Below are 144,179 nucleotides of genomic sequence, written 5' to 3' on the forward strand. Positions count from 1 at the left end.
GCTATGCTTGTAGGAGAATGCAAGTCCGTCAAATGATCTGGCACATATTGCGCAACACAAATGTCAGCAGCTACAAGAAGAAATGGTGAAGGACTCTATACCACAGAAACTGTGGAATGCCATCATTGAAGGATGGCCTGATTCAATTCAGCATGTCCATGAACATATGAGACCATTTTGGTGTTATTGGGACAAGATGGCTTCTCCCAGGGAGTCATTTTTAAAGGCAGGCAGGTCATCATTTTGGAATCTTTGTGACCTGATACTCTTCAACAACTTCATAACTCACTCATGGGCATAGATCAGATGAGAAGACTCGCAAGAGAGGCAGTCTATTGGCTAGGTATCAACAATGACATTGAAGTCATTGTCAAGAGGTCCGAGGCATGTCAAGAACACATGGCAAGTCAGCACAAAGAACTACTGATTGTACATGAAGTTTGTACCTTACTTTGGTCCAAGTTGCATCCGACCTCTTTCACAGCCATGGCATTAGGCAGAATTATTTCAGATTTGCACTATGTGTGGTTGCAGGCAGGAAGAAAGGACGTTTACCCACCAGCCGCAATGGCGGCCCCATTCCTGCCTCATTAATTATGCAGCCACAGGAAACATGCCGTCTCGCTGGCGGGTGGCCTCCGAATTGTCCACCATGCTTTCTCACACAGGGCACCATATTTAAACTGCAGCTGCATGCACATTTCTCAATGCTTGCAGCCCAGGAGGGCACCAATGAAGACATGGCCCCAAAAGCCAAGAAGAATGTAGCCCCCCAGATTCAGAGATGCATCCCTGAGACGCCTTCTGGACACCTTTGGAGCCCAGCATGATGTCCTCTACCACCGTTCTGGCAGCAGGAGGCCCATCAGTGTCACCACTCCGGCTTGGGAGGCAGTGGCAGAGGTGGTCAGTGCCAACACTGCACACGAGAGGTTCAGCATCCAGTACGGAAGGAGGATGAATGATCTCATCCATGCCACCAGGGTAAGGCAACCACCTCATCACTCTAACTCACACACTCACAAGCCCATTCACTGGCACTTCACTCACTCAAGGGACAACACCACTACTCTCTCACACATACCCTTATATCTCCATCTGGCTTCATCTCCTCTGGAGACTGCCTCCTCAGCCCTCACCCTCTGAGGCCACTTGCACAGATCAACCTGTGCCCCCACACACACCCTGGGATACCCCCCTTCCCCAGTACAGGCCTCACCCTACAGACTCTTCCCTTGCCTGAGGCCACTTCTCCCCCTTCCGCAAGCAAGCCCCAAATCTGCAACCATTGAATAGCCACCCCCACCTTATGTCTGGTCTTGAGAGTAGACACCTACACGTAAGCCCACCTAGAAATAATGTGGTGCTGCTTGTGAAGCCTAGCGCTGATGACTGTGAGTGCTGCACAAAGCAAGGTAGGCAAACAAGACTCACAGTCCCGAGTAAAGTGCAATCACGCCAACATGCCTGGATGATCCAGCATGGGGGGCTGATTCTGGCGCACAGGGCTTATAATGATATGCAAATGTATTAAAATGATGCTCTCGATGTCCGGTGGCAGGAAACGTGGCCCACCATTAATGAGCGAAGTGGATGATCACAAACTGCTTTCACGGTGGAGTGAAACCAATTTTTGGCCTACCCACCATATTATCCATTCATACCTGCCATAACGCCCGATGCCAAAGGGGACAGAAAATTCCACCCATTGACGTCATTGTCATCGTTGACTACGTTACCAAGTATCCTATTATTCGACAATTGCACAATACGTCAAGCACAACTGTCGTGCACACTCTAAGTGCTGTTTTCAGTTTATTTGGTGTGCTTAGAGAGGTAATTATGGATAACAGTCCGCAGTTTATTGTAAGGCATTTCAAGATGTATGTGAGAAGTGGAATATTACACCTCTTCTTCTCATTACCCTAGACCTAACGGCCTAGTTGAACAAATGATTCACATGGTGAAATCTCTTAATTCTCAAATATAGACACACCATGCATGATCTACACATTGCAATGTTACATCTGAGAGCAACACCTTCATGAGAAACTATTCCATCACCGGCAGAGTTCATGTTCAGCAGACCAGTGCTTGCCTATTTATCTACTCTCACCCATTCTACTCTCCCAGAAACTAGGCAGCAACTTTTAAAACTGCAAGGGAAGATGACCAACGTGCATGATAAAAATGCAGGAACAGAACTGCCAAGTTTACAGTTGGGACAACAAGTTTGCATCCAGGGTCCCACAGAAGGCACATGGCAAACAATCGAAGTGACAAGGACTTTTTCTGACCCAAGGTCCTATGAAGTCATTACACACAAAGGCACAACGGTGATGCAATACCAAAGACAGATCAGATCCATTCCAGTTCCTCAAACAACTATTGCTTCTGGGACAAAATCACAAATGCAACCAGGAATAACATCCAAGAATAGCAATCCCACAGATCACTGTGAGCAATTAAAGACATGTCCAGACAAGGTAACCATTACAAGATCCAGGCAGACTAGCAAATTACGTTTACACTTTAGAGACTCATTGATTTATCAGTTATATACACTTCTGTAATGGTAACTAAACATGACATGTATTATAAATAGTTATACTTCTTTGGAAGGAGGGAAAAGTATTTTTAAAAAGAAAGGGGTATTTTGTATTATCCCTTTATGCGATAGCAGCATTACATCACTGGAAGGGAAGTGTGCCATGTGATCCAGTCTTAGGTTCACTCTTGCTTTTCAGCGGAGTACACACACACACACACACACACACACACACACACAAACAAAAAACTCTGCGGCTGATGTCTTCAAGCTTTCTACCTTTGCATGAATGTTCTCATGTGTCTAGTCTCAATAAATGAACCCACACCAGTTTGCACAATCCTTTATGAGTGATTGGTGCTGATATTATAACAACATGACAAGTTTATTCATGCTGATGGGGAAGCTTTTAGAAACGATGATTTGGGAAAAATTGGGCAAATGTGGATTAATTAAGGAAAGCCAGCATAGATTTATTAAGGATAAACCTTGTTTAACTGACTTGATTATGTTTTCTATGAGATAATAAACGGGGTAAATAAGATGCTGTTGATATATAATACATAGATTTCCAAAAGGCATTTGATAAAGTACAGCATAACTGTGCGGAATTTTCCTTGCCTGTTGGTGATGGGCATGTTTGGTGGTGGTCAACGGGCAATATGGCGGGAAGAACAAAAATCGGTTTCACAACGTCATGAAACCAGTTTGCAATCATCCATTCTTCCCGTCAATAGTAGGCAACGTTTCCTGCCGTCGGACCTCGGGTACTTCATTGTAAATCATTTGCTTATCATTATAAGCCCAGCTTGCCCAGAATCATCCCCCCATGCTGGATTATCCAAACACATTGGCATGGTTGCACACTGACATGTTTCATGACAGCATATCTAAGCATGCACCTGGCAAACTGCACTTCCAGGGGAACTCGGAGGTGAGTGCACAGTAACATTGTGCAGCACTCGCAAGGGTTACCTGTTGAACTTCAAGGTTGAAACATTGTACATTCAGGCAAGTGAAGTCATTTTTTCCAGGCTGGCTGACAGCTGACAGTGCAGTGCTGGGGCTAGGGCTGTGCTGTAGTTGAGGTGACTTGGGGGGATGGGGGTTGGTGGAGAGGCGGGGTGCGGTGGGCAAGGGCTGTGCTGTGGGGCACAGTGTGAAAATGGATTTTTTAAAAATATTTTGGGAAATATTGTGTTATCATGTAAAGAAGGGTGTGTGTATGCACGTGCGTGCGTGTGTACGTTAATTAAGCTGGGCAAGAGTTTAATAGGAGTCAAGTTGTCTGGGGTTTGAAATAATTAAAAGGATAGACATGTTAAGTCAAGGTGCAAGTATATAGGTTAGATCTAACATTTGCATTTTCAGATAAGTTGAGAGTTTGTTTGAATATCAAAAGGGGGTTGGGGTCTAAAGAAACTGTTTACATCTTGCAGGAATCCATAGGTAAATAGTAGTGGGGATAGTACATGTTATTGACCCAAAAGTAAAGGCAAGGTGGAAACATGAAAGATTTTATATTTGGAAGGGTTTGAGTTTCAAAGAGGGTGCAGTTTGAATCACCCATCCAGTCAATCTGGAAAAAGTCCTCAGCTGCAGCAAGCAGTTTTATTCTGAAGTGGATTCCACCGCAGAGTCGAAGAGAGTAAAGGTCATCTGGTTCACTTATTTTGAAACTACAACAGTTTGCCTTGTGCAATATGACTAGATTTCATAGTTAACATCTATAAGGGAATGTTGCCTGGAAGGTGTTTTGTTGTGAGTTTGGCGAAGAGGAGAGTTTTTGGGCAATGCTTGGTTAGACTAGCTTTAATTGTGGAACTGAAATCCTGTGCGCTTAAGTATTCTTTTAGTTTTGTTAAATAAACCTTTCACTTTTCATTTTTAAAAATCCCAAAAGTGTTACTGGATCTCATACTGCTGAGGTTGGTACATCTTCTCATTATCAGAATGCAAAAAAAAAAGTTATGGCCCGTAAGTCAAGTTTCCCTCTGGGATTTAGTTTGCACAGCAATTAACACTGGCTGTGGGGAGAAGAGGGGCAGCACTGTGGCTGAGGTGTCTTGGAGGGGGCAATGGCTGCACTGCGTTTGAGGCAACATGTGGTGGGGGCAAGGTCTGCACTGCGGTTGATGGTAGTGCACAAGCACATGCCGGGGTGGGAGTGGAGGAGGGAAAAGGCCTTGCATTAAGGAATCCTTGTATAAAGAGGCCATTCCTCCACAGCTGAGACAGTTCAGATGCAGCCACGTTGGCATGCTTGGATTTGGGCCTCTAGCTTATCTGACCGCTCAAGCAATGCAGAGGCATGATACTGTCGCCTAGTGCCCTAAGGTTTTTCACCCCTCGAGCACAGACTGCAAACTAATAAGTGTTTTAGTGGACTTCTGTTGCTGGTTGGTACCTAGCTAGACCCAGTGTCTACAGCAGCCTGCTGTCATTCCTGCAATGACCGAGAACCAGTGTCTCCGAAGACTGCACATGTCCAGGGACCTGGTCGCTCACATCTGCCAGCTACTACAGGATTTGGTGTCAAAGAGACATGGAGGGCATCCATTGCCAGTGGCTGTGAAAGTGACCATGGCACTCAATTTTTATGCCAGTGACTCCTTTCAGGGCTCCACAGTGACCTCTGTGGGATACCGCAAGCCTCCACCCACAAATGCATCCATGAGGTCACAGACGCCATCTTTGTGAAGGCACACAACTTTGTGCATTTCACTTGGGATCAGGAAAGCCAGGAAGCAAGACTGCTGAGATCTGCCCAGAACTCAGGTTTCCCACAGGTGCAGTGTGCCATCGACTGCACTCACATGGCATTCAGATCTTCGTGGCAACAAGCGGTTGACTACATCAACTGCAAGGGCTTCCACTCGCTGAATGTTCAGCTGGCGTGTAACCACATCAAACGCATCTTGCAGGTCTGCATGGTTCCCAGGAAGTGTTCACTACTTGTACATTCTCAGTCAGTCACAAATCCCTGACGTCTTCCAGGGTCCACAGAAGCTGCAGGGTTGGCTCCTCAGGGACAAGGGCTACCTGCAGAGGATGTGGCTGATGATACATATGCGGCGGCCTTAGGCTGCAGCAGAGCAAAAATATAACGAGGCTCATGCTGCAACTCGCACCTTGGTGGAGCAAACCATTAGGATACTGAAAATGAGGCTCTGGGGCCTGGACCGGACTGGTGGAGCCCTGCAATACAGTCCACAGAGGGTGTCACACATCGTCATCATCTGCTGCATCCTTTACGACCTGGCACTGCAATGGGGAGAGGGGCTGGCTGAGGAGAAGCTGGAGGACCTGCATGTCTCCTCTGCTGTGGAGGATGTTGATGAGGATGAGGGTGAAGAGGTCCTCGGAGGCAAGGGTGCCAGTAATGAGGCCATCGCGCTGGTCAGATGAGAAAGGTTCACTTGGACTGCACTCATAGCTGCTAGATTCATGGAGAATGATGATGACATGCAGTGAGGAGACATCATAGACCCTCACATTGCATCTGTGAAAGTTTGACTCCAGTCTGGCTGATGGCAATGCACATACCCTCTGTGATAATGCTCCTGTAATGGAGACGCAATGGACGTCCAAACAGTCACTCAGTTGCAGGAGGGTGATGACAACATGCAGATGGGACACTCATAGGTCTTCACAGAGCCTCTGAGGATGCCTGACTCCTGTCTGGCCGAGGGCAGCTTGCTTGTGCTCTGTGATCAGGGTCATATCATGGAAATGCAGCAATGAAAGTTTAAATGCTTTGACAGCCTTCAGCACCTGCTCCCTTCAGGAGCACAGTGTCCTTGGTCACAGATGCTGATGAGATGGAGACCTGCCCCACCTCAAAGGTGCTGAGAGCGCACAGAGAGAATGATGGAACTCTGTGATGCCTGTCCACGACATTCTGGCAGTAATGGCAAGCACCATCGAGGTGTAGGCATCAATAATGTTTCCAGGGAGAGTGAAACCAGACCATCACTTTGGTCTGAAGGCTGCACAAAGCACAGGGAAGAGGTCCTGGACTGAGACACCTGCCTTTATCTTCTGCAAGAAGCAAGGTTTCACATCTGAGTGACATAAACACTGTTCATCAGAACAAGGAGTCATATGCAGTGAGGCATTCTTGAGAGGTTATTTACAATAGTGAACATTATGTTCAAGGAATTAACAGCATTGCCCAAGCTGTGTAACTACCCCTTCTTAACCTTCCGAACTCTGCCACTACGTCTTAGTGCTCTCCCGACATCCATAGTGGAGGTGGAGGCAGCCTGCTGACCACTACATCTTGTCTGTGAGGACCTCAGTAGGCATCCTCTGGAGGGCCAAGACCTGGAGGGCCCTGGCCTACTTTCAGGGTCCTGTTGTGTGACAGAGGCACCATCCTCAGCCTGTGGAGCTGGAGTTGCTGGGGTCACAGGAGGAGGGGATTTGGATAGGCTGGAGACTCCCTGAATCACCTGGTGGATGGCCCAAAGGTGTGCACCTGCTGATCTTCCTCCTATGGGTGCCCAAGTGTCCCTGGCTGACTTCTTGAGGAGAAGGGGTAGCTGGAGTAAGATCGAGCTGCCCCGCACCCCTCTCGCATTGACACTGCTGGAGGCCAACTATAGCGTCATCAATGGAGTTCAGCCCGTGCAGCAGTGCAGGACTCATGTCCTGGACCAATGCCTCCATGGCAGCCGCCATCCTACCAGTGTTGACCTCAGTGCATCGGCATGCCGGCACTATCTCCTCAAACTGAAGGCAGACGACTTCTCCATCATGCCTTCCAATCTGAGGAGTGCAGCAGACATCCCTTTCTGATGTTCCCGAGTTTGTCTTTGCAGTTCCAGCAACTGTGACATGACCGAGTCTAGAGGCTCGTCCTCTGACTTGGACTCAGTAGATTTCTGGCCTCCAGCAGTCCACTGAGTGCCAGAAACCTGGGAAGTCCCTGCCGCCACCTGCTGTGGATCAGACAGTGCGGTGTGCTCCCTAGATTGTGATCCCAAGGTTACTCTAGAATTAAGTCCCGCTGAGGATTCTGTCTCTGTGCTGGTGGAGGTTGTGGGTGAGCGCTGTGACAGGTCTTCAACGAGGGTGCCTTTGGACTCTCCTTCTGATGTGTCTTCCGGGTTTGATTGGAGGACCTGGGCCCTAGACCCCCTCAGCTGTTTCCCAGATGTGCCTGCGAAAGCAAAGGGAGATAATTAGCAAATGGCAGTGGCCCGTAAAACAGGACGCATCACTCGCGGCCTGGTTGTCTGATGCACTGCTGGATCCCCACTTGATAGAGCACCACCGACCTCACCTTCAGTACAAGAATGCTCCAGATTCTCACCGGCCAGCTGGATGGCTCTGTTTTCAAAGTCCGTGAGATTCTTGATTTCAGGCATTCCTCCACCTATCAGTGGCCTCTCCCATTGTTGTGTGCCAGCTTTTCCTGCAAGAATTCAGATGGAGAAAGTTTAAGCAGGAAGCCTGCTAGGCCAGATGATAAGTATGCCTGGCATGAGTGGGTGGGGAGTGGTCCCATGGACAAGATGAGGACAATGAAGGTGCGTGTGAGACAGTGAATAGTGATGTCCCTTGAATTGGTGGTGAGTGAGGGCCCTGTGGATGTGTGATGGGCTTGTAAGTGTGTGAGTTGAGAGTGTGAGAAGAATGACTTACCCTGGTGGAACAGAGGAGATCATTCATCCTCTTTCGGCATTGGGTGGGTGTCGTCTTTTGCAGGAGGTTGGCACTGACCACCGCTGCCTCATGCTGGATTAGTGATGTTGCTGGCCCTCCTGCAGCCAGAGCGAGAGTAGAGGGCATCACTGAGTGCCTCCAGAACATCCAAAAGGCACTCGAGGGACGCATCATTAAACTGGGGGACTGCAGTCTTCTTGCCTGTCGGGGCCATGTCTTCTGTGCAGCAGTCCTATGCTGGAAGCACTGAGAAGTGTGCACGCAGCTGCACTTTAAATTTGGTTCCCGGCGTGAGGAAGTGGTAAGGTGATTTTTTGGTGGGCGATTGAGAACCTGCCCGCTATCAAAATGGCATGTTTCCCGGGCATGTGTGATTAACGCGGCGGTTTGGGGATGATATGGCATGACAAGCTGCCATTGCGAACGGCTGGTAAAACATTCTTTTACCCATCCGCTACTGCACTTAATACAAATCTGGGATGATTCCACCCCTAAACCTTAGAGCAAAGTTAGATCTAATGGAATAAAAGGAACAGTAGTAACATGGATGTGAAATTGGCTGAGTGACAGGAAACAGGGAGTAGTGGTAAAAACAAAAAACTGCGGATGCTGGAAATCCAAAACAAAAACAGAATTACCTGGAAAAACTCAGCAGGTCTGGCAGCATCGGCAGAGAAGAAAAGAGTTGACGTTTCGAGTCCTCATGACCCTTCAACAGAACTCTGGTTGAGAAAGTGGTTACAAGATTCAGGGCTTTATAAACTGAGGATAGATTACAATAGCAAGGAAGTTATAATTAATCTTTAAGATAAAAATAAAATACTGCAGATGCTGGAAATCTGAAACAAAAACTGAAAATGCTGGATAAACTCAGCAGGTCTGACAACATCTGTGGAGAAAGAAACTGAGCCAATGTTTCAAGTCGGTATGACTCTTCTTCGAAGCTGATTAATCTTTAGACTGGTTTGGCCTCAACTAGTGTATTTTGTGTCCAGATCTAGGCACCACACCTTAGGAAGGATTGGACACTTTAAAGAGGGTGCAAAAAAGATTTACGAGAATGTTCCCAGGGAGTTTAGACAGTAGAATGTTTCTGAGGTGACCTAGGTGGAGTCTTCAGCTGAAAATCAGTTTACTTCTCATTTAGCATTTAGCACATCTTGGTAAAGGAGTTGAAGTATGTGCAAGGAATAACCTCCCAGAGGATCGTTAAGTAGCTGTTCCGGTAATTAAGTTTCCTGGTAACTCTCCCTGAGAAAGCCACAGGCACCAGCTGAGCACTCATTCGATGATAGCCAGTCAGCCACAGGAATAAGATTGAGCAGACCATTGGGATCCCTAAGCAGAGGTTCAGATGCATTGATTGATCTAGAGTTGTCCTGCAACTTGCGGTCAAGAACTTCTCCAGATTTGTGGTGATTTGCTGCACACTCCAGAATCTGACAATGTGTGGGGTAAGCTCAGGAGCCATCACTTTCTTAATTTCTTTTAATATGCACAAAATTCATTCACCAGGGGCTTTAGCCTCTCCAAGTTTGATTAGTTTATTAATTATCTTTCCCAATCTATTGAAAGTCTCTTTATATATTTTTTTGAATTCTTCTTTCAAATTCATGCCCACCATATTGGTAAATGCTGAGACAAAGTAATTACTTAATATTTATGCTATTTCACTGCCTTTGTTAGTGAATTCCTTGTGTGCATCTCTTAATGACCTGTTGTGCTTTTTCTTTTGTTTCTTGGGTGTCTGTATTTGCTATATACCTTGATTACTTAATTGTATAGTTCCACGTTGTCTTTCTGTGGGCAGAATTTTTCGTGCCCTCCGACCCGAATGGGAGTGAAATAGTACGCGATGATGTCGGGTGAGTGTCCTGACATCATTGCGAGCTCTCACCATACTTGGCTAGGCAGGCATGTGCAAATGGCAGCAGTGTGCCTGCTGACAATTAAGAGGCCTATTAAGGCCCTTAATCAAATAATTAAATTGAAATTTTCACTGCCCGTCCAACTGTTAGGTTGGCGGGGAGGCGAATAGGCCAGTCAGCCTTTGCATTTTTAACAAAGCCTCATCCATGGGCGGGATGAGGCTTTGAGCACTAAATAAAAAAAACAATAAAAACTCTTAAAAGAGTTTTAAGACTCTTAAGTTATGTACAGGCCTCCAAACAGTAGTCAGGATATGGGGCACAAGATACACCAGGAGACGGAAAAGGCATGTAAGAAAGGCAAGGTTACAGTGATCATGGGGGAATTCAATATGCAGGTAGACTGGGAAAATCAGGTTGGTAGTGGATCCCAAGAAAAGGGATTTGTGGAATGTCTACAACATGGCTTTTTGGAGCAGCTTGTGGTGGAGCCCACTAGGGAACAGGCAATTCTAGATTTAGTGATGTGTAATGAGGCAGATTTGATAAGGGAGCTTAAGGTGAAGGAACCCTTAGGAGGAAGCGACCATAATATGAAAGAATTTACCCTGCAATTTGAGAGGAAAAAAGCTGGAATCAGATGTAACAGTATTACAGTTGAATAAAGGCAACTATTGAGGCATGAGGGAGGGGCTGGCCAGAATTGACTGGGAGATGAGCCTAGCAGGAAAGACAGTAGAACAGCAATGACAGGAGTTTCTGGGAGTAATTTGGGAGACACAGCAAAAATTCATCCCTAGGAAGAAGCATACTAAAAGGAGGACGAGGCAACCATGGCTGACAAGGGAAATCAGGGACAGCATAAAAGCTAAAGTGAAAGCATACAATGTAGTGAAGAGCAGTGGGAAAGCAGGGGATTTGGAAGCCTACAAAGACCAACAGAGGACAATTAAAAAAGAAATAAGGAGGGAGAAGATTGAATATGAGGGTAAACTAGCCAGTAATATAAAAGAAGATTGCAAGAGTTTTTTAGATATATAAAGGGTAAGAGAGTGGCAAAAGTGGACATTGGGCCACTGGAAAATGACGCTGGAGAAGTAGTAGTGGGGAACAAAGAAATGGCGGAGGAACTGAATAGGTACTTTGCGTCAGTCTTCACAGTGGAAGACACGAGTAACATCCCCAAAGTTCAAGAGAGTTTGAGGGCAGAGGTGAGTATGGTGGCCATTACCAAGGAGAAAGTGCTAGGAAAACTGGAAGGTCTGAAGGTGGATAAATCACCTGGACCAGATGGATTACATCCCAGAGTTCTGAAGGAGATAGCTGAAGAGACAGTGAAGGCATTAGTGGTGATCTTTCAGGAATCACTCGAGTCAGGGAGGGCCCCAGAGGACTGGGAAATCGCAAATGTAACCCCCCTGTTTAAGAAGGGAATGAGGCAAAAGACAGGAAATTAAAGGCCGATTAGCCTGACCTCGGTCGTTGGTAAGATTTTAGAGTCCATTATTAAGGATGAGATTTCGGAATACTTGGAAGTGCATGGTAAAATAGGGCAAAGTCAGCATGGTTTCATCAAGGGGAGGTCATGCCTGACAAATCTGTTAGAATTCTTTGAAGAGGTAATGAGTAGGTTAGACAAAGGAGAGCCAATGGATGTTATCTACTTGGACTTCCAGAAGGCCTTTGACAAGGTACTGCACAGGAGGCTGCTCAGTAAGATTAGAGCCCATGGTATTAGAGGCAAGGTACTAGCATGGATAGAAGATTGGCTGTTTGGCAGGAGGCAGAGAGTGGGGATAAGGGGGTCCTTCTCAGGATGGCGGCCGATGACTAGTGGAGTTCCGCAGGGGTTAGTGTTGGGACCACAACTTTTCACTTTATACATTAATGATCTAGATGAAGGAACTGAGGGCATCCTGGCTAAGTTTGCAGATGATACAAAGATAGGTGGAGGGACAGGTAGGATTGAGGAGGCAGGGAGGCTGCAGAAGGATTTGGACAGGTTAGGAGAATGGGTAAAGAAGTGGCCGATGGAATACAATGTGGGGGAGTGTGAGGTCATGCACTTTGTTAGGAAGAATAAAGGCATAGCCTATTTTGTAAATGGGGAGAGAATTCAGACGTCTGGAGTGCAAAGGGACTTGGGAGTCCTAGTCCAGGATTCTCTTAAGGTTAACTTGCAGGTTGAGTCGGTAGTTAGGTAGGCAAATGCAATGTTGGCATTTATTTCAAGAGGACTAGAATATAAAAGCAGGTATGTGCTGCTGAGGCTTTATAAGGCTCTGGTCAGACCACATTTAGAATATTGTGAGCAATTTTGGGCCCCCTATCTCAGGAAGGATGTGCTGGCCCTGGAGAGGGTCCAGAGGAGGTTCACGAGAACGATCCCAGGAATGAAAGGCTTAATATATGAGGAACGTTTGAGGACTCTGGGTCTATACTCGATGGTGTTTAGAAGGATGAGGGGGGATCTGATTGAAACTTACAGAATACTGAAAGGCCTGGATAGAGTGGACGTGGGGAAGATGTTTCCATTAGTAGGAGTGACTAGGACCCGAGGGCACAGCCTCAGATTAAAGGGAAGAACTTTTAGAACAGAGATGAGGAGAAACTTCTTTAGCCAGAGAGCAGTGTTTCTATGGAATTCATTGCCACAGAAGGCTGTGGAGGCCAGGTCGTTGAGTGTATTTAAGACTGAGATAGATAGTTTCTTGATTGGTAAGGGATCAAAGGTTAAGGGGAGAAGGTGGGAGAATGGGGTGCAGAAACTTATCAGCCATGATTGAATGGCGGAGCAGACTTGATCAGCCAAATGGTCTAATTTCTGCTCCTATGTCTTTTGGTCTTAAGGCCTTATGGTCTAAAACTCATTTTCCACATTCTTGTTCTTGTGACAGAGTCACATGTGGGGACACGATTTCCTTATTTTTGAATCCTTTATTTTTCAGGTTAAAAACCATCAGCTCCCGAAGGCACCTCTGCACATGCGCATACCTCAGCGATCGCACTCCTCCCGCCCCCACTCTGGCAGCACTAAGGTTATCAGTGTGCGTTTCACATTGGCTGGCCATTAATTTGCCAGCAAGCATGAAATCACGGTCAGGTTCCGATCGCGGGCAGCAGACCATTACACAGCCGCTCCCAGACCCGCCTGCCATGTCCACCTGACATGGGGAATATCCTCTTTTTTTTCCACTTCTTTCTTTTGTCATTCCCTCCTTTGTTGTCTATGTCTTGAATATATGCCTTTTTCTTGAGTTTCAATTTTGCCCTGTTTCTTTCTCCATCCATGTTGTGTCATTGCACTGGCTAGTAGGATATATTTTTCCTTGACTCCAATGACCAGCATTTTAAATTATGCCCATCGTTTTTCTATTTCATTGTCAGCACTTTTATTTTTCTGTTTATTCTCCCTAGTTCTATACTTGTCCCCCCAAAATTATGTCTTTTCAAATTTATTACTTTGGTCTTTGTCATGCCAATGTCCTTCTCAACATTTAGCTTAAAACTTATAGGCCAGTAACTTCCAAGCTCCAGGACAGCTTGGGAGTCCCCCAAAGCTCTACTGGGGAGCCCCCTCCCAAACCCCTACCACCACCACCTTCCAAAGATTCCCAGGTAAGGATTACAAGGCAATTGCCTGGGAAGTTTAAATATTCCATGGGTAATTGTCCTGCACTAGGAACCATCCAATAGTCCAATTTAACTTGCATACTTCGGATGGTTCTGACTGTGTTAGATCAATAGTTGCCTAGCAAAAGTTAGAAGAATTACAACTACTTCTAGCTTCTGGGTAACTATTGTACTGACCTCCTCCAAACCACCATGATACCCGACTACCCCACACCCTCTACTACACGCCCTCAACCTCCCACTAGCACCCCACCTCCACCCCTCCCTCCACCATCTCCTTGCCTGCTCCCCTGGCCCTCCATTGCACGCCCCACCACCCCCAACTCCCACTAGACCCTCTGACTGCACCAACCCCCGACTACACTCCCCCCCCCGCCGACTACACGGCCCTGACTACAGCCCCCTGCCCCCAAACTCCCCCTCATAGTGCACTTGAGCCACACCCCACACCCCCCCCCCACCCCCACTCCCACAACCTCTCCTCGGACCACATGACCCACCAACCCCCACCCCCACCTCCACCCCCACCCCCACCCCCAACCCCACAACTCTCCTGGACCACCCGAACCCCCTCTACAAATACTGCCCATTTACCTTATACACTTAGCTTCCCCTGGACCTTTAAACTTATCTGCTTTATGGCAGCTGTTGTAGGCCTTGGGAACCTGCTATGTTACACTGATCTTACCTGGCCTGAGTTGGCAGGTTGGGCAAGATATGAGCGGCTGGATTTCAAGGTAAGTAATTATGAGCGAAGTGACAATCCAACTCAATTGCCACTCCACTGGAAATTACAGGCCATGATGTTTGGTCACCATTACTTAGCTGTTTCTGTTTAATTACTTCTCTTAAGTGCTCTGACTAATTTCCTACCACTAGATCCAGCAGGACTCCTTCTCTTGTTGGGATTTTTACCTGTTGCATAAGGAAGCTTCCTGAACATATTGTAAAAACTCCATTCCCTTTACCCTCTTCATGACCTCTCCTTGCCAGTTGATTTGTGCTATTTAAAACCTCCCAGGACTATTATATTGTCCTTTAATCATTTCACATATTTGTTTATTTCTTCTTCCACCTCTTTTCCATGACTAGGTGTTCTGTGGCATACCCCTTCTTAGTTCATATTTCAGCCCATATGGATTTTGTTTCTAGTTTTTTTTAGTTTTGTCCTATTTCTCTGTTGCTGCTATGATATATTTAATTAGTACTTAGTACTTAATGTCTTGAGGATTTATACCCCTGCGTGTTTCAAAGTACATTGCCACATTGTTTACATATCATGTCCTCATGACACATAATTCTGCAGGTTTTTCTGTTTCTTCCTGCAAACTGCACCCTACCAAACAATTTCTTACAAAGATGTGGTCTTCAGCACATTGTGGTAGAACTTGGGCCTTGTTGCACCCGTTTTTGGTGTGTAAAATGGATGCAACAAGGCCCAATTTCAGGGACCACTGGTCGACCTCAGGGATATCTAAAATAAAAGTCGGACTGGGCCTGTTCTGCTAAAAATTCCTCTGTGGACAATGCAGCCCAAGTAGCAGTTGCCAATAAAAGGTTAAAAAATATACATGTTTTGTAAAACGTTGCTTTGGAGCTGTGAGGGCAAGAAGTGACTCCACAGTATCATGAACGGCCATCCTCATTGCCACTCCATCCCACACTCTCAGGATTTATCTTCAAGCCGCTGCTGACAAGGGTAGCAGACCAATATACCTTTCTTCAAATAGGTGAGCCGCTTGTGGAGACGTGACAACTGACAGCTCACCCAATTTATATTAACACTGTGCATTTTTACTCATTAACCATGTGCTTACATTAGTTTATTCTCATTTTTGTGTGTAAGGAAATCATAAAATGTACTGGAAAGATTGTATTATGCAAATCGGATCTGGAATCAGAAGCTCTGTAAAGAATATTTATGATAGGACCATTGCTGTACTTGCCACATACATCTGCCAAGGAGACTGAATTTAACACTGGGAGCTTTGTATATTCTGGAGCTTCAAATTGGTTCATTATTCATGTACTCCCAATCTGATACTTAAGGAAAGATTCCTCAATGAAGGTTGCACTTAATTATTAGCAGACTGGATCTCAAGAACATCCTATAGGGAATTGTGAAAATTTGGTTGTGTACTGGAAAATCATGTTAAGAACTAAATACTTGGCCTGGATTTTGCAAACACATGTCGGGCAAGAGTATAATGAGGCAGGTGGGATTTGATTCCGGAATTCCTATCTTCATTCTTATCATGTGGGATTTTTAACGGTATGGGATAAGGATGCAGGTTATGAGCCGCACACAGCAATCCTGATGCTGGTGGCTCCGTTGCAGGGGTGGTGATTTCAGACTTGCCAGAATTTTCATGGAGGCAGGTCAACTTCTGAATTCTTCTAAAGGAGATGTATTTCATGCTAAGAGGTGTTGTGAAATATAGAGAAGCCTGTCTGGATTGGAGGACCTTTAACAGGTAAATTTAAAAGGTATTGCTAACTTCACATATCATAATGTGATGTTGTATGCTAAGTTATCCATGTTTTCAATGTAATGATTGATGATAGAGCATTGTTTAGAAAAGGTAAGTGACCATTAAATTGACCATTAAAAGTGCTCTTCTGCATTGAACAGTAATGAGTTTTCTATTTTACTATGTCAATTGCACACCTTGCTTTAATTTTTTCATTGATTGACAGGTCAGCCATCTGTTCAGCCTTTGCAGCAGTGTAACAAATGACCTTTAATCTTTTGAATTATTGGAACAATGTGGTCCAATACTTCAAAGGCTTCAAAGTATTCAGCTCTGGAGATTTTGTTGACATAGTTGTGCAATGGAGTCTCATTATGAATGTTTGGCTGAGCTTCAAACCCCACTAATGGATTCAGTTTAGCAGGGGTCATTGATACAATTGTCAAGGGGGCTTTGAGTTTTGTTTATATTGACAGTTTTCTGAGCTCCCAAGATTTTGTCGAGTGGTTTTTTGATGGCTCTTTATATATTTTGACAATTATGTGATCAAATACCAAGATTAAGTTTTTTCACAAGTGGAGTTTGATTGGCTATTTGTTTATTTTGACAGCTCCACAAGCATCTCAATTATTCCCAATGTTATTACAGGGTTCATGAGTTCTGTTCAAAGTGGATACAGGGTGAGTGGACATGGGGGTTAAGGGGGCATGGGGATATGGTAGGGCAGGGAAGATACAAAAGGGGTAGTGGGTATGAAGGGGGAAGGCTGAGGTTGGGGATGGGAGGATAGGGGGAGAGGGCTAATGTGCCTAACCCTCATGTATAAAACTGGGCCAATGTCCCAGCAAACAGAAACAGGCCTTCTAAACTTCCCGCCTTGATAGCTGGCTGCCTCCATACCTACCTTGGGCCTGCTTCAGGAGGCAGCAGCCCCAACTCCATCCCAGCCCCACCATCTCACCATGAAAATAATGTGGCAAGCACTGCCATGCAGGAGGCAGGATTGCGACATTAGGAAATCTCCCAGCTCACAGTTCCCATCTCAAAGGAGAAAAGCCGGTTCCTACACCTTGATCTCCCCGCTGAAGATAGACTTCTTATGTAAATCCAAGGTTACCTCATCCTTGTTATGAATGGCCAGAAGCCATATTATAATTAATTTAGGCAAGAGGAGCTTTACTTGAGTGGCAATGCTGACAATGTATTTCCATCAAGCTACTTGGGTGACATATTGGAGGGTAACTGGCAGAAAATCGTGTGATAATTCACTTGTCAAAGTTTTGCTGCCCGACTCACATTGGCTCTTGGTTGAGCAATAGCTTAATTTTAAAACTCTCATCCTTGTTTTCAAATCCTTTCATGGCCTTGCTGCTCTCCATCTCTACAAATTCAAGATATCTGCACTCTTCCAATTCATGCCTATTGCACTTCCCTGATTCTAAATGTTCCACTATAGGAGTCTGTGCTTTCAGCTGAAGAGGCCCTAAAGTTTGGAAGTCCCTCACTAAACCCCTCTATCTCTCTACTGCTTTTTCCTTCCTTAAGACACACCCTAGAACCTACCTCTATGACCAAGTTTTGGTCATCTGCCTGAAGCATCCATGTGTGGCTTGGTGTCAAATTTTGCTTGAAAATGTTCTTGTGCAGCATCTTGAAATATTTTACAATGTTATGGTTGCTATATAAATGCTAGTTGTTATATGTTTTCTAAGGAGCTGATTTTATGCAACACAATTTTAGTTTTTGTTTCTCCTCATGTTTCCTTGGTGCTCTCCCACTTTACTCCTAATTACTCAGCTCACCATATCATCCCTATGCTAGCTAGCATGGCCAATGCTACCCTGCCGTTGGGCAGCACCCATTTCCCTTTAAAAGCCTCATTCATCCCCACCTCCTCAAAAACCACATCCTGGAGCCACCAGGTGCTTTGACTACCTACCCAACTGTACCCCCTTTCCACTTTAAATATGTGAAAGCTCCCCACCTCAGTGTACATTTCATTCAAAAGTCATTGTTTAAATCCATTTAATCTAGTTTACAACAATCCATGCATTGGCTAAAGCAACAAGTGGTCTTCTCTGTCACCAAGGTGCTTCATCCCTCCTTCCCTCCTCAACATCCCCATGGACTTTGAGACAGGTGACTGTACTACCCTCCACCACCCACTCTGTGGGATTGCCCTACTTAGTCCCACTCCAACGTTTCCAAACACAGGCAGAGGATGTTTATCCCTTTCTCAAATCATACCTTGGAGTTCCCTCAATGATCTAAAGAAAGTAAAACCAAAAACTACAAAGAAAAAGGAAGCAAATTGGGGGCCGAGACTACAGTTTGAAATTGTTAAACTTGTGAGTTCAGGAGGTTGTAAAGCACCATATACAGTATATTAAATCGAAAGGAGTACACCTAAATTGCTGCTTCACCTGGAAAGAGTGTTTGGGGCCTTGGATGATGAGAAGGGTGGGCATGAAAGGACAGGTATTGCATCTCCTGTGCTTACATAGCAAGGTGACCTTGGAAGGAGAGGAGGTGTTGGGGGTGATTGAGGAGTGGAGCAGAGTGTCATGGAAGGAAGGATCGGTCTAAATTACGTGCTCAAGTCTCTAGCATGACACTTGAACCCAGAACCTTGTGATTCCAATGTAAGAAGGTCACTACTATTGCATTCTTTTGTTCAGCACAAACTTACCTATCATATGACAAGGATTAATAGAGCAACAATCTGGGTTATTTATTTCAAGGTAAGACTATTTATCTACAATGGTTACTGGGAGGCTATGTAGAACACATCTGATCAACTCTGTTCTGTCTACAGAGTACATGGAATTATACATGACATCCTATCTCATTGTGGATGGTGATGGATAGCAGTTTTAGATACATTCTTAAACTTGGATCACAACATCTCCCTTTTTTTCTAAATTAAAGCTGTCTTAAGGAATCAAAAACAATTAACATTATATCAAAATGAATTTGTTTTCAATACATTATTACACAAAACAATGAATTTATGAGTCTTGAAAGTGCACTGGCAATTTAATTATGCACCGAGACTTAGTTATGATGAATTTGGTTTGAGATCACCGTATGATCTCACAATGCTGGTTATTGGTAGGGGTGCTATATTTACATTGTATCTTGGACCATTTTCTACTAGTAATAGGCTTACTAGAACAGGAATTTTACAACCTTGTTGCAGCAGGGTCGGGACTGTAAAATGTGGCGTGCCTTTCTAAACTCCATGGACCTCAGCGGGATGGTAAAAACACACTCCTATAAAATTCCACCCTAGGGGCAGATTTTTCCGTTTGTCAGTCGGGCAGGCAGTCGATTGCCGCTGGAGAAACGGGCCACGCCGCCATTTTCTGCAGACGGGCTAATTAAGACCCGCCCAGCGGGTAAGTGACTCCTATGGAGAACGGGAAAATAGTCGTGGGGGTGGGCAGTCTCAGACTGCTGATTCCAATGGGGAGCCGGCAGCCTGTATAAAGAGTGGCCAGGCAGCCTGCTTGAGGGAAGGCTGATTGGACAGCAGCATGAGGAGGAGGAGGGGAACAGGCTGCAGGAGAGGCCAGCGGGGGGGCCACTGTGCCCTCCGATTTTCAGATGCCTGCCTTGCTGTCCTCCTCCAAGAGGTGTCTATCCCTCGGTACCTGCTGTATCCGGAGGATGGGAGGAGGAGGGCCCGTCATGTCACCAGCCAGGCATGGGAGGAGGTGGGTGATGCTGCGAGTGCCCATGATGACGTGCAGCGCACAGGCACCCAGTGCAAGAAAAGATTCAATGATTTGCTGCGCTCTGGTAGAGTGTGTACCATGTCGGTCTTGGCCATTTGACCCAGAAGGCAGCCTTAGCCTTTGACCCCTCCCCCCAACCATATCTTGCTGTTGTTATTGCATAGTGCATCTGGCGCACGGTGGGTGTGTAAATGGGTACTGACCATGCTTACATCAGCCTTAGTGGTTGAGGTGAAGATGGGTTCTCCCTGCAGCATATGTTGGTGTTTGTGGCATTTGAGTAGTCTGGGGGCAACCTGCAGGGAGGCCGCTAGACACATACTCAGAACTCCAACACATGTCATACTGATGGTAATGAGATGGTGCAAGGGGTGCCTCAAGGTGTTTTAGCCAAATGGCATCTGCTGGCACCAGCGTCGCACCTATTTGCGCCTCCTTGCCATGGGTCCTAAGACCCGTGTGCTATTCAAAGTGATGGACGCCGAATGTGTCCAAGGTGTCCATTGGGGGAGGGGATTGGGACCAGCCGTACTATCTTCTGGGGACTGATCACCATTAGTGTGGACAGGAGCCGTTGGAGGCCTCAGATGGGCCACTGTGGTTGGGGTGCAGCGTACGTGTGCAGAGTACATGAGCGATCAGCCTCAATACATCCTCTGCTCTGTTTTGCAGGCAAAAAGTCACCACAATTCACGGGAGTGCCAGAGGACTGGAGGTGGGCACGCCCTCCTCCAGGGCCTCACAACCTTTGAAGAACAGGCACATGGTTCTGGGCAGGAGGCAGGATGCCAAGGTGGCCAGGGGCGGCGAGGATGAGGCCCAGCGGCCAGGTATTTGAGGTCCACAGTCCCATCCACTCTGTCTGCCCACCATCCAAAGCACTGATGGTTGCTGCAATCGTTAATGCTGAAACTCTGCTCATTCACAAACTGAGACATTCTGACGTGTGGGTCATACAGAAGGGACCCTCATCCCCTTGAGGTTTCGTGTCTCCACCACCTTCCAAAGTCACCTTATCCCATTTGTGACCACTATCACCATGCCATAGGATCGCTGCTGCACAGCCAAAGAGTCATTGTATCTGAGGGGGTTTGGGACCTCCAGCACCCTTTCAGCCAGTGCGCCCCACATTACTTTATCCAAAAAGTCCACAGCAACTCAGCTGTGAACCTCATGTCACTCAACTTAGATAAATGCCACCATGTTACTCATCCCGGTGCCAAGGGGAAGTATTGCCTTCTGCACACCCCGTCTATGCCCCTCCTAATGGAATGAAGGCCAATAATGTGACCTTTCAATCTCCTGTGCTCCTTGGCAAATGTTGCAAGTGTTTGCAATGTTTCCTCAGCCCAGTAACTATCCAGGTCACAATGCATCCAGGTCAGGTACCTCTGCACTCTCCCCACTCCTATGGTTCATAAAATGCCATGTGGCATTCCTGAGGTCATCTGACCAGCCTGTCTGCATGTGCGTTTAATGGTTGGGGCTCCTCTTGACTCTTTCCCACCTCACCAGTGTTTGTTTCCTTAGGGTCTTGAAGGGTGAGCAACTTATGAGGCTGGGGGTGAAAGGGATGAAAGGTTGAACTGACTGTACGCTAACTGATGCACTGTCCTTGTTAATTTCAGCATCACCACCAGAGCGACCCTCACATTGACACTGCAGCCCCCCGTTCACACCTGAGGGCCAACATGTGCAACTTGCGGCACATCATTTCAGCCAGCCAGGCACCAGCACAGACAAACACACCTCGGTGGGGACTTTACCATCGGTGAGTGTCCCGGGTCACAGTGGAGAGGGCACTTCACAATCGCTGGAAGAGATGGAAGGGGCAGAGAGTGCTGATGGTGCCAGCAGCTGGAGGGCTGCAGGGAACAAGAGACTTGCTGAGTCCAGCACTGATGATGTGCCTCTGGAGTTGTCACCAATGCAGCAGCTGCAGGACAGGCGGCAGGAAGTGCATTTGCATCTGGCAGGGTTGCATGAGGGAATGGTTCAGTTGCTCTCTGCGACGGAGGAGTCCAGGTAGAGTTCACGTGAAAGTTTGACCCTCAGGGCAGAGCTTCAGGCTTCCTCCAATGAGAGATTGGCAACTCTCATACAGAGGGGCTTCAATCGAATGGAACATTTTATGATTGGGTTACGCTCTGACCTGCAAGCCATCGAAGCGGTACTGGCCACAGGTGGTCATTCTCAATGTGGGAGATGTTGTGGACACCAAGCGTCAGCACTCGGTGCCCCTGCATCTGCGGTGAGCCGGGGGGGGCGGTGTCGAAAGGGACCTCATGTCGGCGCAGCAGCTGCCTGTCGTCACTGCAAGCTCCTCTCATGGTGCAACAGATGAGGGCAGCAGCTCCTCCGCTCCTCTGCCAGTCAACGTTTCTTCCATTGAGGCTGCGACAACTGGGGAGGTGCCAGTTCAGGAACTGGCTATTCCCTCCCAGGCGGAAGCATCATAGGCTCTGCGGGCCAGAGGACACCCGCCAAGGTCATTGAGGCCAACAGGACAGCAGAGTCAGCAGGCTGTCTCTCAAGCCATCCGAGTGATGGAGCGGCACCTAGATGTAGCACCCGAAAACATAAGCATAAGGCACCTTAGGCATTCCATGGGTATGTCACTGGGGATTTTGTGTTAACTTTAGAATAGGGACCCAAATTTTTCATATTGCAATGGAGTGTTGTTTGCTTTTCTTTTGGACAGAATAAAGTCCACCCTTGTTACCAAGGCTGAGGGTCATTTGTTTATGGTGCATTTGTCTTTTTCACATATTTATCATGAGTGTTTGAGTGGACATTGATGTTTCTGTACTAAGGCCTTATTTGCAGCTGATCAGGTGGAAGATGTAGCACCTAAGTGCCACGTGCCAGGCAATGCTGGTCCTGCTGATCCATGTATGTGTGGAGCTTGCTGAAGGTTATTTGGATTAAATTGTCTCGGGTGTCCCTGCCTCCTTGGTGTAATTGCGGGTCGTTGTTCTGACCCTCATCATTGTCCTATGCTTCCAAATCCTCTGAGGCACTTCTGGATTCATCATGTGCAGCCTCATCCACTGTGTCAAGGTCTTCATTGTACACTGCAACCCCCTTTCCAGCGCAAGATTGTGCAGAGCGCAGCATGCTACCAGTATCAGAGAGACGCGATCTGGGGGGTACTGGAATGAGCCCCTGTGCGGTCCAGGCAATGGAAGTGCGTCTTGAGAAGACCGATGGCTCTCTCCACCACAGCCCTTGTGGTGTCGTGGCTCCTATTGTAGCACTGCTCAGCTTCTGTTCTTGGATGGCGTAGAGGCGTCATGAACCACCTTCTGAGGAAATAGCCCTTATCACCCAGTAGCCATCCATCCAGCCGGACTGGAGCACTGAAGAGCCCCGGCACCTGGGAGTGTCTGAGGATGTAGGCGTCATGGGAGCTGCCTGGGTACCTCGCACAAACTTGTAGAATCAGCATCCTGTGATCACACACTATCTGCACGTTCATGGAGTGGAAGCCCTTCCTGTTGACAAAGGCACCGGGCTCACCTGCTGGCACCTTGATGCCCACATGTGTACAGTCTATTGCACCCTGGACGGGGGGGGAAGCCAGCAATGGCCGCGAAGCCTCTGGCTCGCTCTGTCTGACTTGCCTGGTCACAGCGGAAGTGGATGAAATTCAATACCCAGCTGAACAGAGCATCTGTAACCTGCTTGACACAAATGTGGACAGCTGATTGGGAGACACCGCAATGATCATCCACCTGGAAGGAGCCAGAGGCATAGAAGTGGAGGGCAACTGTGAGCTTCAGAGCCGCTGGCATGGGGTGTCCACCCAAACAGTTAGGGGAGATCTCAGGGCCAATCATCTGACAGATATAGTTGACTGTCTCCCTTGAGAGTCGGAGCCTCCTTGGGCACTGCACCTCAGTCATATCGAGGTAGCTGCTTCGCCGCCTGTATACCCTGGCAGCAGGATAGTGGTGTCTTCTGCGGCCCCTTGCACCTTGGACAACCTATTGGCCCTGCGCCCCTTGTGCCTGCGCCTGGCCTCCCAAAGGTGGCTCCCCTGGAGGCTGATTGTACAGTCTTGGCCTCCTCCTTATTCTATCCCTCCCTTCCTCCTCAGGGGAGCTGCCTCCAGTAGAGAAGTCAGAACCCATACCCCCAGGCTATATGGAGGCTTCCGGAAAGCTGCAGGCCCGAGAAAGATTACTGTCTGCAGATTGGTTTCAAAGTACACATGAAGCTCTTGGGAATCGATGAGAACTGCTAACAATCACACAGGCAACTTTTAAACACTTTCAGCAATTAAAACTTTGTGCAAAACATGAGCAACCCCTCCGAGTCCACATATCCTGCCAGTGCATGAGTTTTCTTTAAAAATCTCCTACCCGCCTGCCCATTGGGCCCGTGCTCCGACCCGAAGTTCCCACGGGCCCCTCAAAATCCTGGACAATTGGCAAGTTAAGGGCCTTAACGAGACCTTCAATTAATGGCGAGCAAACACCCCGCTACTGAGCGCACCCGCCGACCGAAATATCCCGATGCCGCGCATTGACGTCGGCACACTCGCACGATGTTAGCACGCAACATTTTAAGCGCTGACGTGCGGACTCTGCCACCCACACATCAGCAGGAAAATTCTGGCCTAGGTGTTTTTGGTTGTGGTTTTGGTCTGATCTGGCCTCTGTTTCATTCCACTACCATGCCATTTGGCCTTCGCACTTGAAATGATCGCAGCTCTAGCCATATGCTGACGATATCCATTGGATTTGATGGGCCATTGGTTGGATGTTTTACTCAAACGTTTTGCCCTATGGGTAATGGGGTAATTTATTGCCCCTATACTGGTTGTGGGCATCTCTTATCTTCCCCTTTTTTTTAATTAAGGCATCTCGTACTCCTGGAAATGTCAACGAGCTATGACTGGGAAGAGTTGTTCATACATGCCTGCCGAATAGCAATTTTGCAGTGGCTCCGTGGTAAGGTGAAGTTTGTAAGGTCAGAATAGGCATTTATATTCACTTCAAACTGTGTCATATAGCCTGTCACCTAATGACCTGTGTTGCAGAGTTAGGTGGTCTATTCCAGGTGGAAGCTTGAGGTTTTCAAGGGTGATCCTTGTAGTTTGCAGGCTTTGTCATTGCCTTTATGACACCATGTATGGTGGCCAAGGACAGGTCCCTGCACACCAGTGAGCCTGCAATCACTGGACCTGTGGTATCCACGATATAAAATATCTAGGGTAACAAAGGTGAGTTGTTGTAGCGACACTCAACTCCCAGGGATGGAATCTCTGAGCCACTGTACACAGTAAGTTTGACAGTGATTCGTTGAGTCATCACTTGCCACTTCTGTAGGTACATACATTTCAGTGTGTGAAGTTGAAAGATGATTGTACCTGCACTGGTATCTAGTTTTGTGCATAACTTATGTTGTTCCTCCATCTGTAGTCATATAATCTGGATGGTGACAAAGACTTCCGATGGTACCAATGAGCCAATGCATTCTTTGATGTTCACAGTATGTAATATCAGCGCACTTCGTCTATTGATGGTCTGATCATCCTCATCATCTGACTGTCAAGTCACAAACAATCTTGAAGGATATCATCATTCCTTCTGTTTGGCAATGCAGAACTTGAGTATTATTGAAAAAAGAGACATGTCTAAGCTTACAAGCTTACAACAAAGACCAAATTCAGGATATCAACAACATAGTTTTGCTTACGGGTAAGTTATAAAGAGGTAAGCTATCTACTGAATTTCTCCAAGTGTGTGTTCAACCCATGGTTGTGCCAGTTTTCATTTCTAAATGTATCAATAATTCTAAAGTGAGACACAGTCCCACGATCGAGTGAGAATTAATCTGAGGTGGGATTGAACCAATGGCTAATAAGGTTACTAATGTATGCTGTGCCCTACACTGCGCTTGGCCTGACGTGCACAAATTACTTTCATTTTTTGATTTGATCCGCTATATTGCTTCAATAGATAACTGCACCATAAATGCATGTTCTGATGAAGAGTCATTCAGACTCGAAATGTTAGCTGTATCCTTCTCTGCAGATGCTGTCAGACATGCTGAGTTTTTCCAGGTATCTTTGCTTTTGCACCATAAACAGTACCTAATTAAAACACGTCCGCACTATAAACTCACTTAAGTGGACACAGTTTGGCAACCCAATTAATGATGCCACTAAATGATGCCACTAGGGATGGTCAATAAATGCTGGCCCAGCCAGCAAAGCCTACATCTCGTGAATGAATTTTTATAAAATCTAACCAATTTCCCTAGCCACGTACTCTCAGAAAGCGAAGAGTTTGTTCTTGCGCATTAGTTTCAATTTTGGTGTGCCTACATCCCAAATCAAACAGGAAGAGGTATTAGCTGAGTTTGAACTCCTCTACTCCCAAATGTCCCGCCACAAACCAGTGTCCACTGAAGACCCTATATCCTTGAAAGTGCACGTAGCTGATATAGTGCATGCATATTGCAGGATTCCAAACAACCTCTCTGACTTTCACACACATCGGGAATTCTTATTGCGTTGTGAGGTTTTAAAACCAACCCGGACTTACACATCAGTAAACCCGATCAAGGGACGGGAATAGTCATCCTCAACAAGCGTGACTATATCAACAAAATGCATGGCATTCTTAATGACAGGCCCAAACTCGTATCCATTGGACCTGCCACTCAACATGACCGGACAGCCTTGCTCAAAAGTAAGCTTAAAAACAACACTTGCTGGACTTGTATAAGAGCGATGAGCTACTGCATGATATATATGACAGGGTTCATCCTCACTGTTCGTTGCGTTCACGTATGTATGGGCTGCCCAAGTCACACAAGAGTGATGTCCCTTTACATCCCATCTTATCTATGACTGGTTCTGCACAATATGAATTGGCCAAATATTTGGGCGAATTGTTACAACCAGTTTTGATCAAGTTTTCCACATACACAGTGAAGGATTCCTTCACATTTGCGAAGACCATACATGACTTGCATATCAATAGCAATGCTGTGTCCATGAGTACATTTGACATTGGCAGCTGAGTCACCAATTTTCTGCTTAAGGAAGCCATAGATGTTTGCATTGCAGCACTATATCATGGTGCTCTAGAACCACCACCATTGCGTGAAGTTCAGTATTCATTGAACTTATGAAATCGGCAATTCGCACAGTTGAGTTCAGTTTTAATGACACCATGTATGCCCAAATGGATAGTGTTTACATGGAACCCTCTCTAGGCCCAGTTCTCGCAAACATATTTGTTGGGTTCCATGAGAAATGTGTCTTCGTGTCTTCGATGGAATGACACCTAATCTCCTACCTCTCGCATATTTCCAATATGTGGATGATACATTTGCTATATTTAACTTCCTTACATATCTTAATGGGCTCCATCCTGCACCCAAATTCAACTATGAAATGGAGCAGTCAAATGAACTCTCCTTCCTTGATGTACTAGTTGAGAAATATGCCAGGGGATCCTCCACCATGGTCTACCGCAAGCGTACCTTCACTGGTCAATATATACGTTTGGATTCTTACAGTTCCACACGCAATTAGATTGGCCTTATTGACAGCCTTGTAAATAAGCCTGAGCCATTTGCTCACAATGCAAGCTTGATGCTGAAATAGGGCACATCAAAGGTATCCTACCTTTGCAACAAGTGAAGCTAGCTGTTTCATGCTGCTACTATGCAGTAGCAACACGAGTGGTATTCACCACTAACAGGATGCTGCTGCCAAGGCAAAAAGACGTTCTGCCTATCGCACAAATGAGTAATGTAGCATATGAATTTCAGTGCCAGTGTGAAGCTAGGTACATAGGCCGTGCATCCCAAAAACTAGCAGATTGTATCAAATAGCATGTCTCAGCTGCTGTTCACAACGGGCAGGGTGCAGACAGTACCCAACCAGCCCATGCTTGCAAAACTCAAAACATTAGATGTGAATCTGCGATTGGACATTTGCTAAATAATCCTCAGTGTGCTAAGAATTACACCAACAACCAATTTAAGATGGTCAGTTGGGCTTGCAGTGTGGCGCATTTGCTTGTGCTGGTAGCTACATATATCAATACATGGGGCCCTGCTCTTTGCAGACAGAAGGAACATGTACATATGTACATACCTGTTTCAGCTAAACAAAATAAGTGACAGCCATTCACCGACTCATTCCTCAGGGCAATGCCTTGACCAAAAAAAAACATTGGGAAACTTATAGAAATAATAATTCGTGACAGAATTAATAGTCACATTGAAAAATGTGGATTGATTCGGAAGAGTCAGCATGGATTTATTAAAGGAAAATCATGTCTAACTAAATAACTTGCTGGAGTTTTTTGAAGAGGTAACAGAGATGGCTGATGAAGGAAAGGCCATTGACGTGGTCTATATGGACTTCAAAAAGGCATTCAATAGAGTGCTACACTACAGAATTGTGAGGAGCTTATAGGTCATGGAATAAAAGGGACAGCAGCAATGGGGATACAAAACTGGTTGAGGAATAGGAAACAGAGACTAATGGTAAATGGGTATTTTTCAGGCTGGAAGAAGGTTTGTCGTGGAGTTCCCCAAGTTTCGATATTGGGACCCTTGCATTGAGAATGGGTTGTTTTAAATTTCAACGTTTTGTACGATAGGGTTGTGGCTGATTCAGTAAAGTAATTGCGAATTATCAGAGAAAACTTGTTTCGCTGGTCACTCTGTTCAAGCCAGACATTTGTGAATCTGGTGTCACAAACTTGAGTGTGGGGAGGGTCTCTAAGAGAAAAGGGAAACCCCGACAAATAGCATTTCAATTTCAAGTTCTGATTATTAAATGGCATTTCTTTACAATGTTACAAAGCTGAAATAATGGCGAATGGAAAACAACAAGACCAGGTTAAAAGGTGTTTATAGTTTAATGCAACTGTCATTGCTTCATTTTTGATGTTTTCAAAGGTACAAGGTAATGATTTTCACCACAAGTAAAACCCTAACTATAAATAAGTCTAAAATTACATATTATTCAGCAATGTATAGGGAACCTAATGGTAATCACGAGTCACTCGGAATCCAAGCAAAAATGTAGGCCATTGCATTATGCATGTTAGCTTGTTTTCATCAGCTACCATATCTGAAATTTCCTCTGACATCTTGGGAAAAGACTTCATAGTGATGTTCTTTCTTTTGATAGATCAGGAATTCTAAATTCTGCTGTCATCCACTGGTAGTAATTTACATTTAAATGCTTATGTACACGTTGCAGCCTTTTTTATCACAAACATACTTCTTTGTTATTAAAAATATATTAAAATGAAGGTGAAGACTTATAAAGTGCCCTCACACTGCATAATAGGAATATGGAAACTGACCACAGTTTGAAAATTTAGCAGGCAATCTGAAGTGGTTTTAATTCATCAAATTCAGAACAAAACTGAACTATGATCCTTTTCTTCTATTAAAATCAGAAAATGTGGAGAACATTCAGCAGGTCAGGCAGAAACTGGGGGCAGAAACAGATTTAATGTTTCAAGTCAATGACCTTTCATCAGTAGGTGGCTACAGTTATCCTGCTAAATATGGCATGCAGCGAGGGCTGAGGGTGCACACGTGCCATGTTGGTACCCTCAAAGACCATTTCTCACCTGCAAAATGGGCACTGCACAATCTAGTTTCCAAGATTCCAAATTCTAGTAAAAATGTTAAAAATCAAATGAACAGCTACTAATGTAAAAGCAACAGCAAAACAATGTGATTAAGCGAGCATTGTATTTTTTTTCGATTAAATTGGTCTTTTGAAAAAATTCCTTCAGTGGTGAGCCTGGTGGCTCCATGCCAGAAAATTCGATAAGTTTCCTGAAAAAGCGTATGGGATCATGATGCCTGATTAATCTGTGCCAGTTTATTCCAATGCAGACAGCAAACAAACTGTGCTGCTGCTCATTCACATGATTGCAGTGTGCAGCCAGCACTAATCACACTGCAGAGTGGCTGCACACTTTGAGCAGGGGTCAAAATCCTGTTGGCATGAGCCCAAGCCTGTCTGCTCTGATTAATGCCAATAAACCTCTTAAAAGTGAAGGTGCATTTTGACTGGAGCAAGTGCTGAAAGTTATTCTTGCGGTGAATTCCACTGAGAAAGAGACAAGAATGTCACAACATGTCAGAGGGCAGGTTCTAACCTTCTCCAATGTAGCACTGGAGGCTTTAGTGCAGCTTGACTGGGTAGAGAGGTCCTTTATCTATAGGGGACCAGGAGACATTCCAAACAGACTCTGTGAACACAATGGGAGGAAATAACCATCACAATCAATGCCAATAGTTCAGCACCAATCCTGGACCTATGCAATATTACTAGAAATTCACTGACCTGATATGAGTGGTCAACGTCTGTGAATGCATGTGCAAGTATTGTATTCTTACAGCTGCACCCCTAGACTCACACACTGCTCAATGCACCACCCCTTACTTACCTAACAGCCATCTCTGTCAACCATGACTCATTGCTCACACATTGAACACTGCTGCAAGCCTTACACCCACATCTCGCAGTTTACACACGCTGCCAGGTATTTAACAATGACAGGAACATCATCCAGATAGATTGCACTATGCTCACTGTCACACTTCTCTCTCTCTTGCAGGGCAAAGCAGCAGCGCACAAGGAAATCAGCAGCATCTAACCAGTGGGGGATGGGCACGGCTGCATATCATTACCCCAGTGGAGGAGATTGTTCTCATTGGAGGGACCATGAATAAGACAACGGCCAGCGGCAGGACTCATACTCATACCTATGTCTCCTTTTCACATCCCACTTTCATATCATCTCATAATCTTTCCTGAGTAACAAGTAATCAAGTAATTGTGCACCTCATGCTTTCCCTTACTCCAGTCACTGCAACCCTAGTCTTGTGACTTTCCCCTTTCAGATATGTAGGAACTCTGACCTGGCCAAGCAGTGGTGCATGAGAAAGATGTGCAAAGGACATGAAAAGAGACTTGAAGAAGAAACATTGTCACTTACTTTCACAGTTGCAGCTACCAGCTCAGATATTTACACAGCGCGTAAATCTCAAGGCTAGCTTTGAGTTGGGATCTGTAGGTGGTGAGACACTAGGCATGGGCCACCTGCAGCCGGGGAAGGGGGTAATGGTGCCAGCTTGCCAGAGGGCACTTCAGAGGACTCAGTTGAATACATTGTTTGGGCAGAGTACAGAAAAAGGCTTATGGGTATGTATTGCAGAAATACTTGACCCAGCTGAACTAAAGAATGATACCTACCTATAAGAATATTACAGTTACCTTTAACACCCCTGCTTTAGGGAGTGGAAAATCATCCAGAGCTCCCACTCTGATTGTTCTGTTTCCATGGACTGAAATTTGCACTGAGCAGACAGGCACGTGCCTGACCCGCTTGAGCGTAAATGATATGCAATGACATCAGGCGAGTGTCCCAACATCATCGTGTACTCGCGTAATATGTCGGTCAGCAGACATGTACAGGAATTGGCAGCATGCCCGCCGACAATTAACAGGCCTATTAAGACCATTAAAGTAATAATTAAATGAAATTTTTCACTGGTCGTCTAACCTTATGGTTGGCAAGCAGGCAAAAAAGTCAAGCGTCCTTTGGATTTTTTAGGAAACCTCATTCACAGGCAAGATGAGGTCCCCAACACCAAATAAAAATATAATAAAAACTTTAAAATTTCATTCATAACATGTACCTGCTCACGAGGGGACATGTTTTTAACATTGCTTAATTTTTAATTTTGGTGCTTATAAATCTTCAGCTCCCTGAGTCAGCTCTGTGCCTCACGGAGCTTTTATTGTGCACACCCATGCACATGCATGAACTTCCATGTTCGCCCTCCTCCCGCCCCCACCCCGGCAGCACTGAGCACTGCGGCGCGCGTTTCTCGCAGGCTGGCCGTTATTGTCCAGTCAGCGTGAAATTGATGTCAGAGCCCGATTTCAGGTGGCGGTCAGCTTAGCGATGGCTCCCGTGCCTGCCCTCCAGGCCTGCCCAACAAGGTGAAAATCCTGGCCCATGTGTGAGTATAAGGTAAATAAAGATTCAAATTGGACCCTGCTTCAGTGTAATATTCACATGACTGAATCACTTACCGGCATTTACTGTTGAGGTTTACACATACATGGGTCATTTCACTGAGTTACTAGAAAGGTATCTATTGCCATGGAACGATACCTCAGCAAAGAAGTAAGCACCAGAAGAAGAAGAGGAAAGAAACTGCTAAGAACAAGGGAACAAAATAACTGACTTTAATGTCATGTTTTTCTCTCCAATTTCAAGTATATTTGCAATTTAGGATTTATTTTTGGCAATTTCTTTACGGGTTCTCCTGCGTGGCCTTGTTAGTTTAGTAGAAGATTGACAGAGACCCTATTTACAAGTCTATTTGAGTTCCTACCAAAGTTCGACAGATTTTAATCTTTTCAGCTGAGGATCTATTTCCTACTTTAGGAGCAAAATTTCCTATTTTGAGAAGCAAAATACACTGACATGAATCATGAAACACTTCCACATCAATTCTCTTGTAACCATTCAAAGGATTTTATTAATTGATGGACTGCATCATACTTAAAAGCATCACTGTGGAATCAAAACTAATTACCTTGAAACAAGTCTGAAATTTGCTATTATCAAGCAATGGATAAGGCACCAAGACATTTTTACTGATTATACCAAGAAAGCATTCATATAAGGCAGAGTTATCCCAAATTTGCACTGAGTGCAGTAGCGGGTGGGAAAAAGAACGTGTTACCCACAGGCAGCAATGGCTGCTTTTCATGCCGTATTGTCCCAATCCAGTTGCAATTAATCATGCGTTCCCGGGAAACATGCTGCTTCGATGGTGGGCAAGCTCTCATTTGCCCACCACACAGTCACCTCGCAGCTTTCTCATGCAGGGCGCTATATTTAAAGTTCAGCTGCATGCACACCACTCAGCGCTTCCAGCCCAGGGCTGCTGCAAAGGAGACATGGCCTCGAAAGGCAAGAAGACTGCAGCTCCCAGGCTTAGCAACACGTCAGCCTGACGTCGGTAGTGGGGAAAATTCTAGAGTCCATTATAAAAGATTTAATAGCTGAGCACTTGGAAACAGTGGCAGAGTCGGACAGAGTCAGCATGGATTTATGAAAGGGAAGTCACGCTTGACAATTCTACTGGAATTTTTTGAGGATGTAACTAGTAGAGTTGATGAAGGGGAGCCAGTGGATGTGGTTTATTTGGACTTTCAGAAGGCTTTCAACAAAGTCCCGCATAAGAGATTAGCGTGTAAAATTAAAGCACATGGGATTGAGGGTAGTGTATTGAGATGGATAGAAAACTGGTTGGCAGACAGGAAACAAAGAGTAGGAATAAACAGGTCTTTTTCCAAATGGCAGGCAGTGACTAGTGGGGTACCACATGGATAGGTGCTGGGACCCCAGTTAGTCACAATATATATTATTGATTTAGATGAGGGAATTAAATGTAAAATCTCCAAATTTGCAGACGACACAAAGCTGGGTGGTAGATGTGATGTGGATGCTACCATCCATTCTTAATTAGCACATTCGTTTAGATAATATCACCAACTTCAACACCTCTGTGTTCTTTTGTTCTTTTGTCTGTGACATCTTTTGATTACCTGCTCCTATCACTGCTTGCTTGTCCCTACAACCACAAAACCCCCTCCACTTCTCTCCCCCAAACCAACACCCCCCCAACCCATGCCCACCACCCCCCCCACCCCTCCCTCTGCCCCCCCCCGCCCCTCCCCCTCCCCACCTTAAACCAGCTTATATTTCACCCCTCTCCTTGGATTCACCCAGTTCTGCTGAAGGATCATGAGGACTCGAAACGTCAACTCTTTTCTTCTCCGCCGATGCTGCCAGACCTGCTGAGTTTTTGCAGGTAATTCTGTTCTTGTTTTGGATTTCCAGCATCCGCAGTTTTTTATTTTTATCGCAGAGATGCTTCAGTCTGATTTGGACAAGCTGAGTGAGTGGGCAAATGTATGGCAGATGCAGTATAATATAGATAAATGTGAGGTTATCCATTCTGGTAGCAAAAACAGGAAAGCAGATTATTATCTGAATGGCTATAAATTGAGATAGGGGAATGTGCAATGAGACCTGGGTGTCCTTGTTCACCAGTTGCTGAAGGTAAGCATGCAGGTGCAGCAGGCGGAAAAGATGGCAAATTGTATGTTGGCCTTCATAGCCAGAGAATTCGAGTACAGGAACAGAGATGTCTTGCTGCAATTATACAGGGCCTTGGTCAGACCACACCTGGAATATTGTGTGCAGTTTTGGTCTCCTCATCTGAGGAAGGATGTACTTGGTTTAGGGGGAGTGCAATGAAGGTTTACTTGACTGATTCCTGGGATGGTGGGACTGACATATGAGGGGAGATTGAGTTGATTAGGATTATATTCGCTGGAGCTCAGAAGAACGAGGGGGGATCTCATAGAAACCTATAAAATTCTAACTGGACTTGACAGAGTAGATGCAGGAAGAATGTTCCCGATGGTGGGGGAGTTGAAAACCAGGGGTCATCGTCTGAGGATATGGGGTAGGACATTTAGGACTGAGATGAGGAGAAATTTCTTCACCCAGAGAGTGGTGAACTTGTGGAATTCATTACCACAGAAAGTAGTTGAGACCAAAATATTGTGTGCTTTCAAGAAGGAGTTAGATATAGCTTTTGGGGCCAAAGGTATCAAAGGTTATGGGGAGAAAGCGGGAGCAGGCTATTGAGTTGGACGATCAGCCATGATCATAATGAATGGCGGAGCAGGCTCGAAGGGCCGAATGGCTACTCCTGCTCCTAGTTTCTATGTTTCTATATCCCTTGAGGGCCTTTTGGATTCAGTGGAGGTCCGCCAGGGTGTCCTCTAACCCCGCTTTGGTCGCAGAGTGGGCAGATAAGCTAGAGGCCTGACTCCAAGCCTGTCAATGTGGGTGTGCCTGAATTCTTTCAACTGTGGAGGAATGGTCACTTTGTACAAGGTTTCCATAATTCTTGGCTACTTCCCTCCCCCCAACTTCGCACATGCTTGTGCACTACCATCAAACACAGTCTCTAACTTGCCCCCCTCCTCCAAGTCACCTCAACCACAGGGCAGCCCTTGCTCCGGCACCGCACTGTCAGCCAGCTGGGAAAAATTGACTTGCCTGTGCCCTCACCTGAATGTGCGACGCCTCAGACTTGAAGTTGAACAGGGGGCCCTTGCAAGTGCTGCACAACATTACTGTGCACTCACCTTCGAACTCCCCTCAAAGTGCAGCCCACCAAATGCACGTCTTATATATGCTGTTGTGAAACATATCAGCATGCAACCACAAGATATGCTCGGCTGATCCATCATGGGTGGATGGTTCTGGCAAGCTGGGCTTAAAATGATATTCATATGTATTTCAGTGAGGTTCCTGATGTTCAACGGCAGGAGATGTGGCCACAGTTGACAGGCAGAGTGAATGATTGCAAAATGGTTTCATGACATTGTGAAACCAATTTTTGGCCTTCTCACCATATTGTCCGCTTATGGTGACAAGCACTCATCAATATCAATACTAAGAAAGTGTGGTAAAGCTATAAAAAATATGATAGAATATTGTGACACATAGGCACAGGGCTGGAATACAGGTCTTCAGGGCTCAAAGTGACATTTCCCAATGCACCAGCAAGCCCCAAATCCATAGATTTCCATTAAAGACAGTGAAAGGAAGATGAACAAGACTAATTACCAAAGTAAAAAAGATAAGCTATAAGGCAAGATAGTAGTCTGAAAAAGATGGTAGTTAATGGGTGTTATTGCAAATATCAAACAATGTATACAGTGTCAACCCAAAATATCCTTTCCTAAGTGAGGCAGAAAGGATGACATGAGTTTCTGATGAAAGATCACAGAGCTGAAATGTTAACTCTATTTTTCTCCACATCAATTCTGTTCGACCTGCTGAGGATTTCCAGCATTTTCTGATCTTATTGCAGATTTTCAGCAAGTGAAGTATATTGCGTTTATGTTATGTTTCCTCCATTTCAAAGGTGAATTTGACTGCAGGATGGAGCCCATTAAGTCCTGTAAGCTTTTCTGATGAGTGCCTCGCAATCCTCCTTGGAGATGGCTGCCAGGTAGGACACCCTTGTCCCTAAGGATGGCAGGAGGAGGCCACTACACCTCACCAAGAGGGCTTGGGAGGAGGTGGCTGCAATGATGAGCAGCCGTGACGTGATGCAATGCACGTGGATGCAGAGCCGGAAGCACTTCAATGACCTGCTGCACTCAGGAAAGTTGAGTACCATGTTGGCATGAATCATTGTGCAGAACTGTTAAGGTCTGGCCATCCCTCCACCTTGAACCTCAGGGTGCTAGATCTGAGTGCCAACTGTCAATGATGCAGGAGCTGGCCAAGGGAGTGAGCACTGGCTGCTTGGACTGGGTGCCTTGTGACTCAAGGGCACCTCACACAGGATCTCATGAGCCAACACGCTCCATGTGCAACTGGGTGTGGAGAGGTTGGGCTGTCAGATGAAGGTAAGAGTGCATTGCACAAAAGTGAGAGTTTTGGACTGTGCAACCATTCTAGTGTCATTTCTACATTGATGTGAGCCTCGAACCTTGAGATCCCAATGACTATTGGAAGATGATGGTACCACAATGTAGCTCTCCATTGTCTCACCAGGATACCTGGCATGCACAATAACTGTGTGATGACTTTAACTAATGACATGTCCTTGTTTTCCCTTTTAGGTTCACCAGCGAGTGTTCACTCTGAGACCCCATCGAAGCCGCTCCTGATGCCGGAGGATCACCGAGCTTCTGTTGCAGCTGCATCATAAATTCTCTCTGAAGCAGGCACCAGCGCAGATACCAGAGCCTCGGTGGGCATTAGTTTGGCGGCTAGTATCTCGGTGCAGATTGGTCACTTCATACTCACTTGAGGTGAAAGGGGAGGCAGAGAATGCACAGGGCAACGGAAGTTGGAGTCCTGCTGGGGATCGGGATGATGCTCAGTCAAAGGCTGATGGTGGACGTCGTTCATTAGGCCGCAGATGCTGGATGTCCAGCGAGATGTGCGGGAGGATCTGGCGGAGATCCATGAGGGTGTGCGTGCTATGGCCTCTGTTATGGAGGAGTCCATTTAGAGCATCTGCAATGTATTGAACCTCATGGGCGAGCGCACTGCCTCCTCTATTGAGAGTGCCAAGTCCTATAGAGAGGCAGCTACAGGAACAGAATCAGGGGTTCCTCGGGTTGCACTCAGACCTGCTAACCCTCATACAGGCACTGACCACTGGTGGTCAGTTCCAGTGTGGGAGATGTGTGAGGCACCCAGTATCTCAGTTAGGTGCCCATCCATCAATGGTGAGCAGGAAGGTCCAGACCGACCTCAAATTGGTGCACAAGCTGCTTGTCGGCTCTGCGGGTTTCCCTCAGGGCACTCAGGATGATTACAGCAGCTCGGCCACCCCTCTGCTAGTGACCATGGCATCTGATGAGGCTGCGATGACTGGGGAGATGCCAGCCGTGGCACTGGCCGCTCCCTCCCAGGCGGGGCCAGCACAGGTTCCACTGAGCAGAGGACAGCTGCCAAGGTCATCAAGGTCAACAAGACAGCAGAGTCAGCAGGCTGTCTCCAATGCCGGTGCCATCGAGCAAGGTGGCACCAAGACATAGCACTCCCAAGTGTAAGTTAAAGGTACCAAGAGTACAAGAGGAATAGGCCATAGGTGATTTTATGTGCATTTATATTTATTTTATCTACACTGGTCTGGGAATGAAGACCAGAGAACTTTATGTAAAGAGTTTGGAATTGTCAATTGGGTGCATTAGTGAGAATAAGGGACAAAACACTGACCCATCATCAGGAACAGGTCTGCACAAAGTCGACGCACTGGAGTTATTAACAACCTTTCCAGAATAATCGCTGTTTACCTTTACTTTTTGTCCATCGCCTGAGTATGCTTCACCTTTTTGTTTTATTGGTGCAGGGTACGCCAGTATGTAAATGGCTCTGAAATTTATTGCACAGGCACTGAATGTTCTTTGTGTTCAAATGAAAGGATCCTTTCAGACATCCGGGGTGGAGGTGGTAGCCCTGGAATGGTTTGAAACTGATCTTTCACAGCCTAGCTGAAGGAGCGTTGGATCAAGGCATCCCTGGACTTCCTGTCTCCCTGGAGGTTACCAAGATCTGTCTCCCTGCCCTCAGTGTTCTCCTGACATTGCTTCTTTTCGGACTCACTACAGGATTCCTCATCTTTGAACTGTGTAGCTGCGTCAAGATCCTCTTCCTTGAGTGGGCCCCCCCTTGCCAGTATCAGATCATGGAGAGCGCAGCATGCAACCACGATCAGTGACTCCAACTCTGGGGGGTATTGTTGTATACCCCTGAACGGTCCAGGCATCAGAAGCGCATCTTTAGAAGCCCTGTGTCACTCTCTACCATCGCCCTAGCGGAGCCATGAGTCTTATTGTAACGCTTCTCTGCCTTTATTCTTGGGTGGCAGAGAGGTGTCATGAGCCACCTTTTCAATGGATAGCCCTAGTCACCCAGCAGCCATCCATCCAGTTCGGCTGGAGCACTGAAGAGCTTTGGCACCTGGGAGGGTCTGAGGATGTAAGTGTCATGGGAGCTGCCTGGGTACCTTGCACAGACTTGCAGAATCTGCAACCTGCGGTAACACACTATTTGCACATTAAATGGAGTGGCATCCCTTCCTGTTGAGAAGGCACCCAGCTGACCCATTGGCGTGTGGAGTTGATGGCACCCTGGGTACGGGGGAACCCAGCAATTGCTGTGAAGCCTCTGGCTGGCCTCATCCATAAGGTAAAGAACAAAGGTCAGTACCCGCCTGAACAGAGTTCTGTCACCAGCTTGGCGCAACTTTGGACAGTTGATTGGGAGACTCCACACAGATCCTCCAGTGACCCCTGGAAAGAGGCGAAGGCATGGAAGTTGAAGGCCTCTGTGACTTTCAGAGCCACTGGCATGGGATGTGCACCTACACAGTCGGAGCTGATCTCAGTCCAATCATCTGGCAAATGGAGGTGACTGTCTCCCTTGAGAGACAAAGCCTCCTTCGGCACTGCACCTGAGACATATTGAGTTAGCTGCATCACTGCCTGTAAACCCTGGCAGCAGGATGGTGGCATCTTGTGCAGCCCCTTCCACCTTGGAGACCCTTTTGGCCCTGCATTCCTTGTGCCTGCGCCTCTCCTCCCACAGGTCCCTCCCCTGGAAGCTGCATTTGGACACCTAGCCTCCTCTTCCCTCTGTCCCTCTCTTCCTCAGAGGAGGAGGTGCCACCAGCATAGATCACAATTCCTATTACAAGGGTAACGAAATTTGGAGATCATTCTGAAGTTACAGATAGGGAACAGACAGCCTTGTCAATAAATGGATTTGTATTGAAAAAGTCCTCACTGTTGGGACTTATAAACCTAAAACAAGGCCAGTTGCTTGGAGTTTTGAAGAGAAACTTGGTAATACAGATTTAAAGTGGTCTCTCCCACAGTGGGGTCCTGAAAATGTTTTTGGCTCTGTTGGCAATGTGTTCATGGGAGTGAAGATCAATTAACATAAAAGCTACGTTTCTTCAGGGTGATAACTTTCAGAGAGGAGCGTTTCTTAATCTGCCTTAAAAGGAAAGCCATATAGAAGGGTAACAAAATAAATGTGTCCATGGCCTGAATGTTGCTTTGAGGTTGTGGCATTTTTCATTGAGATCTGTTTTGCTGAGAATAGACTGTGTTCAACTAAAAACAGATCATTGTTTCGTAGTATAGAAATTGAGGATTGCTGAAAAAAAGAGACATGCTGCTGAAGCTTTCATCTTGCACTCATCAGGACAGATATGCAAGAATACCAATTTTAAAGGGAACAACAATTTATACTGCATGAGAAGAGAGCGCTGATTGACAAGTAGACACTGGTAGAGATGTTGCCATGGAGAATAAAACAGAGGACAGTTAGATGTCAAGCTTCTGTTTAAATTCAGGCAGATTGACTCTGGTCAAAGCATTGCCATGGGGAATGAACCAGGGAAAAACTGTCCCCCAAGCTTTTGTTTTGTTGAAAAGGTGTAATGTGTAGACATGCTCCTTCTGTTTAAAAAGGACAGGGTGGTTTGAACTTAAACAAAAGCTTGGTAGTTACCTGTTCTCCATGACAACACCATTACCAATCAGAGTCCACTTGCCAATCAATTGAAACTCTCTTTTCAAGCAGTATAAATTGTTGTTCCCTTTAAAATTGGCATTTTTGCGTATTTGTCTTGATGACTATTTAAAAAGGGAGGTAGAGAGAAAACAGGGAATTACAGACCAGTCAGCCTGACGTCGGTAGTGGGGAAACTTCTAGAGTCCATTATAAAAGATTTAATAGCTGAGCACTTGGAAAGCAGTGGCAGAGTCGGACAGAGTCAGCATAGGTTTACGAAAGGGAAATCATGCTTGACAAATCGACTGGAATTTTTCGAGAATGTAACGATGGGGTTGATGAGGGGGAGCCAGTTGATGTGGTTTATTTGGACTGTCAGAAGGATTTCGACAAAGTCCCACATAACAAATTAGCGTGTAAAATTAAAGTGCATGGGATTGGGGGTAGTGTATTGAGATGGATAGAAAACTGGTTGGCAGACAGGAAATAAAGACTAGGAATAAACGGGTCTTTTTCCAAATGGCAGGCAGTGACTAGTGGGGTACCACAAGGATCGGTGCGGGGACCCCAGCTATTCACAATATATATTCATGATTTAGTTGAGGGAACTAAATGTAATATCTCCAAATTTGCAGACGACACAAAGCTGGGCGGGAGGTTGAACCGTGAGGAGGAAACAGAGATGCTTCAGTATGATTTGGAGAAGCTGAGTGAGTGGGCAAATGTATGGCAGTTGCAGCATAATGTGGATAAATGTGAGGTTATCCACTTTGGTAGCAAAAACAGGAGGCCAAGTTATTATCTGAATGGCTATAAATTGAGAGAGGGCAATATGCAATGAGATCTGGGTGTCTTCGTACACCAGTCGCTGAAGGAAAACATGCAGGTGCAGCAGGCGGTAAAGAAGGCAAATGTTGGCCTTCATAGCGAGAGGATTTGAGTACAGGAGCAGGGATGTCTTGTTGCAATTATACAGGGCCTTGGTGAGACCACACCTGGAATATTGTGTGCAGTTTTGGTCTCCTTATCTGAGGAAAGAAGTTCTTGCTATAGAGAGAATGCAGTGAAGGTTTACCAGACTGATTCCTGGGATGGTAGGACTGATATATGAGGAGAGATTGAGTTGGGTGGAAGAAGTCCATGAGAATGAGGGGGAATCTCATAGAAACCTATAAAATTCTAACAGGACTAGACAGGGTAGATGCAGGAAGGATGTTCCCAATGGTGGGGGAGTCCAGAACCGGGGTCACAGTCTGAGGATGCAGGTAGACCATTTAGGACTGAGATAAAGAGAAATTTCTTCACTCAGAGAGTGGTCAACTTGTGGAATTCACTACCACAGAAAATGGTTGCGGCCAAAACATTGTGGGTTTTCAAGAAGGAGTTAGAAAAAGCTCTTGGAGTAAAAGGGATCAAAGGGTATGGGGAGAAAGCGGGAGCAGGCTATTGATTTGAATGATCAGCCATGATCATAATGAACGGCTGAGCAGGCTTGAAAGGCCGAATAGCCTACTCCTGCTCCTATTTTCTGTATCTCTACCTTTCTATGAATGCGAGATGCAAATCTTCAACAGCATGTCTTTTATCAGCAAAAGTGGCAGATCCCACAATGTTTTATTGAAATCATATATGGAAACCTTTAGGTATCTTCATTTTGCATATTGATAATTTCTTATGGGGTACTGATGCAGGAGCCGAGAAATGTGTTATTAATAGAATTAAAGACAAATTTCAGGTTCAGTGTCACGCTTGCGGGACTTTTAAATTTATTGATTTAGGCATTAAGCAGAGTAGGCCTGGAATAGCTTTTAATCAGCAACCCTAGTTAAGAGTGTGTTATCCCATTTCAGTCAATCATGCGACATTACCAAAGAAAGATAGAGCAGTTGTGGAGCTTGATTAGTCAGCTGAATTGGTCATGCACTCAGACAAGACTGGATGTTAGTTTTGATGTAATGGAATTAAGTACTGTCATGAAACACGGTCCCTAAAGCTGAAGATATTTAAGGGCAAATAAAACAAAAGAAATTAAATATTGAGAAATGTATACTTAACTTTCTATCCTTTAGTGATCAAACGGAAATGAAATAAGTTATTTTAATTATGCTTCACATGTTAATTTTCCATAATGGATATTCAAATGCAGTTTTTAGAATATTTCCGATAGGTGAAAATGGGAAATGTTGCACTTTAGTCTGGGAAGCTAAGAAATTAAAAGTAGCTGCTGAAACACTGACACTTGTGGAAGCAATGGATGTGGAATTCAATTTGTCAAATACTTTAGAGGAAATTCTATATGAGGGGCATACTGAATATACTTTGCCTATTGAATGTTGCATAGATATTCATTCCTTACAGAATAACATACACCCTACAACAAGTGTGAGAGAAAAAAATATGGATTGACCTTGTTGGATTGAAACAAATACTGGAGATAAATGGAATCTCCAGATAAAATGGTTTAAACCAAATTAACTGATTGCTTCACAAAAAAAGTACTTCCACTAAGAAGTTGTAGGAGATTATAGAAGAGAGGTGTTTCATAATGTAATGCTTTGTACAGGATATGGCACAACTATTGTTTTCTCTTTGATTTGTTTTGAAATATTTGTTGTGCATATTAACTGTTAAGCTTCATTTAAAAAAGAAAGAAGCCAACTGAAGTTAAATACATATAGGTAAAGGACAATGATTGTTTGGTTACTTGAGCACATTTGAAGAGATACTTACTGACGCCATAAAAAACAAAAATGCAGGAAAAACTCAGCAGATCTGATAGCATCTGTGGAGAGAAAGACAAGGTTAACGTTTTGAGTCCAGATATGGACTCGAAACCTTAACTCTGTCTTTCACTCCACAGATACTGTCAGACCTGCTGAGTTTTTCCTGCATTTTTGTTTTTGTTTCAGATTTCCAGCATCTGCAGTATTTTGCCTTTACCTTACTGAATTGAGTGGAGTTAGGAGATAAACACCTGTAATGTTTGACTCTGTGAATAAATCTATCCCAAGTAAAGAGTATCTTTGGATTCTTCCTTCAACTGGCTATGAGGAGTGTAATGCACTGTTCTAATGAAGCTTAACCTATACTCAAGGAACAGAACATAATTTTTCAGTTAAGCACGTTATAGCCTTCCCATCTCAACACTTGAGCCAATATTGTTGAACTGAATCTGCCATTTTTTTGGACAGCCGATCATGGTCATGGTTTTAGTATTCCAGTTTACACCTCCTCTACAATCTCCCCTGGCTTCCTATCATAGACCCACCCTAATTTTCTATCCCCCCTCTTTCCTTTCCAGATTCCTGCATCACCACTCCCGCGTATAACCCGAACCATTGGCAGGACAGAGGCACAGTTTTAATACAGTCAGGAGGGAGTTGCCCTGGGGAGTCCTCGACATTGACTCCAGACCCCAGGAAGTCTTCTGGCTTCGGGTCAAACAGGGGTAAGGAAAATCCTGCTGATTACCACTTACTGCCCTCCCTCAGTTGATGAATCAGGACTCCACAATATTAAACATCACATGGAAGAAGGAGAGAAGGTAGCAAGTACACAATGTACTCTGCCTGTGGGATTTCAATATCCATCACCAATAGTGGCTCAGCAGAACCACAAAAGACCAAGCTGGCCAAGTTCTGGAGACATATCTGCCAGACTAGGCCTGTGTCAGGTGATGAGAGAACCAAAAAGAGGGATAAACTATTTGATTGCACAATTACCAATCTGCCCATCACAGTTGCATCTGTCCAAGCTAATATTAGTAGGGACCAGCGCATAGCCCTGTCGAAATATCCCACTTTCACATTTTCACATGGAGGATATCCTCTCTTGTGTTGTGTGGGACTATCACCATGCTAAATGGGGTAGATTCAGAACCAATTTGGCAGCTCAAAACTGGGCATCCATCAGGTGCTTCAGGCCATTGTCAGCAGTGGAGCTGTATTCCATCACAATCTGTAATCTGCAGCTGAACGTGGACAACATTCAGGTTTAGGTTGATAAGTGGCAAGTAATATTCATGCCACAAAATGTCCAACAAGAGAGAGTCTAGGTATCTCCCCTTGACATCCAACAGCATTACCATTGCTGAATTCCCCACTGTCAACATTTGGGGATTACCATTGACCAGAAACTTAACTGGACCAGCTATATAAATATTGTGGCTACAAGAGTTGGTCAAAGCCTATGCATTATGAAGCAGGTAACTCACTGCCTGACTTCCCAAAGCCTGTCTAACATCTACAAAATACAAGTCAGGAGTGTGATGGAATGCTCTCCACTTGCCTGGGTAAGTGCAGCTCTAACAACACTCAAGAAGCATGACCACCCAGGACAAAATAGCTTGCTTGATCAGCAACCCATCCACCATCTTCAACATCTACTCCCTCCACCACCGACGCACAGTAGCAGTATTGTGTACCATCTACAAGAAGCACTGCAGAAACTCACCAGCACTCCTTCAATAGTACCACCCGACCTCTGCCATTTGGAAGGACAAGGGCACCTGATAGTTGGGAACACCACCACATTCAAGTTCCCCTCCAGGCTACTCACCATCCTGACTTGGAACTATTTTGTCATTCCTTTACTGTCACTGGGTCAACATCATGGAATTCCCTCCCTAACAGCACTGTGGGTGTACCTACACCACATGGACTGCAGCAGCTCAAGAAGGCAGCACATCAGCGCCTTCTCAAGGGCAACTAGGGATGGGCAATAAATTCTGGCCTAGCCAGCGACAACCGTGAATGAATAAATATAAAAATCTTCCAAATTTCCCTAGATTCTGGTGTAGGCAAAAAAAGGTTTTATAAAACATTTAAATGAACTATATTGCCATTACTTCACTGCTGCATAACAATCCTGGAACTCCCTCCTTAACAGCACCGTGTGTATATCTACATAGATGGATTGCAGTGGTTCAAGAAAATGGCTCCCCATGACCTTCTTAAGCAATTAGGGATGGGCCATGAATTTTTTTAAAAATTTCAGATTCCCCAGTAATGGAAAAAGCAGAGCCAATTAGGAGAATTAGGAATTGGAGAAAGGAATCTTGTGCAATAAATTAGAATGCAGTTTGCACAGTAACTCCAGCTACTTTCCTTCATTTTCACATAAAGCCACAGAGGAAGTATAAGGAACTAAAGTTTAAAATGTATAATGGCTCTTCTTTGACTTGTAGTTGCTTATCATCCAACACAATGGTGTGGCTTTCCTTCATAGCAATATCTTGCAGTAATATCTATACTTACCTATTGAATACCATATGGCTTCTTCTCAGTCCATTCCGAATCTCAGCCTCCTGCCACCATCTCCCACCACAGCCCCTGAGGGCTGCTGCTGGGAGGCAGTCAGTCCAGCTTCATCTTCCTGGAAGCTCTGTGCTACTTCTAGATGCCCGTTTGGCATCCACAGCTTACTGTCAATATACTAATGAAATCTAAACTCCAATTTAGGATGAGCTTTGGGTCTCTGACTTCTTGGCCAGAATTTTAAGTGCTAGGAGTGGGCATGCGGCAGAACTGGCCTCATGTGAAATCCCTTTGAAAAACATTGGGAGTGTGTCCCGACATCATCACACCATATTACAGTTGGCAGGCACATGCGGGAGTCGGTTCATTCCTAAGGGTCAGTAGGAGATCTACGTGGTATTTCCTAATCTGCGGCCCATAGCTGCATCAAACTGGTCACTGATGTTCTGCTCAGATGGCTGATGAACTTCATTCATTTCTGGACCGATGATGCCAGCCAGGCTGAGTCAGCCAGAGGCTTCGCTGCAAGTGCTGGATTCACCTGGATCCAGGGTGGCATAGATTGTACTCATGTGCTCATAAAGGTGCCAGTGGGTAAGCCGGGTGGCTTCATCAAAGAAAGGGCTTCCACTCCACAAATGTTCAGATAGTTGTAAACTCCTCAGTTGTCATGGCCTCAACGGATGCACCAGGCACGGGCAGAGGAGCAGCTGCCTTCATCGACAGTGCCCTGAGAGCAGCCCACAGATGCGACATGCAGCTCATCTGCCAGTGTAAGGTTGGTTTGAACCTCCCTGATGAATGGGCACCTAGTACAGTGATTAGGTCTCTCATCCATCTCTCATACTGGCAGTGACCTGCTGAGATCACTGGCAGTGTGTGGGCTTGCACATCCAAGCACGTCCCCAGAAACTCCTGATTCTGTTCCTGGAGCTGTCTCTCGATGAGAGTAGCCACTGTCTCAATGCAGGAGTCTGTGCACACGGAGCTCCAGATCAACTCAGTGTTCACACTCAGCATGGGGTTCTCCAAGACAGAGACCATGGCATGCATACCCTTAGGGATCTCTGCCAGATCACCATGCATATATGACTGGATGTCCAGCATCTGTCACCTGATGAATGACTCCCAGAGGCTCATCTGCCTCAGGTTAAACGTGCTCCTAGTCTCCAGCAGTCCTTTGACTGCTGGTGCCCTGGGGACTTACTGCCTCTGCCAGCTCCTCAAGTGAATGTGATGTGCCCTCACCACTGCACGCTGCCCATCTGATCTGATGCGCTGTTATCCACCGATGTGCCTGTATCTGCACTGGTGCTTGGAATGGAGAGATGATGTGACGCAGTTGCATCTGTCCACAGTTCCTCTTCGGGTGTCAAGAGAAGGTCCTCAGGGTGTCTCAGGTGTCGTGAGGCTGGCTCATTTGAGGGGGGAAGAGAATATGTTGGTTACTTACAACAAAGTGACTGTGCATGCACGATGGTTGTTTGTCAGAATAGACAACTGCCTCACTGAGGCACTGTGATTGGACAGGCAATGGGGACTGCTGATTTGAACCTCTCATTGGAGATGTCACAATCCTACAGCTCTTACACACTTCCCCAGTCTCTCACCTGTCCACTGGACTCTTACCTTCCTCTAGGACCTGTGGACCTTGCTCCATGCTCGCTTGTCCAGGGCATCCATCTCAAGTTTGGAAAGTATTAGTATGTTGGGCACCCCACCACCCGTTCATGCATGCTCCAGTGCATTATGACTTATCATCTCCTGTACGGACAGAAGTGCATTCATTAGTGCACCCTCCAGCTGCCACACCATCCCAACCCCACCAACACCCCACCCACAACCCCAAGGAGAAGCAGGTTGAAGTGCCTGTCAGGTTAACACATCTCACCCTTCCTTCTATACCCACAAGGCAGGCAAGCACATCTCCCAGCCTTGGCCGGCACAGGGATGTGTGCCATTTGGCACCCTGCACCTCACACCCCTGAGCGCCATGTAGAACGGCCACCCTCCAGGATACCTACACATAGATACATGCCAAGTTGGTTCTCACCCTTGCTGAGCCCAGAAGATCATTGAACCATTTCTGGCACTAGATCCACGTGCAGCGCATAATATGCTGCCCACTCACCTGGGCAGCCACCACCTTCCAGGCCCCTTTCATCTGGTGGGGTGGCCTCCTCTTGCCATTCCGCGGCATGAGGACATCACGCCAGACTCACTGCCTCCACGAGGGTGCGCAGGCACTTGTCAGAGAACCGGGAGGAACAGTGCACACTGGTATTGCCCTCCCACTTGGACTGCCAATGGGTGCGGAGGCCATAACTTCTGCTAAGTAGAAAATCCTATACTCTCTCATTGGCAGCTCCCTGAGGGTCCTCCCCCAATCTTGACATCCTTCATGGAGCTGCCTGTGCTCTTTGAAATGCCCCCTCTGGGTCACCATTGGACCCGGCGTCCACCATGCCCCTGCCCCCACTGGCAGTGCTAAGCTAATGTCTTGGCACGTTTCACGCTTGATTGCCAAGGGCCAGCCCATGTGAAATAGTGTCCAGGTTGCGACTGTGTGTGGGCGTGGATGCTGCATTCGCTTCTAGGCCCACCGGTCATGCGCACACAGGATGTGCATAAAATTCAGGCTCTAATTTGCACTCTCAAAGTCTTTTTCAAGCCCTGAAATGAGATCTTGCAAATTTCTACCCTCTATGTCTGATGAATATCTATTGTTCCCTGACTGTATTGCAATTAAACAAAAACAGAATTACCTGGAAAAACTCAGTAGGTCTGGCAGCATCAGCGGAGAAGAAAAGAGTTGACCTTTCGAGTCCTCATAACCCTTCCACAGAACTGAGTGAATACCCTTCCACAGAACTGAGTGAATATAAGTAGAGGGGTGAAATATAAGCTGGTTTAAGTTTGTGGGGGACAGGGTAGGGGCCTCTTCTCTGCCGATGCTGCCAGACCTGCTGAGTTTTTCCAGGTAATTCTGTTTCTGTTTTGGATTTCCAGCATCCGCAGTTTTTTGTTTTTATCTCTGTGTTTAATTGACTGCCACTCCTCTTCAAGAAATGCCTACCATGAAGAAGTTTTGTTCCTCTCTGCGACAAGATTTCCGTATCTCTCTTTTGCCTTGTTCACCTTCATTGCTTTCCATTTCTCTCCTGGTGTTTGACAAGGTGTTTCCTAAAACCCGCTTTCACAGCCATATCTCCTTTCTCAGTGACTGTCTCTGTCACCGACTTACCCTACGTGGATTTCAATTGAAATTCCATCCCTCTTGTTTCGAACCCACCCAGGATTACAGGTATCTCCGGGACATAAAACATTTCTCGGACTGCTGTTCCTGTCACATTCTGAGATCCACACTCAGTGCCATGCGCCGCCATATGAACACACTCGACCTCTCCCTCCAGCAGCACCGCTGCACCCTTTTTCAAAGCTGCGCATGCCCCCAGTTTCATTTTATTCTTCGTCTCATCCAGCGCCTCAACAAGAAATTTTTTCTCTTTCTCTCAAGTGCTAAGGAACGCAAGCTCCAACAACTCATCGACACCAACATCCATCCAGGACCCTCCACCCCTGCCTGTCCCTCCGTCCCCACCCCATCTTCCAATCCCTCCCTGGAAAAAAGTCCCCCCCCCGACCTTAAACCAGCTTATATTTCACCCCTCTCCTTATATTCAATCAGTTCTGTGGAAGGGTCATGAGGACTCGAAATGTCAACTCTTTTCTTCTCTGCCAATGCTGCCAGACCTGCTGAGTTTTTCCAGGTAATTCTGTTTTTGTTTTGGATTTCCAGCATCATCAGTTTTTTGTTTTTATCTCTGTATAGCAACTATAGCTTCCCATGTAGCACTTGAGCAGCATCCATTGCCAAGCATTGTTAGTCCTTCATATTTACATAGGTCATGGGCTTTCTGGAAAAATGAATGGTTACATGCATCCGTTAATGTTGCTCATGAAGAGAAGTTACACTCTCTGATCCAGCAATGACCACAGTGACTCAGGCTTCCTTTTAACTGGTTTTATTCAAGCGTATGCAAGGGAGCCACAATCATTCCTAAGAATGAAGACCCAGCTCCCTGATTGAGTACATTTCACTACTTTTGTACTTTTTCTTATCATAACACATTTGAATACATCCAATCGCTAACCGATGCACCAGTTCCATACTAACTCTATTCTACTGAGTACATAAACATGTGATTTTGCTAGCCAATTATTCTAAAGGGTGTATACATAATTATATTATCCGATCCGAATTAAAACACCTATGCAAAGACCTTGGTTCTTACAACTCAAGACAGTTTGTGTTTCATCAAAGCCCCTTCTTTGTCCATTGTTCATCTTCCCATATCTAAGCTAAACCATTTGTCCTCCCATTGTCTGAGGGATAAGCATCTTAATCTAACTTTATCCAATGTTTTATCTCCAGTCTAGCTCTCAAGGCTTCACCACATCATTGCACCACTTGAATTGTCCTGCCTAACAGAGGCTGTCCTCCATGTTACTGGACATTAGCTCATCTCTTGACTTCTGTGTAAATCACACAAAAATTCAAAGCCCCTTTGTGTTCAATGCCCATCTGGTTATCCTCTGCTGTTAATATGTTTAGCATCAATGGCTGCCTGGAGAGTTTAAGTGTGTTCAGCAAATTCTTACTGTGTTCTCTTTTTAAATATATATATATATTTAATTCCCTCCTAACACTCAGTACTAAACATGGCAAGCTATTTAGAAACATTCTTGCTCTTTCTCCTGCAGGCGTTGTTTCTGTGGATGTAGCTGGTTATGTACTTGATACACTGTAAAGCAATTTACTCCTAAGGGGTTTCCTGTGGGAGTTTGGAAGCCATTGTGACATTAAAATTAAAAATAGAAGAGATTTTCAGTGCCAAGACAGTGTAAATACTTAATTGTGCCTGCAGTTCTTTATGAACTAAATGCCAAATATTAGAATTGTTGAGTGTTACGACCTCGAGAGACCGATTACTGTTAGAAAGAAATTCAAGCTTCCAGCTGAAAGAATGACACATCAAGATTTCATATTTCTAAAAACTCTTATTGTATCAAATGTCCAAAAAAATCTATTGATTAAAAACTATTACCTTTTGTAAGCAACCTAGTCTTTAAACTATAGAAATAAACAGTTCCTTGTTACTTAGCACACATCACAATCTCCATGAAATCAGTTCTTATAGCAAACAGTTCACAAATGCCCCACATTCCCATGGGTTGCTTCCTTTTTTATAACATTGCCAGCCGGGTAACTTATTACCTCAGAACTGCCTTTCACTCTGAGGGTTATGCTGTAGATCCTTTCCTCTAGATCCAAGCTAGGTGAATCTTCTAACTTCCATTATCTCTTCACAAATCTAAGCACAAGCCCCCACCCATGTTCTGTGTGGTGACTGATAGAGTCAGCATTTTCTCTGCTTAAAGTGCAAACCTGACTAATTCTATTTCTTGCTCTCTTCTTCTCAGTTGGCTGCAGGCCACACAAGACCATACTGTTGTGTGTCTGTGATATACCTGCATTTAAAGGGAAGCCTGTAAGCCAATCTCAAAATGGCTTCCTCTACCTTCTTCCCCATGGCAGATTTGGTGCAGTATTTTGCTTTTATATTTTTGAACTTTAGCTTTAAACGTAGGGCAGTAGAATGGGGTCATGTGATCTATGTTGGAATTTGTCTGACAGTAGACTGGGCTACTTTGAAAACTTAGTTTTCTAAGTAGAAATGTTAATTAGTTAACTTTGATCCCAATTCCCTTTCATTTTACAATTAAAAGGATAATTTACAGCATAACTTTTCAAAACTTAATCAAAGTATAAACGATCCTGGAATGGTATTGACAAGGTGGACATGGAAAGGATGTTTCTCCCGGTGGTGGAGTCCAGAACAAGGGGACAAGGTTTTAAAATTAAGGATTGCCCTTTTACGAAAGAGATGAGAATTTAATTTTTTTTTCTCTGAAGGTTGTGTGACTTTGGAACTCTCTGCCCCTGGAGCTGGGGTGGTTGAATATTTTTTAAGGCAGACGTAGATAGATTCTTGTTAGGCGAAGAAATCAAAAGGTTATTGAAACTGGATGGGAATATGGAATTCAAAGCATAAGCAGATCAGCCATGATCTTTGTGAATGGCAGAGCAGTCTTGAGGGTCTGAATGGCCGACTTCTGCTCCAATTTTGTATGTTAATAACTACTATGCATTTGGGAGACTTGGGGTCTATTCATGCTATATTCAATAACTGCTGGCATTGTCACTAGGCGTGAATACCTTGCACACCCCCTCAATGAAACAACCTGAGTTTTGTTTAGATGCCTAACAATTAAACCACCCAGGCTACTGTCAGACAAATGCCAACATAGATCACATGACCCCATTCTACTGCCCTACTTTTAAAGCTAAAGTTCAAAAATATAAAAGCAAAATACTGCAGGAAATCTGAAATAAAAACTGAAAATGCTGGAAAAACTCAGCAGGCCTGGCTACACCTGTGGAGAAAGAGAAAGAGTTAATGTTTTGAGTCCAATATGACTTTTCTTTGGAACACTGCTTATCTTTCCACAGATGCTGCCAGACCTGTTGCGTTTTTCCAGCTGTTGGATCCTGGTCACTAGTTTAGTTGGACTTGTGGATTCGAGTTGTGCGCTTGTTTCGGGATGACCGAGTTGGTACCATAGACATAACAGATCAGCTGACAGTTCTTATGTAGAACACGTTTTATTTATTTACAAGAGAGCTAAGCAGCTACACCTGAAAACCCTGTCTATACATTACCGATTCTTAATCTAGACTACTCATTACAGACTACAGACAAGCAAGGTAGTCTGTGCTACTCTGTCGTTAGACAATAAGATCATGTGATTTATTATAACATTCTTCTCAAAGGTATATTACACAGCAGATTACCATTTTCCTCCACCTTTACTCAGAAATATATTTTACAGTTACAATTACAATTTTTCTTAAAATATCAAATTATTTACAGAGATGAGTAATTACAAATTCAGTCTTTGGGGGTTTCCTTATATGTGTAGAATATCTCAGCTCTCCAACTACAGATGTTGTGTCAGGAACCTCCTTTTCTGGTGTTGCCTGAACACCAGGCTCTTCGATGGGCACCTGCAAATCTGTTTCCTCAACTTATGCAGGTACAGCTGATCGTTCAGACACATCTGTACTCAGTTGAGCTCTTTCAACATGAATTGTTGATGCAGTCGTGAACCCTAGAGGAAGCATTTCCTGATACTTTGTTTCTCTTCTCCTTATATGAGCTATAGGCAGAATTTTCCCCCTGTTGCGGGGGGGGTGCAGTTTAAGAGCAGGCGCGAGGAGGCCCCTGATCGGGGGGGGGGGGGGGGGGGGGGGCGCCATTTTATGTGGGTGGGCCAATTAATGACCGCCCAGCGTGACTTCCGCCAGGAAGCTCTATGGTCAGGATTCCCTGAGCCAAGAGTGCGCTCTTTTGCCCATGCACACGAAAGAGCGCACTCATCTCTCTGAGGCTTTGTGCAGCCTCAGGGAGATTGGCTCTACCATAAAAAATCTGAAAAATAGAGAAAAAAAGATGCCCTGACATGTCCCTTCATGTGACACTCTCAAATGAGTTGGGACATGTCCATCACTTTTAAATACACTTTAATTACATTTTTAAAAACCTACATGAAACCTAATTCCATCCGTGGATGAGGTTTCATGCTTTTTCTAATGCCCGCCAGGGCTCCTGGCCTGACCATCAACCTTAAGGTTGGACAGGCAGGTCCATTAATTAGTTTAACAACTTTGTCAATGGCCTCAATTGGCCATTGACCGGTCGGCCGGCACACAGCTGATACTGCTGTTTCCCCGCCTACCTGAAAATTGAAATGGGGCGCGGTGACGTCGGGAGTTCTGCCCAACATCATCCCGTGTCATTTGATGCATCAGCGAGCGGGCCACGACCTCCGCTCATTGCCCGGGAATCCTGGCCTATATGTCTCCATATCACTCGGTCTTCTACTTTCATGTGGTAAGAAAGAGGTCCAGTCACTGCACCTATTTCAAGAGATAACCAGTTAGGGCACTCACCAAAATTTTTCACATATACCCTCTTTCCTATAGTAAACTTACTGTCATGACTATGCCAGTCATGTACAATTTTCTGACTTCCCTGACTCCTCTCCAGCTTCCCCCCCAATCCCCTAAATTTGGTTTTACTAAGATACATCTCATTCTGAGATGGCGATTCATCAACAATTCCACAAGTGTGACACCTGTTGTCATGTGGGGTGGTAGCTCTATAACGGAAAAGAAAACATGCTATCTTGATTGCTATGGAGTCTCCAGTTAATTTCTTCATACCATTTTTGAAGTTTAAATGCTCACTCGGCCAGTCCATTGGAAGGAGGTTTTTATGGTGAAGTTTCTAAATGAGGCTGATAAACCGTTGAAACTCAGCACTCGTAAATGCCGTGCAGTATGACCACTTCTGGTCGTCTATTGATGGTGAAACTTTGATGTAGTTTGTCAATTGTAGCTGAAGATGTTGGTGACTTCACCTCATATATGGTGATCCATTTTGAGTGAGCATCAACAATAAGGAGAAACATTGTTCCCACAAAAGGTCCCAAACAGTCAATATGCAATTGCACCCATAGCCTTCCTGGCCACTCCCAAGGGTTTAACGGAGCTGCTGGAGATAACTTTTGCACTTGCTGACACTGCATACAACTTTTCACTAAGCTCTCTATTTCTTTATCTATTCCAGACCACCATAGATAGCTGCAAGCTATGGTTTTCTATGGTCAGGAAATACCTGAATGTTCACTGTGTAATTCAGTTCACGAAAGCTTGTTCTGAGCCATCATCCATTCGATGGGAGAGCACTGCTCTCACTCCATAAGGAGACGCATTACATGTTAGAACTAACTCTTTTCTTTGGTCAAAATGTACTAATAGGGTTGGATGAATGCAACAACTGTTTCACTTTTGTGAAAGCTTCTTTATGTGGTGTTTGCCAAGATGAAAGTTGATTTTTCTTGAGTTGGTAATACAAGGGTGCCAGTTCTATCAACAAATTAGGCAAAAAGCGTCCATGGTAATTGATCGTCCCAAAGAATGATTTTAGCTCAGGGATGTTCCCTGGTGTTGGTGCCTCTCTAATGGCTCTCACTTTTTCTTCAACTGGGTGGAGGCCCTGTGCATCTACCCTGTGACCTAAATAGATTATCTCTTTTGCTTGCAACATGCACTTCTCTTTTTTTAAATGCACTCCCGCCTGTGAAAAACATTTCACATCTTCTTCCAAGTTTGCCAAATGCTCTTTTTCAGTGAGTCCTGTCACTAGAACATTATCTAAATAAACTACAACATGAGGCAATCCCTTTGGTATATTTTCATTGTTCTTTGGAATATGGCTCATACAGATGATACACCAAAAGGCAAACGTGGTTGTTGGTACAACCTTTTGTGCATATTAATTGTGACAAACCTCTGGGAGGCCTTCTCTAACTCTAATTGTTGATAAGCATGACTCATATCAAGCTTTGTGTAGGCAGTTCCACTTGCCAACTTAGCGTACAAGTCTTCAATTTTTGCTATAAGCTGTCTCTCTAACTTAGCCACTTTATTGACAGTCAATTTGTAGTCTCCACAAATTCAAACACTTTGGTCAGGCTTAAGTATGGGGACTCTTGGTGCTGCCCATTCCAAGAACTGCACAGGTTATAGCACTCCCACTTTCTCTAATCTATCCAATGCACGCTTTGCACAAAGTACTGGTCTTGCCTTCATAAATCGGGCGGTAGAGTCTGGATCAACATGAATTTTTGCTTGTAGTCCCTGGATCTTCCCGAGTTCAAAACTGAGGTTTATTGAGCATAATCCATAGGCTCTCTGTTAGAAGGTCTCAGTCCAGTCCAATTTAATTTCTTTCAGCCAGTTTCATCCAAGAAGACTTTGTCCCTCACTTGTACCATCAAAGGTAATTTCACTGATTGACTTCCATACTGTACAGTAACCCTGCTTATGCATTTGGTTTTGATGTCTTCTCCCATGTAAGTTTTAAATTTGGCATCCGTTTCTTCCAAATTTAATTTACATTCCCCATGATTCAGGTATTTAAAAGTATGCTCACCTATCACCATAAAGAAAGTGTGCATGGGAGCCCCAGCCACCCCTTCTTGAGGTTGCTGCTCCTCCCTCTGCCCAGTAAGGCTCCTCCATTGCTCTCTTCTCCTTTGTCTCTGCTCTCGGTAAGCCAAGAGACATACAGCTAGGTCACCAGGCTCCATACTCCTGATGTACTCTCCTACAGGATGAAAGAGAGAGATGCATGGGTTAGCATGGGTGTACTAAGGACCTCTTAGCAGCAGGATGGTGGCATCTTGTGCAGCCCCTTCCGCCTTGGAGTTCCTTTTGGCCCTGCGACCCTTGTGCCTATGCCTGTGCCTCTCCTCCCACAGGTCCCTCCCCTGGAAGCTTCATTAGGACATGTAGCCTCCTCTCCCCTCTGTCCCTCTCTTCCTCAGAGGAGGAGGTGCCACCAGAATAGATCACAATTCCTATTACTGGGGTAATGGAATTTGGAGATCATTCTGAAGTTACAGATAGGGAACAGACAGCCTTGTCAATAAATGGATTTGTATTGAAAAAGTCCTCACTGTTGGGACTTATAAACCTAAAACAAGGCCAGTTGCTTGGAGTTTTGAAGAGAAACTTGGTAATACAGATTTAAAGTGGTCTCTCCCAAAGTGGGGTCCTGAAAATGTTTTTGGCTCTTTTGGCGATGTGTTCGTGGGAGTGTAGATCAATTAACATAAAAGCTACTTTTCTTAAAGGTGATAACTTTCAGAGAGGAGCGTTTCTTAAACTGCCTAAAAAGGAAAGCCATATAGAAGGGAAACAAAATAAATGTGTCCATGGCCTGAATGTTGCTTTGAGGTTGTGGCATTTTTCAGTGAGATCTGTTTTGCTGAGAATAGGCTGTGAGCTAAAAACAGATAATTGTTTGGTAGTACAGAAATTGAGTATTGCTGAAAAAAAATCATGCTGCTGAAGCTCTCATGTTGCACTCATCAGGACAGATATGCAAGAATACCAATTTTAAAGGGAATAAAAATTTATACAGCATGAGAAGAGAGCGCTAATTGCCAAGTAGAACCTGGTAGAGATGGAGAATAAAACAGAGGACAGTTAAATGTCAAGCTTCTGTTTAAATTGAGGCAAATTGACTCTGGTCAAAGAATTGCCATGGGGAATGGACCAGGGAACAGCTGTCCCCCAAGCTTTTGTTTTGTTGAAAAGGTATAATGTGTGGACATACTCCTTCAGTTTAAAAAGGACAGGGTGGTTTGAACTCAAACAAAAGCTTGGTAATTACCTCTTCTCCATGACAACACCCTTTCCAATCAGAGTCCACTTGCCAATCAATTGAAACTCTCTTTTCATGCAGTATAAATTGTTGTTCCCTTTAAAATTGGCATTTTTGCGTATTTGTCTTGATGACTATTTAAAAAGGGAGGTAGAGAGAAAACAGGGAATTACAGACCAGTCAGCCTGACGTCGGTAGTGGGAAACTTCTAGAGTCCATTATAAAAGATTTAATAGCTGAGCACTTGGAAAGCAGTGGCAGAGTCGGACAGAGTCAGCATGGGTTTACGAAAGGGAAATCATGCTTGACAAATCGACTGGAATTTTTCGAGAATGTAAAGAGTGGAGTTGATGAGGGGGAGCTAGTGGATGTGGTTTATTTGGACTGTCAGAATGCTTTCGACAAAGTCCCACGTAACAAATTAGCGTGTAAAATTAAAGTGCATGGGATTGGGGGTAGTGTATTGAGATGGATAGAAAACTGGTTGGCAGACAGGAAATAAAGACTAGGAATAAACAGGTCTTTTTCCAAATGGCACCAATGACTAGTAGAGTACCACAGAGATCGGTGCGGGGACCCCAGCTATTCACAATATATATTCATGATTTAGATGAGGGAACTAAATGTAATATCTCCAAATTTGCAGATGACACAAAGCTGGGTGGGAGGGTGAACTGTGAGGAGGATGCAGAGATGCTTCAGTGTGATTTGGAAAAGCTGAGTGAATGGGAAAATGTTTGGCAGATGCAGCATAATGTGGATAAATGTGAGGTTATCCACTTTGGTAGCAAAAACAGGAAGGCAGGTTATTATCTGAATGGCTGTAAATTGAGAGAGGGCAATATGCAATGAGATCTGGGTGTCTTCGTACACCGTCACTGAAGGTAAACATGCAGGTGCAGCAGGCGGTAAAGAAGGCAAATGTTGGCCTTCATAGCGAGAGGATTCGAGTACAGGAGCAGGGATGTCTCGTTGCAATTATACAGGGCCTTGATGAGAGCACACCTGGAATATTGTGTGCAGTTTTGGTCTCCTTATCTGAGGAAGGATGTTCTTGCTATAGAGAGAATGCAGTGAAGGTATACCAGACTGATTCCTGGGATGGCGGGACTGATAAATGAGGAGAGATTGAGTTGGTTAGAAGAAGTTAAGAAGTTCAGGAGAATGAGGGGGGATCTTAAAGAAACCTATAAAATTCTAACAGGACTAGACAGGGTAGATGCAGGAAGGATGTTCCCAATGGTGGGGGAGTCCAGAACCAGGGGTCACAGTCTGAGGATGCGGGTAGACCATTTAGGACTGAGATAAGGAGAAATTTCTTCACCCATAGAGTGGTCAGCTTGTGGAATTCACTACCACAGAAAATGGTTGCGGCCAAAACATTGTGGGTTTTCAAAAAGGAGTTAGAAAAAGCTCTTGGGACAAAAGGGATCAAAGGATATGGGGAGAAAACGAGAGCAGGCTATTGAGTTGGATGATCAGCCATGATCATAATGAATGGCGGAGCAGGCTTGAAAGGCTGAATGGCCTACTCCAGCTCATATTTTCTGTATCTCTACCTTTCTACGAATGCGAGATGAAAATCTTCAACAGCATGTCTTTTATCAGCAAAAGAGGTAAATCCCACCATGTTTTATTGGAATCATATATGGAAACCTTTAGCTATCTTCATGATGCATGTTGATAATTCCTTATGGGGTAGTGATGCAGAATCCGAGAAATATGTTATTAATTGAATTAAAGACAAATTTTGGGTTGAGTGTCAAGCTTGCAAGATTTTTCAATTTATTGATTTAGGCATTAAGCAGAGTAGGCCTGGAATAGCTTTTAATCAGCAACCCTAGTTAAGAGAGTGTTATCCCATTTCAGTCAATTATGCGACATAACCAAAGAAAGATAGAGCAGTTGTGGGGCTTGATTAGTCACTTGAATTGGTCATGCACTCAGACAAGACTGGATGTTAGTTTTGATGTAATGGAATTAAGTACTGTCATAAAACACGGTCCCTAAAGCTGAAGATATTTAAGGGCAAATAAAACAAAAGAAATTAAATATTGAGAAATGTATACTTAACTTTCTATCCTTTAGTGATCAAAAGGAAATGAAATAAGTTAATTTAATTATGCTTCACATGTTAATTTTCCATAATGGACATTCAAATGCAGTTTTTATAATATTTCTGATAGCGGAAAATGGGAAATGTTGCCCTTTAGCCTGGGAAGCTAAGAAATTAAAAGTAGCTGCTGAAACACTGACACTTGTGGAAGCAGTGGATATGGAATTCAATTTGTCAAATACTTCAAAGCAAATTCTATATGAAGGGCATAGTGAATATACTTTGCCTATTGAATGTTGCATAGATATTCATTCCTTATGGGAGAACATACACCCTACAACAAGTGTGAGAGAAAAAAATATGGATTGACCTTGTTGGATTGAAACAAATACTGGAGATAAATGGAATCTCCAAATAAAATGGTTTAATCCAAATTAACTGATTGCTTCACAAAAAAAAAGTACTTCCACTAAGAAGTTGTAGGAGATTATAGAAGAGGTGTTTCATAATGTAATGCTTTGTACAGGATATGGCACAATGATTTTTTTCTCTTTGATTTGTTTTGAAATATTTTTTGTGCATATTAACTGTTAAGCTTTATTAAAAAAAGGAAGACAACTGAAGTTAAATACATATAGGTAGAGGACAATGATTGTTTGGTTACTTGAGCCCATTTGAAGAGATACTTACTGACACCAGAAAAAATAAAAAATGCAGGAAAAACTCAGCAGATCTGATAGCATCTGTGGAGAGGACAAGGTTAACGTTTTGAGGCCGGATATGGACTCGAAACCTTAACTCTGTCTTTCACTCCACAGATACTGTCAGACCTGCTGAGTTTCTCCTGCATTTTTTGTTTTTGTTTCAGATTTCCAGCATCTGTAGTATTTTGCCTTACCTTACAAATGGAGTTATGAGATAAACACCTGTAATGTTTTATTCTGTGAATAAATTTATCTCAAGTAAAGAGTATCTTTGGATTCTTCCTTCAACTGGCTATGAGGAGTGTAATGCACTGTTCTAATGAAGCTTAACCTATACTCAAGGAACAGAACATAATTTTTCAATTAAGCACTTTATAGCCTTCCCATCTCAACACTTGAGCCGATATTGGTGAACTGATTTTGCCATTTTTTTTGGACAGCAGTTCATGTCATGGTTTTACTATTCCAATTTATACCTCCTCTACAATCTCCCCTGGATTCCTATCATAGACCCACCCTAATTTTCTTTCCCCCCTCTTTCCTTTCCAGATTCCTGCATCACCATTCCCACCTATAACCCGAACCACTGGCAGGACAGAGGCACAGTTTTAATACAGGAGGGAGTTGCCCTGGGGAGTCCTCGACATTGACTCCAGACCCCAGGAAGTCTCCCAGCTTCAGGTCAAACAGGGGTAAGGAAAATCCTGCAGATTACCACTTACTGCCCTCCTTCAGTTGATGAATCAGGACTCCACAATATTAAACATCACATGGAAAAAAAATAGAACATAGCAAATACACAATGTACTCTGCCTGTGGGATTTCAATATCCATCACCAATAGTGGCTCAGCAGAACCACGAAAGACCAAGCTGGTCAAGTTCTGGAGACATATCTGCCAGACTAGGCCTGTGTCAGGTGATGAGAGAACCAAAAAGAGGGAAAAACTATATGATCGTACACTTACCAATCTGCCCATCACAGATGCATCTGTCCATGTTAATATTAGTAGGGACCAGCGCACAGCCCTGTCGAAATATCCCACTTTCACATGGAGGATATCCTCTCGTGTTGTGTGGGACTATCACCATGCTAAATGGGATAGATTCAGAATTGATTTGGCAGCTCAAAACTGGGCATCCATCAGGTGCTTCAGGCCATCTTCAGGAGTGGAGCTGTATTCCATCACAATCTGTAATCTGCAGCAGAACTTGGACAACATTCAGGCTCAGGTTGATAAGTGGCAAGTAATATTCGTGCCACACAAACATGCAACAAGAGAGGGTCTAAATATTTCCCCTTGACATCCAACAGCATTACCATCGCTGAATCCCCCACTGTCAACATCTGGGGATTAGCATTGACCAGAAACTTAACTGGATCAGCTATGTAAATATTGTGGCTACAAGAGTTGGTCAAAGCCTATGCATTATGAAGCAGGTAACTCACTGCCTGACTTCCCAAAGCCTGTCTAACATCTACAAAATACAAGTCAGGAGTGTGATGGAATGCTCTCCACTTGCCTGGGTAAGTGCAGCTCCAACAACACTCAAGAAGCATGCCCACCCAGGACAAAATAGCTTGCTTGATCAGCAACCCATCCACCACCTTCAACATCTACTTCCTCCACCATTGACACACAGTAGCTGTAGTGTGTACCATCTACAAGATGCACTGCAGAAACTCACCAGTGCTCCTTCAATAGCACCATCCAAACCTGCGATCTCTGTCACTTAGAAGGACAAGGGCACCTGATAGTTGGGAACACCACCACTTTCAAGTTCCCCTCCAAACCACTCATGATCCTGAATTGGAACTATTTTGTCATTCTTTTACTGTCACTGTGTCAACTTCTTGGAACTCCCTCCCTAACAGCACTGTGGGTGTACCTACACCACGTAGACTGCAGCAGTTCAAGAAGGCAGCTCATCAGCACCTTCTCAAGGGCAACTAGGGATGGGCAATAAATTCTGGCTTAGCCAGCGACAACCATGTCGCATGAATGAATAAATATAAAAATTTTCCAAATTTCCCTAGATTCTGGTGTAGGCAAAATTTTTTTCAAAAACTTTTAAATGAACTATATTGCCATTACATCACTGCTGCATAACAATCCTGGAACTCCCTCCCTAACAGCACCGTGTGTATATCTACATAGATGGATTGCAGTGGTTCAGGGAGATGGCTCCCCATGACCTTCTTAAGCAATTAGGGATGAGCCATGAATTTAAAAAAATTCAGATTCCCCAGTAATGGAAAAAGCAGAGCCAATTAGGAGAATTAGAAATTAGAGAAAGGAACCTTGTGGAATAAATTAGAATGCAGTTTGCACAGTAACTCCAGCTACTTTCCTTCATTTTCACATATAGCCACAGAGGAAGTATAAGGAACTAAAGTTTAAAATGTATAATGGCTCTTCTTTGACTTGTAGTTGCTTATCATCAACACAATGGTGTGGCTTTCCTTCATAGCAATATCTTGCAGTAATATCTATACTTACCTATTGAATGCCATATGGCTTCTTCTCAGTCCATTCCGAATCTCAGTCTCCTGCCACCACCTCCCACCACAGCTCCTAAGGGCTGCTGCTGGGAGGCAGTCAGTCCAGCTTCATCTTCCTGGAGCCTCTGTGCTACTCCTAGATGCCTGTTTGGCATCCACAGCTTACTGTCAATATACTAAAGAAATCTAAACTCCAATTTAGGATGAGCTTTGGGTCTCTGACTTCTTGGCCAGAATTTTAAGTTCTAGGAGCGGGCATGCGGCAGAACTGGCCTCATGTGAAATCCCTTTGGAAAACATTGGGCGTGTGTCCCGACACCATCACACCATATTACAGACGACAGGCACATGCGGGACTCGGAAGTGTGCCTGCTGACAATTAAACGGGCAATTAAACCCATTTAGAAAGGCAATTGTATGAAATCTTACATGGCCCATCCGATTTAGCAGTTGGTGCCTTAGAGGCTTTCGACCAAGTGCACCTTTCAGTGCACTAGCCTGTACCATCTGTATTTCAGCAGTTAGGTATTGTCTACTCTGCTGGAGGGACCCCCTCTGAAAGGGGGCAAGGAGGCCAGGTGTCTGCAGGCAGTGTCCCAGAAAGGAACTGTGGGAAGAGAGGCACAGCCAGAGGGGGTGCAGGGACAGCAGGAAATGCAAGTCAGAAAGGTATGGAGCAGACACTATTATCCAGCAGGGAGGGTCTAAAGGCAGTACTTTAGCTACCTGGACATGTCTGAGGTCCACTGCCGAAGGAGGCTCTGCCTCTCCAGGCTGAAAGTAAACTCTATTTGCTAGATGATTGGCCCAGAGATTGCCATAAACTATGTTTGTGGCCACAGCATGCCAGTGGCTATTAAGGTGACAGTGGTCCTGAACTTAATTGACTCCGGTTCTTTCCTAAGGGTCAGTAGGAGTTCTCCGTGGTATTTCCTAATCTGCGGCCCACAGCTGCATCAAGCTGGTCACTGATGCTCTGTTCAGACGGGTGATGAACTTCATTCATTTCTGGACCGATGCTACCAGCCAGAGGCTTCGCTGCAAGTACTGGATTCACCTGGATCCAGGGTGGCATAGATTGTACTCATGTGCTCATAAAGGTGCCAGTGGGTAAGCCGGGTGGCTTCATCAACAGAAAGGGCTTCCACTCCACAAATGTTCAGATAGTTGTAAACTCCTCAGTTGTTATGGCCTCAACGGATGCCCCAGGCATGGGCAGAGGAGCAGCTGCCTTCATCGACAGTGCCCTGAGAGGAGCCCACAGATGCGACATGCAGCTCATCCACCAGTGTGAGGTTGGTTTGAACCTCCCTGATAAATGGGCACCTAGTACAGTGACTAGGTCTCTCATCCATCTCTCATACTGGCAGTGACCTGCTGAGGTCACTGGCAGTGTGTGGGCTTGCACATCCAAACACGTTCCCAGAAACTCCTGATTCTGTTCCTGGAGCTGTCTCTCGATGAGAGTAGCCACTGTCTCAATGCAGGGGTCTGTGCACTCGGAGCTCCAGATCAACTCAGTGCTCATGCTCAGCATGGAGTCCTCCAAGACAGAGACCATGGCATGCAGACCTTCAACGATCTCTGCCAGATCACCATGCATATATGACTGGACGTCCAGTATTTGTCACCTGATGAACGACTCCCAGAGGCTCATCTGCCTCAGGCTAAGCATACTCCTGGTCTCCAGCAGTCCTTCGACTGCTGGTGCCCTGAGGACTCACTGCCTCTGCCAGCTACTCAAGCGAGTGTGATGTACCCACACCACTGCACGCTGCCCATCTGATCTGATGCACTATCGACCATCGATGTGCCTGTATCTGCACTGGTGCTTGGAATGGAGAGATGATGTGACGCAGATGCGTCTGTCCACGGCTCCTCTTCGGGTGTCAAGAGAAGGTCCTCAGGGTGTCTCAGGTATCGTGAGGCTGGCTCATCTGAGAGGGGAAGAGAATATTTTGGTTACTTACAACAAAGTGACTGTGCATGCACAATGGTTGTTTGTCAGAATAGACAACTGCCTCACTGAGGCACTGTGATTGGACAGGCAATGGGGACTGTTGATTTGAACCTCTCATTGGAGATGTCACAATCCTACAGCTCTTACACACTTCCCCAATCTCTTACCTGTCCACTGGACTCTTACCTTCCTCTAGGCCCTGTGGACCTTGCTCCACGCGCGCATGTCCAGGGCATCCACCTCAAGTTTGGAAAGTATTAGTATGTTGGGCACCCCACCACCCGTTCATGCATGCTTCAGTGCATTATGACTTATCATCTCCTGTACGGACAGAAGTGCATTCATTAGTGCACCGTCTACCTGCCACACCATCCCAACCCCACCAACACTCCACCCACAACCCCAAGGAGAAGCAGGTTGAAGTGCCTGTCAGGTTAGCACATCTCACTCTTCCTTCTATACACACAAGGCAGGCAAGCACATCTCCCAGCCTTGGCTGGCACAGGGATATGTGCCATTTGGCACCCTGCACCTCACACCCCTGAGTGCCAGGATACCTACACATAGATACATGCCAAATTGGTTCTCACCCTTGACGAGCCCAGAAGATCATTGAACCATTTCTGGCACTAGATCCATGTGCAGCACATAATATGCTGCACGTTCACCTGGGCAGCCACCTCCTTCCGGGCCCCTTTCATCTGGTGGGGCAGCCTCCTCTTGCCATTCCGCGACATGAGGACATCACGTCGGCACTCACTGCCTCCACGAGGGTGCGCAGGCACTTGTCAGAGATCCGGGAGGAATAGTGCACACTGGTATTGCCCTCCCACTTGGCCTGCCCAAAGGGTGCTGAGGCCATAACTTCTGCTAAATAGAAAATCCTATACTCTCTCCCTGAGGCTCCTCCCCAACTCCTGGCATCCGTTATTGAGCTGCCTGTGCTCTTTGAAATGCCCCCTCTGGGTCACCATTGGACCCGGCGCCCACCATGCTCCTGTCCCTACTGACAGCGCTAAGCTAATATCTGGGCACGTTCCACGCTGGCTTGCCATGGGCCAGCCCATGTGAAATAGTGTCCAGGTTGCGACTGTGTGCGGGAGTGGATGCTGCATTCGCTTCCAGGCCAACCGGTCATGCGCACGCAGGATTTGCATAAAATTCAGGCTCTAATTTGTACTCTCAAAGTCTTTTGCAAGCCCTGAAATGAGACATAGCAAATTTCTACCCTCTATGTCTGAAGAGTCTGATGAATATCTATTGTTCCCTGACTGTATTGCAATTAAAGCCTCACATGTAGCACTTGAGCAGCATCCATTGCCATGCATTGTTAGCCCTTCATATTTAGGTAGGTTTTGACTTCTGTGTAAATCACACAAAAATTCAAAGCCCCTTTGTGTTCAATGCCCATCTGGTTGTCCTCTGCTGTTAATATGTTTAGAATCAATGGCTGCCTGGAGATTTTAAGTATGTTCAGCAAATTCTTACTGTGTTCTCTTTTTAAATATATATATATTTAATTCCCTCCTAACACTCAGTACTAAACATGGCAAGCTATTTAGAAACACTTATCCTCTTTCTCCTGCAGGCGTTGTTTCTGTGGATGTAGCTGGTTATGTACTTGATACACTGTAAAGCAATTTACTCCTAAGGGGTTTCCTGTGGGAGTTTGGAAGCCATTGTGGCATTAAAATTAAAAATAGAAGAGATTTTCAGTGCCAAGATAGTGTAAATAGTTAATTGTGCCTGCAGTTCTTGATGAACTAAATGCCAAATATTAGAATTGTTGAGTGTTACGACCTCGAGAGACCGATTACTTTTAAAAAGAAATTCAAGCTTCCAGCTGAAAGAATGACACATCAAGATTTCATATTTCTAAAAACTCTTATTGTATCAAATGTCCAAAAAAATCTATTGATTAAAAACTATTACCTTTTGTAAGCAACCTAGTCTTTAAACTATAGAAATAAACAGTTCCTTGTTACTTAGCACACATCACAATCTCCATGAAATCAGTTCTTATAGCAAACAGTTCACAAATGCCCCACATTCCCATGGGTTGCTTCCTTTTTTATAACATTGCCAGCCAGGTAACTTATTACCTCAGAACTGCCTTTCACTCTGAGGGTTATGCTGTAGATCCTTTCCTCTAGATCCAAGCTAGGTGAATCTTCTAACTTCCATTATCTCTTCACAAATCTAAGCACAAGCCCCCACCCATGTTCTGTGTGGTGACTGATAGAGTCAGCATTTTCTCTGCTTAAAGTGCAAACCTGACTAATTCTATTTCTTGCTCTCTACTTCTCAGTTGGCTGCAGGCCACACAAGACCATACTGTTGTCTGTTTGTGACATACCTGCATTTATAGGGAAGCCTGTAAGGCAATCTCAAAATGGCTTCCTCTACCCTCTTCCCCATGGCAGATTTGGTGCAGTATTTTGCTTTTATATTTTTGAACTTTAGCTTTAAATGTAGGGCAGTAGAATGGGGTCATGTGATCTATGTTGGAATTTGTCTGACAGTAGACTGGGCTACTTTGAAAACTTAGTTTTCTAAGTAGAAATGTTAATTAGTTAACTTTGATCCCAATTCCCTTTCATCTTAAAATTAAAAGGATAATTTACAGCATAACTTTTCAAAACTTAATCAAAGTATATACGATCCTGGAATGGCATTGGCAAGGTGGACATGGAAAGGAAGTTTCTCCTGGTGGTGGAGTCCAGAACAAGGGGGCAAGGTTTTAAAATTAAGGATTGCCCTTTTACGAAAGAGATGAGAATTTATTTTTTTTTCTCTGAAGGTTGTGTGACTTTGGAACTCTCTGCCCCTGGAGCTGGGGTGGTTGAATATTTTTTAAGGCAGAGTTAGATAGATTCTTGTTAGGTGAAGAAATCAAAAGGTTATTGAAGGTAGATGGGAATATGGAATTCAAAGCATAAGCAGATCAGCCATGATCTTTGTGAATGGCAGAGCAAGCTTGAAGGTCTGAATGGCTCATATTTTGTATATTAACAACCACTACGAATTTGGGAGACTTGGGGTCTATTCATGCTATATTCAATACCTGCTGGCATTGTCACCAGGTGTAAATACCTTGTACACCCCCTCAATGAAACAACCTGAGTTTTGTTTAGATGCCTAACAATTAAACCACCCAGGCTACTGTCAGACAAATTCCAACATAGATCACATGACCCCATTCTACTGCCCTACATTTAAAGCTAAAGTTCAAAAATATAAAAGCAAAATACTGCAGGAAATCTGAAATAAAAACTGAAAATGCTGGAAAAACTCAGCAGGCCTGGCTACACCTGTGGAGAAAGAAAAAGAGTTAATGTTTTGAGTCCAATATGACTTTTCTTTGGAACACTGCTTATCTTTCCACAGATGCTGCAGACCTGTTGCGTTTTTCCAGCTGTTGGATCCTGGTCACTAGTTTAGTTGGACTCGAGTTGTGCTCTTGTTTCGGGATGACCGAGTTGGTACCATAGACATAACAGATCAGTTGACAGTTCTTAAGTCGAACACGTTTTATTTATTTACAAAAGAGCTCAGCAGCTACACCTGTGTGTTTACAATGAAAACCCTGTCTATACATTACAGATTCTTAATCTAGACTACTCATTACAGACTACAGACAAGCAAGGTAGTCTGCGCTACTCTGTCGTTGGACAATAAGATCTTGGGATTTATTATAACATTCTTCTCAAAGATTACCATATTCTCATCAGATTACCATATTCCTCCCCCTTTACTCAAACATATTTTACAGTTACAATTTTTCTTAAAATATCAAATTATTTACAGAGATGAGTAATTACAAATTCAGTCTTTGGGGGTTTCCTTATATGTGTAGAATATCTCAGCTCTCCAACTTCAGATGTTGTGTCAGGAACCTCCTTTTCTGGTGTTGCCTGAACACCAGGCTCTTCGATGGGCATCTGCAAATTTGTTTCCTCAACTTTTGCAGGTATAGCTGATCCTTCAGACACATCTGTACTCAGTTCAGCTCTTTCAACAGGAAATGTTGATGCAGTCGTGAACACTAGAGGAAGCATTTCCTGATACTTTGTTTCTCTTCTCCATATATGATCTATAGGCAGAATTTTCTCCCTGTTGGGGAGTGGGGGGGCTGTTTAAAAGCAGGCGCGAGGAAGCCCCTGATTGGGGCCACGCCGCCATTTTATGTGGGCAGGAGCAGTTAAGGCCCGCCCAGTGTGACATCCGCCAGGAAGTGCTAAGCTCAGGATTCCCTGAGCCAAGAGTGTGCTCTTTTGCGCATGCACACAAAAGAGCACACTCATCTCCCTGAGGCTTTGTGCAGCCTCAGGGAGATCGGCTCTACCATAAAAAATCTGAAAAATAGAGAAAAAAAAAATGCCCTGATATATCTCTTCATGTGACACTCTCACATGAGTTGGGACATGTCCATCACTTATATATACACTTTAATTACATTTTTAAAAACCTACATGAAACCTCCTTCCGTCCGTGGATGAGGTTTCATGCTTTTTCTAACACCCACCAGGGCTCCTGGCCTGACCACCAACCTTAAGGTTCGACGGGCAGGTCCATTAATTAGTTTAACAACTTTGTCAATGGCCTCAATTGGCCATTGACCGGTCGGCCGGCACACAGCTGATACTGCTGAGCCCCCGCCTACCTGAAAATTTAAGTGGGGCGCGGTGACCTCGGGAGTTCTGCCCAACGTCATCCCGTGTCATTTGATGCGTCAGCGAGCGGGCCACGCCCTCCGCTCTCTGCCCGGGGAATCCTGGCCTATATGTCTCCATATCACTCGGTCTTCTACTTTCATGTGGTAAGAAAGAGGTCCAATCACTGTACCTATTTCAAGAGATATCCATTTAGGGCCCTCACCAAAATTTTTCATATATACCCTCTTTCCTATAGTAAACTTACTGTCATGACTATGCCAGTCATGTACAATTTTCAGACTTCCCTGATTTCCTCTCCAGCTTCCCCCCCAACCCTCTAAATTTGGCTTTACTAAGGTACATCTCATTCTGAGTTGGTGATTTATCAACAATTCCACAGGTGTGACACCTGTTGTCATGTCGGGTGGTGGCTCTATAACTGAAAAAACATGCTATCTTGATTGCTATGGAGTCTCCAGTTAATTTCTTCATACCATTTTTGAATGTTTGAATGCTCACTTGGCCAGTCCATTCGAAGGAGGGTTTTATGGTGAAGTTTTTAAATGAGTAATACCATTGAGGCTGATAAGCCATTGAAACTCAGCACTCGTAAATGCCGTGCAGTTGTCTGATATGACCACTTCTGGTCGTCTATTGATGGTGAAACTTTGTAGTTTGCAAATTGTAGCTGAAGATGTTGGTGACTTCACTTCATACATGTTGATCCATTTTGAGTGAGCATCAACAATAAGGTGAAACATTGTTCCCTTAAAAGGTCCCACACAGTCAATATGCAATTGCACCCATGCCCTTCCTGGCCACTCCCAAGGGTTTAACGGAGCTGCTGGAGATAACTTTTGCACTTGCTGACACTGCATACAACTTTTCACTAAGCTCATTATTTCTTTATCTATTCCAGACCACCATAGATAGCTGCAAGCTATGGTTTTCTATGGTCAGGAAATACCTGAATGTTCACTGTGTAATTCAGTTCACAAAAGCTTGTTCTGAGCCATCATCCATTCGATGGGAGAGCACTGCTCTCACTTCATAACGAGATGCTTCACATGTTAGAACTAACTCTATTCTTTGTTCAAAATGTACTAATAGGGTTAGATGAATGCAACAACTGTTTCACTTTTGTGAAAGCTTCTTTATGTGGTGTTTGCCAAGATGAAAGATGATTTTTCTTGAGTTGGTAATACAAGGGTGTCAGTTCTATCAACAAATTAGGCAAAAAGCGTCCACGGTAATTGATCGTCCCAAAGAATGATCTTAGCTCAGGGTTGTTCCCTGGTGTTGGTGCCTCTCTAATGGCTCTCACTTTTTCTTCAACTGCGTGGAGGCCCTAAGCATCTACCCTGTGACCTAAATAGATTATCTCTTTTGCTTGCAACATGCACTTCTCTTTTTTTAAATGCACTCCCGCCTGTGAAAAACATTTCACATCTTCTTCCAAGTTTGCCAAATGCTCCTTTTCAGTGAGTCCTGTCACTAGAACATTATCTAAATAAACTACAACATGAGGCAATCCCTGTGGTAAATTTTCATTGTTCTTTGGAATATGGCTCATGCAGATGATACACCAAAAGGCAAACGTGGTTGTTGGTACAAACTTTTTTGTGTATTAATTGTGACAAACTTCTGGGAGGCCTTCTCTAACTCTAATTGTTGATAAGCATGACTCATATTAAGCTTTGTGTAGGCAGTTCCACTTGCCAACCTAGATTACAAGTCTTCAATTTTTGCTATAAGCTGTCTCTCTAACTTAGCCACTTTATTGACAATTTGTAGTCTCCACAAATTCAAACACTTTGGTCAGGCTTAAGTATGGGAACTATTGGTGCTGCCCATTCCAAGAACTGCACAGGTTATAGCACTCTCACTTTCTCTAATCTATCCAATGCACGCTTTGCACAAAGTACTGGTCTTGCCTTCATAAATCGGGCGGTAGAGTCTGGATCAACATGAATTTTTGCTTGTGGTCCCTGGATCTTCCCGAGTTCAAAACTGAGGCGTATTGAGCGTAACCCAGTGGCTCTCTGTTAGAAGGTCTCAGTCCAGTCCAATTTAATTTCTTTCAGCCAGTTTCATCCAAGAAGACTTTGTCCTCACCTGTTACCACCATCAAAAGGTAATTTCACTGATTGACTTCCATACTGTACAGTAACCCTGCTTATGCGTTTGATTTTGATGTCTTCTCCCATGTAAGTTTTCATTTTGGCATCCGTTTCTTCCAAATTTAATTTACATTCCCCATGATTCAGGTATTTAAAAGTATGCTCACCTATCACCATAAAGAAAGCCCCTGTATCCACCTCCATTCTGATACAACTATTATTCCCACTTACAGTTACCTAGATAGGTCCTGTTCTTCCTACCTTTAAATTATAAAATGAATAAATACTGCAATCTGTTACTTCAGACTCTTCTATTTTATGAATCTCACAGGGTTTTTCCTTTTGATTGAAAATCTGCCTGATTCTCTCCTTGCAATGTCTGATGAGGTGTTCGTTTATATCACAGCAAAAACATTAAAGTTTTTAAAACTTCGATTCATTAGGAGGTTGTCTGCTTCCTCCTCTGTTACCTTTATTCCATGTTTTATCTGCAAAGTCATTTCTTTTCATTTGTCTGCAAGCGGTGACTGCTTCTCACTTCTTAACAGAGCTGTACATTTTCATGCCCTTTTTGGCTGGGGCTCCCTGCCCAACTTGGAGGACAGTGCAATTTTGCTCTCCCTGTATAGCTTTCAAGTCCCTCAGTGCACTTTCCATAGCCAGTGCTATTTCCTGCGCCTTCTGAAAATCCAAATTTGTTTCAGATAATAATCTCTTTTGAATCACATCTTCATTTATACCACACACCAAACGACCTCTAAGCATTTCATTTATAGATGTGCCAAACTCGCAATATTCTTTTAGCTCTTTTAGACTTGCCACATAACAAGCAACTGTCTACCCTGGGGCTCTATTTCTTGAATTAAATTTGAACCGTTGTACAGTTACCAAGGGCTTGGGCTGGCAATGACTCTTCACAAGGTTCATTAAATCATCAACACTTTTCAAATCAGGGGCACTGGTTGCTATTAAACTTTGGGTCAATCCATAAGTCTTACTCCCACAGGTGGATAAGAGGACCGCTCGCCTCTTCTCCTCCCACGCAATGTCATTAGCTTGGAAAAAGAACATGAGGCATTCACCTTAATGAGACCAACTGTCCACCATTGGGTTGAGAGGATCAACTCTTCCAAACTGTGGCACGCTTCGAGCTGGTTTGATAATTAGGACTGAAATTCTACTTACAATTACCGTGCGTGGTATGGCCCGATTTTGGTTCTCTTGATTTCCTTTGTCGCTTTTCTTGCTTTTTTTTCTCATCCTTCCTTACTTATTCTTGCTTTTTTCACCTCTTCACCAGTTTGTTGGATCCTGGTCACTAGTTTAGTCGGACTAATGGATTCGGGTTGCACGCTTGTTTTGGGATGATCAAGATGATACCATAGACATAGCAGATCAGCAGACAGTACTTATGTAGAACACATTCTATTTATTTACAAGGGAAGTCAACAGCTACACTTCTAACTTACAACTAAACCCTGTCTCTATATTACAGACTCTTACTCTAGATTATTGACCACAGACTACAGACTATTAAAGGTAGCCCGAGCTACTGTTTCATTTGATAATAAAGGTCATGTGATCTTCTATTATAACATTCTTCTTAAAGGCATATTATGCATCAGATTACCACACCAGCATTTCTGTTTTTAGCCCCCAAATATAGTTATCTTAAAAACCAAAAGATATAACCCAAAATCATAACACTCTTATAAACCTCACAATTGTAGCAGAGTATAAACTCAAACCTATTTATGCATTTTTACCTTTGTGCACAGATAGCAGACTCCATTGTAGTGCACTTGGTAATTGCTGCTGCATGTATTGTGCTGCCCAAATTCCTCCCTTCTTTTCCATGACTTGCCATTAATATGGACTTCACAAAAAGAAATTGCCTTCTTTCTAATGTCCATCAATATAATTCAATAGGCGGGAATTCGTCCAACCCACAATCTGAATGTTTTATGCCACTTCATATCTTCTCACATCCCTTTAAAGTTCCCTAAAATTAGCAACAGCAGAAAGCTAGATGCTTACATACAATAGACCCACAGTTATTTCTGGTTTGAAGCCCTATTAGCATTATTAATTCTCTTAGTTTTTCCTACAGGTTTATCTACTCATAATTCTTTGGGGTTTTACAAGAATTGAATTTCTATGTTGCTCCTGATTGAAATATTTTGTATGAGATAATTGGTATCTGTAGTAACTTAAGGTATAGGCTCTCCTGCTATCTAACAGGAGTCATGTGATGTTTCAGGAGGCTCCAACCAATGAGCCCTAAGCGTGGGTGTTTCGGAAGACGGGGGGTGGGGCTTCCTGATGAGGGTCCTGATCGAGCATGTAGCATCTGAAAAGCTCTCTGAATAAAGTTTCTGTTTCTTGTTGAAACCTGTCCGGTCCATCAAGTCATTACAGTATCATTCTAGATGATCATATGGTTTACCCATTCAACCCTGTCACTAGCTGCAGTGTTATTCACCACTTATAGCAAATAATTTTGGATTCATTTTTCAGATTTGTTCATCGCTTTTTTTTTATTGAGAAACACATCAGTTGGCTATATCATTCAGCATTTAATGCTTTCCCTAAGGCCATTGAACTTTGAAGACAGCTTGGCCTGTTAAATGGATGATTACTGGCAAGCTGAAACATCCTGACTGATATGTTCTTTTTGCCGTAGCAATCAGGCCTGGCCTGAAATTAGCCTGAATTCAGTTTAGTCATAAATCATCAAATTCTGAGTTCTAAATTGGCACTGATGTAATAATGGTACTATTTTGGATGCATAAAAAAATCTGTCAGTATAATCCAGTAACAGGATTCGCAAATTTCAATTGCAGGCGCATTCCTCCTCTGGCAATCTTACAAGTGCTCTCAAATATATTTTGAAAGGGAGATGAAAGCAATATTTAGGATTTACTGAAGATGTTGACACTGCAAAATACAGCAGAGTTTATTTCATTAACATCTAATAGTCAATATGGGCTTCCAAATAGCTATAATTTCAGGTTGTGAGATAAAAATATTTCAGTTTACTAGGCTCTCAAACTAACATCCACTGATAAAAAATCTGCACAAGCAATACAAACTACAAATTATTGATTCTTGCAGTGTCTTCTTCTGAAATTTGATCACTGCTCACAGCTTTAGCAGTTTCGCAATAACTTGTAAGTGCTGAATCTCCCACCCGTTGTGATGCCAGATCTATGCTGCATTTATATCACCCCAGGATTTAAAGGTTCTACCTCAAAGAAACAGAACGCCTCTCTTTACAAAAGGTGCACGTCTAAGGCTAGCAAAGTAATAAGGTAGAAGGGAAATTCCTGGCCTTCCCTACTTTAAGTTTCTCCCACAAGATCAGAAAAACGATGAAAGGTGGTTGACCTGAAACATTAACTGTTTCTCTCCCCACAGATGCTGCCAAACCTGCCAAGTATTTCCAGCATTTTCTCTTTTAATTGCTGAAGGATGATCTTTCTCAGAAGCAGTGAAAGTGGTCGTATGCCCAATTCTTCTCCAATGAGAGATGAGCAGGAGCAAAGACAACAGAACACTATGGCCCGTAACTTCCGCAATCCCCAGCATCAGATTTAGGGGGTACCCCGAGGATGTGCTGGCGAATCCCTCTGGCACGTTCCCAGGCAAAGGTGTGCACGGCAATTGTCCAGAAGTGCACACTTGCTCTGGACAATTGGGCTGTGCTGGGAATCATCTGAAAATGCGGTTTAAATCGCAAACTTCGGATAGTTCTACCAATAATTACCCAGAAAAAGTTTGAAGAAATATAATATCTTCTAACCTCTGGGTCCCTATTGTAAAGGCCCAGACCGACCCCACTGGACTCCCCCACACCCCTGCCCACCCCACAGAATGCCCCCATCGCCCCCTCCAACCTCCGACCACCCCATCTAACCACCTCCCCCACTGCCCCCTGACCTTGGAGCCCCCAGCACCTTGGAACCCAAACTCACTCCCACCTCAGCCACCTCGAACTCCAAACACCGCTACCTCTCACCCGACCTTTGGCCCCGGACCCCATGACTCCACTCTCTTCCCCCCCACCCCCCCCCACTCCCGACATCCAGACACTGCCACCACCCCACCAACTCCCCCTTCCAACATTGTAACTCCCCTTTCCCAACCTCGGACATAACCCCCCAAATCTCGGGCTCCCCCCCAACCCCAGACCTGAACACCCCCACCCGACCTTAGGGGGCCCCCACCAATCCCGAAACCACCCTCCCCCCCCCAAGCCTCTGACACCGACCCCCAGACCTCGGACATCTCCCCCAGACCTTAGACCCCCCCATCATACCTCGGACACACCCCTCCCCCACAGCACTTGGAGCCCCCGCCCCCCCCAACACCCCAAACCCTATCCAATTACCTTGAACACTTACCTTCTCCCTAGCCTGTCAATTTCCAACGCCCTTTAAACTTACCTGCTTTATAGCAGCAAGTGCTGCTACAAAAAGGGGGCGTAGTTTTCTTGAATATGCTGGATCTAGACTTTGCTGGGGCCTGCGAGGGTTCTTTTGATGCAGACCCCAAGCAGCTCTGGCGAACAGAAGTGCAACGCAATTTTCAAGACCAGGTAAATGTGCATTTATTTCCTCTAACTTCTGCGGGCCATCACTCTCCGACACTAGGCGGAAGTTCCAGCCCAATTTCAGCCTCTGTTTGGTGATGTATTTAAACCATAACACAATAATTGTCAGAAATTAATTTCTCACTCAAGCATCAACTCTTGGGAGATTTCTACCCTGACAACAATGTCCTTCCCAAGTGGCTTCAGCTGTCTCTCATGTTTGGATCGTTGGGTTGATTTGGGCCAGCAATTTTTAGGTACTCAAGCCTGTGAGAGCTCAGCTGCAGATGGCTGCACCTTAACCATAACCAGGGCAAACTGGCCCAGCTGACTATATGGCACCATGGAGAGTACTGTTGAGTATGCTATTTAATTAAATATATATGATTATATATTTGCTTGTTCACTGGTCCAGTGACCATGCTATTTAGATATATGTGGAAATGAGGCTGAACATTGTTATGATCTACTCCTGTTCAAAGGTGTGGGAGAAGCAATGAAGAAATACAGAATAGATCCAATAGTTAATGCAACTTGCAATAAATTTCACAAAAGCAAAAACTTCAGATGCATGAAACCTAAAATAAAAAATGTTCTAAATACTCAGCAGGTTAGGCAGTTTCTATAGAAAGAAAAACACAGTTAATGGGCCCTAACTTCCACGGAGTGACAATCAGCATTGGATTGCCAGCCCGTGCCCAATTACTTACGTGATGTCCTTTCCGAGGCTGTCTCGCCCGACTTTCCAACTAAGACCAGTCGAGATACAGTCAGCGCAGCGCACCACTTGGGCCCGCAGCGTCGAATTCCAGCTTCATCGAAGTGAAGGAAGACACTCCCCCTTTTTACAGCACTAGCCGCCGTAAACCAGGTAAATTAAAGGCCCAATTGAAATTTAAAAATGCTTGACAGGGCAGGGAAAAGGTAAAGGTCTAAGGTAAGTGGATAAGATTGGGATTGGGAGCGATCAGCCCTTGGAGGGGTTGGGATGGTTTGGGGAGGGTCTGGCAGATGTGGGGTGAGAGTCAGGCCAGTGGAAGGAGTGCGGGGAGGAGGAATCCTGTGCCTGTGGGGGGAGTCCCATGGGGGTTTGGGGAGCTGGAGATTATAGTGGGGTTGGTTAGTCTGGGGTTGGAGGACTGTTAGGAGTCCCCTGGGGGTTTAGGAATGGGGGGGATAGTCAGGGGTGGGGGCTGTCCCCTGGGGTGTCAGGGTGTGCATGGAGTCCTGTGGGGGTAAGGGGGTTCAGTCTGGGCCTGTACAGTAGTTATCCACAAGTTAGAGGTTTTAATTTTTCAAACTATTTGAATGACACAGTCAGAGCCATCCAAAGTTTACTATTTAAATGGCATTTCCGGATTGTTTCCAGTGCAGGACAATTGTCCAGAGGAATTTTACATTCCTGGGCAACTGCAGTATAAACCCTGATCTGGGAACCTCCGAAGGGGATTCCCCAATGCATTTTTGGGTTACCCGCCAAAATATGACACTGGGGAGCTTGGGCGTTACAGCCCAATGGTTCAGGTCAATGACCTTTCATTAAAACTGGGAAATGTTACAGATGTAACAGGTTCTAAGGCACTTTTTTATCATTCATGGAATGTGAGCATTGCTGCTATGGCCATCATTTATTGCCCATTGCTAATTCCCCTGAAGAAGGTTGTGGGCTGCAGCCCATCTCATGTATCTACATGATGCTGTTGGGAAGGGAGTTCCAGGATTTTGACCCAGCCACAGTGAAGGAATGGCAAAATGGTTAGATTAATCATTAGATATCGATAATGGGGAGATTGTTAAATTCTCTCTTGTTGGAGATGTTACTCGCCACTTATCAGCCTAAGCCTGAATGTTGTCCAGGTTTTGCTGCATGTGGGCATGGAATGTGTTATTTTCTGAGGAGTTGTGAATGCGACTGAACACTTTAATCAGCGGCCAACATCCCCACTTCTGGTCTTATGTTGGAGGGAAGGTTGCTGATGAAGCAGTTGACAATGGTTGGGCTGCTTGACACTTATGGCTGGAGACAGTTGCAAATGCTTCAGCCTTGCCTTTTGTACTGGCATGATGGGTTTCCCCCATCGTTGAGGACAGAGGTGTTTGTAGAGCCTCCTGCTCCTTTTGTTGTTTGCTGACTGGATGTGGCAAGATTGCAGTCTTTGATTTGATCCATTGGTTATGGGATTACTTAGCTCTATATCTATATGCTGCACCCACTGTTAACCATGCATGTAGTCCTGTGTTGTAGCTTTATACAGTTGGCTCATTTTTAGGTATGCTTGGTGCTGCTTCTTGCATGCTCTCCTACACTCCTCATTGAACCTGGGTTGATCCTTTGGTTTGATACTAATGGTAGAGTGAGGGATATGCCAAACCATGAGATTACAGGTTGCGGTTGAATATAATTCTGCTGCTGTTGATGGCCGACAGGTGCTTCATGAAGGCTCAGTTTTAAGCTGCTAGACCTGATCTGAATCTATCCCAGTTAGCATGGTGGTGGTGTCACACAACATGGTGGAGCGTAACCTCAGTGTGAATATGGGATTTGTCTCCACAAGGATTGTGCGGCGGTCACTCCAACCAATGCTATCACGGACAGGTGCATCTGGAACAGGTAGTTTGGTGGGAAACTGAATTATGTTATTTGAATAGACTATGTCATTGAAAACACCTATATTTTACCAGGATATTTGTTATCCTTTGCATATTGTTGGAAACTATTAGTGGTTCTAAACTTGATTAGTTAGCAGTTTGCTGTTATTAATCATAGTCCAATTTAAAGTTCCAGTGTGATGAAGTAGTCATTCGTAGACTGTTACCTGTCAGGACAATGGAAGATGGAAAATTTTCAGCTATTGTACATCTCATCTCGGCTGTCCACAATATGCTCATTAATTATGTGGAAATACAATGGCTATGCCAGCATCATGATCAATCTGGATGAGTGCCCAGATCATTGCTTTGAAATATGTGGTCATTTATTCCCCAGTTATTGTGAATTAAATGATCAGTGCCAAGAATCCCATCACTGAAATTTAGGACTGTTTGCTCTGTGCTAGGAAGTGATGCTTTGCTGCGACATGACAAACTGTGTCATACAGTGAACCTGCTGAATAGCTGCATTTAAATCTAGTCTGGATTTCAGTGAAATAGAACTATCCCCAAGTGAGTTGCTAGCTAATTCAGCATGTATAGATGGCCTACTGAAGGAACTTCAGCTTTTATATTTCATATTTTTACAGGGGGTTATGTCTTAATTGGCAAACTATTAAATTAACATTTTTATCTCCCAATTTAAAAAAAATGCACATATTTCATAATACTTGATGCACAGATTGGTTTGCATCCTATCCATTTTCAGATTAAAATGAGTGCACAATGTACTAATTTAGTAGTGAGATAGTCAGCATTGCTAAACTTGTGAGGTCCAATTTATAGGTGCCCTAGCCAGATGTTTGAAACAAGTGCTGGAACCTTTGGGCATATTAAATTGGTCATTCCCATTCTTGTCCACAACACTTGCTTTAGGGCCAGCTGAATACAGAGGAAAGTGGTCCAGCTGTATTCAAGATAATCAAAACTAATGAGCGATCATTAAAGAGGTTGCAGGAGGTTGTCACCAAAAAGGTAAGCTTCTTAAAAACAGGCGTTCTCTGCCTTGTTCCACATTAGACCTGGCTATAATTGCCAACACACCATCCCCAGCTGACTCCACCTGATATCCTCTTCCTCCTTAGGAGTAACTATCTTTGTCTTGGTCTGCATCCGGTTAGCCAATCTCATTCAGGATGATGGTAGACATGTTATGACTGACCTTCACCTTCCCAGAGTTGAAGTAGAAATTGTCCTTGTGCAGTTTTTGTTCACTAGCCAGTGACCATGTGTATAGATGAGTGTTAAGTATATGATTCTTCCACACTGCAGCTGCATTTTAATAATATGCTGAAGATCAGATCCAAGCTTCATGCATATGCAAGCCACTTGGGCAAAATACTATTAATGAGTTAGAGTTAGCAGAAAGAAGTGTACTTAAATATATTGGAGTGTTAACTCTATAAAAAAAATTGTAGCTAATTGATTTTACATTATTAAAATACAATATTCAGGCATCTGGTATTTTTCAGAGCCTCATTTTTACAGGGGCGTATGTCTTAATTGCTTGAATGGATTGGGTCCCCTGGCCCTGAAAATCGACAGGCCATGATCAAGGGAAGGATGAGGACAATTACATGGGGGAAAAAAGAAATAGTTGCCAGTTGCTGGTCTTCAGAGTTCCAGGCCACGGCTGGACATAATGAGTTATTACCTTCAGGGCAGAAGGGATAAGAGGAGACGGAAGGAATTGTCATTGTTTGAAACTGAACTCATGGACCAAAAATCCTTGTCACCTTCAGCACACTCCTGCCATAACTCCAATAGGCATACAGTGGAAAGGTCAGAAAATACTCAGCTCCTGGTTATGCCATATCCTGGCCAGGAAAGGGGGCTCGGTCAGGGCCCAACAAGGGGCACAGACACTGAGGATGTGAGGCCAGAGGTGGCGTCCCCTTGACCCCAGATCCCTTACAGAACACAGTCTATTGAGAACAACTGTACACAATGCTTCCTAGTGTAAACGGGGCAAACCTGAGTCGTGGCCTGGACCTCAGAAGACCAGCAACTGGCAATTATATTTTTATTCCCCATGTAATTGTCTTCATCCTTCCCTGGATCATGACTTGTTGATTTTCAGGGCCAGGGGTCCCAGTCCGTTCAAGCAGTGAGGATCTGAAAAATACCAGATGCCTGAATATTGTATTTTAATAATGTAAAATTAATTAGCTACAATTTTTTTCATAGATTTAACATTCTGATATTATATTTAAGTACACTTCTTTCTGAACTGATTGGGGAAAATCTAGGGGTAGTGTTTAACTTTCACCACTGGAATCAATAGCTGCCATTACACAGTCTTCCTTTTCCTTTTCTAAGTTTCCCTTCCGCTAACTTCTATATTTTCATATAAATTACATTCCATTTTTGCCCATTTCAAATATTAATTAAAGAGGATCTCTCTCTATATCTTGTTTTCTAAAATATCAAGTGCTTAATGATCAAATCAACAGACATAAATGAAAGGATATAAATGAAATGATAGTGAATGTTCTCATGACAGTACTATTGAAAAATGTTGCTGATGGTTATAAAGCATTTAAGATTCAAAGTCAATTCAAGATTCAGGTGTCTTCTACACCTCTTTAAGTAAATAGAGGAGTTCTTCAGAACAGGCGAACAGCCATTGATGTTTTGCTCCATACAAATATAACATTTTCTTCTTATCATTACATTTAGAAGAAACATGTGATGTTGGTCTTTGATAACTATTGATGTGCTGCTTCAAGATGCAATCTTATTGAACACATGCAGACACTGATTTGTATCCATTGAGACATTTCATAAGCTCTCATATTAGCAATACTGATTCAGAACCATTGCTTCCTTGGTAATACTGTTTACATCAAAAACAAAAACAGAATTACCTGGAAAAACTCAGCAGGTCTGGCAGCATTGGTGGAGAAGAAAAGAGTTGATGTTTCGAGTCCTCTTGACGCTTCGACAGAACTTGAGTTCGAGTCCAAGAAAGAGTTGAAATATAAGCTGGTTTAAGGTGTGTGGGGGGCGGGGGGGGGCGGAGAGAGAGAGAGAGAGAGAAGTGGAGGGGGTTGGTGTGGTTGTAGGGACAAACAAGCAGTGATAGAAGCAGATCATCAAAAGATGTGACACACAATGATCACAGAGTCAGCTATTAGGTCGTTGAAAGAAATCTTTGCGATCCATGGCAACCCAGACCAGGTGGTGTCTGACAGTGACCCGCAATTCGCTAATGAATACTTCACTCATTTTGTCAGAAATTACAGATTTCAATACCTCACTAGCTCTCCAAGGTATCCACAATCTAACAGTGAGGCAGAAAGGAATGTCTACACTATTAAAACTTTCTTGAAGAAAAATGATGACTTTCCAATAGCACTTTTGACATATAGATCCACCCCACTGCAATGTGGATTAGTCCCTTCAGAGCTGCTGATGGGCAGAAAACATTGCACTCAACTTCCCATGTTTTCGAAGAAATTAATCCCAGGATTGGCAGTCAGGGAATAACTGAAGGTTTAGGACCGAGAACAACGCTACAGACAGTGACAAGCTTCCACTTACGATGGGAGGTACCAGGCAAACAGAGGTGAAAATTTTGAATCAGGGATCTCGATAGAGACTATCACTCCTCCAAACTAGAAAAGAATGAGATCTGGAAGAGTTGTAAAGCCTCCAGACTATCTGAATCTATAAAGTCAGAGACTTGGGGGAAAAGCAGCAGCATGTAAATATTATTGTAAATATATATGAGTAGAGACTTTGGGGGAGGTGTAGCATTAGGGTGTTCAGGACTGTAAGGATTAATGTGGGACTGGGGAGACAGTACTGTCCACATTATGATGGAGAGAGTCACATGGGAGTAGAAGAGTTTACTAGTGAGCCTGATAGAAGTCGGCGTGAGGATAGCACCTAACCAGGACTGTATCATGTATATAGTTACATGTTATTTATTAATTAACAGTTATTGTTCAACCATCCAAACCTCTAGACCTCTTCATCAGACAACTTACAGCCATAGAACAGGTATCATTGGCTAGGCCAACATTTATTGCCCATCCCTGCCCTTGGGAAGGCAGTGGTAAGCCACCCTCTTGAACTGGTGCAGACTATGTTGAGTAGGTACACCCACTGTTAGGAAAGGACATTTTGACCCAGCAATCATGTGGGAGTGGTGATATAGTTCAAAATCAGGATGGTGTGTGGCTTGGAGGGGAAGTTGCAGGGGTTGGTGTTCCCATGTATCTTCTGCCCTTGTCCTTCTTGGTGGTAGAGGTCGCAGGTTTGGAAGGTGCTGTGAGGAGGCTTGGCAACTTGTAGGTTTTACACACTGCTGCTATTGTGCATCAATGGTGGAGGGAGTAAATGTTTAAGATGGTGGATGCGGTATTGAACAAGTGGACTACTTGATCCTAGATGCCGTCGAGCTTCTTCTTGTGTGTTGTTGGAACGGCACTCATCCAGGCAAGTGGAGAGTATTCCATCACACTCCTGACTTGAGCATTGTAGATGGTGGACAGGCATGGGGGAGTCAGGAGGTGAGATATTTGCCACAGAATTCCTAGCCTTTGAACCTGTTCTTGTAGCCACAGTATTTATATGGCTGGGTCCAGTTCAGTTTCTGGTCAATAGCAACCTCCAGGATGTTGATAGTGGGCGATTCAGTGGCGGTAATGTCATTGAATGTCAAGGGACAATGATTAGTACTCTCTTGTTTGACATGGTTATTGCTTGGCACTTGTGTGGCATGATTATTACTTGCTACTCATTAGTCCAAGCCTGAATGTTGTTCAGGTCTTGCTACATAAGGGCACGGGCTGCTTCAGTGTCTGAGGAATTGTGAATGGGGCCGAACATTGTGCAATCATCAGCTAACATCCCTACTTCTGATCTTATGATGGAAAGAAGATCATTGATGAAACAGCTGAAGATGGTTGGGCCTGGGACTACCTCCAGGAACTCCTGCACTGATGTCCTCTATCTGAGATTATTGACCGCCAACAACCACAACCATCTTACTTTCTGCTAGGTATGACTCAAACCAGTGGAAAGTTTTCCCCTTGATCCCCGTTGATTTCAGTTTTGCTCCTTGATGCCACAGTCAGTCAAATGAAGCTTTATTGTCAAGGGCAGTCACTCACAGCCCTCTTTGTCTAAACCTTTGGTCAGCTGTCCTAATATTTCTTTCCTTGGCTAGATATAACATTTTATCTAAATATTCCAATGTGAAGTACCTTGGAAAGTTTTTATTTAAATATTATCTGCTGTGGCTCAGTGGATGGCAATTTAACTTCTGAGTCAGAAGGTCATGGTTACAATCCCACTCCAGAGACTTGAGCACGAAAGTCTAATGCAGTATTGAAGAGCTGGTCGAGGAGCCATCTTTCGATTCAGGTGTGAGGTGAGGCCCTGTCTGCTCTCTTAGGTGGACCTAAAAAGATTCTATGGCACTATTTTGACAAGGACGCGGGAGTTATCCTTGTTGTGCTAGTCAGTACTTACCCATCAAACTACATCATAAAGAAAAAGATTATCTGATCTTTATGATGTTGCTGTTTGTGAGAATTTGTTGTGTGCAAACTTGCTGTTGCATTTCCTACATCACAACAGAAACTACACGTCACAAATATTTAATTGGCTTTGAAGTGCTTTGGAATGTCCTGAGATTGTGAACCAACAAGAGGAAATCAGATAAATGCATTAACTACATTAGATAAATGTAAGTTGTGATTATCATGGCAGTAGAAGATTTTATTTTTCAACTTTACACACATAAGAAAGTGTCTATGTCTCGTAGTTCATCTTAAATTATAATCAGATTTTCCACATCATCAGCCTTCTTACATCTTAATGTTTATCCCACATTGCTATGGGATCTATTTGGCCTTATTCCTTCTGCAATTCCAGACTGCAAAATGTTTTTCCCCAAGTCAGCACAATGTACATTGTAGCAATTACCCCTTAGAGCTGTAATGTGCAGTAATTTAGAATGATAAAAATTATGAAAGTCTATATATAGCAAGGTATATTTCATATAGTGGTCTAAGAGGGCAGAATTTTGTAGAGGCGATCGGGGTCTCCGCTGCTGGCTGGAGAGTCGGTGAGACCTCCATGTTGCCTTTTTTTGGGAAAGCCCACCATATCTTGCTCCATTTGAGTATTTGACTGGCAATCAGCCGGCCTTCTCCCAAAATCAAGGACTCCAGGGCAGAAATCCCAGCTGCTGACAGCTGCCGAACAAACAGAGGCTGGCAGCTCTATTGAACGGCAGGTCCACAATGGCTGCTGCTGGTACAACACCCACCCAAAGCCCAGGATTGTCGCTGGATCCCAGATCAGAGGTGAGTGATGGCGGAAGGAGTGGGGGACGGTTCACAAGGTGTAATTGCAGGGGGACGGGTGTTAACAGCTCCCCCTCCCCTCCCCCCACCACAACTTCCAGATGCCGGTCTCTCAATCAGGGACTGAGTCCCTTTGAATGAAGGTCGCCTCCCCTCTGGAGCCCACAAGCCATCCCATATGAATCTGCTTGTCATGTTCTGCACATGGTGAGCCCTCTTCCTGCTGCTGGGTTAATAATAGCGGCAGCAGGATGACGCCCTTAAGTGGGCATTAATTGCCCACTTAAGAACCTCAATTGGCGGCAGGGTGGGAAAGCTTCCCACTACAGACTTAATCAGGGTAGAGATAGGAAGGTGGCAGGGTCCCAAGCTTCCGCCCTCTCACCTGATTAAATGCCACCCCCACCAAACTCACCATGGGGGAGAGCACAAGATTCTGCCTACAGCCTAATCTCATCCCAATTGATTTGTATATCATATACAAATTATGTTATTTTTATTAAAAACTGACTAATGCATAAGCTGTATGATGCATACCAACTGGCATTTTGATAAGAATTTATTTCTCTCATTCATGAAATGACTAATTATTTCTCAGCTCTCTATTTCAGTAAGGAGTTTAATTATGGAAAGCTTGTCAATACTATATGCTTAACAAACTCCACTGCTATAGATCATTTGCTGAATGTTTTAATTTGTATGAAGCCATTATCAGTAATTACTGAGATGCATTTCAAAGGTATCCAATCATAACTGAGTCTAACCCCATATTCATCAATAATGAGACTGCATTGCAGTGTTATGTGTAATATTCAGCATCCTGTTTTCAAAGGAGTGTCGGTATATTGGGTAAGGTTCCGAGAAGATCAAAAAGGATGCTTTGGGGACCCAAGATTCATACTATATTTTCTGCTTCTGGCTCTTATAAGTGGAAAATTTGGGGGGTTATGGGGTTGTGGCAAGTGAAGCAATATTTGCTGCTGGCTTTCCCAAATTCCAAGGTTGTTACCACACTCAAAACAACACGAGTTTGCACTTATTTTCTGGGTATTCAATACCAATCCAATTCTTATTAAAGAAGTAGCCAAACCCCCATGACATTTCATCTATGGAGCCAAAATTAGGTCAAATCCTCACGTTAAGCAGAGTTAGAAGCCGTGATAATTGGATCGGGGATAGTGCATAGATTTAATTCATTTCTAATTTTAGCGTGATACATTCTTTCCATATTTTATATTGTACTTTAATTTTATATTATTCATTTTAATATTATTATTTGCAAAATAACAAAACTTGCTACAATTTGGGAAGCAGTGATGTAGAGAAGTACAGTTGCTCGGAACACCTATCTATGTTTCCCTGCAGCACAGGCTGAGGAGCTGATATGTGCAAAACTATGACACTACACTGTCACTGCTGGTAGAAAAATATAATTGCAGAAGTTCTGAGTTCCCATTATAGAGTTGAACAGAGAATTTGTCTTGCAAATCGTTGACATTGTATTACAAAGCATAACAAAACTGGAATTTGAATACAGCAAGTGCATGGAGATGTAACAAGTTGTGGAACTAAAGGGGTGTTAATGAAACCCCCACTGATAGTTGCTGCTTTGAGCAAGGGAAATATTGTTATTGCTATAATATATTGTCCTCAGCAAGTGGCCAGGAGTTATCCTTTTATCAGAAAGGCTGTCAGCAAATAATTTATTGAACCAGTGAGTGCAAGCTTCTATTGTATTGCCATTGTCAACAGGGGCTGACCACATTGTACAGATCCAAAAAGCTTTTTGCATTGTAGGCGATTATCATTGCAGCTCACATCTCAAGCCACAAAATAACCAGTTACAAAACAGTTACAAAGTGCTTCAGTGACAACATTTAACTTGACAGCACTGTTCTGGTAAATAGTTTCTGTTAACAGCTTGTGAAATAGGTCTTTACAAAGTCAACAGCATAGTTATACAACATAATAATTAATCTCAATAATGGCAATGCCAGTTGAGGCTCCCAAGATGTTTGCTATAGGTAAATGAGGCTTCAAAAGTAAAAAAAGTAACCAAGGTGAGAAAGAAAAGCTAGAGGCAAAAGAGGCGCAAACAAAAAATATAGCAGTGAGAAAAATAGGGAAAGAATACAAGATGGAGGATACTAATAGCAACAAGGAGAAAGGACTAGCATGCATATATTCCAAGAAGTAGACAGAATAATACTTGGGAACTAAAAGCAATAATTGTAGTCAAAAACATGAATGCCATTTTTCTCAAAACTTAGTTCCACAAAGGTTATGTCAGGATGAAACTTCTTCAGATTATACAATTTCTAGAAGAAATAGGGAAAACCAATAAGGCGGTGGGGGGCAAAGCTTATTAATAAGGGTATGCCACCATTAGAAAGGAAAGATTTTGCAAGCAACAATATTTGAAGAGAGCTTCTCTGGGTTGAACTAATGAATATAGGGCCCAGCTAAAATGCTGGGTGCCCTTTACAAACCATAAGATAGTTTGAAAGTTATTGAATAAGCATTTCAAATGTGTGTAAAATTATTAAGGAATACCCTAGACAGAGGTAAGTTAGGAGATAATTTTCTGAGGAGGCTTTACATGGGGAGGGTTTACCAGAATACATTCAGGGCTTTCTGAGTAAGTACATAATGAGACGTAGAAAGAAAGATACAGAACTCAACTTGAGTTTTAGATAATTAACCAGAACAAGTCAGCAACACGCAGATAAAGGGAAAATGAGGAATCAACAAACAAAACATAATTAACATTGGGATTAATTTTGAGAGAGAGAGTCAAAAATAAAATTAATTGATTGAAGAACAAATTAAATGATGGAATAACAGCTGGAAATATTTAAGTAAGAATGGAGGCTCTCTGGTATGTCTTGCACCACCTCCCTCATTCTATCATTGGTTTGCACACTGTCAGCCATTGCTTTGTAATTCCTCATGGGCCCAAACCCAATCTTCTCCTTTTAAGATAGTCCTTAAAATCAATCTCTTTGAACTTCATTGTCAGAAAATTAAATTTATAGAATAGAGCCTATTGAATGTTCCCTTCTCACCTATGTTTCACTTTATTACACAACTCCAATCCAGAGTTAGTTATTGCTCACTATAAGGATTTCTTGATGAAGTAGAGCAGGTAACACTAAGGCCAGAATTTTACAGTCAGCATGTGGGAGCGGGCCCGACATGCTGGCACGTAAAATGACACGCAATGACGCCAGGCATGCGTCTGACGTTACCACGTACCATAGCGCTATTTCGGAAGACAGGCACGCTATGAGGATGGAGGTGCATCCGCCATTAATTAATGAGTAGGTTAAGACCTTTGAGGCACCAATTGAATTTGATTTTGTGCAGCCCGTGCAATTTTCATGGCATCGTACGGGCGCAATGGGCAGGCAGGTAGGCCACATTTTCAAAAACCTCATCCACCGGCGGGATAAGAGGGGTGAGTGGGCTTGTGAATGCAAATTGTTAGAACTTTAGATTATAACTTACTGCTGCTTGCTTGTGTGAACATTTTGCTCAGAGCTGCTTTGACAGAAATAACAGGCTTCAGTTCAGGACTCCAGAGGAGGCATAATACTTCGGGCCTTCCAGGTATCAGACAGCCTTCCCTTACCCTAGGAATGGGGATTGTGGTCTCCACTGGAGGCACCTGCTCTGAGGAGGAAGAGAGGGCCAGAAAGGGGAGGAGATCAGGTCTCCCTATTCAGCCTCCAGGGGAGCCACCTGTGGGAGGGCAGGTGCAGGCACAAGGTGTGCAGGGCCAACAGGAAGTGCCAAGGTGGAAGGGGCTGCAGAAGATGCCACTATCCTGCTGCCAGGGTTTACAGACAATGATGCAGCTACCTCAGTATGCCCAAGGTGCAATGCCAAAGGAAGCTCCGCCTCTCCAGGGAGACCGTGACCTCCATCTGTTAGATGATTAGCCATGACATCAGCTCCAACTGTGTGGGTGGACACCCAATGCCAGAGGCGCTGAAGGTCACGGTGGCCCTCAACTTCTATGCCTCCGGCTCTTTCCAGGGGTCGGCGGGTAATCTTTGTGGAGCTTCCCAATCAGCTGTCCACACTTGTGTCAAGCTGGTGACAGATGCTCTGTTCAGGCGTGCATTGACTTTCATTCGCTACTGCACAGACGAGGCCAGCCAGGCAGAGCAAGCCAGAGGCTTTGCTGTGATTGCTGGGTTCCCCCATGTCCAGGGTGCAATAGACTGCACACATGTGGCCATCAAGGCGCCAGCAGGTAAGCCCGGTGCCTTCGTCAACAGGAAGGGCTTCCACTCCATGAACATGCAGGAAGTGTGTGACCATAGGATGCAGATTCTACAAGTTGTGCAAGGTACCCGGGCAGCTCCTATGACGCTTACATCCTGAGACACTCCCTGGTGCTGAGGCTCTTCAATGCTCCGGCCCAGCTGGATGGATGGCTGCTGGGTGACAAGGGCTATCCCCTCAAAAGATGACTCACAACGCCTCTCAGCCACCCAAGAACAGAAACTGAGCAGCGGCACAATAGGAACCACGCCTCCACCAGGGCTGTGGTAGAGAGAACCATTGGTCTTCTCAAGATGGTGCTTCTGATGCCTGAATCGTTCAGGAGACGCACTGCAATACACCCCAGATTGTGGGTCAATGATAGTGGTTGTATGCTGTGCTTTCCACAATCTGGCACTGGAAAGGGGGGACACAGTGGAGGAAGAAGATGCTGACACAGCTGCTCTGGCAGCAGATGAGTCCAGTAGTGAGTCCAAGGACGAGCACGCTCAGGACAACACTGAGGGGATAGATGCTGACCTGGACAACCTCCAGGGAGGCAGGGACACCTGGGAGGCTTTGATCCAATGCTCTTTCAGCTAGCCTACTAAAGATGAACCACCAGCACATGCCAGGGCTGTAGGCTCCATACTCGATACCTGAGAGTAGCATTTGCCTGGTCAGCAACATGCACTATGTGCCCATTTCAATAAAGTTCAATGACAAACAAGTCTCTCATAGAATCATGAGTTCCCCTTCACCTGCAGAACTGATGAAGCACCCAGAGGCTTGTTGAAAACAAACACATTTACTGGTGTGGAGCCTGGCATACATAAATCAAATTAAATATAAAGGTGTTCTACATGACCCCAAGTTATAAAGAACTGAAAAGTGGGGCAACAAAATAATCAGTGATAAGCTTGTGTTGTGCCTAAGGTGATTTACGTTTGCATTTGTGGGTGCTATGTCTAGTGCTCCGCCCTTGCTGTTACCAGCATTGGAGACAGCTGCTCACTCTGGTGTCCTGTTGGCCTTGATGACCTTGGCGGGTGTCCTCTGGCCCATGGAGCCTGTGCAGGTCCAAACTTGGAGGGAACAGCCAGTGTCATGGCTTGCATTTCCCCAGTTGCTGCAGCCTCATCGGATGCCACGGTCACTGGCAGAGGGACGGAGGAGCTGCTGCCCTCATCTGGAGTGCCCTGAGAGGAGCCAGCAGGGACGATGAGCAGCTCGTCATCAGATTGCTTTGGACATCCTTGCTCACTGTTGATGGATGGGCACCTAGCTGGGATACTGGGTGCCCAATCCATCTCCCACACTGACAGTGACCACATGAGGTCATTGCCGGTGTGAGGACTTGCAGGTCCGAGCGCATCCTCAGGAATACCTGATTATGCTCCTGGAGGATCCTCTCCAGCAGAGTCACCACTCTCTCCATGGAGGAGGCAGTGCACTTGGCCATGAGGGTCACTGCATTGCTCATGCTCCGCATGGACTCCTCCATCATGGATACCGTGGCACGCATTCCCTCATGTATCTCCGCCAGATCCTCCCACACACCCTGCTGGACTTCCAGCATCTGCTGCCTCAGGGATGACTCCAGAGGCCCATCATCAGCCACTGAGTGAGCATGTTCCTGGTCCCCAGCATTCCTCCGAATGCCGGTGCCCTGGGCACTCTCTGCCTCTGCCTGCACCTCAAGCGAGTGCGAAGTGCCCTCACCGCTGTGCACTGAGAAATTGGCCGACGATCAAGTTCCCACCGAGGTGCTGGTATCTGCACTGGTGCCTGCTTGGCTGAGAGGGTGTGACGCTGGTGCGTTTAGACCCTCCATGTCTGTGGGGTGAGCGGCGGTCCTTCAGGCTCCTGATCCCAAGGGTCTTCTGGTGAGCCTGAAAGGAAGAACAAAGACATGTGATTACTTGAAGTCATTACACTGTTAATGTGCATGCCTGGCAACCAGATCAGGGTGCCCTTGTCTTTCCATTATCTATAGGGATTCCGTGTTGGAGGCTCAAATCAATATAGAGACAACAGTGGAATGGTTGCAATTACAGACATTCTGACCTCAGTGCACTGCACTCTTACCTCCCAGTGGCACCCCAACCCCGCTGCGGCCAGGTTACCTAGGCAAATGGCACCTCTCCAGCTCCAGGGCCGCCTCCTCATATCTGGAGAGATGAGAAGGTGGGGTGGTCCTCCACCAGTCCGCAGCCACTCTGCATTATTGTGGGCTATCTTCTCCTGAAAGGAGAGAGGAGCATTGATTAGTCCACCCTGTACCTGCAGCGCCTTTGCAGCCTGGCCAACCCCAGCTGAGGAACACCTCACAGGGCTCAGCTGATTTGTTTCCCTGGAGTCACATTCCAAGCAGCCAGGGCTCACCCCCTTACCCAGGTGCTGCTTCATTGACGTTTTCCACTCACAGTTTCAGAGCTCTGAGGTCTGAGGTGACACACCTAACTATGCTAAGTGACCCAATCCAACACGGTCACCCTTTCCAACTGCAGGAGGTCATTGAAGTGCTAATGGCATTGCACTCATGAGCGCCTCACCACACCATGGGAGCTCACCCTGGATGCCATCTCCTCTCAGACATTTTGTTTAGGTGGGGGGGCTTCCTCCTCCCATCTCTTGGGACAAGGATATCCCCCCCGTGCTGCCGCCACCAGGAGGGCAGTGAGACACTTGTCAAAACACTTTGGGGCCGACTGTCCCGCCGACCTGCCCTCCCGCCTGCCCTGTTCTGCAATGACGTTCTGCATCCATTCGGCACTGCAAAACCAATGGCAGCCTTCGCACAGCTGCCTGCACCTTTTTTGATTAGGCCACGGGTCACCATTGGACTCGGTGGACATTGAGCTCTGGCCCCCACCTGCCCCTGCACGCTGATGCCGGTGACGTGCATTACTCTGGGTGGGCTTTAATTGGCCCGTCAGTGTAAAATGGTGGTGCGCACCTGATTGCGGGCGGTAATTGGGTTCCTGACTGTCCCCGTTTGCTCCCGGGAATTGGTGGGACTCGGGGTGCTGAGGCTGCCGTTGGAAAGGTGGCCGGGAAAAATTCAGGCCTAAAAGAAGAAAGGAAGAATTGCATTTGTATAGTACCTATCATGACCTCAAATGTTCCAAAGCACCTTACAGCCAATTAAGTGCTTTGCAAGCTTATTCACTGCCATAAAGTAGGAAATGCAGCAACCAATTTGCACAAGGCAAGCTTCCATTTTCGCAATATGGTAATGATCAGGTAATCTGTTTTAGTGATTTTGGTTGAGAGATAAATATTGGCCAGGAAACTGAAAAGAATTCCTATCATCTTCAAAATAATTCCATAGGTTCTTTTATATCCATCTGAGAGAGCAGACAGAGCCTCAGTTAATATCTCATCCATAAGACAGACATACCCAACCATTAGTTCCAAGCAGCAGAAACAAATATGGATCAGGAGTCTGCACTCCCATGCGATGCTTCTCCAAAAAACTCAACAAAGAAATCATTAAGAACACCTTGAAAAGAATATCTCAAACCTTAAATAAATGTTTCCCTTACAAAACCGGTGATAACTAACTGTTTTTCTTTCTTTCTTGTTTTCCCACAGCACAAATTGAATACAACTCAGGTTCCTTATTACCTATCTAATTTTAACTAGAGTATTTCCTCCAATGGTTTCTCTTCTCATTCTCATACTATTACCCCTGCTCTTTGGTGACATCATCTGAAATACAATGTTCATTTTCACATGTACACTGATAATACCTGGTCTACTTCTCCACCTCTTCTCTCAAACCTTCTACTATCTCTGAATTATTAGACCCCTTGTCTGACATCCAGCAGAAATTTCCTCCAAATAGATATTTGGAAAGTGGTAGCCATTATCTTTCTCCCCACCTACAAACTTTGTTCTCTAGCCACTGACACCATCCCTCTCCCTGGCAGCTCTGAGGCTGAACCAAACTGTTCACAACCTTGGTGTCATAGTTGACCCCCAAAATGAACTTCTGACCATATAACATGCTATCGCTAAGACTGCCTGTTTCCACCTCTATGGCATCACCTGACTCCCCCCGGCCACAGCTGATCTGCTGCTGAAATCCCCACTCACACCTCTAGGTTTGACAAATCTGATGTAGTCCTGGTCGGCCTCCAACATTCTTTCCTCTGTCAATTGAGGTTTTCCAAAACTCTGCTGCCTGTGCTCCAACTCACATCAAATCCCATTCGCCCATCATTTTGTGCTCACTAATGAATGGTGAGATAAGCCCCCAGTCAAGCAATGTCTCAATTTTAAAATTCTCATCCTTGTTTTGAAATCCCTCCGTGGTCCCTTCCCTATTGCTGTGATCTCCTCCAGCCCCACAACCCTCTGAGGTATCTGCACTCATCTCATTCTGGCATCTTAAGCATCTTCAATTTTAATTGGTCCATGAATGGTGGCTTTGCCTTCAGCTGCCAAAGCCCTAAGCTCTGGAATTCCCTCCACACACCTCTCTGCCTCGCTCCTTCTCCTTCTTCCTTTAGATGCTCCCTAAGATGTAACTCTTTCCCCAAGCTTTGACCACCAGGTTTAATATCTCCTTATGTGGCTTGATGTTTATTGTGAAGCGCCTTGGGGCATTTTATTACATTTAAGACAAAAAAAATTGCAAGTAAAATAAATTGTCTTCCTCGGGGAAGATCTATTAACATCTTCCTTGATATTTAAAGTTATTACTTCAGTCAATGACATTTGGGCTCTTCTGATCTAGGTTTTTGATTCCGTGGCAAGATGATTTAGATATTTCTGTCAGCAGTAATATGAGTGACATTTTAAATTCAAACTTGAAAATAATTGCAGTAATGAGCAAAAAATTGAATACTGGACATAGTAATGACATTTGTATCAAGGTAATTGTGATCCAAGGAGGAAATTCTTTTGCATTTCTGTCAGTTTTTATGTAACCATTTGCTTAACTGCTTTCATGACCATAGGCCTTTTTCTATGTTAATTTTGTGTGATTAATTTGATCAAATCAATCTTTGTTTTACCAATTAAAAAAAGATATGGTATTTTATGACAGAAATGTAAATACAATATCTACCTTATTCAGGCTATCCGATTGATGAGGGAAGTTTGATTGACTTTTTTGAATTATTGGACCTGTAAATAGTTGTACAGCATAAATTGTATGCTCAGTATCATTTCGTTCATTTCCAAACAAAAGTTGATTCTGTTACACAGGGCTAGCAATTGAATAGCACTGATACTTGGCTTGGCAGGGGGCAGCTGCGATTTGTGAACTGCCACTTCTGAACAAAATAGGCAGCATGGAAGTTGTTGCACCTTCCTCATCTCTGTGATTGTAGCCTAGCTCCGAGCAGATCCTGCACAGCACTGCTGTCTGTAGCACTGTCAGCAGCCTCTGCACACAGCAGAGGGCCAATTAGTGTAAGCAAACCACATGCTCCAGGCAGGCTTCCTTTTTAATAGGCACAGTCCCTATTATGCTGGATAATCACTTTAGACACTGTGTCATGGGGCTGTCACACCGTCTGAGGGAAAGTATGCACTTCACTGCTGCCACTGTGGAGGCATTGGTCAGAGAAATGAAGCTCGGAAGAGAGATTTTGTTTCTGCAGAGACCAGATGGAAGCTCAAGACAGAACTTCAGAATGGAATGGGAGCAGGTGGCAAGGATGGTTAACGCCCAAGGACAAGGTAGCTCATTTGCAAACTCTTAACAGGGTGAAGTCATAGATGAATTCTACTGCAAGGAACTTAGATGAGGACCTCATTGCAACAAACTCCAGGAAAACACTGATGGTGATGCATACAGAGAAACATGGCGTATTGACAGGAGACCTGCCAGGCACTGTAAAGTCACTGACTTGGAGCATGGAGGACTCCAATTCCAATGTAGCAGAGGGTTTTGTGCAGAGCTTGGAACCCATCCTTTCCGGACGGACCCATGATATACCAGCTGACCACTGTCTCAGTTTCCACTGCAGTACGGGAGAAGGCTTCCCAACATGTCAGTGCTGCAGTGGAAGCTCAGATAGAATTAGTAAGATTCGTGGCTAATGGTACAGTCTCAGGCTGTTACCATCATGTGAGCAGATTTCAGATATGTGAGCTCTCACATTAGTCCAGCAATCAGTACTCCAGCAGCATATAAGAATTGTTGAGATGCTGCCCTGTGGGAGTGGCAGTGGCTCTTTGGAACAGGAACCTACTGTCCTCTCTCAGGATGCCAACACAGCCAGTGACCTTGCTATTGTTTCTCAGCCAGCCAACATAGACTTCTGACACCATGCCAAGGTGGCATCATCCAAAGATGGGCAGTCAAGACTCAAAGCTGCTTGAAAATATCCTGCAAAGTTCTCTGCAGTCTTTTCTTGTGAAAGTCAGCAGCCTTCCACCAGCCATGCTGCAGCCACTGGAGAGTAGCTATGTGAGAACACTAGGATCGGTAAAGGCACCAGCAAGACTGAAACCAAGGGAATACACAACGGTGATTAGTTCTGCATTATTGGTGTGCTGCAGGATTAAATTGAGTGAAGGTATTTGCTGACGGTCTTGAGTGATATTGGCCAAAGGTGCCTCCAAGGGGAGTCAGATATGGATAATTTGTTAGCGTTGATGGGTCCATGTTGTGGTAGTGAAGTTCCTATTTACTGAAGTAAAGCCTTATGATGCAGTCCCTTATACTCTGTCCAGATTTATGTATTAAATGTTATCGCCTCCCTACATCCTCCTCCTCTTTCTTCTTCCTAAGGTAAGCCACAGATCCCAGGAGTAGCAGCTGGGCTCTTAGAATGGCTAGGTTACAGAGGCCATGGCCACTACCACAAACATGGAGAATACCTTGGACAAATACTGCAGGTTGAGATCCCCCGAGTGATCTCAGCAGTGAAACCTTTTTGCCACAGGAGATCATTGGCTTAGTCCAAGTCACGCTGTGGCTTTTACTGAAGGCCCTCTTACCTGGTTTGGTGGGGTGGCAGAAGAAGGTCATGTGCCTCATGTGGTGTGTCCTGAAGGCAATTGGTATTCCACGTTGGCACAGAATGAAAGTATTGTAGGTTCACTGAGATGTGGTTATTGGTGTGGTCATACACCATCTGCACCCTGACAGGGTGGTGGTCCTTGTGATTGAAATATTTTCCCTGTATATGTATGGGCCTTCAGGGCTAAATGCATGCAGTCGATGGCATCATTGCTATCCTACTAAATTTGCATGTGCTTTCCTGCAGTTCGTCCTAAAGGATGAATGTTCCTCTCCTTCTGTACAGTGCCTCTGTGATGTCCCTGATGCTTCTATGCAAGGCAAACTGAGAGATGTTACTGATGTCACCTGCTCTTTCCTACAAAAATCCACTGGTTCAGAATGTGAGGCTGATGGTGGATTCAAGCCATTGAAGGGCCATCCTCTCTGTGCTTTGAGGCTCCACGTTATTATGAAGGAAGTGGCACAACTCAGGCCTCTTTTTGAATGGTAGCCTCTTCAGGTACAGCTTTGGTCTCATGGAAAAAAATGGAACCATGCTTCTGGAAGATCTTTTGTGAGTAAAGCCATCTCTGGAGAGCCCCCCTCCTCCTCCCCCCTCACAGCTTTTGCTCTCCATGTCCTGGTCATGTTGTAGAACAAGTGACATTGCAAATATTACCTGGTCAAATAATTTCAATGAGAGGAAGGTTTTAGTTCAGGTTCACTCGTTTTATAAGTATTGAATCTTCAGTGTTTTTGGAACAGGTACCTTGCACTGCCCTTCCACCCTACATTTCCAGCCATGCCTTGCTTTCTAAGGATATTCTGAATGTCAGCATTTTCCTTTGAATCCAGAGATCATGATGCTTTGTTTAATATGTTACATATTGTGAGACTTGAGCACAAATTCGCTGTTCAACCAGATAGTGAATTCTTGAATTTACTCTGATTTTTAAAAGATAATTTCAAAACAGTTTCATTGCTTTTTCACAGCATAAACATGTAATAGACTGAGCTACTTTTAAAGAAAACCGGATCTTCATTTAAAAACAGCACTAAACAATAAAAACAGTAGATGCTTTGCATCTAAATTTCTATAGCTTTCCTTTCAGCTAATTTTTCCTTCAAAGTCATTCTTGAAACTAAATAAGTAGAAAGTCTAGTCCCAAGAATTTACCTTGTTTGTTTATTTACCAAATTCCCCTCAAATTCTTATGTTAAAATTAACAATATAATAGGTGAGAAAGAAATTGGGTTTTCAAAAGAATGTACAGACTTAGCTAAAGGTTAATAACAATCTCATTTAACCTTTCCAACTTCATAGCCCACAATTATCAAAGTCCAGTTAAAATGCATGGAAATTCAAGCTCCTAGTTCACACAAATGTCCAATGGTAAAAACATTTCAGAACATTTCTTATTTATCGTTTTCAAGAGGCTGATGCGTAGGACAATCATTCTCTGACTTTATGATAATCATATTAGTTCAAGGGATTTGCAATGGTTTTACTCGATGATTGAAGACAAACTGCAAAGAATCATGTATAATGTAGGATGCAGTTCCTACTTAGTAGGCAGTACATGGAAGCCCTCCGAGACCTTCTATCTAGGTTACCTTTTAGTTCTATTTTGCATCAACTGGTCTGCCATGTTTCCTGAAGTTTTTCAAAGTTATCCAAGAATGTTTTGCGTCCCCATGTACTCTTCAATTGACAAACCTGTGTCACTTCAGTTAAAAGGCTGCGTTGAAGAAATCTAGATTTAAGCAAATTAAAGTAGGAATAAATTCTTTCCTTATCACAATGCTTGAGAATAATTTGCAGTATTAACAGGGTATGTGGAAGGATGAAAAAATCATTGTGTCAGGGAGCCTGCAGTTAGCTTTTTAAACTATTTTATTTCAACACTGCATTCGAAATATGATGTTGACACTATAATCCTGCAAGGAAATCGAGCCACTGATGAACACAGGCTGTGGAAATCCATGTGCTATTCAGGTAGAAACCAGGGGCAGGATTTTTCACTGAGTGGTTGGGCATGCACCCGACCTGCTCGAGTGTAAAATAGCGCGTGGTGACGTCAGGTGAGCGTCCCGACGTCCCCGTGCACTCATGCAATTTTTTGGTTGGCAGGCACGAGCGGGAATCAGAGCTGCGCCCACCATTAATTAAGAGGCCAGTTAAGGCCATTAAGAAGTCAATTGATGCCAATTTTACGTTGCCCGTGCAAAAGCGCATGGGCAAAATGAGCTGGTGGCCAGCCAACAATTTGCAAAACCTCATCTGCAGACAGGATAAAAAGGCACAGCAGCATTGTCTGTGTGCATAGTGAAGAGTTGGTAGATAGTTTGCTGCTGGTGATTTACTGGTACTTGCCAGCTTCATCTCTGTTCTGAGCTTCATTCTTAGCATTTCTTGGCATCATTTCAGGACTCCTTGCTGTCTCCAAGGTCCCCAGAGGATGCAGACTGTGTGGACCCTTCCAGGTATCAGGCAGCCTTCCGTTACCCTGGTAATGGGGATTGTGGTCTCCACTGGAGGCATGTTCTCTGAGGAGGAGGAGAAGGGCAGAAAGGAGAGGAGGCCAGATCCCAGTGCAGCTTGCAGGGAGGAGAAGTGCAAGCACAAGGGGCATAGAGCCAGCAGGAAGTCCAATGCGGAAGGGACTGCCGAAGATGCCACCATCCTGCTGCCAGGGTTTACAGGCGGCGATGCAGCTACCTCAATATGTCTGAGGTGCAGTGCCAAAGGAGGCTCTGCCTCCATTTTTCACATGATTGGCCCTGAGATCACCTCTGACTATGTGGGTGGACACCCCATGCCAGTGGCTCTGAAGGTCACAATGGCCTTCAACTTCTATGCATCTGGTTCTTTCCAAGGGTCAGAGCGGGATCTGTGTGGAGTGTCCCAATCAGCTGTCCATAGTTGCATCAAACTGGTGATAGAAGCTCTGTTCAGGCGGGTATTGATTTTCATTCATTTCCACACGGACAAGGCCAGCCAGGCTGAGTGGGCCAGAGGCTTTACAATTTTCTTTTTTGTTCATTGGATATGGGTGCTGCTGGCTGCTGGCTAGGCCAGCGTTTATTGCCCATCCCTAATTGCCCTTGTTCAGAGGGCATTTTTAAAAGTCAACCACATTGTTGTGGGTCTGGAGTCACATGTAGGCCAGATCAGGTAAGGACAGCAGATTTCCTTCTCTAAAGAGCATTAGTGAACCAGATGGGTTTTTATAACAATCGGCAATGGTTTCATGGCCATCATAAGACTTTTTAAAATTGGATTCAAATTTCGTCATCTGCCATGGTGGGATTCAAACCCAGTCCCCAGAGCATTACCCTGGGTTTCTGGAATACTAGTCAGTGAAAATATCATTATGCCACCACTTCTCTGATTGCTGGCTTCCCCTGCATTCAGGGTGCAATCGACTGCATGCATATGGCCATCAAGGTGCCAGCGGGTCAGCCAGGTGCCTTTGTTAACAGGAAGGGTTCCACTCCATGAACGTGCAGATAGTGTGTGATCACAGGATGCAGATTCTGCAAGTTTGTGCAAGGTACCCAGGCAGCTTCCATGACACTTAGATCCTCAGATCCTCCCAGGTGCCGAGGTTCTTCAGTGCTCCAGCCCAGCTGGATGGATGGCTGCTGGGTGATGAGGGTTATCCCCTCAAAAGGTGGCTTATGATGTCTCTTTGCCACCCAAGAACAGAGGCAGAGCAGCAGTACAACAGGAATCATGTCTCCACAAGGGCGGTGATAGGGAGGACCATAGGTCTCCTGAAGATTCACTTTCGAAGCCTGGACTGTTCAGAGAGAGCATTACAATATCCCCCAGAGCGTGTGTCACTGATAGTGGTCACATGCAGCGCTCTCCACAATCTGGCACTGGCAACGGGGGGGCCCACTGGAGGAAGGGGATCTTGACACAGCTCCACTGGCCACATAGGATGAGTCCAGTAATGAGTCAGAAGAGGAGCACTGAGGAGAATGCTGGTGATGTGGGGGCAGACCTTGGTAACCTCCAGGGAGGCAGGGACACCAGGTACGCGTTGATCCAACACTCCTTCAGCTAGGCTGCCAAATAAGCTCTATCACCTCATGCCAGGGCTGCTGCCTCCATCCTGGATGTCTGAAATGACCCTTTCATTTCATGACCCACTCAGTGCCTGTGCAATAAAATTTAAAGCCACCCACGTCTAGCACTACATACCCTGCATCACATTAAATACAAAAGGTGAAGCATACTCAGGCCATACTCGTTACAACAAAAGAAAATTTATCTCATTTTGACAGTCCAAACTATTTAACGAAACCTTCTCTGGTCTTTAACCCCAGACCAGTAAACATAAACAAAACATTGCACAACAGATGAGATCACCTGTGACCGGTCCCTCTTGTGCTCATGGTGTCTCAAACTTACGTTTGCGAATACTATATCTTGGGCAGTGGCATTGGAGACAGCCTGCCGACTCTGCTGTCTTGTTGGCCTTGATGACTTTGACGGTCGTCCTCTGGCTGTGGAACCTGTGCTGGCCCCACCTGGGAGAGAGTGGCCAGTGGCACGGCTGGCATCTCCCCAGTCAGCACAGCCTCATCAGATGTCACAGTCACTGGCAGAAGGGCAGAGGAGCTGCTGCCGTCATTCAGAGTGCCCTGAGAGGAGCCCACAGAGATGACATTCAGCTTGTGCGACAACGTGAGGTCGCACTGCACCACCCTGCTCACCCTTGATGGACGGGCACTTAGCTGGGATACTGGGTGCTTCATCCATCTCCCACACTGACACCAACCACCTGAGGTCAGTGTCTGTGTGAGGGCTTGCAGGTCTAGTGCAACCCCACGGACCCATGAGTCTGTCCCTTGAGCTGCATCTCCATGAGAGTCATCACTGTCTCAATGGAGGAGGCAGTGCGCTTGGCCCTGAGCATCAATGCAGTGCTCATGCTCTACATGGACTCCTCCATAACAGAGACCATGGCACGCAGACCCTCGTGGATCTCCACCAGATTCTCCTGCACATCCCATTGGACAGCCAGCATCTGCCGCCTAATGGACGACTCCAGAGGCTCATCATCTGCCTTTGACTCAGCATTGTCCTAGTCTCCAGCAGTTCTCTGACTGCCGGCACCCTGGGCTCTCCCTGCCTCCACCTGCACCTCAAGCGAGTGTGAAGTGCCCTCACCGCTGTGCACTGACATTCTAGCCGAGGATCTAATGCCCACCGAGGTGCTGGTATCTGCACTGGTGACTGGTTCAGAGAACTGGTGTGAAGCAAGTTCATCTGGAGCCTGATGGTCCTCTGGCATCAGGGGTGGCTCTTCGGGGTCCTGCGATTAGGTGCATGGTGGCGAATCTAAGGGAGAACAATGATATGGCATTAGTTTAAGTCATCACACTGTCACTGTGCATGTCAGGCACCCTGCTGAGACCATGGAGATCTGTACCACGGTCCCATCGTCTTTCAATGATCCATAGGGAATCCAGTTTTGAGGCTCCCATCAATGATGAGGCTACACAAGAGTGTTTGCACCATCCGAAACACTCACTTCTGTGCACTGCACTCTTACCTTCACCTGACACCCCAGCATTTCCCTGACCAGCTGACCGAGGTGTGTGCTGTCTCTCCATCTCCAAGGCATCCCACTCATACCCGTGAGGATTAGGAGGTTTTGGGGGTGTCCGCCAGACCATGACCTTTCAATGTTGTTGTGGGCTGTCTTCTCCTGAAAGGCCAGATAAGCATGGATTAGTCCACTCTCTACCTTCAGCGCCATTGCAGCCTGACCAAGCCCACCTGAGGAATACCTTGCAGGGCACATCCGAGTCGTGGCCCTTGAGCCGAAAGGCACTCAGTCCAAGCAGCCAGGGCTCACCCCATCGGTCAGCTCCGGCATCATTGATGGTTGGCAATCAGACTCTAACACCCCTGAGTTCCACGGGCGGATGGCCAGACTTAACACTTCAACACTGATCCATGCCAACATGGTACTCAGCCTTCCTGAGTACAGCAGGTCATTAAACCACTTGCGGCACTGGATCTAGGTGCACCACACAGCATCATGGCTGCTGAGCAGCACTATCACCTCCTCCCAAGCTCTTTTTGTAAGGTGCGGTGGCCTCCTTCCATCCCTGGGGCAATGGCGTCCCTCCTGGCAGCCACCTCCTCCAGGAGGACCGCAAGGCACTCAACAGGAAATTGGGGGCCGAGTGCCCACCCAACCTGCCCTCCCGCCTGGCATTTGCAGTCGCACTGGAAGCGATAATTTGCCGTTGGCAACTTCTTTGGCAATGCTGGGTCACCATTGGACCCAGCGGCCAACAGACCCTGGCCCCCGCTCGCCCCTTCCCGACCATTGGAGAGCTGCTGTTCACGCTCGGCGGGTATTAGTCGGCCCGCCAGCCAGAAATTGCGGTCGGGGGCTGATCGCAGGTGAGGCCCATTTCCCGGCCACTCCCGGGCCTGCTGACCGGGCCGACCCACAGAACTCAAAATTCTATCCCAGAGCTTTTTGTGGTAAAATCTGTAAAAGTAGAGTTTCTGTTTTGGGTGAACTGGGGAGATTGGAATCAAATTGAGTTTGAAATTGCATTTGTTAGGTTATAATTCAAGTTGTATTTTCCAAATCACAAATATATAACCTCCCATGAACCAACAATCAATGTACCAGAACCTAATTGTTGATCTTTTTTCTTTGTATTAAAAAATATTCATTGATCTATTTAAGAGTGGTAACCTGCTGAGGTTTTACTAAAACTAAAGCTAAAAATACTGTTTATGAGCTGGATTTTATGGGGTGCCATGTTTCCCCCCCCCACCCCCCATTGCTAAAAATTCAATGGGGAGCCCACCCATGGGAAGAACAGCTGTCCTGCTGTCATTTAACAGGCAATCAGCTGTTAAACGGCTTTAGGTGGGATTTTTGCCCCTCAGGGACAGGCCTCAGAGCTGCCAGCCAATCAGATGAATGGTGGCCCTGTAGTCCCAACAGCGCTAGGCAGGAATGGTGGCCACTGCTGGGACAACAGGCAGTCAACAATGGAGATTGTTGTTTGGCTCATGTGACAAGGTAAGTGGGGTGGGGTGGGTTGGTGCTTGTGCAGTGAGGGTGGATTTTGCTGGGGTCAGGCTGGTAGGCCCTGGTAAGGCGGGGTGAGGCACTGGAATCCAGAGGCCAGGGAGGAACGGTAAAGGGGGAAGTGTGATCTTGGCGGAGGGACCTCTGACAGGCACAGGAGACCTGCAAAGGAAGTCCCCCTCCACTTGCCTGACTCCAGCCTGCGCAGCTGAAGCTGCCGGGCATCCCGCATTGAGGGGGCCTCACTCACCATGAGTAAAATAGAGGCAAGGGCAGGATGGTGCCCTTAGGTGACCATTAAGTGACCATTTAAGGGCCTCAAAGAGACCAGGCCACCCAATACCTCCGTTGCCCCATGTAAAATTTCAGACAGGTTGGGGGTGGATGGGCAAGCAGCAGGAAGGAAAGACATTGGAATTTGAAACCCACACCTTCAAACCCACTGGTGGAGGACCATGTGTGCCAAAGAGAACAAGCTCAACTTGAAGACCTTCCTCGAATGGCTGCAAATGGAAATTCAGCATCCAAATTGTTTCATTCTAGGGGCATGCCACGTTTTAAGAGTGAGGTAGGCTTCAAGCAAAGTGATTTGCAAACCAGTGTTAAAGATCACAGAAATTAAATTCATGCAGATATAACATACAGTTGAATTTCTGTGATTTTTTTGCCTCGTTAGCTGATTTTGTCCAGATTGCACTGATAAACCTTGTGCAAATCAGCCCAAACTCAACCTCCATAGACCATCGTTCCCCACGCCCAAATCTAAGATAATAGACAGCTACATAATGCCTTTTTTCATTCCTGGGTTAACATATATTAAATATTTTTGCACCATTGTAATAAAAGAGTACTGAAGTGTATTGAATATGTTATTGAACTGGTTATTCCTGAGGTCTGGATTAAGAGCCTGTAGTAATCTGATATGTAATATACCTTTAAGACAAGTATTGTAATGTAAGGTCACATGATTTTAATACCCAAAAGCAGAATAGCAAGGGCTATCTCTATGTGATAGAGTCTTGAGTTAGTCTCTGATGAGTGAAGACAGAGTTTTGAGTTGTGAGCACACAAGTGTATCCGCTGAGTTTGTTTGTAACATGTTACCAACAATCTCCTGATGCTCTCTGTTTCTGTACCAACTTGGTCACCCCGAAACAAGCATGCCACTGGATCCTTTAGGCCCTACAAAACCAAGGGCACTGGATCTAACAAACTGGAACGAGAGTAAAAGCACGAAAACTCACAGAAAAAAACGAGGTAAAAAGCAAAAAAAACCAGAAGGAATCCGGAAGAGCCGAAATCGGGCCGTACCTCACATTGTAGCCGTAAGTAAAAGAAAATTTCCTCTGAGCACCGAAGTGATCCTCTCAGAGCATGCCGTAATTTGGAAAAGTGGGCGACTGGTCTCATGTTGAAGCCTCGTGTTCTTCTTCCAGGCAAATGACATTGAGGGCAGGAGAAGAGGCACACAATCCTTCTGTCAATGTGTGGGAGTAAGACATACAGACTAATTCGGAACCTGTTGGTGCCCAGTGTCCCGGACTCAGAAAATCTTGATGATTTAGTGAACTAGTAAAGAATCATTACCAGCCCAAGCCTTCAGTGATGATGCAACGGTTTAAATTTAATTCAAGAGATAGAGCTACAGGGGAGACAGTCGCTTGTTATGTGGCAAGTCTGAAGCAATTAATTGAATATTGCAAGTTTGGTACATCTATTAATGATATGCTTAGAGATCATTTGGTGTGTGTTATAAACTTTGAAGAAGTTCTGAAATGTTTTTCGGCAGGGTGGAGTGAGATTAAAAAAGGAAAAGTGCATAATCCAGGCAAAAGAGGTAACTTACCTGGGCTAGATCACAAGGTAGATTCACAAGGGCTACATCCAGTTGAAGAAAAAGTGAAAGCCATTAAAGAAGCCCCAGTGCCAAAGAATACATCCAAACTGAAACCATTCTTGGGAATGATCAATTACCTTGGACGCTTCTTGTCTAATTTGTCGACAGAACTGACGCCACTGTATTACTTGCTCAAGAAAAACTAGAGATGGTCATGGCAAACACCACAAGAAGAAGCTTTCACAAAAGTGAAAGTGTCAAGAACGCTTAGTACTGCAGAGAAAATGTACTCAAATTGAAAAAAAATGGCCTGGCAATCATTTTCAATGTTAAGAAGTTTCATCGATATGTACATGGTCATTATTTTACTATCATAATGGACCACAAGCCTTTATTAGGGCTATTCAGTGAAGACAAGGTTGTACGCCCCATAGCCTCTGCAAGAGTACAAAGATGGGCATTGCTCTTGGCAGCATATGAGTATAATTTTATTCATAGACCCGGAAGCCAAATTGTAAATGCAGATTCACTCAATCGTTTCCCCTTGCAAGTAAAAGATGAGGATGTTCCAATTCCTCAGGAATACGTTTTGTCGTTGAACTTCCTGGGCTCGTCACCAATATGCACAAAATAAATTATAGATTGGACAAACTGAGACCCAGTCTTACCAAAGTAAGAAATTAAGTTCTTTATGATTGGTCACAAACACAAGAGTCTGATGAAATGAAGCTGTATTTCCAGAGAAGATAAAAGATAACCAGACAAGAAGGTATTTTGTTATGGGGAGCTGGAATGACTGTTCTTTCAAAAGGATGAAAGCCACTGTTAGCCGAACTTCACAGTGCACATCCCAGAATTTCCAAAATGAAGGCAATAGCACGTAGCTATATGTGGTGGCCAGGAATGGATGGAGAAATAGAAAACTTAGTGAGAAGTTGTATGCAGCGTCAACAAGTGCAAAAATCACCTGCAACAGCTCTGTTACACCCCTGGGAGTGGCCAGGAAGACCATGGGTACGAGTACATGTTGACTATGTGGGACCTTTTATGGAAACAGTGTTTCTCCTTATAGACGCTCATTCAAAATGGATGGATATATACGAATTGAGGTCACCCATAACTTCAGCGACAATAGGCCAAGTATGACAAAGTTTCGCTATAAGTGGATTATCTGAAGGGCTAGATAATGGAACAGTGTTCACAAGTGCTGAATTTAACCAATTTAGAAGCCTCAATGGTATTGTTCATGTGAAAATATCTCCATACTACCCTTCTTCAAATGGGCTCACCAAGAGAGCAGTTCAGGCTTTCAAATCTGGTGTGAAGAAATTATCAGGAGTTTCAATAGCGACTAAATTAGCACGATTCCTTTTCCATTATAGAACCACCTCTCATTTGACAACAGGTGTCACACCTGCGGAATTGCTGATGAAGCGCCATCTCCGATTTGGATTGAGCCTAATCATGCTAAACTTGGGGAGGAAGGTAGAAGGAAGGCAGGAAAGTCAGGAAATGGGCCATGATTGTCACAGTCGTGACAGAACATTTAATGTAGGAAAGAAGGTATTTGTGAAAAATTTTAGAGAAGGACCAGCATAGTTGTTCGGTGAAATAAGTGCTGTAACTGGACCTCTTTCCTATCACGTGAAAGTTGGAGATCAAATAATAAGGAGAGATGTGGATCACATACAAAATGGAGAATCCAAATATCCAGAAGTGATTCCACCAGTGTTCGAGACTGAATCAATATTTCCTGCTGGAAGAACTCAACCAAGTACAAATGTATTTGAAGGGCCACCTGTACCTGAAAGAGTTGAAGAAACAAGTTTACAGGTACTTGCTGTAGAATCAGATGCTCAGGCAACTTCAGTAAAGGAGATTCCAAAACAAACTTCAGGAGCTGTAGAGCTGAAACGTTCTACACGCATAAGGGGACCCTCAGAGAGACTGACTTTGTAAATTACTGATCTGTGTAAATAACTTGTTATATTGAATAATTGTAACATGTATTTTTCTGTAAAGGGGAAGGAATGTAGTAATCTGATAGGTAATATATCTTTAAGACTCATATTGTCATACAAGGTTACATGATCTTAATATCCAATAGCAGAGTAGCACGGGCTTCCTCTATGTAGTAGAGTCTTGAGTTAGTCACTGATGAGTGAAGACTTTTATGTTGAATGAATGAATGAAGAGTTTTATGTTGTGAGCACACAAGTGTAACTGCAGAGTTTAGTTTGTAAATAAACAGTGCGTTTATTCTAACAACAATCTCCGGATGTTCTCTGTCTCTACCAACTCGGTCACCCTGAAATAAGCGTGCGACCCATATTCTTTAGCCCTTACTAACCAAGGACACTGGATCCAACAGAACCCTGAGAATATGAATGAAATTTAGTCACCTCGGTGTGGGTCTGGACTGGCCGGTAGCAGTGGGAACAGCAGGCCAACTGTGATTATGCGGCGGCTGGCAAATAAACCAAGTGGAGGCCCGGGACCTGGCCAATTATGCGGCAGGGTCAACAAGGAAGTCACAAACATACAGTCAGCTGATGGGGTCGGGGGTTAAACACCATTTTAGGCAGGACCTGGACCTGCCAACAGTGAGTACAAGCCAGCAGCCTTGGAGCTGTAGAGGCAGGGAGGAATCCCACTCCTGAACAGACCTCCAGCCTCAACCTTCTCTCCTTTAAATGAACCCCAAGCTCATCATCCAGGCATCTGGCTTTATTATTATTTGTTCTGATCTTTGATCAATGTTGAGAAGGGAGCACCCAACTGGCACACATCTCTGAGCAGAAAGTGTGCGGCTCCATGGTTCAACAATACCTCCCTGCAGATTTCCTTCCAGGATGTCTGGGAGTAGTGGGAAGTGCTCTTCCCCATGGATAGCATTTGGAGGACCTCCCAAGAGACAAAAGAAACCTGGACGGAGATTGCAGCAGAGGTTAGCAGCCGTGGGATCTGCAGACACATCTGGATTCAATGTATAAAGAGGGTCAATAACCTACTTCACACTGCCAGGTGAGTAAAATAATCATCCCAGATTTGCACTAAGTGCAGTAGCATGTGGGGAGAAAGGACATTTTAGCCATTAGCCGCAATGTGAGTTTTCACGCTGTATTGTCCCATTCCCGATGACCCGCCTCAATAATAATGCATCCTTGGGAAACATCCGGGCCTCTGATGGGGTGGGCTCTGATTCGCCTGCCCCGCCGTCACCTCAGGCCTTCAGTAACCTGGCCACCATATTTAAAGGGCGCCTGGCACAGAGCTAACTCTCTCAGGGATTGAAAGCTGCTGCAAAGTCATGGCTGCCAAAGCGAAGAAACATTTTGAGCGAAGCCTCCCTTAAGCTCCTACTGGGCGCAGTGGAGGCCCGCTGTGATGCCCTCTATCCCCGGTCTGGGTGAAGACCAGCAAGCATAGTGACAAATCCAGCATGGGGTGGTGGGTGGCAGGGGTGGTCAGCACCAATCCCCTGCAGACGACGACAGCCACCCAGCACTGAAAAATGGTGAATTATCTCTCCCATTCAGTCACTCACAAACCCATCACACATCCACAAGGATGTGCCATCAGCCAAACAGGAATCAAACATTCACAGATGCAATGTGAGGACCAGTGGAATCTCCTCACTTCATGTCATCAACCTGCACACATCTAGCAGCCATTACGGCCTCCCGAGTGTGCTTGCCTCATATGGACAATGCAATGGCCTCATTGCCATCATCTTTGCCTTCAATGCCCTCATCACCCTCATCCCCATCGATGTTCTCCTCATTGGAGGAGAGATGCAAGTCCTACATCTCCTCTTCAGGCAACTTCTCCCCCTGTCGCTGTGCCAGGTTGTGAAGGACACAAAGTGTGACACCCTCTGTATTGCAGGGCTCTACCAGACCAGAATCTCATTTTCAACATCCCAATGGTTTGCTCCACCAAAGTGCAACTTGCAGCATGAGCCTCATTATGTCTTCTCTCTGCTGCAGTCTGAGGCCGCCGCATGGATGTCATCAGCCACATCCTCTGCAGGTAGCCCTTGTCCCTGAGGAGCCAATCCTGCAGCCTCTGTGGACCCTGGAGGATGTCAGCGAACTGAGTCCTACTGAAAATGTAGGAGTCATGGGCACTCCCTGGGAATCATGCGCAGACCAGCTGAACATTCAGTGATGGAAGCCCTTGCATTTGACGTAGTGGACTGCTTGTTGGCATGGAGATCTAAGTGCCACATGAGTGTGGTTGATGGCACTCTGCACCTGTGGGAAACCTGAGATCTGCGCATATCCCAGTGCTCTTGCTTCCTGAATTTCCTAATGCCGGGCAAAATGCATAAAGTTGTGTGCCTTCGCGAATATGGCATGTGTAACCTCATGGATGCACTTGTGTATGGAGGATTGCGAGACCTGCAGAGGTCAGCTGTGGAGCCCTGGAAAGAGCCACTGGCGTAAAATTTGAGCACTGTGACCACTTTCAGGGCCACTGGCAATGGATGCCCTCCAAGTCCCCATGGCGCCAATTCCTGCAGCAGGTGACACACGTAACCAGCCAGTTCCCTGGACATGCACCGCCTTTGACGACACTGGTTCTCGGTCATCTGCATGATTGACAAGTGCCGCCTGTGTACCTTGGGTCTAGCTAAGCACCAACCCATAATGGCTTGCTCTTGCTCTTCAATGGTGTGTGCAGGAATCCCAGCCACCCCTTCTTGAGGGTGCTGCTCCTCCCTCTGCCCAGCCAGGTGCCTCTGTCGCTCTCTTCTCCTTTGTCTCTGTTCCTAGTAAGCCAAGAGGCATACAGCTAGATCACCAGGCTCCATGCTCCTGATGTACTCCACCTGCAAGATGAAAGAGAAAGATGCATGGATTAACATTGGTTTCCGAGGGACCTCTCACGGTTACATGTGGAGCTCTGGTTCTGTCTCAAGACCCCTTTAATGCATGCTAGAGAGTGCTGGCCACCACAGTTTAGTGCACCGCATGGCTTCCCGAAACCCCAGCCCCCTCCCAATCCTCTTGACTGATTGGCAGCAGCTTCACCCACTGGACTGCATGCTGTGTTCTCAGCTCAGGCACAGGCATTCTTCTAACCCGCACTGCAAGGCTGCACTGTTAGCTTGAATGGGGGAGACTGGTCCAAACCTGAATGGTGACATTGCAAGGGGCTGTGAGCCCCTTCAGCAGTGACTGCTCCATGGCCAGCTTTTGCAAAGTGATTGTACAACTTGCCCAGTCATCCATTTGTTCTGCAGCCCCCTAAAACACTCATTAATTTTCAGTCTGTGCCCAAGGGGTGCAAAGATCAGGGGCATTTGGTGGCACTCCCATGATTTTGCGTTGCTTGATGGGGCAGATAAGCAAGAGGCCTGACTCCAGCATGTCAATGTGTCTGCGCTTGAACTGTCTCAGCTGCGGAAGAATGGTCACTTTATACAAGGTTTCCCCAATGTGTGGCTAATTCCTTCACCCCCGGTCCCCCCACCCCCCATCTGTGCTTGTACACTGCCATCAGACCATCTGTGCTTGTACACTGCCATTAGACCATGCTACTTCCCACCCCGCTCCCCCCAACCCCCCACATCGCCTCAACCACAGGGCAATCCTTGCCCAGCCAGCCGGAAATAAGTGACTTGCCTGTGCCCTCGCCTGAATACTTGGCACGTCTTCCTTGAAGTCAAATGGGAGACCCCCATGGGCACTGCGCTATGTTAGTGTGCACTCACCTCCAAATTCCCCTAAAAGTTCAGTTTGCCAGGTGCACTCCTTTTAAATGCTGTTGTGAATCACGTTCCGAAGTCACACTCACATGGGTGGTAAATTCGGCGTGAGAGGATGATTCCGGCGGGCAGGCAAGATTATGAGATGCGAATGCATTGAAATTAGGCATGAAGTTGGACAGCGGGAAAGGCGGCCTGCCATTGATGGCTGGGGCAGCCGATCGCATGCTGGTTTCACAACGGTTTAAAACCAATTTTTGGCCTTATCGCCATGACGATGACACTAAGCGAGGTGGAAAATTCCGGCCAGAGTATTTAGAATGATGTGGCTGTTATGAGGGAAACAAGCAATGTGCCTTACAGAGGGAAAGGAGCAGGCAGGCATACGAAAGAAGTGTAAATCTCAGCAGCAGGCATATAAGCCTTGGACGCATATGGGTGAGAAGTTTCAGCCTCTTGCTTCCATTATTGCACAAATGCCATGATAGTGGAAGTGTGGACGGCACAACTGGGTGGCCATAATCTGTCAGAGGTCAGTTGTTGATAAGAGGTCAGTTGTTCTTTGAACGGAGACTCATTCTCCCCTTCTGTCTGCAGGAGAAAATGGCCCACAACAGCAGAGAAGGGGCAAAGATGGGTGGAGGAATGCCTGATGTAGGGATGCTCACACCTGCCAAGGAGGAAGTGACAGAACTGCCCAGAGAGCAGAGCAATCATGGACACCAAAGCAGAGAGGAGAGGCCTCGAGCCTGTTGACCAATGGGCAGGAAGAAGATTCACATCAGAGATGGATGGGAGGAGGGATTGTGATTATCATAAACCTAATTCTTTGTGTTCTCCAAAGCAGGTCTTCATGTTCTGAAGGGATAGCCTGCTACATCGTTCATGACCCTGCAGTTCACCTCTGAGGAGGAGGGTGTCAAGTTGTCAAGTCTTCAGAGCGTGCACCGTAACATCTTTCCCCTGCACCCTCTAACAGCACAGATACAGTCACCTCAGTGGGTATGGAATCGCATTTAGATTTGGGGTCATATTCTATTGAGCAAATCACAGATACCCCAGAGCAGCTAATGGAGGTTGCAACAGCTGAGGTCCCTGATAGTTGGTGGGGAGCTGTTGGAAGTCGGGCCTGTACTGAGCCCTAGACCGATGATGTTGGTGGCCACACAGACTTCTGGAGATGCAGAGACATGTGTGCATAATGGAGGAGTCCATCTAGACCATGGGTTCTGCCATGTCTCAGGTGGATGAGCACTTGGCTTCCTCTATGGAGAGGTTGCTGACAGTCATGGAGAGCCAGGTTCTGCAGACCATTCAGTAGCTGTTGGAAATGCATTCTGACCTGCATAACATTACACTTGCCATGAGCTCTATGCAGAAGATGCCAGGTGAGAGGGGGGATGAGTCACCCGGCCTGCCTCCAAGTGAACCTCTGTAATGACTTGACGTACCAGACAGGTTTCAACAAGAAACAGAAACTTTATTACAGAGAACCTTTCAGATGCCAAGTGCTTGAACCAGGTCTTCAACAAAAAGCCCTGCCCCCCCGGATTAGCTGAGCTTAGGGCTCATTAGTCTGAGCCTCCAAGAATATCACGTGACCCCTGATAGACAGTAGGAGAGGCTATACCTTCTGTTACCACAACCTCCTCCAGTAGTGAGGGAGGTTCCATTGCGCACAGAGATGGCAGAGGAGTGCCGACCTACTTCCTCTCAGGGCATTCTGAGAGTGAGCAGCCACTCCTCAGCCCCTCTGCCAGTGACCCCAGTGCCTCCAGTAACTGCAGCCAAAGAGGATGCAGCTGCACCCATGCTGCAGCGAGGCCGAGCCCTCCAGGCTTCAAGCATCCAGAAGGCAGCTTCCAAGGTCATCTCTGATGAGGGGGCATCACATTCAGTAGCCTGCTTCCACCTCAACTGCAGATGACAGAGTCACACCATATCATAGCATTCATAAGCATATGAGAAAGAACACAAAGGCATGCACAAGTTGATAGGTTTTGATGGTGTGATTAAATCATTTTGTTTTCTTAATTCATGCCTTTTGAATGATTAGCTGTGCGAGCGTCTGTAAAATAAGTAGTGTAGGGGGTGGTGGTGTATGTCAGCTTCACCTCTGACTTCTGAGCAGTCCGAACTGCTCCTACTCCCTGGGTTCTAGACCTTGGACTTATTTGGGGGTTGTAACAAAGTGCAGCAGATAACTGCAAGAAAAAAAACACTGTGTTTATTGAAGTCACAAATGAACTTATAACATTAGAATTACACTGAGATTATACAGACTTACAAAGTACACTTAGTTAAGAATGGGGAATACATGGCATAACGAGGGAAAAACATGCCACTAATCCCCTTACCCTTGTCTCACCCCCAAAACCTAACTAAATTGAACTAGGAGAGGTCAGGAATCATGCTCACCAACCCAGGGTTCCTTGACAGTTCGAAATCCAGCCAGGTAAGCTGGTTGCAGTCTTGGGGTAGGCTCTTTGTGTCCTCTGGGGCCTGCCGTCCCTACGTGGTCCTGGTATGTGGAATCTGCGAAGGTTCTTCAGTTGGGTAGATGGCGTGGTTGTGGGTGGTCGATCTTTGTGGAAGGCTGCGGTCGCGGCCTTGTTGTCTTCGGTTGAGCCTGCCACCCCATGTCCCTCGCCGTGATGTTGCCTATGGCCTGCAAACCTCCAGATCTCCTGGCTCAGCTACCTCTCCCTGCTTAAACTCTGCTTCAACTGCTCCAAAACTGCTCACCCTCTTCCCCTTCGTAACTGGTGGCCCAGTTATGCTGTTTTTTGAATTGCTTATCTCAGTCCAAATCAAGGTTAGTTCTTTGTCTGATTTTGGTGGGCTTCTTCAGGTGATTGTTGTCTCGGTGTTTTTAATGAATTCGCATGATGTTTATCGTTGTCTTCCTGTCCCCGTCACTAGTCTTGAACTGCAAGCCATTGTATATGTGGAGTATTGATAGGTCCACATAATTGCTTTGATTGCTGCCTTCCTGCCTTAGTAGTTAGTAGCGATTATTTATGCAAGATTTTGATGGGCTTTAGTTTAGTGTAAGATGAAGTCTTTCTCTGGGTTGATTGTTTTAAAGGGAAGAATGTGTATTCTGTCTCCTCTCGTTGTCTGGTTTCAGAGAACAATACACACTGCACCCAACAAGCCAGGGCATTTCCAGTCCCAGGTCTTCATGGGCCTAGCCTCCTGTCTGCAGGGTTCTGCACTTAACTCAGCAGTTGGGTTCTCTGCCATAAAAGTCCAAAGTCATATCCTTGTTGATGATATGAAAAATGTGGGAATTTTGAGAACCCTTCAGCAGCAAGCCTGTAGAGGTGAAGTTGGAGTATTGACTGCTTCTAGTGGGAAGCAACCATGGAGTGGCTTGTTGACAGAGAGTAGAGAGTTGTTCTTGGAAGGAGATGTAGATGTCCCATGGGTGTAAGTATAAAGCAAAGGGTTTGTCAAAGGCACCATGGCTGCTGGCATCTGGTGTGAATGTGTGACTCATGGGTCTCGCTCGCACATCTTTCCATTGCCCTTGCATCTGGTGCATGAGTCTCATCCTGCTAATCTGCCTGCTCTGATCCCTCCTCCCTTCGTCTTCATCAGGTGAGGAGTGTGGCTTCTCTAGGTCAATTTTCGGCATGGCTTGCCCACTTTGCTGTGCAAGGTTGTGCACTGCACAGCAGATGCTGATTATCCAGTGCGCTTCTAGCGGCCAGGCAGGGGAAGCTCATTTTCAACAAGCCGATGGCCAGCTCTATTATCACCTATGTTGATTGATGGCCTTCATTATAACGCCCCTTGGGTGGAATTTGAGGGTGCCATGCCAGCATCATGAATGGACAATCCCTGTTGCCCAGGACATACGAACACATGAAATAGGAGCAGAAGTAGGCCATTCGGCCTCTAGTACCTACTCCGCCATTCGATAAGATCATGGCTAATCTATTTGTGTTTTGAGTTCCACATTCTCATCTACCCCCAATAACCTTAGGCTCTTATTATGCAAGGGAATCAATTTACCTCCAGCTTAAAAAATATTTAGCGACTCTTTCCATTGCCTTCTGAGGCAAAGAGTTCCAAAGTCACACAATCGTCAGAAAAATAAATTCTCCTAATCTCCATCCTATTAGGATGACCCCTAATATTAAAACAGTGCCCCCTAGTTCTGGCCTTACCCACAAGAGGAAACATCTTTTCTATGTCCACTTTGACAAGATCATTCAGGATCTTATATACTTCAATCAAGTCACCCCTCATTCTTCGAAACTCCAGTGGAAACAAGCCCAGCCTGTCAAACCTATCCTCATAAGACAACCCGCTCATTCCAGGTATCAACCTAGTAAACCTCTTCTGAACCACCTCCAACGCATTTACATTCTTCCTTAAATGAGACCGAAATTGCGCACAGTATTTGAGATGTGGTCTCACCAATGCCTTGTATAACCGAGCAAGAAAATCCTTACTTATATGTTCAATTCATCCATGCAGGTGTGCAGGGATCTCATACTGCTGTGGCATCTGCGGGAATGTATGAATCATGAAAATTGCCTGGGAACCGAGCACACATTTGGATGATACAATCCAAGGCTGCAGGTCAATTTGCAGCAAAGGACACAAGTCAGTGACAGCCTCCTGAGACATTCACAGTCTTCACTGGCAATGTGTCTCTGACATTTGGAGGTAGTTAAGGTGAGATCTGTACACTCTGGGACATCCAATGATTTTCGTTTAACTGGCCCTTAGTTGGTTCGCTCTTAATCGTCCTCTGTGTTTGGTTCAGCCAGAGGCTGAGCCCCTTGATAATGGCCTCCCACTGTTTATGCCACTGACCCCAGTTCTAGCCTCCTTCTACATCGATCCTCCTCTGCCTTGGGCTCCAGAAAAGCTGGATGGACGAGACACGTTAGCTCCAAAACCTCCTGAGATGTTAAATTCCTGGTACATCCTCCACTGAGTTCCTGGCCAGGAAACACCTGGTTCCTATGTTCAAAATGCCTCTTCCACAGTTTCCAAGCTCCTGCAAGCTCCTCGAGATGGCCCTTGTCCTCCTCGAGATGACTCTTGACTTCCCCAGAATGCCCCTTGACCTCTCCATAGTGACCATGTCCTTCCCCCTGATGAATCACTTAGTGACAGAAACAGACACTGATGACACAGAGAATAAACAGCACTGATTTATCATAGAGCACTCACAAGGAGAGATTAGCCAAGTGTATTACCAGGGGGAACTTGAAAGCTACAGCAGTCACATTAAACCAGGATATACGATTGAAAACGCAAAACAAAAAGAAAGCAACTGATTGAGAAACAGGGCTCAGCGAGCAGAGACTGGTACATCCTCAGGTAACCATGCAATTTTGTGGATAGGGGCTGAAAGCCTCCTAAAATTCTGAAAAGAAATTAGTCTTTGAGAAGGTGAGATTTTTTTTGAAAAGAATCCCATCTCTAGTAATTGCTGAGACAATAATGTTGTAAAAACTTTTAACAGTTTTTCCAACAGTGGAGTGAGTCACAGCCATTCACCACTCTCTTCCTTCAACGTTCACTGGCAGCTGATGTTGAGAAGGTGCAGGCTGAGCTGAGCTGTGCTGTGTGCTGTTTAGAGATACTGGCCTGGGCTTTCTGCTTCAGGTATGCTTCAGCACCTTATAAGAAATATGAAAACTGTAGTTTCACAGGGCTGGACAATGAACAAATGCATCTGAGGAAAATGGTAACAATGCACTTGAGAAATTGAGGAAGACAAGGAGATATTATGTCCCACAACAATAACCAGAACCCTTATATTTATAGAGTTCCCTGAATGTAATGAAAAATAATTTCACAGCCTGGCAATAAGCCACTTTTTAAAAAAATTGGATAACTGTCAGCTTTCAGAATTCGAAAACTAGGCCAATGTATTTTGGAGTTTTGGGTGAAAACTAGGCCTTGGTTTTGGCCTGGTGCAAAAATCAGGAGGATTTCCCTCACATGCCTGGTCTTACACTTGCAATCAGGTCAGGTAGATGTGAGCTGGACCCCAACAAGAGTTTTAAAGAAGACCCTGCCGACCTTAGGTGCTTTTGTCATTTATAATTGTAGTTGGCAGGTTAAGACTCCAGCCCCACTTTAACTGGCCATCCCTGCAAGCAGTCTTCTGCCAAGCAGGGGGTGTTAAAATCCCCTGATGAGAAATGAATTTACATGAGTTTGCATTGAGTCTCACTCTTTCTGATCATAAATTTCACTAACAGTTCCCTGACTTTCATATTTGAGCATTAGGATTTTAAAATTTCTTAGATTGCTTGACTGGTTTGATTTGTGGCACTGGAGGAGTTTTCTTGAAAAAAGTTTTGTTACCATCGTACAAGGCACTGGTAAGACTGCATCAAGAGTATGCGTACAATTTTAGACTCCTTATTAAGGAAGGATATACTTGTACTGGAGACAATTCAGAGAAGGTTCACTAATTGATTCATTGGATAGAGGGATCGTCTTATGAGGGCAAAGTTGAACAGGTTGGCCCTATGTTCTTTGGAATTTAGAAAAATGAGATTCTGAAGGGGCTTGACAGAGTAGATGCTGAGATGATGTTTCCCTCTGTGGGGAATCTAGAACCCAGAGCCATGGATTTAAAATAAAGGATCTTCCATTTAAGACAGAGAGGAAGAGCCATTTCTTCTCTGAGAGAGTCATTTAATCTTTGGAATTCTCTACCACCTTATGCCCCCCACCCACTCCCTATGTTCCCTCATGTCCCTATACGATGCTCTGCCATTCCATTCACCCCCATGTCCCTCATGTCTCCTATGCCAAACTCTGCCTTCCATCAGTTTGGCATGGGTGGGGGGGGGCATGAGGGAACATGGGGGAATAGTGGAAGGGAACTAGTAATAGGGGATATGAGGGGTCATAGGCGGTGGGTGAATGGGCAGAGTTTGGCATTAGGGACATGAGGGGATCTGGGTAGGTGGGTGGGTGGAAGAGCAGAGCTTGACATAGCGAGCATGAGAGGCCCGAGGGGGTGTATGGGGTGGGGTGTAACCTGGCATAGGGGGTATGAGGGGGACCTTCTGAATGTACGTTTTAAAAGATTCCCTCATGCACACTAGGGTTCACCACTCCTCTGAGGGGCTGTGAGCAACAACTCTTTAAAAACCTGGCCCGGCTCCATGAAAATTACAGAGGAGTAGGGCATGCCTAGCCTTGCGATGGAGCTGGCCAGGTCGGGAGTACCAGATGCGGGCTTTTCACAGTAACCAACACGCGCCCTTTAAAGGCACTTTTGAAAATTAGACAGCCCGGGAATTAGGTCGCGAATTCCCAAATCGGGACATGTCCGCCATTTTTAAAGGGCTCCTGAGTCAACCTGACTCGGTGAAAATCCAGGCCAATGCCTCCTGTGCAATTCACACCCTAGACCCCATCACCTCATTCCCCTCTCCCTCAGCTGGTATTAAGTTCTGCCCTATTAGTTAATAGGGTTGGAAGACAGCTTCAAAGATCTGGAAATAAGGGGTTGGTCCAATAAAAGTGACCATAAAGCTGTCAAATTCTCATAAAAACCAAGCTAATTGCAGCCTGTTTTAAAATTGACCTGATTTTCTTTACCATTGACTTCAGAGTAGGATCTATTGTTGTCTAATGAAAATACCTTATACACATCATTCTGTTCAAAGCTTTTTATTAATTAAGTGCAAGAACACAATTCTGACAAGGTTTGATATCCTTATTTTGTAAGCAAGAATTTTTCAGTCAATCATTCACATTCACAAACACCTAGAAGAATTTTTTAGTACATAATTTGGGTTTACAATAGGAATGTTCATATCTCGCTTTCTGGTGGTGTTCATTCACTCATACAACCATTGAAAATATAGAGAGCCTACTCATCATGCTGTTTGAGGCTGCATCCTTGATATTCCTTCTTCAAATTTTTATTTGTCATCATTCAAGGCTGTCCAGAATGCAATTTCCACAGTTGAGCTTCAAAGACAACTGGGATTGACACTGTTAATCAGTAAACTCTGACTAGTTCCATTCTCCAACCTTTTATTCATAATGAATAAAATAGTGCTCACAAAATGATTGAAACTACTGGAAATCGAAATACAGGCAAAAGATGTTGGGAATACATAACAGGTGCAGTCCCCTCCTGAAAGCAGAGAAAGTAGATTTAATAGATCTAAATTTCTAGAAATGTAAAAAAAACTACAGGAATCAGGTGCACAGATGGAAAAGAATTAAATAATGACAAAGGAAAATCAAGTTTATCACAGGAACTGTGAATATTGTAATTAAAATACAGCAATTTTTTAGAAAGTCAACACAGCAGACCAGCTCCGCTCACCTGGCAATGATGTAAAGTTGCACCTGGTAGCAAAACAAGGCATCACAAACTGAAACTGCAGTCTGAGGATTTTTAATAACTGGTGGTGCTATGGAGAAGTTGAATCCAAACACCATTTGGGAGAAATTTAAAATGAGCCATCTCGGTGAAATGATTTGTAAAAAGAAACAGTCAAATTAAGGCTGATCAAGGTTACAAGGTGTGTCTGCTGTTGGATGTTTATGAAAGAAAAACTGGGTACACTAGAAGGGTGAAGAGTGAAGAGAGACAAAACTGTTTGATTATCAAAAATATTTTTAAACGGTTTATATCCTCAGTGAAGAAGGTTTATAACTTAAAAAGGAGTCAAAATGAGGATCTTATCAAAGATAATTAGATGGTCCTAGATCAGATCAATGGACTATCACCGGTTGAATAAATGGCTGGGTAGAATCAGACCTCAAGTGAATCATCAATGATTGCATCTAGAGAAGGGTATTGCAAGGGACAGGATGACTGCCGTGTTTCAAGGTTTCTGCCTTTGCCACCATAGGGAAACCTTGGTGAATTGCATGCTGACAATGGTGCTAACTCTCATGGGGTTAAATTTATTGGGCTGTAAGCTATTGATTAAGACTGCTAACTGCTCCTCTACAAGTCAACCATGTCCCATGAAGCTGTTCTTGGCATCTTGCTGCTTCAGAAATGTCCCACTTCCCACAGTCTGCGGGTTCGACTGCAGGTTGTGAGAAACTCCCAGCAATGTGAAGCGTGTGCAGATGGTTGGCTCATCCCACTGGTCAATTTTCTCAACGGTATATGGGGAGATGGTGGTGAAATGGTGATGTAACGGGACTAGTACTCCAGAGGCCCAAACTGATGTTCTGGAGGCATGGGTTCAAATTCCACTTGGCAGCTGGTGGAATTTAAGTTCAATTATTAAATATGGAATATAAAGCCAGTCTTATAAAACTAGCTTTAATATCTTATAGTAATAACAACAATCATCGACCATTGGAAAAACAACTGCTTCACTAGTGTCATTTAGGGAAGGAAATCTGCCATCTTTACTTGGTCTGGTCTACATGTGACTCCAGACCCACAGCAATGCGGTTGACCCTTAACTTCCCTCTACAATGGCCTAACAAGTAACTCATTTCACGGGCAATTAGGATGGGCAACAAATGCTGGCCTTGCCAGGAATGCCCTCACCGCATGCAAGAATGAAGGAAAAGAATGTGGAAACCACCATTACTCCTTCCATGCTGCATGCATCAATCTTCCATAATTATAGCGGGATTTAAAATTGAGCCTCTGAAATCTGGACCCCTATGCTCCTTATTTGAAAGTAGGCATTTGTCCCCCCTCTAATGGATGAATAATAATTTATCTCTCTTCAACTCCCAAATCCTCGTTGCCTAATATTGCCATACCCAGTGAAACTCCTTCTCTCTTTCTTCCTAAGTTGATGTGTATGGGGTGATGCTTGCACAGATAAAGACACGATGGACTGAATGGCCTTCCTCTGAGCTGTATGTCTCTAAGACATTCCATAAAACCTGCTGCTTTGATGAAGCTTTAAGCCATCTCCTAATACTTTTTTGGCTCAGTATCAGTTTTTATGATTATATTGCTTTGAAGATGTTTAGAACATTTTTCTATGTTAAATGCAAATTGCTGTTGTTAAGAAGTGACAACCCAAATGGACTGTGTTAACCCTATGATGGGATCTGCCGAACTTCTGAAGGCATCTGAAAAAGTGCCATCTGAAACCTTTGTGGATTCACGGTAAACCTTGTACATGAATTAGAAATTGGTGCTGACCATTTCTTCATGAAAATTGCAACTGGGGTTTAGTGAAAGGCATTGGACTGTGTTTTACATAATTAAACAATTTACCACTTGATTTACCGAGAGTGATGTGTAATCGTCTGAAAATTGGGTCAGTCACAATTGGCCCCACCAGACTTTGCTCTGTTGCTTGTCCATTTTCAGGTGAAAAACCAGTGACTGGCAGCTTGAAATCCTCATAGTCTTATTGAAGATTAACTTGATAATAACAAAAAGTGACAGATCAAATGGAATGAAATATATTTTGGGTATCATTGACAAAGAAGCCTTCTAAAGACCATAAGACATAGGAGCAGAAATTAGGCCATTCAGCCCATCAAGTCTGCTCCACCATTCAATCACGGCTGATACGTTTCTCAACCCCATTCTCCCGCCTTCTTCCCGTAACCTTTGATCCCCTTACCAATCAAGAACCTATCTATCTTGGTTTTAAATACACTCAATGACCTGGCCTCCAAGGCCTTCTGTGGCAATGAATTCCATAGATTCACCACTCTCTGGCTATAGAAGTTTCTCCTCAACTCTGCTCTAAAAGCTCTTCCCTTTACTCTGAGGCTGTGCCCTCAGGTCCTAGTCTCTCCTACTAATGGAAACATCTTCCCCACGTCCACTCTATCCAGGCCTTGCAGTATTCCATAAGTTTCAATCAGATCCCCTGATTGATCACCTAAAGAAGGGCACTCAAAAGGTTGTAAGCTAGTTACCGACCTCAGTGCAATGGTTTATTTTTTACACATGGCAGTTAAAAATGCCTTATTAAATCTCAAAGAGCTTCACAAAATATGAATTAGAATAAAGTCCAGTAACTGTTGACAAACTGTTATGTTGACAAATCCGATATTGCATACAGCAAAATCACTCAAGCAGTTATGAGATAAACAATGGGATAATCTATTCTTGTTGGCCACATTCCTTTAAGGGATTAAGGCCTGGAAACATTTCAACCAGTACCTTCTCTATCTTGTCAACAATGAAAGATCTGAGAAATAACAAAATTAAGATCAGATTTGTTTCTTAAAGAAATGACATGAACTATCATATATCATTATTACAGCTAATGCATGTCTTGATTTTTTTCCTTTGTATGGCTGGGGAAGCAGTTAAGGAGTGATGATGAGATTAACAATCTATTCAACAACTTCAGCTGTGAATGGTTGTAATGCATCTAGGAATGGATCACTCAAGGCAGAAGTTCAGCATGGATGGCCACAATCACAATTTGAGATGTTCTTCATGGGGAGAATTTTCTCCCCGTCGGGCGGGCTGGTCGGGAGCTATCGCAGGCAAATGCGGAGACGATCGCTACCCGCGATCAGCTGTGTGCCACCATTTTACGTGGGCTCAGCATTACCTGTGCGGGCGGGGGGAGGAGGGAGAGTCGGGGCCTGCGCTCTTTCACACACATGCACGCGAAGGAGCACAGAAATCTCCCTGAGCCACGGAGCTGCCTCAAGGAGATTAACTTCATTGTGAAAAATTGATTAAAAATAAAAACAATTATTCAGCCATGTCCTCTCATGGTTAATTTTGATAATAAATTTTATTTCATTAATAAATCCTTCATGAAACCTCATCCTGCCCGTGGATGAGGTTTCATGAAAAATGTGAAAGCTGCCTGGGCTCTTCGCTTGCCCGCCAACCTTATGGTTGGACGAGCAGCCCTGACAAGTGCTTTAATTAGTTCATCAATGGTCTTAACATTCCTTTAACAGTTCGATGGGCACGCAATCAACTCTGGTGTGCGCCCGCCAAACTGAAAGTCGGAATGATGTGCGGTGAGGTCGGGACACACACCCAACATCACTGCATGTCATTTTACGCATTAGCACGCAGGGTTGTCATCCACACACTGAACAGACGATCCTGCCCCATGTTCCACTTTTGGAGGAAATGGCCTCATCTTTCCTCGCCCCTCCTCAAGAGGTTGGGGGTTGTCCGGATTTTCCGTGAAAGGTTGAAACCTGGGGCTTCACACTCGGCTCAGTTATCAGGTTGCGGCTGGTGATGTTTGCAGTCAATGAGGAGGTACACCATCGAGAGGTAGAACTGTGATCTGTTTGTAGGGTGTGGGGGTGTACCAGTAGGAACTTTGTCATTTTGTATGGGTGGGTGGGGTTTTTGAGGCCCTGTGTCAATGGGAGTGCTTTGTTAGCTGTAACCGGTTGTATTCTTTGAGGAGAATGTTTTCTCTGCAGACATCAGGAGGGAGACAGCAACCTTCACGTGGTCCTGCTGATAAAATAAGCTTTTCAACTTGATACTTGTGAACTAATGTTGTCAGGGAGGGGGCCGGATGCCAACCACTGGGCTCCTGGTCCCAGCAGTAAAAACCCACCGGTAAATGGGTATCTTACAGGTCCTTAGAATTCATCCTGCTTGCATACTAATCAAACTCCATGATGCATCAATGTTAATTCAAATGCTTCTGACTCGTATTTTATGAATAGCCATGGACATTTTGTTTGCTGCAATAATTCAGGCCTCACGTGGTGATAACGATAACAACAGTGATCATTTTCACTGCAGCACCATCATTATGTAACATTATGTATCATTTGGTGAGGTTAGAAAATAAAACTGAATTTGTCTCTGAGCAGCAATTACTGGTTCACCGTTTAAGTTTTGTGCAGCTAGATGAACACTTAGAAAAATGAAATCTGACAACTGTGAACCTGTGCAGCATCATTGTACAACACATTTAGTGTTGACAAGTAGGTCACCCAGTTTAACATTTCAATTGCAAATAGCTAGATGAAAATTTACCATGATGAAGTCAATTTTGAGTGACAACACCTGCCAACAACCGGGCAGTTGCAGCCTTAAAAAAATGAGGTCAGTAGCCTTACAACCCCATTGGTGATATAACTGGCTCCATTTAAAAAAAAAATAGCCTACCATTGAATGTCCAAGTGAGAGAATGATTCAGACGGCAGGTCCTTTTTCATTTTAAAATCGGGGTCCTATGATGTAAAACGCACACCAATGGTCATTTTAGGTAGGAAGACTGATTAGAAGAGAAGAGGACCTCTAAACCCTGAACGAGAAAACAGTAAAAACTGGGAAATAAGAATACTGGTCCGAACTGTTCCTGTACACCTTAAAATGGAATGCCAGCAAATCTAGGAATTAAGAGGACTGGTCCAAAGTGTTTTTTATTCCCTTCTGGGAAGATGAACATTCAATTATTTTTGTGGGCTTAGGAGAAATAGGGATACAATTCTTGGGTCCACAAAAATAAATTGAAGCTCTCCCACAGGACCTCCATTCTCTGCAATCAGAACCCCAAATGCAAGTCACCTTGCCAGAGGCAACTCCAGCCTGACTTTCAGCCTTCAATCAGGAAAACTATGGGAGAGTTTTCACCCCATCGGGCGAGCCGGTCGGGAGCGGGTGCAGAGCCGAACGCCACCAGCGATCAGCTGCACATAACCATTTTGCGTGGGTGGACCAATTAAGGCCTGCCCAGCATGACGCGCACCCAGAAGCGCTCAGTGCTACCTGTGCGGGTGGGAGAGGAGGGAGAGTCGGGGCCTGCCAACCATAAAAGTGGATGGGCCATGAAAAATCGCTTTCAAGTGCTTCCTTAATGGGCTTAATTGTCAGTGGGCATGTTTCCAAATGCCGCGCACGCCTGCTAAGTGAGATATCGTGCGAGCGTGCGATGAGTTTGGGACACTCGCCATACATTATCACGCCCTATTTCATGGCCAGATGGATCGGGCGCGTGCCCACCCGTGGGATGTTAAATTCTGGCCCAGGAAACAAATACACCTGTGTATTGTTTATATAATTGACTTCATCCTGAAATAGTACAGAGAGGTAACTATGCCATTAATAAGAATTTGTAGTGGTTCAAGAAGGCAGTTCATCACCACTTTCCCAGAAGGAAAAAAACAGTTTGGACTAGTGCTTTTAATTCCCAGTTTTTACTGGTGTTCCATTTAAGGTATATAAAACCAGTTCAGACCAGTACTCTTATTTCTCAGTTTCTGCTGCTTTTTCTTCTGGGTTCTGAAGGGCAATTAGGGATGGGCAATAAATACTGGCCAAGCCAGCGATACCCACGTCCCATGGACAAATAATAAGTCCTGATGAGTGCAAGACGAAAAGCTTATACGTGTCTCTTTTTTCAGCAGTACTCAAGTTCTGCACTACCAAGCGACTATTAATAAAAATAATTGTCAGAAGAGTTTCTCATTATTTAGTTATGTCTTACAGTTTAACAGCAACAACCCCATAATTGTACATTCAAAATCGGATTGATCAGATGTAAGATTGCAGAAGAACTGAAATGTAAGTAACTTAGAATTAGTGCAATGAGATAAGAGGACAAATGAGTGATAGAAACTTTTGTCTGTGAAGCATATTAAATTGCATTGACTAAATGAGGCAAAGATAGTGCAGGGATGTCAGCTGTTACCAGGCATCATTGGGCATAAAAAGCTAATCTAGGTATTTGTGGCTAATGGATATTTATCACAGACTCCCTACTTAGCTAGTAATGTTCTATTGAAAATACAAAGGATACTTTTCAATGTCAGGATGGCATTTCCATATCTTTTGACTTAAAGGTCAGTGTTTCAGCGTTTCTAACACTGACAGAGATGAAATGATGCAATAAGCACTACATTGATTATATGCCATTTTCCATGTCTCATTTTACAAATTCATTATTGTATTTTGTGCTAATAGAAGATAATATATAAATTTAGCAGTTACATTAAGTTTATGATGCAGCATGTATTGTTCAGACTATTAGAAATAGTCATGCAATGTTCTCAAACTGCATCACCGTTTTAATATTATCAGCTCCTAACATTAAAGAATATATGACCAAGCTAAATAAAACTGAGAATATGCTTCATCAGCTTTTATATGAGTAAGAATAGAAATTGCTGGGATATTGTTCAAATGTTTAATGTGCTTGTATGAATTCCATCTATCATGAAGATGTCAATTAGCAGAAAGAAAAATGTGCTATAAGTCAGTTAAGCACCATGTGATTCTATCGGCTAAAAATTCAATAAGGCCCATTAACAGGCATGGGGTTCACAATGCCTGATTAGCTGACACCAAATTGAAGTTATGCAGGCAAACCTTGTGTTGCCTGCTCAATTCTATAATTGTGACATGCCGCCAATGTTAAACACACTGCTGAGTGGCTGTATGTTCAACAGGAGACCCAGGTTCATGCCAGGCTAGTACCAAATAAGAACAAAAACAGAATTACCTGGAAAAACTCAGCAGGTCTGGCAGCATTGGCGGAGAAGAAAAGAGTTGACGTTTCGAGTCCTCATGACCCTTCGACAGAACTTAAGTTCAAGTCCAAGAAAGAGTTGAAATATAAGCTGGTTTAGGGTGTGTGTGTGGGGGGCGGAGAGAGAGAGAGGTGGAGTGGGGGTGTGGTTGTAGGGACAAACAAGCAGTGATAGAAGCAGATCGTCAAAAGATGTCAACAACAATAATACAAAAGAACACATAGGTGTTAAAGTTAAAGTTGGTGATATTATCTAAACGAATGTGCTAATTAAGAATGGATGGTAGGGCACTCAAGGTATAGCTCTAGTGGGGGTGGGGACAGCATAAAAGATGTAAAAAAAATAAATAAATATTTCTTTTTTTTTTATAATGGAAATAGGTGGGAAAAGGAAAATCTATATAATTTATTGGAAAAAAAAGAAAAGGAAGGGGGAAACAGAAAGGGGGTGGGGATGGGGGAGGGAGCTCACGACCTAAAGTTGTTGAATTCAATATTCAGTCCGGATGGCTGTAAAGTGCCTAGTCGGAAGATGAGGTGTTGTTCCTCCAGTTTGCGTTGGGCTTCACTGGAACAATGCAGCAAGCCAAGGACAGACATGTGGGCAAGAGAGCAGGGTGGAGTTTTAAAATGGCAAGCGACAGGGAGGTTTGAGTCATTCTTGCGGACAGACCGCAGGTGTTCTGCAAAGCGGTCGCCCAGTTTACGTTTGGTCTCTCCAATGTAGAGGAGACCACATTGGGAGCAATGAATGCAGTAGACTAAGTTGGGGGAAATGCAAGTGAAATGCTGCTTCACTTGAAAGGAGTGTTTGGGTCCTTGGACAGTGAGGAGAGAGGAAGTGAAGGGGCAGGTATTGCATCTTTTGTGTGGGCATGGGGTGGTGCCATAGGAGGGGGTTGAGGAGTAGGGGGTGATGCTCCTATGGCACCACCCCATGCCCACGCAAAAGATGCAATACCTGCCCCTTCACTTCCTCTCTCCTCACCGTCCAAGGACCCAAACACTCCTTTCAAGTGAAGCAGCATTTCACTTGCATTTCCCCCAACTTAGTCTACTGCATTCGTTGCTCCCAATGTGGTCTCCTCTACATTGGAGAGACCAAACGTAAACTGGGCGACCGCTTTGCAGAACACCTGTGGTCTGTCTGCAAGAATGACCCAAACCTCCCTGTCGCTTGCCATTTTAACACTCCACCCTGCTCTCTTGCCCACATGTCTGTCCTTGGCTTGCTGCATTGTTCCAGTGAAGCCCAACGCAAACTGGAGGAACAACACCTCATCTTCCGACTAGGCACTTTACAGCCTTCCGGACTGAATATTGAATTCAACAACTTTAGGTCGTGAGCTCCCTCCCCCATCCCCACCCCCTTTCTGTTTCCCCCTTCCTTTTTTTTCCAATAAATTATAAAGATTTTCCTTTTCCCACCTATTTCCATTATTTAAAAAAAAAACACCCCCACTAGAGCTATACCTTGAGTGCCCTACCATCCATCCTTAATTAGCACATTTGTTTAGATAATATCACCAACTTTAACTTTAACACCTATGTGTTCTTTTGTACCATTGTTGTTGACATCTTTTGATGATCTGCTTCTATCACTGCTTGTTTGTCCCTACAACCACACTCCCCCCCCTCCACCGCTCTCTCTCTCTCTCTCTCCGCCCCCCACACACACACCTTAAACCAGCTTATATTTCAACTCTTTCTTGGACTCGAACTCAAGTTCTGTCGAAGGGTCATGAGGACACGAAACGTCAACTCTTTTCTTCTCCGCCGATGCTGCCAGACCTGCTGAGTTTTTCCAGGTAATTCTGTTTTTGTTTTTGTTCAAGAGTGGTCAAGGTCAGTGAATTCATCCTCAATATCATTTGCAACCACCTTCAGCCAGAAGTAGCAAATGGATGATCCATCTCAGCCTCCTCTTAGGTCCTCTAGGATCAAAGATGCCAGTCTTCAGCCAATTCAATCCACTCCACATGGCATCAAGAAATGGCTGAGGGCACTAGATACTGAAAAGCCTATGGGTCCTGACAACATTATAGTAATGAAGACTTGTGCTGAAAAACCAGCCACACCCCTGGCCAAGCTGTTCCAGTACAGCTCCAACACTGGCAAGTACCCAAAAATGTGGTAAATTGCTCAGGTATGTCCTGTCCACAAAAAGAACAAATCCAACTCAGCCAATTACTTACCCATCAGTCTACTCTGAATTATTAGCAAAGTGATGGAAGGTGATCAAGTGCCATCAAGTGGCACTTATACAGCAATAACCCATTCAACGAAGTTCAATTTGGGTTTTGCCAGGGCCATTCCACTCCAGTGGGTGAGGATAACTTCCCTTGATATCAAGACCTCAAGGAGCATGAGCAAATTGAAGTCAATGGGAATCAGAGGGGCACTCTTTACTGGTTGGAATCATACTTAGCAGAAAGGAAGGTAGTTATGGTTGTTTGAGGCCAACCATCCCAGCCCCAAGACATCACCACAAGAGTTCCTCAGGGTAGTGTCCTGAAGTTGTTTCATCAATGACCTTCTCTCCATCATAAGGTCAGAAGTAGGGATGTTTATTGATGATTGCAGTGTTAAGTATCATTCGCAACTCCTCAGACACTAAATCAGTCCATGCCCACATGCAGCAAGGCCTGGACAACATTCTGGCTTGGACTGACAAATGATAAGTAATATTTAAATCACACAAGTGCAAGGCAATGACCATCTCCCATAAGAGAGAATCCAACCATCTCCCTTTGAGATTCAGCAGTGTTTCCATCACTGAATCTGACACCATCAACTTCCTGGGGCTCACCATTGACCAGAAACTTAACTGGACCAGCCATATCAATACTGTGGCTACAAGAGCAGGTCAGAGGCTGGGAATTCTGTGGTGAGTAACTCACTCCCTGACTTCCTAAAGCCTGTCCACCATCTACAAGGAGTGGCATTGAATACTCTCTGTTTACCTGGCCGAATGCAGTTCCTACAACACTCAAGAAGCTTGACACAATCCACGAAAAAGCAGCTTGCTTGATCAGCAGCCCATCCAGTGTCTTAAATATTCACTTTCTCCACCACTGGCACACAGTGATAGCAGTGTGTAAAAAATACAAGTTGCACTGAAAGATCTCGCCAAGGCTCCTTCGACAGCCCCTTCCAAACTCACAATCTGTACCAACTAGAAGGACAAGAGGGGCAGATACATGGGAACACCACCGCTTGCAAGTTCCCCAAGACACACCCCATCCTGACTTTGAACTTTATTGCCATCCCTTCACTGCCACTGGGTCAAAATCCTAGCATTCCCTTCCCAACAGCACTTGTGGATATGCCTGAACTGCATGGACTGCAGAGGTTCAAGAAGGTGGCTTACTATTGATTTATCAAGAGCAATTAGGGATCGGAAACAAATGCTGACCTGGCCAGCGACATTCATGTCTCATGAAAGAGTCAGAAAATATGCTTCTTAAAGTAAAAACAGAAAATGTTGGAAAAGCTCAGCAGGTCTGGCACCAGCTGTGGAGAGAGAAACAGTTAGCTTTTCAAGCCCAATATGACTTTATCGGAACTGTAGGGAGGTTTAATGCTGTTGAAAAAGGGAGGCAGGGCAGGTGGAGCAAAATAGCATGTTGGGGATATGTTAGAAGGCAGGAGAGATTGAATGATAAAAAGGTTATGGAACACAAGATAAATGGAGTGGTAATGATGGGATTAAAGACTGAAACAGGTGTTAATAGCAAAATAAAGGTCAGCACTGTCTGAAATCAGAAACATGAGAACAGGTTGCAGACTGGCACTTGGAGGGGTAGCTCATTAAAGTTGCCTTCCTGGATAACTTAATCCCCTTCTTAACAAACTGAATCTGTTCCATCACAGTAGTTATAAGGCAAAGAAATATTCAAACAGAAACAGTGGATCAATTCTGTTACAATCCCGGATGAAGAGGAATAAGCAGGCTCCCCTTTTTTCTAACCCCTTCGGTTAGTCGCAACAAAGGTTTGCTTAAAAATCCTTTCCTCATGAATATCTTATCTGAATCCTTTTTATAAGAAGCCAATTTAACCAGGCTTTCTTGAGTCAAAGAAAGAGTATGTTTTATTAGTTACTAAAACCCAACGAAAAATAATAAAGATGTCACACACACACACACACACATAGGTCAGAAATGAGGAGTTAAGAGTCCAAATTAAAAAAATGTACAAAGCAGTCCTTGGTTTGTCCTTGAAGCATGGATGGTGGAACGTTCTGGCTGTTAAGTTGGGTGGTTTTGGTAGAGCTGACTGTGGTGTATTCGCAGCCTGTTGGAGACACTTGTTGGCTTGGCCCTAGAGGGAGAGGTGACCTGGTTGTCTCTGCAGGGTTAACTGAAGAGACTGTCCTGCTTCTTTCTCTTTGCTGCCTGTCTCTGCTAAAGCACACTTCTCTCCACAGAGAGCGAGAGAGGTCCTTCTTGCTTCTTTGGTCTTCTGCCTCTTACTGGTCATCAGCTAGTTTTTAACCCATCTTCCCTGTGTATTCTTGAGAGGGAAAATAGTCATATCTTGTGTTCATCTCTGAACGTTTTACACATTCTGAAAGAGAAATCAACAGGAGATGGGTGTGTTTGGGTGCCTGATGAGATGGATGAAGCAGTCTCCATTGTCTTCACAAACGCAGGAGATCAGTTCAGCCTTTTGCATTTTCCAAACCTTTCTTTCAAGTGCCTCTGTTTGAAGTAGGCCTTGATCATCTCTTCAGTTGTGAAATTCCATGTTCTCAGAGTAGGTCTGTCAGTATAATTCACATGGGAATTTTCAAGAATGTGATCACTTCGCACTATCAGCCATCTTTTGGTCAGTGCCTTTACTAATTTCCTTAAAAAACAAAGATCTTCTTTGAAATGTTCAATATGCTCACATGTGGTTGGGGAAGGTGTAGTGCACCTTCATGACAATTCAAGCACATCCACACAAAATCTTAGATGCTTCAAAAAGTTAATTCAAAACCTAAGTCAAGGTCCACTTCCAATAAGAAGTAAGACATATTGCAACTAAGCCCTGAAAATATTAAGTTGATTTGAAGTGTATTGTATTATGACCTTGAATGACCTGGAATAAATTCTGTAGTATCGTTTGGACTCCACACCATAAAAAGTTTGACCAAAACTGTACTAACTGTAGCTATTGGAGAGATGACTTAGAGGAGACCTGACAATGGCCTTTTAAAAAATGAACAGGTTGGATGTGGAGAGAACATTTCTACTTGTGGGACAAGCCAACTTAGGAGTCATAGACACAAGGAGGTGAATTTTACAGCCCTTGCTGGTGTATTTGAAGGCAGGGTGCTTGTAAAATAAAACGAGTGTCCTGCCCACTACCTTACCGTTCGCCCCAACCTACATCCCATACCACATGGGCAGGTCAGGCATCAGGCAGCACTCCCATCCTTGGACCTTTTGAAGCCCTTAGATGGCTAATTAATGACCACTTAAGGGCCTCATTCTGTCTTTGCTGCTAGTTTATGTGCTGCAGGGGAAGGCGGAAGCAAGGCAGGCTTTCACTGCAAGGGCTGCTGGTGAGCAGGAAGGGGATGCCTTCTTTAGGGGGTCCCCTGTGACAATTGGGGGCAACACCACACCCCCCCACCTCCACAAATTGTAGCCCCATTTTAAGTCACACGCCCGCAGACTCTAAAACACAGCCCTGCACACCTCTCCCCCTTCGCTGGGGTCTGCCAGGCAGGCCCATCCAAAATCCTCAGATTTACCTGAAGTCCAGCATCCATGACGTTTCTTCTCTGAGGACTACTTGTAGTCCCAGCAGTGGTCATTACTTGGTCCTGATGCTGTGGGGACGATTGAGTTGCTAGCCAATTTAATTGGCTAACAGCTCTCTAAGGCAGAACTTCCTTCCAGATAGGGACAGATGTCCCACTCTTAATCAATTACCGCTGCTCCCAGCGTATTATCCCTGCAGGACAGCCAGATTCCTGGTTGGCATGATGCCATTAGACTTTTCAGTTAGGGGTTGGTTATTACTCCCCCATTAAATCCACCCCAAAATATTCGCTAATAAATCCAATGAGGGAATAAGGAGACATTTATTTACTTAAAGAGTCATATTTATTTTGTATGTGCAAAGTCACAGAGCCAAGAAATAGCCTTGTCAGTGGCTAGATGGAGTTCTTTAAGCCTGCCTGCAATTTTAGTCAGTAGAGACTCCTCGACAATCTGAGTTATTGTTTGCAGATGCAGACCGATTGGTCTCGGTGACCCCGCTGATGCTGGGTGGCAGCACAGAGGTCTTAGCCAGTCCGGAAACAGTTTAAGAGGGCCCACTGTCACCATGGGAGATCAAAGCAAGGTGGACAAGCACTTGGGTCTACAATGAGAGAGTGACTTCTGGTGGATGTTTTCTCCTGCCAATCCTCCTGCCATAGGTCCTCAGCTGTTGCTTCTTGGCATGGTGGGTTTAACCATGTGAGGTGGCATGAGGCAAAGCGTATGGCTGGTAGTTGAGGAGGTACTTGAATAAGGGCAGGTTTGGGTTGGAGTAGACCTTCTCCAGTAGCGGCCTATTGCAATTATATCCTCCTGATGTGAAGAGGATTGGGGTATGACAATACTTCTGAGGACTGGGAGCCAGGGGAGGTGAGTTGGTTGAAGAGTACCTGTGATGATGCAATTGTTGAGTTGAGCTGGACATTGGTAAGTTTGGTGTGGACAGATTGGTACCATACCAGTGCCCAGTATTCTGTAGTTCAAAACGCGATGGCAAGAGCAGAGGTCCTTAGGCTTTTGGTCTGTAATCCCCATGAGGTACCAGCCAGTTTACTGAGGAGGTTAATGTGGATTTAATTTTTTTCTGCAGCCTTGATGAGGTGCTGTCTGTATGTGAGGGTTCTGTCAAGGTTGACACCTAGATAAACAGGGTGAGGATTGTGCTTCAGCCTCTGGCCATCTAGGGTGATGTTCAGTTCCCTCTTAGTGCTGGCATTATGATGCTGAAATGTGCTAGAGACTGTTTCACTGGCGGTCAGTTTTAGGCACCATGTATTGCAGTAGTCGGCCAACTTTGCAATGTCGTTATTTAGTGTGTCTTCTAGCTTGGGGAACGTCTGAGCCTGTATGCTAAAGCAGATGTCATCTATAGATAAACTTCTAGGACCAGGCACTACATGTCATTAGTGTACAAGTTGAACATAGTTAGGGCTGAGACAGACCCTTGGGGCAGCCCATTTAGCTGTTTCCTCCAGGCACAAGCCTTGCCACCGATAGGAACCCTGAACCATCTGTCCCAGGGGAGCAGTTCAATGATATCAGTAACCCAGCGAGAGAGATCTCTTGATATTTTGATGAATAAGCCAATGTGCCAGACTGTTTTGTACAGGCAGTGAGGTCAAGGAAAATCACCTCTGTTTGAGAATCCTTTGAAAGCCATTTTTAATTAAAGTTGTTAATAAAAGGACCTGATGTGCTTTTTTGTTTTGAGTGCCGGCTTGGTCTGCAGTCAGGATATTCTCCAATTCTGGCTTGATCAGAATATTATATAATATGTATGTTGGGCAGAATTTATCCCCCGTTAGGGGGGAAGTGCAGTAGCAGGCATGTGGAGGCGCACCTCCGATCGGCGGGGCGGGGGGGGGGCATGCGCCATTTTATGTGGGCGGGCCAATTAAGGCCGGCCCAGCATGACGTCTGCCAGGAAGTGCTATGCGCTTCCTGTGTGAGCGGGGAGGGGGAGATGGATTCCCTGAGCAGAGAGAGCGCTTTTTCGCACATGCACATGAAAGAGTGCACTCATCTCCCTGAGGCTAAGTGCTGTCTCAGGGAGCTCGGCTCCTGTCTGAAAAAATTTTAAAAACAGAAGATATAAGTTTCCCTAACATGTCCCCACATGTGATACTGTCACATGAGTTGGAACATGTCCATCACTTTCATTGAAAATTTTATTAAAAATTTTAATGCCTACATGAAACCACATCCCGCCCGTGGGTGAGGTTTCATGATTTTTCTGAAGCCCGCCAGGGCTCCCGGCCTGCCCGCCAACCTTAAGGTTGGACGGGCAGGTCCATTAATTACTTTAACTGCTTTGTCAATGGCATCAGTTGGCCATTGACAGGTCAGTGGGCGCACAGCTGATACTGCTGAGCCCCCACCTACCTGAGAATTGAAATGGGGCGGGGTGACGTCGGGAGTTCCACCCGATGTCATCCTGTGTCATTTTACGTGTCGGTGAGTGTGCCCTGCCCCCCGCTCGCCGACCGGGAAATCCTGGCCATTATATATTATAGTAATAATACTATATAATACATTATATCTTATATCAGAATACTAAATATGGAACTCAGTACTCCAGGATGTGGTTGTGACAAATAATTTAGCTGCTTTCAAAAGGAATGTGGATGAGTACATGAGAGAAAAGGGAATGAAAGATATGCTGAAAGGCTGCGATTAGCAGATGGACTGGAAGGAGTCTCATGTGAACAATAAACATGAGCACAGACTACTGGAGTTGAATGACCTGTTTCATTGCTGGTCATATTCTATGTAATACTATGCAATGAAAAAAAGTTCATTGCACTGATAATGCAAAGCTATTTGGTTTTTTTTAATATCAGGCGTTCATTCAGTGCATACTTAGATAATGATGGTTAGTACTTTTTATTGTCACATAAACTTTTGAACCCTCTCTACTGGTGATCTGTTTAGGTTAAGGAGCATTTACTTATAGGAGTCCATATTTTGTGAATGTTAATATATGTTTATTGAGCCATTTCTATTTCAGATAACTTATCAATGGATCTTTTATTTTTGAAACTGTCTTCATTGAAAATCTACATTGTAAATATTGTTTTTTAATGTCATTGTGGTTATTATAAATATTATTTCCAAGAATTCATCGTCTTAATGGAGATACCAAGATGGCAGCCAAAAGGATATTCAGAACATTTGTGGAGCCATTCAATTGGTTCCTGTTCCCTTTAATTTTATGGATTTTGGTGATTTTTTTTCACTACTTCTATTTCATCATCATTCCCACATGGCTGATAGTTTTTGCACCTGACTTTCTTCATGTTTGATTCATTTATTCCTTTGTTTAGTTGTGTTTATTGATTTTTTTATGAATACCCAATATTATATGTTAATCAAGTGTAAAAGATGTGCACATGGTATATGCAAGTGTGACAGTAAAGTATGATGTCTGAAATTGGTTGGGAGCTATGCATAACCAGTCAGAATATCCAGTGCATAGTGTACTGCCCCTCCTGAGTTATCTGGTGAATATATCAGAAGGTTGTGTGTTCAAGTCCCACTCCAGAGACTTGAACCTAAACATCTAGGCCGACACTCCAGTGCACTAGTGGGGGAGTACTGCACTTTTCTCATATGTTCTCACAGGTGGACTGAAAAGATCCCTGTAGAACTACATCAAAGAAAAACAGGAGACACATCGCTAGGGCCCTGGACAATATTTATCCCTCAATCAACGTCGCTAAAAAATGTTATCAAGTTGCCACTTGTGTAAGCTTGGTGTGCAAAAATTATTTGCTACATTTCTTACATCACCACTATACTTCAAAGATAGTTCATTTGCTGTAAATTGCTTTGGAATATCCTGAAGTTATGAAAGATATCATAGACATGCATGCCTTTTTTAATGGGCCTGTTCAACAACAGGGAATTTTCCAACACCAAGCTTGCACTTATTGCCAAACACATGACAGCAGAAGGAGATTAAGTTGGACAAACTGAACTACATTGTCTGTTTGAAAGGGACAAATTGACCAGTATTATTTGCAGTGGCAATCTTAGCAACGCACATCAGAGAGACAACAATAAGAGATTCTTTCATTAATGATTCCACCGTTGCTACAGATGAAGCCCAAGGGCAAGATTGTCCCCCCATCGGGGATGAAGTTGATGTGCGGAAGCGCCGAGGTGTGCCTCCGATCAGCGCCCCTGATTGGGGGCGTGCCGCCATTTTACATGGGCGGGCATGGAAGTGCTATGTGCTCCCTGTGCAGGCAGGGGGACATCCCTAAACCTGAGAGTATGCTCTTTCGCACATGCGCACGAAAGAGTGCACTCATCTCCCTGAGGCTAAGTGCTGCCTCAGGGAGATTGCCTCTACTGTCAAAAATATTAAAATTAGAAAAAAACAATTCCCTGACATGTCCCCTCATGTGACACTGTCACATGAGTTGGGACATGTCCACAATTTTTTAAAAACTTTAATTAAATTTTTAAAAACTTATATGAAACCTCATCCCACCCGTGGATGAGATTTTGTGCTTTTTCTAATCCCCGTCAGGGCTCCTGGCCTACCCGCCAACCTTAAGGTTGGACGGGCAGGTCTATTAATTACTTTAATGACTCTGTCAATGGCCTCAATTGGCCATTGACAGGTCGGTGAGCGCACGGCTGATTTTGCTGAGCCCCCGCCTATCTGAAAATTTAAATGCGGTGGGGTGACATCAGGAGTTCCGCCCGACATCATGCGCATCATTTTACGTATTGGTGAGTGGGCCCCGAAGCAATCATGATCAATTTGCAGAATGGCTGCAGTCACCCAACTAAAAAAAATCTCACAGAATGCTAAGTGCTCTATGTTCAGACAAATTTGCAGGTATTGTGAGGAGATGCTCTCCAGCACTGGTTATTGCCAATCATGGAAATGCAATAGGAAAAGCTAGTTGACACACATGTCAGCAGCAGTTTTGAACTTCCGTGTAACCCTCAGTAGAAACTTTTGGAACAGATACAGATTCATCAATAATTAGCCTCAGATATAAGCCTTCTGTATCTCAAGCAGTTGATCAGCTGGAGGAACAGACTCCCATAATTGTTAGTCCCACTCCTCCAGAGTGCTTAAGGGTACATAGACAAGGCATACGCAGATGTTCACAATTCACAAGGTGTTAGGATTGCTGAAAAACACATTAACATGCTCACCACATGAACTGAAAAAGCTGAATCAAATTAACTCACTTGCAATATATCTTGCAGTTTGTCATTCTTTTAATGCATATAAAAAGCTTGTTATCCAAATGTAAACCTGAACAAAATGTTCCTCATTCTTAACAAAAACTAAATGGGTAAGGGAAGTAGCAGTTCCATCAATAATCATTTGACCATATCTCATTGCCACGTGCTTCTTCAATGAAATCAAGCATCCTTCATTGTCAAAGTGTCAAGATGTTAAATTGCTGTGTTGTCTATAAAATTATATTTACTAAAATTTAGCAAGGACATATTTCTTTCTTGAAAGGGACTCTCATCATTTGTAGTGTAAAACATGAAGAAAAAAATTCTATATGCATTTTCACCAGTAAACTAAAGTATTTTGTAACTATGAATCATGGGAATGCCATTTGAACTCTGCATAAAACTAATGATGCAAAAACTTGTTTTAAGTGGCCCCAAAGACTATTCAGCAGAAATTTTAATCACTACCGTCCTCACAACTGCCCTAGTGTGTTGACTAAGCTTAAGTACAACAGAGCATCTGCTACTCTAATACACACATCAGTCCAAAACAAATATCTTGGATGATGGCAACCTTTACCACAGAGTCTTATAAGTGCTTTCTTAATAACACAGGAGGGATATTATTATGTGGATGTAAAGATATTTGCTGTTTTTTGTTTGTTGTTCAAAGTACTAAAGTTAACTATAGTCCACTGATAAAGGTAAGTGAATCCAGCACAGGTGTGTTGCTGAGGGAAATGCATTTGATGCATAGGGAGGAAGTGATAGCCAACAGTGGCCTGAAACTATTCAATGTATTTAAGATAGGTCATGACTGAAATTGTTAATTGCTTCAGTTTATCAATTCTACAATAGACCCACAAATTGTGGCAACAACAGGCAGAAGGGTGCTATTTCCTGTGTCTATTAGAGGAATCCTTATTTGTCTTTCAGTAAATGTACTGATTTGCTTATTTTATTGTGTGTTTTAGTTATGTTGGCTGTCGTAGCCGACATCAAACTTTTCAAAAAGTTAGCTGATTGAGTCGACAGTGGAATTTTGACCATGAGCTTCTGACTTCGTGATTGGTGATTGGAATGCCATTATGCCTGGAAGAGGAGGAGGAGCAGTAGAGTACATACACCTGAAGCTGGCACAGATGAAGAGTAGCTCACAGGATGGCTTATACCATCAGAGTATACAGGCCGAGAACCTCATCCCTGCAGTTCAGTGGGCAGCAGTATTAGAGGAGCTTCAACCTTACCAGGGATGGGAGCTGGTGGTGCAGCATCATTAGGCACTGGCTACAACATCATCCTTTTCCCAGAACAGGTTACATTTACTGTGGCCGCCTTGACTGTGGCTCTGAAGGTGATTGTGACCATGAATTTTTGTGTCACTGAGTCATCCAGGCTGCAGCAGCTGGTGATGTTTGTGACATTAGTCAATCTTCACTGCATGATTGAATCAAACAGGTGACAGATGTGCTCTTTTCCAGAACCACCGGCTTCATCTCTTTTACTTTGGAGGCTACAAAGCAGGAAAACACGACTCTGGGCTTTGCCAGGATCCCAGGCTTAGTCAATGTGTAAAGCAGAAACAATTACACACATATATCCTTGAGTGCCTCTGTACAAGACCCTGAATAGGATGGCCTCCACTCACTGGTGAACTAGTGTAAGATGATCTCAGAGCATCATGCAGTCCTCAGCTTGGCATTGTCCAGTTCCACAATGCTTTCATCTTGTGACAGTCCTTATGCCCCTGTCTCCTTCACCCACCATCAGATCAGAGATTAGCTGCATGAAAACGAGGGTTATTCCTTTGCACAAGTTGCAGGAATCCAAGATAAAGGAAACAAGATGAAATATAATCAAAACCATGCCTCCACCAGAATCCTAATTAAACAAGCCATTGGCAACCTGAAACAACTCTCAAACTCCAGAATTGTTGCCATGTGCTGCATGTAGCACAACTTTGACCTGAAAAAGAGATAACTAATTGAATCACCCTCAGAAGAAGATGTGGAGGCAGAGGAATGTGAAGAGCCAAAACATGCCAAACAAAAGCAAGGCCTGCCAAACATGCAATCGTGTGATCTTGTAAGGCCCCTTCAACAGCTGGATATTAAGGAACACTCTGGCTAAATTGCAATAGTTCTTCCCAAAATCAGCCCCGGTCATTCCACAATCCTTTTGAATTGCACTCAATCCAAACACCAGCACAATTATTTCTGGCAAATCACATTGTGTGGTCAACAAATGCTGACCAAAAAAAACTCTGCATCAAAGAATCCTAGATAAAGTGTTATAGGTCATTGACAGAAATACCTCTGAATACTAATAACCACTCTGATGAAAGCCTCCAGTGCCTGTCTGAAGTGCTCTTCATCCAACCATTCAGCTGTGACCACAATGGTACAGTACTTCTGATGAGGACACTTAATATAGCTTTGGTTGGGGACCTTGAGAAGCTTGGATTGTCTACAGCTATTGCTGACTTTCTGGCAAAATTGTGTATTGATTCAAGGGTGGGTGAGGGATCAGGCTCACAGTAAGCTTGAAAGATGACATCACGTGTCTCTTCCATGGTGTAGCAAAAGCACTGTGATCCCTGGATGCTCACCATGTCTGAACTGTATTGGGCATGATGAGTTCTCCTAAGGGAAAGATTAAGAGCTCTTGGTAACGATCTGTAAGAAGTTGAAGCACAATAATATACTCTGCCCTGTTGTACATATAAATCAATCTAATTTGTTAAACTAAATACAAATCCTCATCACAGAAGGAGAGATGTGACTGCTACCACAGTTCTTCAATTACAACAGCAGTAATAGGTTGGTCTAAGCTTGGTAAAATACAATGGCATGATAGAACATCAAAATCACAGAACCACTATTACCTACTGCTAACTTCAAAGTGTATTAAAATTAAATACATTGACATACCATGTTCACTTGTGGTGCACACACAATGGCTGACACTGTTATTCCTCATATCGTGCTGAGGCTTATTTTCTGTGCATAAATAGACATTTAATTATTATGGGAGAATTTGTATAACATCTTTCATGACCTCTAGACAACCAAAATTGCTTCACAGCCAACAAAGTGCTTTTGAAAAAAACCTTCATTTAAAATCAATTATCAAAACATACAATTTCCTTTATAAATGCACAATTAAGAAATTGAGGCCTTGTAAAATCTTTGATGTGACAAGTCAGTCACTCAGAGGTGGGTGGGAATGTTTTTGATGGCATATGTTGAGGAATAAAAGTTGGATAGGACATGAAGAGAGTAACCTGCTCTTCTTTGAATAATGCCATTGAATCTTTTAAAACCAATCCAGAGGGCAGGCACAACTTAAGTTGAAAGCCTCAACTGAAAGATGGTGCAGTGTAATTGGTTAATAGAATAGTTATGGTCATGAGTGATGTAGGCCATGATGTAACAGTGACATCAGCAGTCATGTGCTAGAGACTATGTGCAGCAGAGGGAATGGTCCGACCTCAGGAGAGATGTGCCTACTTAGTAGCTCATCATGTCCGTAGTGTACATAGTGTAAATAAACCAGTTTGAAGTAACTACCTGAGCCAGATTGCAGTCCCTTTAGATAAGATAGGCCACTCAACCAGCGCATGGAATGTGATAGTAGTGGTGTTGACACCAATGGTAGTGCCATCAACAGGACATCCACAGCTCAAAACTGGAATAAAACCTGGTTGGAATGGGAATCTGCAAATGTACCTAAGAAGGAAGCAAGCAGGAAAGTGGTAGCGATGGCAACACCAGGCAAGCTGTCACTGCCCTTACCCTGCCTATCTGAAAGTCTCAAGCCTGCACAGAGGCCAACATTGGAAATTGTGGCGATAGAACTGCCTAAATTATTGGGTAGCCTTGGATCTCCTTACCAAAGAGCAGAAGCACCATGTTAGTTCATTCCTCTACACCGTAGGGCCTATCGCTGATGAGGTCCTCCTGAGAGAGGGTAGAGGAGACCTCCTCAGACTTTGAATCTTTTCTAAAACCTTTGATGTGTTTTTTACTCCAAAACAGAACCTTGTTGTTGGATGAGCATGATTCAATCAGCCGTCCCACAAACCAGGGGAATCCATTGAATTGTTCCTTTACTGACCCATACAAGTTAGCTCCTTGTTGCTAGCCTGGGACATTGAAAGGCAACCTCACACTTGATTGACCATTTCACTGTGCTAGCCAGGCTGAACCACGGAAGCAAAATTGGCCTCTCATCCACTGACACACTGAGGCGTTGGAAATGTCCAGTAATCGCTTAGGCTAAAAAGCGGTAGCCCCACCCATTCAAAAGGCCACCAAAATGGCCAACAGGGCGTCAGTAGTCATCTTGAAGTACTTACACGGCATGACAAAGAAGCGGCACACATGGTAAGGTTGCCCAGCAAGGGGTGCAGTGTGTTTCCAAGGACAGGACGTTTCAAGCAGTTCTGTACATTTTAAAAACTCCACTAAGGAAAGAAAGCAACAAAACAAATATAGCACTCAGGTCATTCAAAACATTGACCATAAATAAACAAGTGCCATCACAGATTTCCTGGGATAAGTAAAGGACCAGGAATAAGAGTCCTGGTCATTCACTTTGGAAGTTAAAGGTTTAAAAACTGACTTTAAGCTCGATAGTAGAGCTGGCGTTTCCATACTGGCTGATCACTTAGCATGGCTCAAAACAATTCCAGCCATCAAACCTCAAACTTCAAGGTCCAGGTGGAATGAATCTGCAGGTGAAATGTCTTATCACAGCCACTCTAGGCCACCGGGGGTGACCGATAATAGCGGGCAGAGTTTTTCTCTCACCAGGTGGGCGGGTGCCCAACCCAAACAAGTGTAAAATGATGCACGATGATGTCGGGTGAGCACCTTGACATCATCGTGCGATATTTCAGTTGGCGGGCGCACGTGGGAGTAGCAAGCACATCTGCCGACAATTAAGCAGCCTATTAAGGCCCTTAATCAATTAATTGACTAGAACTTTTGCCACCCGTCCAACTGTTCGGTTGGCGAAAAGGCCAAGTGGCCTTTGTATTTTTGGCGAAACCTCATCCACAGGAAGGATGAGGTTTTAACCAGTGATTTAAAAAAAGCCATCTTTTTACACTCCTATTTAACATGTCCCTTCTCATGTGGGGACACATTTTCATGATTTTAAATGTCTTTATTTTCATGGTGAAAAATCTTCAACTCCCTGAGGCAACTGTGTGCCTCAGGGAACTTTTATTGCACACACGCACATGCATGCGCAAACTTCTGCACTTGCGCTCCTCCCTCTCCCACCCTAGCAGCGCTGAGCATGCCAAATTAACAGTCAGTCAGCCTGAAATTGCGGTAGGGGCCCAACTGTGGGTGGCGCGTGACGAGCGGTTTCTTGACCACTCCTGGACCCACCCGCTGTGCCCATCCAAAATTTTGCCCAGTGACACTCTATATCTTGCAGAATCAAAGAGCAACTCTTTACTCAGCAGAAATGTATGCATGCAGAAAATGGACAAACTCCTACAAACGGACAACAGGACTAAATTCTGCCAAGAATTCCCAGCTCTCCCAGGAGCTTGATATGCTTAAACATGAATACCATATTATGTTGCTCCCAGTTGCCATGCTAGTGTGCCTATTTATCTCCACGAGGGTACCACATCCACTGCTACCAAAAGTCAAAGTGTAATTCGACTGAATGCTGCACAGAAGAGTCATATCACCTGTCATGGAACATGGAGCCAACCCGGTGATGTCCGGGGCTTGTAACAGCCTCCAAACCGAATGGTCATCTCAGGCTTTGCATTGGCCTCATGCAATTGAACAAAGCAGTCCAGAGGAAAATCCCTCCTATGGCATCAGTAGATGACAGCCTGGCAAAACTTGTCAATTGCGTCCTCTTCGCTAAACTTGAAGCTAATAATGGGTTTTGACAAATACCCCTTGGCCAGGAATCCAGGCTGTTAACAACATTTATCACAACATTTGGATGCTTTTGTTTTAACCACCTTCCCTTCAGCATACCATCAGCTCCGGAGATATTTCCTAGAAGGTAAACAAGGATCATTTGTCACATGGACGACATCCTTACCCACAGGGGCACAAGGGAGGGACATGACCATAGGGTTCAAGAGGTTGCCAAAGCCCTGCAAGAGACAGGTCTCACTTCAAATGAGAAATGTGAATCTGCCAAAACCACAATCAAATTTCTGGGTTACACCATTCAAAGATGGGGTATTATGGCAGACCCTCAAAAAACAAAAGCTATCTGTGAATTTCCACAACCAAAGTGTGTCACTGATGCCCAGCAGTTCCTTGGAATGATCAATCAGGTTGGCGAATTTATTCCAAATCTAGTCACCATTACAGAAGCTTTAAGAGATCTCCTGTGAAAAGCCCAACAATGGTTCTGGGGCATTGAACAAACCAATGTATTATGATGTATCAAGGAAAGGCTGGTCCCTTCAGGTGTGCCGGCACATTGCGATCTAACATTGCCCACAGTGGTGGCAGCTGATACATCCTCAACAGGGTGATCTGGATTTATTCAAGTCCAGAAGAATGGCAACAGGAAGCCTGTATACTTTGCCCCCAGAGGGTTGACAGAACAGCTCTACAGCCATAGAAAAGGAAGCATTGGCAGTCACATGGGCAGTAGAGAGGTTCCCTGACTACCTAGTGGGCTTACCTTTCCACTGACTGAGACTGACAATAAACCATTGATTACCCTCCTGAATTCTACAGAGATCGTCAAAATGCCCCGACTTGTTCAGGCTTCGATTGATGCAGTACCAAGAAAATCATAAACCACAGCCGATGCCCTATCCAAAGCTACAGTGGACCAAGCTGTTACCCAGGACTTCATACTTGTTTCTGATGTGGAAGCAGTCTCATCAACCATAACAAACTCCTTGCTATTTTCCACCAGAAAACTGCAAGACATCTGAAGAGCGCAGAAGGAGAACGTGGAATGTGCCCAAGTCCAAGAACTTTGCCAAGAAAGTTAGTCCAAATCTCATCCTGCCGACCAGCTCCCCTGCAAATATCATGAACAGTGCAGGCATTTAACGATAGCGGATGATCTCCTGGTTTTCAACAGCTACCTGCCCCAAGTTGATGCAGGAAGAGATCCTCCACAGGCTCCATGGAGGCCATCTGGGTGCAAAGTGCAAGGTCCAAAGTGCAGAGAATGTGCACAGCAATCTGTGTAGTGACCAAGCATCACACAAGCTATCCAAGATTTTGTTTTCTCCTGCCACACCTGCAAAATGAATAGCCAGTCACCCAGAGAGTCCATAATACCATCCTGCTTCCCAGGCAGACCTTGGCAGAAACTGGGACTTGACCTTTTGGGTTTGCAGGGCAATGCATAACATGTTTCTGTTGAGCAATACTCCACGTGGTTGCAAGTGGTCAGACTCCAAACCACCACAACTGAGCCTGTGATCAAAGTGCTACAGATCGTGTTCTACACACGCAGGTTTCTGGATGAAATTGTCTCGGATAATGGGCTACAATTCGTCAATGACCACTTTAGAAAATTTATTGACAACAATGGGATCACCATGTCACCAATGGAAAGGCTGAAAGAGCTGTGAATACCATCAAGACATTAATGACAAAGAACTCTGACTGGAATTCAGCCCTGCTGCACTCCAGAGCTACACCTTTGGCTAATGGCTTTTCACAAGCGGAGATGCTCATAGGCCGGG

This window comes from Carcharodon carcharias, chromosome 20 (assembly GCF_017639515.1).
Source record: "Carcharodon carcharias isolate sCarCar2 chromosome 20, sCarCar2.pri, whole genome shotgun sequence".
Taxonomy (NCBI): Eukaryota; Metazoa; Chordata; class Chondrichthyes; order Lamniformes; family Lamnidae; genus Carcharodon; species Carcharodon carcharias.